The sequence below is a fragment of the Phocoena sinus genome, chromosome 10 (genome assembly GCF_008692025.1).
Source record: "Phocoena sinus isolate mPhoSin1 chromosome 10, mPhoSin1.pri, whole genome shotgun sequence".
In the NCBI taxonomy this organism is placed as follows: Eukaryota; Metazoa; Chordata; class Mammalia; order Artiodactyla; family Phocoenidae; genus Phocoena; species Phocoena sinus.
Genome location: NC_045772.1, coordinates 31,756,291 through 31,900,469, shown reverse-complemented (window position 1 = coordinate 31,900,469; position 144,179 = coordinate 31,756,291). Strand labels below are relative to the sequence as shown.

Below are 144,179 nucleotides of genomic sequence, written 5' to 3'. Positions count from 1 at the left end.
TATTAAAAAGAAGCCTGGAGATGGGGACTTGGAAAGTTACAGGAACCAAGGAAACCACAGAGGGAATTATAAAACAGTCTCTCTGACAGCAAAAACAGCTTGGTATTCCAGCCTGACCTCTGGGATGAATACAGTTGTTTCTAGTCTCTTTTCACTCTGCCCATTACTAAGCCTTCAGGAAGAGAGCATGCAAGTGACTTAGGCTTGGTTTACAGATGTTACTTCTTGGCTAAGTGGAAGCCCTCCACTTACACCATCAGACTGTAATCAACAGAGAAGCAGTACTTCCCCCAAAGGGAATTAGGGTGCTATGAACAAGGGGAAATGAATGCTAGTGAAGCAATCAAAACACAACAAAAATCCACTATACTTTCTGTCACTCAGAAATAATTGGTTCTACTGTTCCCAGTTCTCCCACAGTATTCTTGATTCAATCTTGTGTAGAATTTCTTCATAACTTTCCTCTCCAATATACTCCTTCTAATCGTGGGTCCTCTTTTTTTTTTTTTTCTGTTGAGAGCCATTATACATACCAGTCCTCCAGATTATAGACCTCAGAGTCAGCTCTCTCTCCTCTTATTTATCATCTATATTTGTATTGTTATTTTGCGAAAAATATCTCTCCAATTAAGTTTCTCTCCCTTTGTCTCACTTCAACCTGTGGTGGACTATTACAATAGCACCTTAGATGACTTTTCTTTCTGTAAAGTTTTCCAATCTAGTTTTTAATATTGCTTGCAGAATTATTTTTCTAAAGAAGTTAAAATATCAAGGAAATAAACAGCACTCTTCATGACACTGTCTTGCTTTAAAAAACTTCAGTGGCTTTTTAGCAGCTCCATGATAAAGTCTCATCTTTATATCCAGTTCTACAGGGCCCTGACTCATCTCACCTCAACTTAACCTTTCTAGAATCAACTCCGTCCATTCTTTTTTTTTTCTTAGATTTATTTATTATTTACTTTATTAATTGTATTTATTTTTGGCTGTGTCAGGTCTTAGCTGTGGCACGCAGGATCTTCGCTGAGGCATGCGGGATCTTTCATTGCAGTGCACGGGCTCTTCGTTGCAGCGTGTGGCCTTCTCTCTAGTTGTGGCGTGTGGGTTTTCTCTTCTCTAGTTGTGGTGCGCAGGCTCCAGGGTGCGTGGGCTCTGTAGATGTGTTGTGGGTTCCAGAGCGTGTGGACTCTGCGGTTCGTGGCATGCAGACTCTCTAGTTGAGGTGTGTGGGCTCAGTAGTTGTGGTGTGCAGGCTTAGTTGCTCTGTGGCATGTTGGATCTTAGTTCCCTGACCAGGGATCGAACCCACATCCCCTGCACTGTAAGGCAGATTCTTTACCACTGGACCACCAGGAAAGTCCCTCAAATCCCTCTATTCTTTAAGCGTTCTTCTAAGAACACACAGTGTTATCCCAATATATTATGTTCGTACCTATTTATTATGGATATTATGATGGTTTTCCCAACAACCCTCTCAGCCATTGGATAGTAATCATGGACTTGGAGGGAAAATGACTCCACCTCCAGATCCAAGGGTGGCTGTGATTAATTTAATCCAAACATGGGAATCCATTTCCACTTACCTTTGTGATTGATTCATATAAACCAGGTGTAAATCACTTGGTCTATGGCGTATCCGTAGCCAAAGTAGTTGATTGAAGAATAGGCTTGGCAGAAAAAGAAATGAAATTGAATTATTTGTAGTGAGGTGGATGGACCTAGAGTCTGTCATACAGAGTGAAGTAAGTCAGAAAGAGAAAATCAAATGCCGTATGCGAATACATATATATGGAATCTAAAAAAAAAAAGACGTCATGAGGAACCTAGGGGCAGGACAGGAATAAAGATGCAGACGTAGAGAATGGGCTTGAGGACACGGGGAGGGGGAAGGGTAAGCTGGAACAAAGTGAGAGAGTGGCATGGACATATATACACTACCAAATGTAAAAGAGCTAGTGGGAAGCAGCTGCATAGCACAGGGAGATCAGCTCGGTACTTTGTGACCACCTAGAGGGGTGGGAGGGAGGGAGACGCAAGAGGGAAGAGATTGGGAACATATGTATATGTATAACTGATTCACTTTGTTATAAAGCAGAAACTAACACACCATCGTAAAGCAATTGTACTCCAATAAAGATGTTAAAAAAAAAATAAGCTTGGGATCTGAGAAAGAAGGGTACCTACTGTTCTGAGAGTTTTCTCCTTTCCTTTAGGTATTGTAATGTGAGGGTTTGAATCTTGGAACCATTATAGCTGCTTTGCTCTGATAAGGGAAGCCAGCCTAAGACAAAGCCACTCCTGAGATGAGGTATCATAGAGAAAGAGAGCCAGAGCCCCTGGGTGAAGCCAGTCATGATGCCTTCCTGACTTTAGGACCTCCAGTTACATGAGTCAATGCATTTTGTCATTGACTAGTCCATTCTGAGTCAGGTTTTCTATTATTAGCTATTCAAAGCATCCTGATACACTGTTCTCCATGATTATGATGTCCCCCCCACCCCATTTCTATAATTGGAAAATATTAATATCTACTCTTCTTTTAAAGCCAACCTAAATTGTTACAACCTCTGGGAAGCTTTCTTTATCTCATGAGCAACAATCATTTAGGTTTTTATTCTCTGTTCCATTGTACCTTGTTCTTACTTCAAATAGACATTCATTTATTCAACATATGTATTTATTGAGCATTTTGTATGTACCAGGTTCTTTTATAGGCACTGGAAACATAGAAATTAGCAAGTTGACAAAAATCTCAGCCCTCATAGAGCCTATATTCTAGAGGTCAAGACAGAAACTAACCACCAACAAAATGGTAAGATGTAAAGGGATATAAAGTATTATGGAGATAAAAGTATTTTGGGGGCTTCCCTGGTGGTGCAGTGGTTAAGAATCTGCCTGCCAATGCAAGGGACACAGGTTCAAGCCCTGGCCCGGGAAGATCCCACATGCCACGGAGTAACTAAGCCCGTGCACCACAACTACGGAGCCTGTGCTCAAGAACCCACAAGCCACAACTACTGAGCCCACGTGCTACAACTACTGAAGCCCACGTGCCTAGAGCCTGTGCTCCGCAACAAGAGATGCCACAACAATGAGAAACCGGCACACCGCAACGAAGAGTAGCTCCCACTCACCTCAACTAGAGAAAGCCCTCGCACAGCAACGAAGACCCAACACAGCCAAAAATAAAAAACAAGCAATAAATAAATAAATTTATTTAAAAAAATTTTAAAAGTATTTTGGAGATCAATTATGGATAAATAAATCTTGGAAAAGGAGGTAGAGGGTGCTGGGGAGAGACTGCAATAGGGTGGTCAGGGAAGATCTCACTAAAGAGGTGAAATTTGGGCTTCCCTGGTGGCACAGTGGTCAAGAATCCTCCTGCCAATGCAGGGGACACGGGTTCGAGTCCTGGTCTGGGAAGATCCCACATGCTGCGGAGCAACTAAGCCCGTGCACCACAACTACTGAGCCTGAGCTCTCGAGCCACAAGTACTGAGCCCGTGTGCCACAACTACTGAAGCCCGCACACCTAGAGCCCGTGCTCTGCAACAAGAGAAGCCACTAGGATGAGAAGCCCACGCACCACAACAAAGAGTAGCCCCTGCTCACCACAACTAGAGAAAGCCTCGCACAGCAACAAAGAACTAAAGCAGCCAAAAATAAATAAATAAATAAACAAATTTATTAGGAAAACAGTGGTGGAATTTGAACAAAGATAAGAAAGTAAGTGGATGTCTGGGGGAAAAGTAAGGCAAGAGTGTATGTAACATGTTCGATGTCAGTGTGCCACTGAAAAGCAGGCATATCAGTGTAGTAGAACAGGAGTGAGAGAGGTAGGAGAGTGGGCCAAACTGAAAATGGGGGCCAGATCATATAGGATTTGTAAACTCTTGGCTCTGAATAGAGAGCTTGAGCAGAGAACGGGCAGGATCTGACTTCTCTTTTTAAGGGCTCATTCTGGTTGCTGGATTGAGAATAGACTTTGGGAAACATTTATCACACTATATGATTATTAGCTGTTTACTAATCTCCCGCATCTCTTCCCCCTTTGATTGAAAAAACTGCAGCTTGTTTATCTAAATATCCTTGTGACTTACAAGTGTTTGAGAGACAATGGGAAATCGTATATTTGTTGAATTAGTTTTATTCTCTTCATCAGGCATAAGAAAAATATATTACCAAGTGCAATCTGAAAAGATTACAGTAAGCTTAATTTCAAAGAAAAGCAACGCTAAATTGATGAAAGGCAGTAGAGTGTAGAAAAAAAAAAGTTAAACTTGCACATAGGTAAATAAATATAGGTTACAGTTTTAAAATAAAGAATAGGTTGTCCCTGGATTAAATGAATTAAGATCTAAGGGGGGACAGAATTCTAGCTTAATCAAGTGTGTCACTTTCACATCTAAAATGACACTAACTATACTATAACGCTGTATGCCTCCATTACAATGAAAGTATTGGTGAAACATTGGAAAGTTAGTCATTTTCCGAATGGCTGAGTAACAGCAGCATAGACAAATCATCAGATAAGTATCCCATAGTTAAATAAACTTGTCTCCTGAATCTAAATCAAATTATATATTTGAGGCGTGTGTGTGACTTCCAAATACAAATTTGCAGCTTCACTGAATTTTCAGATAATTCATAATTTTCGCCAAACATTCCTTTGCACCGTCATTTGTCTGGTATTTGAAAGCTGTATTCACAAGTTCAGCTAGAAGATATTTATAAGCCCTATGGTGCCGGGCATTGGCAAAGGTCCTCCCTGGACATGTGCTGAAGGGAACAAGCCACACAAGCGCTTCCCTCCCACATAATCCCTCTGGCTCATTGAAATTGGATGACCTTCCTGGGAACTCTTTACTGTGGCCTCTGTGCGTGCCAAAAGCCCAAGAAAGCTTGCTGGGTTGTTCTCATTCAGATACTGAGCTTGCTGGGTTCTCATTCAGGAATCTTTAGACACACTTCCTTCTTGCTCAGTGAAACTGCTAATTGGCACAGGAAACATCCCAGCTTTGTCCATTTTCTGTAGAAGCTGGAAATGCTTCTACCTGACTGTACCAGCAGAATTATGTTTTCAGTGGTATGAATGCCCCAGACATTTCAATGATAACCTTAGGGATAAAATAATATACATAATGCAGTTGGTTAAACAGTCTCTTATGTCACGGAATAAGTGGTTACAAACAAAGATCTTCTGAAATTGGGGGCTAAAAAAAAATGGGTGCTTGGGATATAGTTATTTAAATTTGATTAAAACGGTACATAGTGCCTTTCTGTTCTTATGTTCTTTACCCTAACTGGTCCATTTGTACTATTATACATTGAATCTGTTTGTTACTAGTTACAAGGAAGAGGGACTGTTGTGGTCAGTTTCCAAGGAAAATTTTTCCTCCAGCTCAGAAAAGCATGTTACATTGCTAAGAATGAGGGATATTGTCTCTGTATTCGTCGTTGACCAGGAGCCCATGTCTCCCATATGTATGAAAGAAAAAAACCCTCTCTAATCTGTATTTTTAGGTCTTGTCTGCTTCTAATGGACTTATGTAGAGTGACAGGCAAAAAAGAAATAAAATTACTCATGAGAGCACTTGAGCTGGGTGGTTGAAATTGTTGAAATCTTTTTTAGCCAGTCTTGACGTTTTGAATGTTTATTTACGTCAAATTACCAAAAACTGCCTTACTTTTTTACATATGTATATGCAAATATGCATAAGTATCTCTTTTGAATTCAAGTAGATGCCTAAAGGTTTTGTTGAGTCTTTAGAGGGTAATTATGCTCTTTAGCTGTTAGTTTCATGTTTTAGCAGTGATGTTTCTTATCAAGTATATTGATATGAGCAAAGTCCATTCAAAAATATCATTAAAAATAAGAGATTATTAATATTTTGCTTTGTGTTTCTAACTGCATATTGTGAGGTTTTGGAGTATTCACTGAGAGCAAGATAGAATTCATGAGATCACTGTCCTTGTGTTAAAAATTTCATAACAGGATAACTACGTTGCTGGTTGTGTACAGAAAAATCCAGTCATTACTTATGTTTACTGTACTTCATGTATAAGAAGTTCATTCATGCTGCCCTGTTTCCAGTGTTAGAAGGTGTTTGATTCATTGAAATTCTATGTGCCCACAATATATCCGGAGCTGTGATAAATGGTTGAATGGATAAAAAAGAAGTCTCCTAGAGAACTTTTGTTTAGGTCCTCTTTGAATTGTGATTTCTAATACTTGCCAAGCTGTTTTGTTGGAATTAACTTTTAAAGGATAGTTTCAAAGGGTAATATTCTATGCCTCCCAAATTAAAACTCTATTAGTTTGTGACACAAAACTAAAAACAATTTTCAAAATCATAGTAAGTCAAAGAGGTTAGTGCTGAGAAGGAACAAACTGACAACTAAAACAGAATCGACGGTTCTAGAAATAGAGCCAAAATACACATGGGAGATTTAGTGTGTGGCAAAGCTGTTATTTCAAAGCAGTGGGGAAAGATCAATTATTTAATAGGCAGTGTTGAGACAGCTGGCTAGCCATTTGGATGAAGATCAAGCTGGATCTCTATCCTAGAGTTTAATAAATTCTTGTAAAATAGTGGTTGAAAATAATAATAATAATAGAAAAACAAACCCTAATAAATTAGAAAAAAATTGGACAATTTTTTTTCTTTATTTGGGATCATGTAATGGGCAAAATCTGTTTAAACATAAAATATTACCTATAGGCTATAAAGAAAAGGAAATGGCAGAATTGACTACATAAAAATTTAAGGTATCTATGAAGCAAGAAGTATCATAAAAATGTCAAAAGCAAAAAGACAAACTGGGAAAATATTTGCTGAACATATAATCAGAAGGCTAATTTCCTAGATATACAAAATATATTCACAGACCAATAAAAAGATACACCTGAAAGAAAATTTGGCAAAAATATAAACAGAGTTCATAGACAAACATAAATGACCAATAATTATTTATGCTACAAACGTGCACTGAAAACCTACATATGCCAGGACTATTCACAGTGCTTGAAATATATCAGAGAACAAAATGGACACAAATTCTAGTGCTTCAGCACATTCTGTCATGAGGAATGGTAGTGGAAAAGACTGTAAATAATACACCTAATAAATAATTATATAATAGGTCAGCACCAAGGTTCCCAAACTGTATGCCAAAGCATCTCTGTAATCCAGCAAAATGACAGGGACGATGGAGGTTATCTAAATTTTCAAGGGGAACACAGCACCATCTATCAGACAAGGTACACATTACTACAGCTTAAAATTCATGAGTTCATGCCAAATTTTTTTTAGTGGCATCACATCTTCTCAGAGCCAGCATTTCAGTGGTTGCTACAATAGCAAACTAACACTTAACAAAAATCAAGGTGCATCAGGAAATGAGGGTGGTGTTGTCCATTATGTTTCCAAGCGTTGACAAGCCATTCAAGGCCCAACAGGCACACACATCACATTAGTAAGTAAGAATAGTTAATTAAGAACAAAATATAAATATTCTTTTAACTTATGTCTATTACTTTTTCAAATGGCTATTAAGTTGTTTGGACTTAACTATTTAATAAATGGAATTGTTAGCTATTTCTTTTGGCTAGAGGGACTGTGAAAAAAAATTATTAAGAGACTAAGGGCACCATGAACTGATAAAGTTTGTGAATCTCTTTGTTGGAAGGTGATGAAAAAAATTCAGAACACAATAATTGGCCTGAGCACTGACGGTAGAAAGGGTGAAGATTGCTATTTGAAATGGGGCTGATAGTTTGGCCTTTGCTGAGACATTTGGGCAAAGCCTAGAAGAGGTGAGGGAGTGAGCCACTGGGATTCGATACCTGAAGGGAGACGGTTCCAAGCCGAGGGCTCAGCCAGTGCAAAAGCCCCAAGATGGGAATGTGCTAGGAACATCCGAGGAGTTCAATATAGCTAGAGCAGAGTGGGCCAAATGCAAAGTGGTAGGAGGTAAGGTCAAGTAAAGGTCAAGGAGGAAAGTTACAGGGGCCATTAAAGAACTTTGCTCTGAGAGAAATACAGCATCATTGCATTTTAAAATAAGTTTTAAATGTACTTATATTCCAAAAGGAATGAATAGTTTAGTGAAAAAACACATTTGACTCTTTTGATATTTTAATAAGCTCTACAGCTGTTAAAGTTGAGATATAGAAAGTTTGAACCATTATTGTATATATTTCAATATTCGTTTTTTTAAATTAATACATGTATCTACTTAGCTTTGTACCTTTGAAGGGAATCATTTAATGACATCATTGTTTAAAATGTAAAGCTGTCCTTGAGAGTATTACAGGCTACAAATCCTTCTTTCCCCGCCCCATTTTCTCCTACAAAAGAAATCCTTCCAGTAAGTAGTTAAGCACAGCAGTGCCCCATTTTCTATTTAAAAACAATTGTGCATAAAGAGTAGAAGAAGATAATTTGTTTTACAGTAGTTTTCACCATCAAATATCTAAAGAGAGTGAATTATTTTTAAACAGCAGTCTTTCAGGTTACATTATGTTCTGAAAGCTTTTAGAGGGAGTGTTATGCTGACACCCTTGAAAATATTTTAGATGACAAATATTTTACATTATATGAATATTACATGATTATGTTTAATTATACACATGATTTCCTTTTGCCTGAGATTAAAATCCTAGAGAGTCTTTATGACCCAATGTAAGTACAACACTTGAGAGGGTTCATCTCAGAATGAGAATTATTAGGGTTACTTACAAATAGATACTAAAATCACTGTTCATATACAAAAAAGAGTGATATACCTTTAGATGTACTTAAATCACAGCCAAATTGTTATTAGTATAAAATTTATCCTGTTGGATATGAAGGGCCCCAACTATATCCACACCCCTATTTCCCTATCAATACCCAAACCTTTCTGGACTTTCCAGCTGGTGAGTAAGATACTGAAATATCCCTTTGAGCAAAAACAGTTCCGAGAAAAAGGGGGCTCAAGAAATAATAGCTCCAAGAAATAGGCTTGAAATACAGGACATGCCCTAACCGCAAACTGATGAACAAACAAGTACAGCTGAGGCAAGAATGCATAAGCCAATAAGCTTAAAGGTCACCCCATTTACCCAATCATTATGAAATATACCCGCCCTATGAGTGAATAAACCTATAAAAAGTATGTGATTCCTCTTTTAGGGGTTCCCCCATTGGCCTCCTGCGTGAGGTTCAGGGAACCCCGGTGCATCGGCTCCTAATAAACCTCTTGCGTGTTGCAACGGCTCTCGACTCTTGGCGGTTCTTGGGCGAGTTGGAATCCCTCGGAGACCGTTTGGGTCTAACAGATAAATAATTTTTAACTGTAGCAAACAACACAAGTCATAAAATAATTTTCAATTAATAGAAGTATAAACCTAGGGTATAATTTTAATATTTCCAAGACTTTATTTGGATAATGGAAACAAAGAACTCCTTTTAAAAACATCGTTAAGCAGGGGTTTCTGTGTTTTTTCCTTTTTTTAAAAAAAATTAATTTATTTATTTATGGCTGTGTTGGGTCTTCGTTCTGTGCGAGGGCTTTCTCTAGTTGTGGCAAGCGGGGGCCACTCTTCATCGCGGTGCGCGGGCCTCTCACTATTGCGGCCTCTCTTGTTGCGGAGCACAGGCTCCAGACGCGCAGGCTCAGTAGTTGTGGCTCACGGGCCCAGTTGCTCTGCGGCATGTGGAATCTTCCCAGAGCAGGGCGCGAACCCGCGTCCCCTGCATTGGCAGGGAGACTCCGGACCACTGTGCCACCAGGGAAGCCCTCTGTGTTTTTTCTTTTGTTTTTGTTTTTGTGGTAAGATCAGAAGTTCAGTTTTGGACCTTAACTTTGAGATGACACTCAGATACCCAAGAGATGGATCTGGGCCGGATACATTTAATTGGGTGTATTTGCTATATCTGTGTTACTTAAAGAAAGTAGATTGAATGAGATCATCAAGAAATGAGTGTATTCTGACAGAAGAGGGCCAAGGACTGAGCCCTGGAGCACTCCAACACTGACAGGACAGGAAGAAGTGACTAAGGAAGAGAAGGAGTGAATAGGAAAGAAGACAAAATAAGACTGAACATATGTACCAGGGAATGTACAGCAAATGAGGATTCTGAACTGACCAATGGAATTCATTGAATAGAAATCTTGATAAGAACAGTTTCACTGGAGTAATGGAAATGAAAATCTGATTGGCTTTAACAAAGAAAGGAAGATTTCTACTCTAGTAATCCTATAGGTAAATTGGATCAACCCTCCAGATAAGGCAAACAAACTAGACAAAATAGTAAAACAAACAAACAAACAAAATAATTTTTCCAGGGGACTGGTGAACTAAAAAAACTCAGAGAGATATGCAAAGCATTCAGGGGTGCCTTTATCTCAGAGCTATCTACTGATAATGGAACTGCTAGCTAAACGCTTAAGAAGCAAAGTAGAACTTACAACAAATTCTCAGGGCTGGTGGACAAACATTGGACTCAGGGTTTGCCAGGGAGTATAAGCCCTGGTTTTAAAAAAAAAATCCCGGATATTGAGTTGGGATCCTGAAGATGATGGAGTGAATAGGAATAGACGGACCCTCCCAGGGATCCAAATTTAGTTTCAGAAGATCTCAGTTTCTCATTAAGTTAAGGCAATCAGTGGGGAGGGGGCTGACTTTGCCCCTCAGAGGGTATTTGGCCATACCTGAGACATTTAGTGAGTAGAGATCACAGATGCTGCTAAACATCCTAAAATACAACACAAAAGTATACAGTTAATGGCAACAGTGCTGAGTTGAGAAACTGGATTAAGGTGATCTGGAGTTGCTAGTGCCCCTAGCTGCCTCTGGACACTAATAAAATGTTCTTGGGATGAAAATAATGCTATTCTGGGACTCAGGCTATATGTACAATTGGTTGTATACAATGTCTAGTGAGAAGTCAGAAATGATCAGGTACATGAGGAGGTAAGGCAATGAGATCATAATTAAAAGGAACATGTATGAAGACACAAAATGAAATTATCTCATGAATTTTATATTTTTAACTTTTTCATTATGGAACATTTCAAACATACACAAAAATAGAAAAAGTAGACATGAAAGAAAAATGAACACATGTATTTATCATCCAGGAATAACAATAAACATTAATTAATAAATACTCATCTCATCCATCTCCAGCAACACTGAATTATTCTAAGAAATTTTCATAACATTTCAATTTTATGTATTTCAGAATGTATCTCTCAAAGATAAAGAGTATTTTTTTTAATATATGTTATGGACTAAATGTTTGTGTCCCTGCCCAAATTCATGTGTTGAAGCACCAACCTTCAACCTGATGGTATTTGAAGATCTGGCCTTTGGGAGGTGTTTAGGGTTGGATGAGGCCACGGGGGCGGGGATTCATGATGGGATTATTGCCCTGAGAAGAAGAGACATCAGAGAGCTTGTCCCCACTCTTTCTTTCCCCCCATGCGCTTGCACGCACACACACACACACACAAAGAGGTTATGTGAACATACAGCAAGATGGCAGCTGTCTTCAAGCCAGAAAAAGAGCCTTCTCCAGAATCCAACCATGCTGGCACCCTGATCTCAGACTTCCAGCCTCCAGAAATGTGAGAAAATAAACTTCTGTCACTTAAGCCACACAGTCTATGGAATTTTGTTATGGCAACCGAAGCTGAAGAATCCAATATATAACAATAGTACCATTATCACTCCTTAAGAAAAAAAAAAAAACCTTTTAATATAGTTCATTATCCAGCAAGAGTTTTAATGTCCTGAATTGCTTCATAAACTGTTTCTAGTTGGATTGTGAGAATTAGGACCCAAACGTTGTTCTCAAGACAAATGTACAAAACAAACATTCAGAGAAGTTTAGCTTCTTGCTTTTTCCTTCCAGAGGAGACAGTTATCTCCTTCTCCCGCAGGTAATTATTTAATTTGTTTTATGATTTAACATTCTATATTTTAAATATAAGCAAAGATACAATTATATTCATAATACCTTTCCATTTCTAAGATAAATAATAGTATATTTATATTTTCTTTAACTGCTTTTGATGTGATACATTTTTTTGCTACAGTTTGCTTCTTAACCTCATAGTAATTTAAATTTATTTCCTCAATCATCTTTATTCATTTCACATCTATTTAAGTAGTTTTTCAATTGTTTAATAAATAAATACAGAAATGACAGAAAGGGATCCTTTGTATCTATTTTACATGTTTGAATCAGGAGTTTATAATTTCTCAGTTGTTTTTATGAACCACTCCAAAATATCTTTCCAAGTTGGAGTTAAATGATGTGTCTGAATTTTATCAATTTTTTTCTTCTCATGTGTTTTGATCTTTTGTTTTGAATCTTTAAAAAATATATGTTAGAAGTCTTTAAAATGTCATTATGTCCCAACAGCCTTACACTGGGGAGGACATCTTGTTACACAAAAACACATTAGAAGGTCCAAGTTTTCATGTGTTTAAAATACTCTATCAACAATAGGACCCTGAAAAGAAAAAATATTAATAGTTGCAAAATACCAAAGTAATCAGCAATTTTAGGTACTCTGTAAACTGCTTTTACTCTGATGAGATTAAGGGAATGAATTGAATAGGATACATACTCTATGTTCTTACATGTGCTTTTAAAAAAAATCCTTGCAGCTGCTCTGTAAAAGACACTGTTAAGTGAATGATAAGACAAGCCACAGACTGGTAGAAAATATGTGCAGCAACACATATTTGACAGAGGTCTTGCATCTAAAATATGCAAAGAAGTCTTAAAATTCAACAATTAAAAAATAACCCAATTTTAAAATGGACAAAAGATTTGAACAGACATCTCACCAAAGAAGATATACAGATGGCAAATAAGCATATGAAAAGATGCTCATTTGTCGGAACCGCAAATTAAAACAACAATAATATACAATTACCTACCGATTAGGATAGCTAAAAAAAAAAAAAAAAAAAAAACAAACTGACAGTAACAATGGCTGGCAAGGACCTCTCACAGCTGCTGGGAATGCAAAATGGTACAGCCACTGTAGAAGACAGTTTGCATTTTCTCACAAACCTAAACAGTCTTACCATACAGTCCAGCAATTGCACTCCTTAATATTTACCCAACTGATTTGAAAAGTTATGTCCACAAAAAATTGAATGTTTATAGCTGCTTTATTCATAATCACCAAAAACTGGAAACAACTAAGATGTCCTTAATAGGTGAATGGATAAACAAACTATAATACATTCATACAATGGAATATTATTCAGTGACAAAAAGAAATGAGCTATCAAGCCATGAAAGACATAGATGAATCTTCAATGCATATTGCTAATTAAAAGAAGCCAGTCTGAAAAAGCTACATATTGTAGGATTTCAATTATATGACATTTTGGAAAAAGTAAAAACTATATAGACAATTAAAAATCGGTGGTTTCCAGAGGTACAGGGGGAGGGGAAGGAAGACTGAATATGTAAAGCACAAGGGATTTTTTTTTTTTTTTTGCGGTACGCAGGCCTCTCACTGTTGTGGCCTCTCCCGTTGCGGAACACAGGCTCCGGATGCGCAGGCTCAGCGGCCATGGCTCACGGGCCCAGCCTCTCCGCGGCATGTGGGATCTTCCCGGACCGGGGCACGAACCCGTGTCCCCTGCATCAGCAGGCGGACTCCCAACCACTGCGCCACCAGGGAAGCCCAGCACAAGGGATTTTTTAGGGCAATGAAACAATTCTGTATAATAATATAATGTTGGATATACAATGCTATGCATTTGTCAATGTCCTCACATACAGATTTTCTGGTCCTATAAACATGGCAATTTTGTTAAATTCTATTGTGTTTCCTCACCATTAAGAGAAAAAGAAAGTATGGTTTGTTTATAAATGTATACTCTGCCTTACTGAGTATTTTCTGGTAAGGAAAGCGACTGTTTTGGTGAGGCATTAATAAATCCTGATTCTTTCATTTACAATTTACAGGTGACTGTGATGATTGTGAGAATTTTCCAAAAACTGCCTGCTGGTTCCATTCATTTTAAACCTTGTTTCTCCTCCTTCACTCACATACTTCTGGGGCCAGGTCCATAGGACACATTCGCCAGGGCATCATGACACAGCCTCTGACGACACACCTTTGGGTCATGATACCCTAGTGAATTGGCACAGTGGTCAGTGGGACAGTTGCTGGAAGCCATTTGCCACACAGACATCTACTAATACCTAAAAGATAAATGGAATGACTGTAAATTTTACAAAAATATATTTCTATGTGAATATATTGCTAGGGCCCCTGCTATGACTTATAAAAGATCTATGTAAGTGAGGACCAAGCATTTAAGCTTCTCCAGATTCACAGAAAATCAGCCTCCAGGTGCTAGGAGTCTTTGGAAGTTCCTTTAATTTTTTTCACTTTTCAAGGTGAATAGCAATCGGGATTGCTAACAGTGAGAATGGGGAATGAGGTGGGTGGTTTGGGAGAGAAAATAATATGAAATAGCTATGAGAATGGAAATAGACTAGGGAAATATAATTATTGAGCAGCATTAGGACCCACCTGAAGTTCATGGGAAGGAATTTATAGAGAAACCAGTAGGCATGATGGTATACTGTACTGCAGCTATGTTTAGCCACACAATATAGACAAAGAGTGGGTGGAGAACTGGATTTGAGCAGGGGCATCATTTACCAAGCAAATATTGGGAAGTGAGGGGGGTCAAGGGAGAAGAAGCTGTAAGCAAGACAATGATTCTAATGCTGGATATGAATTTTCACCTGCATTACGAGAGGAGAGGGGATATCAAAGGTTGACAGTTAGTGGATAATGGTAGAATCAATAGATCGACAGGCCTTGTGGATCAAAGGATCGTTGGAATTGAATCCATGAGGGAGTAAACTAGAAAGATACAAAGTGGTGGCAAGAAATAGGATGCATGGAATTGAGATATGGATGAGTTGCTGTTACTGGAAGTGACAAAGCCTACAGGGTGCATCAGACTAAGTGGCTAGGGTGGTGTTGAGGACTGGCTCACTAAGAGAGACATTTCAAGGACCAGAAAGGACAGGGTGTTGAAAGGATCATTTTCTTTCTTTTTTTTATTATTTTTTTTAATCTTTATTAGAGTATAGTTGCTTTACAATGGTGTGTTAGTTTTTGCTTTATAACAAAGTGAATCACTTATACATATGTTCCCATATCTCTTCCCTCTTGTGTCTCCCTCCCTCCTACCCTCCCTATCCCACCCCTCTAGGTGGTCACAAAGCACCGAGCTGATCTCCCTGTGCTATGTGGCTGCTTCCCACTAGCTATCTACCTTACGTTTGGTAGTGTATATATTTCCATACCACTCTCTTGCTTTGTCACAGCTTACCCTTCCCCTTCCCCATTTCCTCAAGTCCATTCTCTAGTAGGTCTGTGTCTTTATTCCTGTCTTACCCCTAGGTTCTTCATGACATTTTTTTCCCTTAAATTCCATATATATGTGTTAGCATACGGTATTTGTCTTTCTCTTTCTCACTTACTTCACTCTGTATGACAGACTCTAGGTCCATCCACCTCATTACAAATAGCTCAATTTCATTTATTTTTGTGGCTGAGTAATATTCCATTGTATATCTGTGCCACATCTTCTTTATCCATTCATCCAATGATGGGCACTTAGGTTGTTTCCATCTCCAGGCTATTGTAAATAGAGCTGCAATGAACATTTTGGTACATGACTCTTTTTGAATTATGGTTTTCTCAGGGTATATGCCCAGTAGTGAGATTGTTGGGTCATATGGCAGTTCTATTTGTGGTTTTTTAAGGAACCTCCATACTGTTCTCCATAGTGGCTGAACCAATTCACATTCCCACCAGCAGTGCAAGAGTGTTCCCTTTTCTCCACACCCTCTCCAGCATTTATTGTTTTGAGATTTTTTGATGATGGCCATTCTGACTGGTGTGAGATGACATCTCATTGTAGTTTTGATTTGCATTTCTCTAATGATTAATGATGTTGAGCATTCTTTCATGTGTTTGTTGGCAGTCTGTACATCTTCTTTGGGAAAATGTCTATTTAGGTCTTCTGCCCATTTTTGGATTGGATTGTTTGTTTTTTTGTTATTGAGCTGCATGAGCTGCTTATAAATTTTGGAGATTAATCCTTTGTCAGTTGCTTCATTTGCAAGTATTTTCTCCCATTCTGAGGGTTGTCTTTTGGCCTTGTTTATGGTTTCCTTTGCTGTGCAAAAGCTTTGAAGTTTCATTAGGTCCCATTTGTTTATTTTTGTTTTTATTTCCATTTCTCTAGGAGGTGGGTCAAGAAGGATCTTGCTGTGATTTATGTCATAGTGTGTTCTGCCTATGTTTTCCTCTAAGAGTTTGATAGTTTCTGGCCTTACATTTAGATCTTTAATCCATTTTGAGCTTATTTTTGTGTATGGTATTAGGGAGTGATCTAATCTCATACTTATACATGTACCTGTCCAGTTTTCCCAGCATCACTTATTGAAGAGGCTGTCCTTTCTCCACTGTACATTCCTGCCTCATTTATCAAAGATAAGGTGACCATATGTGTGTGGGTTTATCTCTGGGCTTTCTATCCTGTTCCACTGATCTATCTTTCTGTTTTTGTGCCAGTACCATACTGTCTTGATTACTGTAGCTTTGTAGTATATGCAGAAGTCAGGGAGCCTGATTCCTCCAGCTCCGTTTTTCATTCTCAAGATTGCTTTGGCTATTCGGGGTCTTTTTTGTTTCCATACAAATTGTGAATTTTTTTGTTCTGGTTCTGTGAAAACTGCCAGTGGTAGTTTGATAGGGATTGCATTGAATTTGTAGATTGCTTTGGGTAGTAGAGTCATTTTCACAATGTTGATTCTTCCAATCCAAGAACATGGTATCTCTCTCCATCTATTTGTATCATCTTTAATTTCTTTCATCAGTGTCTTATAATTTTCTGCATACAGGTCTTTTGTCTCCTTAGGTAGGTTTATGCCTAGATATTTTATTCTTTTAGTTGCAGTGGTAAATGGGAGTGTTTCCTTGATTTCACTTTCAGATTTTTCATCATTAGTGTATAGGAATGCCAGAGATTTCTGTGCATTAATTTTGTATCCTGCTACTTTACCAAATTCATTGTTTAGCTGTAGTAGTTTTCTGGTAGCAACTTTAGGATTCTCTATGTAGAGTATCATGTCATCTGCAAACAGTGACAGCTTTACTTCTTCTTTTCCGATTTGGATTCCTTTTATTTCCTTTTCTTCTCTGATTGCTGTGGCTAAAACTTCCAAAACTATGTTGACTAAGAGTGGTGAGAGTGGGAAACCTTGTTTTGTTCCTGATCTTAGTGGAAATGCTTTCAGTTTTTCACCATTGAGAACGATGTTGGCTGTGGGTTTGTCATATATGGCCTTTATTATGTTGAGGAAAGTTCCCTGTATGCCTACTTTCTGCAGGGTTTTTATCATAGATGGGTGTTGAATTTTGTCAAAAGCTTTCTCTGCATCTATTGAGATGATCATATGGTTTTTCTCCTTCAATTTGTTAATATGGTGTATCACGTTGATTGATTTGCATATATTGAATGCAATATATTGCATTCCTGGAATAAACCCCACTTGATCATGGTGTGTGATCCTTTTAATGTGCTGTTGGATTCTGTTTGCTACTATTTTTTTGAGGATTTTTGCATCTATGTTCATCAGTGATACTGGCCTGTAGTTTTCTTTCTTTGTGACATCCTTATCTGGTTTTGATATCAAGGTGATGGTGGCCTCGTAGAATGAGTTTGGAGTGTTCCTCCCTCTGCTATATTTTAGAAGAGTTTGAGAAGGATAGGTGTTAGCTCCTTTCTAAATGTTTGATAGAATTCACCTGTGAAGCCATTTGGTCCTGGGCTTTTGTTTGTTGGAAGATTTTTAATCACAGTTTCCATTTTGGTGCTTGTGATTGGTCTGTTCATATTTCCTATTTCCTCCTGGTTCAGTCTTGGCAGGTTGTGCATTTCTAAGAATTTGCCCATTTCTTCCAGGTTGTCCATTTTATTGGCATAGAGTTGCTTGTAATAATCGCTCATGATACCAAAATTTTTCATTTCTAATTCTATTGATTTGAGTCTTCTCCCTTTTTTTCTTGATGAGTCTGGCTAATGGTTTATCTATTTTGTTTATCTTCTCAAAGAAGCAGCTTTTACTTTTATTGATCTTTGCTATCATTTCCTTCATTTCTTTTTCATTTATTTCTGATCTGATTTTCATGATTTCTTTCCTTCTGCTAACTTTGGGGTGTTTTTGTTCTTTCTCTAATTGCTTTAGGTGCAAGGTTAGGTTGTTTATTTGAGATGTTTCCTGTTTCTTAAGGTAGGATTGTATTGCTATAAACTTCCCTCTTAGAACTGCTTTTGCTGCATCCCATAGGTTTTGGGTCATCGTGTGTCCATTGTTATTTGTTTCTAGGTATTTTTTTATTTCCTCTTTGATTTCTTCAGTGATCACATCGTTATTAAGTAGTGTATTGTTTAGCCTCCATGTGTTTGTATTTTTTACAGATCTTTTCCTGTAACTGATATCTAGTGTCATAGTGTTGTGGTCGGAAAAGATACTTCATACAATTTCAATTTTCTTAAATTTACCAAGGCTTGATTTGTGACCCAAGATATGATCTATCCTGGAGAATGTTCCATGAGCACTTGAGAAAAATGTGTATTCTGTCGTTTTTGGATGGAATGTCCTATAAATAGCCATTAAGTCCATCTTGTTTAATGTATCACTTAAAGCTTGTGTTTCCTTATTTCTTTTCATTTTGGATGATCTGTCCATTGGTGAAAGTGGGGTGTTAAAGTCCTCTGCTATGAATGTGTTACTGTCGATTTCCCCTTTTATGGCTGTTAGTATTTGCCTTATGTATTGAGGTGCTCCTATGTTGGGTGCATAAATATTTACAATTGTTATATCCTCTTCTTGGATCGATCCCTTGATCATTATGTAGTGTCCTTCTTTGTCTCTTCTAATAGTCTTTATTTTAAAGTCTATTTTGTCTGATATGAGAATTGCTACTCCAGCTTTCTTTTGGTTTCCATTTGCATGGAATATCTTTTTCAATCCCCTCACTTTCTGTCTGTATGTGTCTCTAGGTCTGAAGTGGGTCTCTTGTAGACAGCATATATATGGGTCTTGTTTTTGTATTCATTCAGCCAATCTGTGTCTTTTGGTGGGAGCATTTAGTCCATTTACATTTAAGGTAATTATCGATATGTATGTTCTTATTCCCATTTTCTTAATTGTTTTGGGTTCGTTATTGTAGGTTTTTTCCTTCTCTTCTGTTTCTTGCCTAGAGAAGTTCCTTTAGCATTTGTTGTAAAGCTGGTTTGGTGGTGCTGAACCCTCTCAGCTTTTGCTTGTCTGTAAAGGTTTTAATTTCTCCATCAAATCTGAATGAGATCCTTGCTGGTAGAGTAATCTTCGTTGCAGGTTTTTCTCCTTCATCACTTTAAATATGTCCTGCCACTCCCTTCTGGCTTGCAGAGTTTCTGCTGAAAGATCAGCTGTTAACCTTATGGGGATTCCCTTGTGTGTTATTTGTTGTTTTTCCCTTGCTGCTTTTAATATGTTTTCTTTGTATTTAATTTTTGACCGTTTGATTAATATGTGTCTCGGCGTATTTCTCCTTTGATTTATCCTGTATGCGACTTTCTGTGCTTCCTGAACTTGATTATTTCCTTTCCCATATTAGGGAAGTTTTCAACTTTAATCTCTTCAAATATTTTCTCATTCCCTTTCTTTTTCTCTTCTTCTTCTGGAACCCCTATAATTCGAATGCTGGTGCATTTAATGTTGTCCCAGAGGTCTCTGAGACTGTCCTCAATTCTTTTCATTCTTTTTTCTTTATTCTGCTCTCCAGTAGTTATTTCCAGTATTTTATCTTCCAGGTCACTTATCCATTCTTCTGCCTCAGTTATTCTGCTATTGATCCCATCTAGAGTATTTTTAATTTGATTTATTGTGTTGTTCATCATTGCTTGTTTCATCTTCATTTCTTCTAGGTCCTTGTTAAATGTTTCTTGCATTTTGTCTATTCTATTTCCAAGATTTTGGATCATCTTTACTATCATTATTCGGAATTCTTTTTCAGGTAGACTGCCTATTTCTTCTTCATTTGTTAGGTCTGGTGGGTTTTTATCTTGCTCCTTCATCTGCTGTGTGTTTTTCTGTCTTCTCATTTTGCTTATCTTACTGTGTTTAGGGTCTCCTTTTTGCAGGCTGCAGGTTCATAGTTCCCGTGTTTTTGGTGTCTGTCCCCAGTGGCTAAAGTTGGTTCAGTGGGTTGTGTAGGCTTCCTGGTGCAGGGGACTAGTGCCCATGTTCTGGTGGCTGAGGCTGGATCTTGTCTTTCTGGTGGGCAGGTCCACGTCTGGTGGTGTGTTTGGGGGTATCTGTGGACTTATTATTATTTTAGGCAGCCTCTCTGCTAATGGGTGGGATTGTGTTCCTGTCTTGCTAGTTGTTTGGCATAGGGTGTCCAGCACTGTAGCTTGCTGGTCGTTGAGTGAAGCTGGGTGTTGGTGTTGAGATGGAGATCTCTGGGAGATTTTTGCCATTTGATATTACGTGGAGCTGGGAGGTCTCTTGTGGACCAGTGTCCTGAAGTTGGCTCTCCAAACTCAGAGGCACAGCACTGACTCCTGGGTGCAGCACCAAGAGCCTTTCATCCACATGGCTCAGAATAAAAGGGAGAAAAACTAGAAAGAAAGAAAAGATAGAAAGAGAGAGAGAAAGAAAGGAGGGAAGGAGGGAGGAAGAAAGGAGGGAAGGAAGGAAAGGAACAAGATAAAATAAAGTAAGATAAAATAAAATAAAGTTATTAAAATAAAAACATAATTAAGAAAAAAAAAATTTTTTTAAAAAAAACAAAACAAAAAAACGGATGGGGGCATCCCTGGTGGCACAGTGGTTGAGAGTCCGCCTGCCAATGCAGGGGACACGGGTTCGTGCCCCAGTGCGGGAAGATCCCACATGCCACGGAGCGGCTAGGTCCGTGAGCCATGGCCGCTGAGCCTGCGCGTCCAGAGCCTGTGCTCCGCAACGGGAGAGGCCACAACAGTGAGAGGCCCGCGTACTGGAAAAAAAAAAAAAAAAAACGGATAGAACCCTAGGACAAATGGTGAAAGCAAAGCTATACTGACAAAATCTCACACAGAAGCATACACATACACTCTCACAAAAAGAGGAAAAGGGGAAGAGATCATAAATCTTGTTCTCACAGCCCACCTCCTCAATTTGGGATGATTCGTTGTATATTCATATATTCCACAGGTGCAGCGTACATCAAGTTGATTGTGGAGCTTTAATCCGCTGCTTCTGAGGCAACTGGGAGGGATTTCCCTTTCTCTTCTTTGCTCTCACAGCTCCTGGGGCTCAGCTTTGGATTTGGCCCTGCCTCTGCGTGTAGGTCGCCTGAGGGCATCTGTTGTTTGCTCAGACAGGACGGGGTTAAAGGAGCAGCTGCTTCGGGGGCTCTGCCTCACTCAGGCCGGGGGGAGGGAGGGGTATGGAGTGCGGGGCGAGCCTGCGGCGTCAGACGCCGGCGTGACGTTGCATTAGCCTGAGGCACGCCGTGCGTTCTCCCGGGGACGTTGTCCGTGGATCCCGGGACCCTGGCAGTTGCGGCTGCACAGGAATGGGGGTGTGGATAGTGACCTGTGCTTGCACACAGGCTTCTTGGTGGCAGCAGCAGCAGCCTTAGCATCTCATACCCGTCTCTGGGGTCTCTGGGGTCCGCGCTTTTAGCCGCGGCTCACGCCCGTCTCTGAAGCTCCTTTAAGCAGTGCTCTTAATCCCCTCTCCTCGCGCACCAGGAAACAAAGAGGGAAGAAAAAGTCTCTTGCCTCTTCAGCAGGTCCAGACTTTTCCCCAGACTCCCTCCCGGCTAGCCGTGGTGCACTAACCCCCTGCAGGCTGTGTTCACGCTGCCAACCCCAGTCCTCTCCCTGCGCTCCGGAAGCCGGAGCCTCATCTCCCAGCCCCACCCGCCCCATAGGGTGAGCAGACAAGCCTCCCGGGCTGGTGAGTGCCGGTCGGCACCGATCCTCTGTGCGGGAATCTCTCCGCTTTGCCCTCCGCACCCCTGTTGCTGCGCTCTCCTCTGTGGCTCCGAAGCTTTCCCCCTCCGCCACCCCCGTCTCTGCCAGTGAAGGGCCTTCCTAGTGTGTGGAAACCTTTTCTCCTTCAGAGCTCCCTCCCACTGGTGCAGGTCCCGTCCCTATCCTTTTGTCTCTGTTTATTCTTTTTTCTTTTGCCCTACCCAGGTACGTGGGGGAGTTTCTTGCCTTTTGGGAGGTCTGAGGTCTTCTGCCAGTGTTCAGTAGGTGTTCTGTAGGAGTTGTTCCACGTGTAGATGTATTTCTGGTTTATCTGTGGGGAGGAAGGTGATCTCCACGTCTTACTCTTCCGCCATCTTCCTCTCTAGGATCTCTAATGATGTTCTTAAAATAAACCTTACTCATTAGAATATAGAAAAGCTGGATTCATAAAAGTCTCCAAAGGAGGAAAAGGAGGAGGAGGGGGATAAGGAAGAAGCAGCAGCCGCAGCCGAAAGGATCATTTATATGTGTATCAAAATCCCAAGAAATAAGACAGGAGTACAGATGAGTGACAGTGAAGTAGGTGCTCATACCATCAAGAAATGAAGGATAAGAACCTGAGAGTTAGTACATGAAAGCAACAGTGAATAGCAGTGGGTATGTAATCTGATAACATGAGATTCAAATCTGGGAGGGATTAAGGAGTCATGACCCAGAAGCAGCAATGAGGACCAGAGAACCCACTGCCAGACCCAGTGACAGTTATGGAGGAAACACAGCCACCAAATGAGAGGGCTGAAGAGGCAGATATATCCTCAAAAGAGAGTCTCATTTTCATTTTGAAGGAAAAGTTCTAAAAGTACATTGGATTTTGCTAAGTATGGACTGGAATTCCAAAAGGCACACATTATAGTGCAATTTCAATGTCCATCTATAATTTCCTGGCTATGGTAGTGGATAAAGGTTTATCTGGGCTGATGCAGAGCGTTACACATTCTTCTAATAAATGGGAAAAGTAAGGTTAGAGAATAGTATTACATAAATATGTATGTACACATAGTTTTTCTGAGGGTTAACAAGAAATACCTGTTTTCCTGTGGAGGAAAGAACTTTAATGTTGGAGGGAGAATTTTACCTTTATTTTATACTCTGCTGTAGTACAATATTGCAATGCATGATGATGTGAGATAAAATATGAACTTATTGGGTCTTTGATATTAAGGAATAATTTTTAATTTTTCTTAGGTGTGACAACGGTATTATGTTCTAAAATTTATAATTTAGAGATACACATATAAATATTTACAGATCAAATATTTGTAGGTATTAGCCTAAAAATAATATGAAAGGGGTGGTGGGTAAGGGGTGTAGTAGGTGACTTAGGTAAAATAAGATTATTCAGCACTTAAGTAAGATTGAAGCTAGGTTATGGTTACATGGAAGTTCATTACACTACCCTACTTTTGCATATATTTCAAATTGTCCATGATAAAAAGTTTTAGAAAATAACTTTTAACTTATTGAACATTGCAATAGGTAATATCTATTCAGATCCAATTTTGTTTCAATTCCATGCTTTATTATTGCATTAAATTTGGGGAATGCAATGATATAAGTCTTCACGGTCCTAGTCCTCATGTGTTTATAACTTAAAGGGGAAAACAAACAATTAGCAACCCCCTGCCCACCCCCCCCCAAAAAAATTATGAGATGTGTCGAGGAGGGCCTTATAAACCATGCTGAGTTTGGGTTTGGTCCTGAAAAATAATGAGAAGCCATTTCAGTGTTTTAATCAGAGAAAAGTATTATCAGTTGTCTCCATATTATTCACTCTAACATGAGGAACTGATTGAAAAAGGGCTAAATAGTGGAGGAGTGTGATCAGTTACAAGGCTATTATCGTCTAGGCTTATATTGATGGAAGTTTGTAATATAAACCGTGAGCAGAGGAGGAAAAATCAGCAAAGAAACTGAAAAGAAATGGTGGGTGAATAAGTGTGATGTCATAAATCTAGAGGATGTGGTCTCAGGAGTCCAATACCAACCAGGGGTTAGGCAGGATGATTACGTATTGCCTAAACCACATAAGCCATAATGGTGTATGATCTTGCCATTCCATCCCTCTTCTCAGAAACATGCAATGGCTTCGCATGGCCCCTAAGAAGAATCTGCCCTCCTGTGGCATTCAAGGCTCTGGTCCCATCTCACTGTGTATCCCTTTACGCACTGTATGCTCAGGATTGGACTTGATGGGATAAACTGAGAAATTTTAAAACTTCTTGCTTTGGAAAACACTGCTCAGGCTGGGCATAATTATCCTTCTTTATCAAAATTTCTCATCCTTGTAAATCTTAGCCCAAACACCAACTCCCCCATGATCATCCCTAGTCTATCCATTTCTTCTTCCTGTGTGCCCCAAGTACATTAACTAGACCGCAGTTTTGCACTTAGGTAATTACTTCACTGTGGCTTTATGCAGTTGACAGTGGTTTTCCTGTCTTCTCCCCAACTAAGTTAGAAACCCCTTGAGATCCAACAGTGTATTAATTCAATTTTACCTTCTTTGATTACTTTACCTATCTTCCTTGATTACTTAACCAATACATATTTATTGGAATAAAATGATTTATCTCCTTTTGTGCATATTACAATAAAATCTAGATTAATGATGTTTTCCATAGAAAACTTTGAGTTTACCTTAAATGCTCAACCATGTTATGAACATGTGTGATAACTTTAAGATAATGACAGGGCAAATTTGAGTGCATAAAATTCTTTATTTAGAACAATAAAGTATGTGTATATATAATGTAATTTCAAATTCAAACCTGTATAAAAAAGGGTCAGGACATAAACCTATTTTAAAAAGTACACATACAGTACATACACATCACATTTTACAACCTTTTTTATTTAACTTCAGTCATAATAAAACTATAGAATAATGCTGACATACATTTACATTACAATATGCAAACTCCAATCTATGACTGAACTAGCAATATATCTGTGCATCCATCTAAATGTCTGAATACTTTAAGTCCATTGATTTAAAAAATAGTGGCAAGTGGACACTATAATCACACATTAATCCTTAGAATATAGGAGAATAGGGTATTTTGATTGGAAATTTTTATCTAGTGAGTCATGGCTCACTGAAAATACTATGTTTTTTAGTTTAAACAATTTTATTTAAAAAACAACATAAGATGTAATTGGAGACGGCGGTTATAAATACATGTACGATGCTTAGGAAACATTTTAGGATCAAGAATATCCATTTTAATATGGATTATTTCTAAAACAGTATTTTGTTAGGAAATGAAAGTACCATTATTTTATCTTTACAAAGGCATTTCCAGCAACACCATAAACTGTGTGATCAAACACCACAAATGAACTGGTTGGAATTTCAATCTGAATGTTTATATTGTAATGCCAATTTCAGAATAATACTGTTTCAAAACAAGCTGGCTTTCTCTAAAATTCTTATCCCACTTTCCAATCCTGAAATATAATTTATGGTTTACCCATCTCCAAATGGATTCGAAAGTATCTTTTTGCACTTAAAAACTTTATGAGCATCTTACAGTTTCTGCTCTTAGCTTTTAAGAAAATGAGAGCATTTAAATGCTTGATTTGGTACACTTCCAAATGTTACACACATCTCATCTTTTCCTGGGTAAAATGTACTCTTGGTTTTCATTCTTCAGAGGTGATCCAAAAATGTTTATTTAAGCAACGGAAAAAGCCATCTCTTGTGTAAGTGGTTATCCGACTCACCCTACAGGAGACTGATTTTCACTTTTACGAATGGACCCTATTTACATTACAAACAAGAACAGCCATAGCTTTTTATGTTCAAATTGCTATTCACAGAGATCAGAGTTGGATATTTTATATGCGATAGTTTCAGCTCTATTTTATCATCTTTGTCAGTCACGTATCAATAGGTTTCTCTCATACCTATGGTATGACTTGACTTCACCATATAGATAAATAAAAATTGAGAGCCAAAGAAGGGCAGTGATTTACCAATACCCATTAATGGCAGAGTGGAAGCTCCTGACAGTTTTTCCTAACATCCATCCCACTATGTCCAACTGCCTTCTTGAAAAATATATTTCTTAGTTAAATTAGAATAGGTTGGGAATGGCTAAAAGCCCCATACTGGAATTACATTTTGAAACCAGAACCTAGCTTCAGAAAAACATTAAGAAATATCCATGAATTCTGCATGGAGTTTTCTATTAATTTAAAACTTCATTTGAATTAGAATACCAAAATATGCCACAAAGTTTCTCCAGAGTACTTTAATTCTTACTCAAAGCAGATATTTCATTGTGAACATACTTTATCATACATTGTCATTTTTCACATAGTTAATCCTTTTCAAAGAGAATAGGGTACTTGTTCTGTTAAAGTATTGAAAAAAATAACTTGTTTCTGACTCATCAGAAAGTGGCTGTGTGGTAAGCACATCAGATTATAATACAAAATCAAGCAACGCTTTGATATCACAGGGCAGGCACCGTTTATCAGTGCCAGTTTCTCTATAGATTTGGGTTCTACCACAGAGGTACAAAGCTTAATTATACTTTACACTAAAGTATAATTTAGAATCTGCAGACTTCTGAAACCATTTTAAAAGACAATTTTGAAACATTACAAAAGAGAACTATCAGATACATGGCACCAATTTAAAAGGTGATTTCACAGTTTAAGATGTCAGTTGTGAGTTTTCCATGATTTATAAAGGATGTTCAGAACACATATTGGATAAAATAAAGCAAAGACATATACGTATATATAGTTTTTAATCGCCAAGTAGATATGACAGTTCATTCCCAAGCAACTACCAACCAAAGTAATGTTCAACATTTTTCTATTGTTCGTGTATTTTACTGAATTTTAGTGTTTTAAAAATTGGTAATCCACACAACTCTCAATGAACCAACACATTTGATTAGGCAGAATACATCTCCCCTCGCCTACCATGCCAGATTTCATAACTTGCTGAATTTGTTTATTTAACCCCATCAATTAGGACCATGTCCTTGTGTGTTAAAACCCAGCTACCAGCTTTGAGAACAAAAGTACATCTATTGTACTCTAAAGCTCATTAAGCAGCATTTTTACATACTTACAAAAACTGAAACCATTGCTGAAACAAACTATTAGATTGAGAAGTATCAATCTTCTCAATCGACACATGACCTACACACATACTCATGTTAATCTATGTCTATTTTCTTCAAAACAATCAATATCACACACCGAGACAGGTCCTTTCAGCCATTAAATTGATCTCTGGTTTTATTATATATAATTGGTTGTACCATGGGATATTTGAGGGACTGAATAAATTAATGCAACTTCCCAAAGCATCTGGGTTGTATCTTAGAGACATGACTAGTGTTTGAGGAACCACAGCACTTTAGAGGAGGGATCGTAGAAATCATCTGAGCTCTTTGGTATAAAAAAGAGCAAGGGCCACTTACTAGAGTTGTATTTGAATTAGCTTTGAACATAAGGTAAAATCCAGCTCTACTAGAAATTCTTGGACTTTTGAAAACAAAGGAAAGATAGCAGTTTTTCATGCCTTTCTCTATCACTGCATTGAAAACAGTCATGTGATGGTGATAGACATGGCAATGATGTTATCACAAGGATCAAGTTAGAATGGAAAGCTTTGGATTCCTGTATGTGTACGTTTGTGATATATTAAAAGAATCTTCATCAAAATAAACCAAAAGAAATCATTCTTTGACCTTAGTCAGATGTTCCTTTGAAATAAAAAACATTGGCAAGGGAAATTCACTTAATGTCTTACAAGTTCTGGTTTAAAAATGCAATGTCCATCTTGGGAATTCCTGCCACGTTCACTCAATATGACAAAAATGCTGTCGCATATTTTAATAGCAAACTGACATGCGTAACTACATAAAGCTTTCTTTTTATTTTTAATTCATAAACCTTAATGAATACAGAGTGCCTGATTTTAAATAAATGGATCCTTTAAACAGATAATGGTGATTATACTATAAATAACTAAAGTTTCCTGATCCCCTGCATTCTTGTAAAAGCCAAGTAAGTCACCTAGTTTTCAACACCCATATTAGCATGTGTGTGGTTATCTAACCATAGATACTAAATATCATAAGTTATATTTACTCTCTCCCACAGCAGAAATTGAAAATGCGGCCTCCATACATTCAGTGATTTCTCCTAAGTCCCTTTACATAACTCTGTGATAGTTTTAGAATATAAACATTTTGTAATATAATTTGCAAGCACAATTTGTACACGCCATAGTGGTCAAGGGCAAAGGCTGACTTCACCAGGGGTGCCAGATGCCCTCCTCGGCAGACTGTTCTGCTGGGCAGTGTCCACAGCTTCTTCGTGTGATGACTCTTTCGGAGTCTCTCCTCTGCAAAGGCATCACTGTTGTGTAATTCAGTACTGGCTCCCCTGCATGACTAAAGTCAGACAACCATGTCCATTTGTCTAGTGGGATACGGTTGAGCACACTCTGTCAGAAAGAGACCAAGCTCAGACCCATATCATTCATTGATCAGCAGCTATAAGGCTGACCTGCCCCTACCCCCACCCTCTTTTCCCACTGCTTTCTAAATGAACAGTGGCTGATGCTATGGAGTTTTTGTTTTTTGAATTTTTTCTAGATCCCTTTGATAAAAATGATGACCCCCCACTATCCAGGCTGAAATCTACTTGCAGAGACCAAGATAACTATGAACTGCAGGTTGTAACTGTAAAATAAAGCTATGTGGTTTTTCAACAATTAGACGTTTCTGGAGGCATGCAAAACGGTACGTGCAGTCTGGGACACGTGCTTTCTCTCCCACCATCAGCTGCAAGTTCTAATTGAGACCACAAATCCCCCAGGTCCTTAAAATAGAGTCCTGCTCGGTGCAAGTTCTTCTTTACAGATGATTAATTCAGTGCCAGTTTCACAGTAAAACACTTTGTTCCAATTTCTGAATCATCCACGTAGTCATGGGTAGCAAGAACAGATAAAGATGCGGTCTGTCACTCCAGACAGAATAGGAATTTGTTTAAAGCTGCTTCATTTATGAAGCAAACATGAACTGTTACCCGCCTAGAGAAGAAAAAAGAGAGATTATAGCATATCTGCTTTCTACCTTCTTTTCATTTTTAGTAGCTGAATTCATATGACTACAGAATGAGTAATAGATTTACAATGCATGCTTCACTTACACAGCCTAAAATAACTTGACAGATGTTTCCTAGATGCAGTGATCAGTCACTTGCTGATCTCCCTAGTAACATTTTACATAATCTGAAATGATCTTACTGTTTACTGAGTGTCTCTTCCCATTAGAATGTAAGCCCCATGAGGAACATAGAGCTTTTGTTTATCTTTTTCACTGCTGTATTCCAACACCTAGAACAGTGCCTGGTACAAAAGAGATACGGGTGTCCCCTGCTTTTCAAAGTTCCCTTTATACCACTTTGCTTTTACAAAAGACCTACTTTAGTACCTGTTTTCGACAAACGAAAGAAATCCAAAGAGGATTTTTGCTTTTATGAAAAAAGGTAAAAAGAGACCGTCGCATTCAGGGTTTGTTCTGCAGTGAGCCTACAGAGGCAGTGTGCACCGCCAGCAGTGAGAGTGGCACCGCCAAGTTCCTTCCCCGGAACTACACTTAGCCTCTCAGCATAAAGCCACCATAACTTTGAATTGTGTCTATGAGCATCTGTGCTTTACATCGATTTATTTTATGCGTCCCATTAGCAAGATGTATCCTAAGGTGATTGCTTCTTTGCTTAAGCCATTTTGGTTTAAGACGTTTCATTGGAATGCTCTACGTTTGCATAGCGCTGGAGGGGGCCACTTGTACTCAATAAATATTTCTTGAACACAGAGTGGATGAATGAATATCCTGTGGCTTTCATACCCCCAAGCACAGCACAGATTATCTCCATTTCTGATAAGAGTGTTATCAATCTGTGTAGCCTTGAATTTCTCTAACAAGGCTTCCAAGAGGTTGTAAACAGGTGGTGAGGGGAGAGGGTCTGAAGAACAATGGCGGTGTTCAGAGTGGAGAAGTGGAGATTGATGGAGTGGCATGAAAGAGATATCTGGGACAGGTGGAGAGGCTGATCAGAGGCCATCCACAAATGACAGCCTCCTAGCCACAGATCAGTGCCAGTATCCTGACTGCCTAGCCAGGTTCTAGCAATCACTTCTCCCAACTGAGGAAATAGCAGCAGTAAGATCTCCTTCAGTACTGTCAGCCAAAAGAAGAAAGATAGAAATCCTGGCACCACATTCCTGACAAAGCCTCTGGGGAAGTTCATTTGGCCTCAGCACAGCTTACTGTACTTGCTGAAGCATGAAAGCCAGACTGTTTTAGCTTTTCAGTGCTGGTGTTAAACCACTGAGCTTTGGACTCAGCTTTCAGATTTTTCAACTTTCAAGTGAAGTATTTGTACTTCCTTATCTTTTTTTTAAAAAAATTATAGGCAGCATTTGCATGCTATTTTCAATCACAACCCCTAAATAAATGTGTATTTTGCATTTAGTTTCTTCCCTACTCTTTTCCTATTTTGTCCTTATTTATCAATCCCAGAACCAGAGATCACTGGTTTTAAAATGTTTGCGATCATTACATAGGCTATATATAAAACTTTATAGTATGAGTGATAAGAAGTACAGTGTTTTTTTCCAGTAATATGCTAAATGTATATTACTCTAATGTAATATATGAAATGTATGCAATCATTAAGTGTAATATATTGAAAATGTAAATATATAAAATGTAATAATATACTAAAAACCATATTACATGACAATTTACCAAACAGAGAACTCTAAAAAAATAGAAAACCTGTATTTAGGAAAGCAGAATTAAATACTGAAGGAAAAATTAACAGGCATTAAGAGCAAATTTCAGAAATGCAAATTACCTAGCAGATATTTTAAAAATAAAACTTGGTTAGAAAAGCAGAAGGAAACCACAAAAAAGCAAAACATATATATATTTTTTGAAAAAGCTACAAATAACCTGAAACTCTAAACGTAAGCGTAGAGAAGCAAGAGTGGAAATCTATTCTGATTATGTCTTTGGATCATTTAGCAAAGAAAACAAACGTAAAAACCAACAAATAGTTTCCCATAGAACGAAACTACCATTTTTATAATAATACCATGGATTCTGGCAACAACCTCATGAAATAAATAGGGTGAGTATTATTATCCCCCCATTACATTTGAAGAATCAGGGGTTAAAAGACAACTGACTCATCCAGGAACATACAGCTAGTTAAGGTGCAGATTAGACCCAAGTCTAATCCCTTCTAATCCTCTGCATCACAATGTATCTACACAGAGGGAGCTCCAAACCAAAACCTTCAAAATTCTTAGGAAATATGTGGTAAAGAGTCAAAGATCTGGCCATTGGTAACCAACCATTATTGAGTCCTGTGCAATAAATGTCCCAGCATAACTTGCCCTCATCCCTATTCCAATTCTAGGATCAACTTTCTTCTGTCTTAGATCTACTGGAAACTTCCAGGTTGTGTTTCTTTTATGAATCTCTCCACCAGCCTAATTATAGTAAGAATTACTTTCTAGGGATTTCCCTGGTGGCCCAGGGGTTAAGAATCTGCCTGCCAATGCAGGGAACATGAGTTCGAGCCCTAGTCCGGGAAGACCCCACAGGCCACGGAGCAACTAAGCCCGTGTGCCACAACTACTGAGCCTGTGCTCTAGAGCCCACAAGCCACAACTACTGAGCCTGCGTGCCACAACTACTGAAGCCCGCACGCCTAGAGCCTGTGCTCTGCAACAAGAGAAGCCACTGCAGTGAGAAGCCCGTGCACCACAACGAAGACCCAACACAGCCAAAAATAAATAAATAAAATAAATTAAAAAAAAATTACTTTCTACACTTACCATGCTGGGATAAGTCCCTAAACACCGCCATCTCAGTATCTACAAACTCATGCTATTTACCGTCAACCAAACTGGGCCTTCTCCGTGATTACACAGTCCTTCTCCCAAGGTCTCAATTAGAATTCTTTGTGGATGACTTCCCAATCCCCAATCTATTATTTGCAGCCCTTACTGTACTCTGAATTTCCAGTGAAGCATATTTGGCCACTGGTTAATAATTACTAACGGCTCCTTCTCCCATTTTTTTCTGTTGGCACTGCCATCTGGTTAGTCCCATAGGCTCCAAATCATCCCTGATTACTGCCTGTGATGTCAAGCCTCACATCCCATCAGGAACTAGGACTTGTTCTTTTACTGCAGTGACTCCAAAATGGCCTATGCTTTCCTATTTCCATGGCTGTGACCCTAGTTCAGGTTGTCATTCTCTCACATCTGTTTTGAAGATTGGCCTCCTAAGTGGACTCCTTGATTCCAGGTCACCACTCCCATCCATCTGGCCATGCCAACGTCTGATTACTTTCCTAAACCTCTGCTTTGATTGTATTACGTCTTTTCTAAACCCTCCAACAACTCCTTATATTACTCAATAAAGTGTAACCCCTGTACTTGGAATTCAGACCCTGTTTCAAACTGATGCCCATCCTTTCTCAGCATTTTAACCCTTTATGTGTACTTCTACTGGAGTCCAGCTGTACAAACTCTTGAACACAGTCTGTACTTTCAGCTCCCTGATTTAACTTACGCCATTTGCAGTATCTGGATTTACCCCTTCCCTACTGCCAGTAAAATTTTAGCAATCATCCAAGATCCAGTTTCATACAAATGCCACCTCCATCACCCTTACAATAAAGCCTTTCTCCGAATGATTTCTCTCTCCTGTTAAATAAGACAATTGTATATGGGTGGTACAATTCTATGGGATGCCATCTGTACCAGTCATTATCTACAGCTATGTTCAGGGCACATCCTCTACAACCATATGCAGTGGCTTTGCCTTTGACTCCTTATTTATTGCATTTCTTTGTCAGCTTCTTTTGCTGTTTTTTAACCAAAATCTCCTTTAGTCTGTTTTAAAATAATAGGTTATTATGCATATGTCTTATCTCCTTTTGTAGGCCATAAGCAATTTGAGGACAGAACTAGGTTATATTAAGCTTTGCATCCAACAATGCACGTACTATAGAGCTTGTTGGTGTCACATTTGTGGTTAGAATGAAGAGTAAAATTGTGCTATGATCTACTCTATTTCTTTCTCTTAAACTGTGCTACACGCAACCCAATAAATGAAAAATTCTTCTGGGATGCCACATACGTATACTTGTCGTTAGCTAGTTGACTAAATACATTTTTAACTTTTTGCAGAGATAATTTCACGTTTGATGTCAAATAAACACAGCTTTTGTATATTTTCTCTTAGAGGCAACTTCTTTTGTTTCTGGGTCATTATCTACATTCCTTCCTTGTATTTAAAATATCAAATCCTCCTCTTCATTTTCCAATTATAGGTTGGAGAACTATTCCATATGTTTTCTATTCTAGTGTTCCAATATTTGTCCTGGTTTAATTTGTTTTAGTTCATGAAACTTCTATTTCAGGGAGAAATCCTTGCCACAAACCTGAGTCATTCCTTATATTTTCCCCTTTTTTTGTGAAGCAAGAAAATGACTATAATCCAAATTATATCCAATTTTTAAAATATATAATTACAACTCCATATTTCATTTCTATCTTGGTACTTTTTACTACTGTTCTTCTTATTTCTTGGCATATTTCCTCTCCTACCATGTCATAGTCTGTTCTCCCAAGCCTTTCCCTCCACCACATCCCTTTCCCCATATTATACTCAAATTTCCTTGGCAGGTTTTACCAAACCTCTGTTGGTACAAGGAACAGGCTTTCTCTATACGATGGGTACTCAATAAATGGTTACAAATGATACATATATATTTTGACTTCGGGGTTTGCAGATTCATGATAATGAGCTGCTTCTCTTTTCTTCCTTTTATCTATCTTGCCCTCAGTATTTGAATTCTTATTTACTTCTACCTACACACGTCTATTTTTGTTTTTACTCCATAAATTTTATTCTCACGTTACTGCAGTTCTCTGAGGTATTCATCCATCTCTCCATTCACTTATTCAACAGATACATTCATCACTTGCATGTGCAAAGTGTAAACTATATAGTTTAATGGAATTCCAAAATGAAATTCAGAAACCAGTCCTGTCCTCTAAGAACTTATGGTTTAGAAGAGGACACAAAACATCTACGTAAGTGGCTGTGAGTAAGTAATGTCTATGTAAGTAATGGTAACTAATACCATATTAATATTGTATGAAATGTAATACAAAATATAATTAGACGGCCATAAAAGAGAGATTACTTTCATTTGGGAAGTTAGCTTTTTGGAGGTGGTGGTTCTGAGCTGAGCCTTGAGAGAGCTTTGCAGAGATGGTGAGAAGTAAGGTCATCTATTTTACACCAGCTCCTCAATGATATGTGATGAGTTTATTTCTAAACAATTTGGGGCTTCTTTAACCTGTCTAATTTCATTCGTTTAATTCTATGAGTAACATTTCAGATTTTAAGAAAAATAATTTAGCCATTTCCCATATGACTGTACTCCCCCTTGCTGTACATACTTTGCTGTCCTACTGACCAAAATCAGCAAATTAAACACACACATACACATACAAGATAAAAATAAACCTTACTGCACTTTTTAAAAGATTGTTTCAAAACATCTTATTTTATTGCAGTAAGAACACTTAACACAAGGTCTACCCTCTGAACACAGTTTTAAATACACAATGTAGTTTTTTTAACTCTAAGCATTATGTTGTATAGCAGGTCTCTAGAACATATTCGTCTCGCAAAACAAAAAGAACCTTAAAAAAAAGGCCACTTCAGCAGAGCTATCTTCCTTACCACTTGGTAAGATTTTCATTTAGGGTTTATTTATTCACTCAGTCACTTCAACAGACATTTATTGAGCACCTACATTGTTGCTTAGGCAACAAGTGAGGTACTTGTGAGGAGATATAGCAAGAACCAGACAGACTCACTTCCTGTCCTTGTATATTCCCTGACCAGCATGTGTAAGTTGCTTGACTACAGCTGCTTTAAAATGCCATCTTTCTTTCTCCTAGACAAGTGCCCTGGGCTTTTCCATCATAATCCATTTCCCAAATGTCACAGGACAAATGCCACAATTAAACACCACATCACCTACGTGCCAAAACAGGATCCCAGTGATGCCATCGAAAAGCAAACCACAGAGAACATTACTTGAGCCTTTAAGGTTCAATTAACCATTTAATGTATAGTTGGTGGATGTCTGGCTTAAGGGAAGTGAAACAGCAGATGGGGAAAAAACAGTAGGTTTGTACTGGGATTGGAGGTCAAAGAAATGTTTCTTGGAATAACAATGATTTCAGCTTGGGGAATACTGCACCCGAAAATAAAAAGGGTCAAGTGAAGGGTTTATTCCTTTACAGTGTTTGACAGGAAACATGAGGCTAGAGGAGAGCTAGGATGGGAGCAGAAGAGAGGGTGCTATTCGTGCTCCAGACGTGGTGATCAAGGGCATGATTCAAGGCAAAAATGAAGTCCGTGTAATAGCAGGGTTAAAGTGTTAGAGGCATATGCGACATAATTACTATTATTATATGATGTTATTTTGGGTTGTTGAAAAATGATGTTTGATAAAAGTGAGTTCCTGGAGGAGACAAAGGCTCTGTGACCCAGTTTCCCTGGGGAAGGTTCAATCTAGAGAGAAATCTCTGAATCTGGGACAGAAGGGAAAGCTGGAAGGACAGTGACCTGTAAGGAATATAATATAATATAATAATCGGGCGAGTAAATGATCCTCTAACCACGAGGGAGTGCAGGGGAAGAACTGAAGATTTAGGAAGATGAAAGAACACTTATACACCACTGTAATAAATGGGGGTTCATGAGCAGAACAGAATTAACAGTGAGTTGGCAGAAGTACAAATGGGAAGAGCATGCATGACGTTGGATCAGGTTAGTGCCATTCAGGGTGCTCCCTGCACCGCGTCTGCAGCTTGGGAGTTGAGAAAGTAGACAGGAGAGGGGAGAGGAGGTATAAACATCAGCGCCCTCTGGTCATGTTTTCCTAGTCTCCCTTCATCCCCAGGCCCTTCACAGACCCACACAATCACAACAGGTTATCAGTCCCCGGTTTATATTCAGTGTGTCCTGGGCTCTGGACTGTGATGAGGCACAAGTATTGTGTCATGTGGCAGGTGGCACTTTACCTTGACAATTTCCCTCTCCTACTGTATGGGATTTTTTTTTTTTTTTTACTGTATGGGATTTTGACCTTTTCTACTTTTCCTTAAAATAGCAGGGCAATGTTTTTGATTTTCGCTTGTTTCAGCATTTAAAAAATGAGATACTTTTCCTATCATGTTAATCACACCTAATTGAAGTTGATTTTATTTATTCTTCTTCTATTAATAATATTTTATTTTAGTCCTATTTAGTCCAAAATATTTTATTTTGCCCCTTGTCTAATTTATTTTCTGGCCTCAAAAATAGGAAACACTCAGAAATTCCCTGGTGGCCCAGTGGTTAGGACACCATGCTTTCACTGAAGGCACGGGTTCAACCCCTGTTTGGGGGACTAAGATCCCCCAAGTCCCAGTGGCGCAGCCAAAAAAGAAAAAAATTAGGAAACGCTCAACTGTTAATGCTTTGTATATCTCCCATACAAGATGAATCCACTAAACTGGAATAATACTGCTTGCCTTTCAAAACTTGAGAATGCACAATTCAATTAATTACATAACAGCTTCAGCTAACATTACTGACCCCAGCTTGATAGAAGACTTAATAAATTTTGGAGTCTAGGATGCTGTATAGTCCTTGTTATATCTTTTAGCTTGAATTCTTAATACTTACCAATGTACGAAGTAACAGTGTTGATACAAGCCACAATTACACTTCTTGAAACTCTCTCTCTTTTTCTTGCAACATACTGAAAAAGAATAAGAAACATGCTTATTTGCATTTAGACAGAGATTCTGAAGTAACCATGATCTGGGCATTGTAAAGGGCAGTTTTTATTTTTCTGTAAATACAGTAGCAAAAGATTGCAAAATTGAGTGGGAAGCTTACCTTCATGATATTACTGTAGGGAAGAGGGAAGACTTCATCTGCTTCCACATAGTCTCCCCAAGTAGTTAAAAAATTCTCTACGCATATGCAGATACACATACGGAAAATGCTTATATGCACTTAATTTGTGAATATGTACACATGCAGCATAAGAGAAAATAACATGCCAAATGAAAACTATAACTGAATGTAAAATCAAAGCATTGGTCCTGGAGCAGTATGGGATAGGGTAAAGAAGTGATCAGCGTCAGCCACCATAAGTGGCAAGGTCTCACAAAACAATTTTTGTATTTGGCTTTGAATAAAATACTGAGTAGGTTGAGAAAAATTAAGGGCTCTGAAAGCCAGAGTGAGGTCAAATATATGAAGTATGCAAGAGAAAAATAACTGAAAGTATCTTGACTAGGAAGTGATATTAAGAATGGGGTTTAGGGCTTCCCTGGTGGCGCAGTGGTTGAGAGTCCGCCTGCCGATGCAGGGAACACGGGTTCGTGCCCCGGTCCGGGAAGATCCCACATGCCGCGGGGTGGCTGGGCCTGTGAGCCATGGCCGCTGAGCCTGCGTGTCCGGAGCCTGTGCTCCGCAACGGGAGAGGCCACAGCAGTGAGAGGGCCACGTATCGGCAAAAAAAAAAAAAAAGAAATGGGGTTTACAGTAGAATGAGACAAAGGTGGAGTTTAGAAAGGCCGAGGAAAAGAAAGATTCTGTGGTAGCAACTCAGTCAAGACATAATAAAGATATGCATGAAGATAATGACTATTGCCAAAGAAAGAGCTAAGCATGTCTTGGCTATAGTGTGGAAAAGAGGAGAATAAGCAAACGTGCCTCCTGAGCTCCATGACCAGGAACGTGAGCAAGATTCTGCTGTTTATAGAAATAAAGAGAGCAGAGATGATACCATAAGAAGGGTTATGAAGACAACTATATGAAGGTATTTCCCAAGTAAACGGAGATGTAGGACTGAAGAGACAATGAGAGATCAGAAATGTGGATAAAACTTGGAAGACATCAGTTGGGAGCTGCCATCATGAGAGTGAAACACTTCTTAAAGAGGTTACGAGCATATGCACGGTATGTGAAGTGGCAAGGTCAAGCTTACTTATGCACACATTTAGTAAAACAAAATACCTTATCTCATTATCCTCTTCATTAATCTGTATATTTTCAACTGCCCTTGTAAGATTTGGTTGTTTCTTCTGGGAAAAGAACAGTGATATATACATATATTGTAAAAATATCAATATATCATGTACTCTTTAAGAGGCAAACAGTCTCCACTTCTGTGTTTTCATCAGCATGCAGCATCTAAAAATACTTTTGCAATAAGAAATTATGAAAAATGCATGGTTTTTATCAACTCAGCATTTTTAGGATGTTGGAGATGAAAGAATAATAAAGAAACTGAAAGATTTAAATAGTAATCAAATTAAAAATATTGTTTTCTTGGTAGGATCCTTTCTTAGAAAAGGGCAGTTTGTTAGCTAATCAGTGATGTAATATAGTATGAACAAATAAATATATAAAGTTCAGAAATTTTGTGATCAAGGGGAAAGAAAAAAAGAATAGCAACACTTACCTTCCAGTATAAGGCTCCAACAGCAAACCCAATTATAAGAGAAAAGAATGCTGGCAATGCTACGGCTGCCCATTGTAGGTTGGAGTCTTCAATGGGATTTGAGGCCTTCCCTGTAATTTAAACAGTACAGTGGTGAACACAGTATCTCCATGCCAGAGGTTTTGTTTTGCTCTTATCCTGTGGTTGTTCCCAACTGTTTCCGAAATGTACTCTTGACCTATCTGTTTAAAATGCTTAAAACGCTGATTTTCCTGCTTGCAATGCAAGTCCATGTAGTCTCCAAAAGATACAAGTTGAAAAAAGAAAGAAACCCCCCAGGCAGAGGGCTATTTGACTTGGTTAATGCAGACCCATATGGAACACAGATGACATATACCTGCAAATGATTTATATCATCAAGCAAATCCATCTTCCTTGCCTTTATCTTCTAATATCTGCTCACTTTCTCACACTTCACATCTTGCCGAGAAATTTTAAAGAAGACATTTTGCAATCCGGGTCAAGGTCTGGATGCATGCATCAAGCTATGTTCAGCCTGCCTCAAATATTAAGTTAATACCTGTACATTGTGGTTAGAGTACTTTTAGGGACCTCAAGTTTAGAATTATGGTGTCTCCTCATCACATCCTCAGCTGACATTTATTGGATGCCAGGTAGGGCCCCGAACTGTACCATGGCGTAAAGGTTTGAATTTTCAGACTTTCTGTGTTCAAAAGTCTTAGACTACTGAACATGAAAGAATGGCTGGAAGGACCAGGGTCTCCTTAAGCTGACTCTAAATATGTAATTTAGTGAGAGAGAAGACACACACATGAGTTTAACTTGGGACACCTCCCTTCACCCTGCTCTGCTCTTCCATGAGAAGCAGAATGATTCAGGAATTAAACAACACATCTCCCCCAGGCGTCTCTTGTTCCCAACACAAAACTTAACATTTTGACAGATTTTTCTGTCTATCTCCTTACAAGGAACAGCTTAGTTGTTTGAAAACATTGACACATATGTGTCAGCTTGTAAGAGTTAAACTTTCAGTTTTCTTTTGAAGATGTAATACAGTTAGAAATTGTACACTTTCAACAATCGTATGATCAAAATGTAAACCAATCCAAGGGAAAGTGACTGTTTTGGGCTATGATATTTTGCAATGATACTTGGGTACTGTGTCAGCCTATAGTCACCTATTTAACATATAAAATACCTAAAGTACATAATATAAAAGAACCAAACCACTGTATGTGTATCAGCATTTAAGATGGAAAAATAAACTCATAGATTTAACCGAAGAGGCAAGAAACAAATGTTATCTATTATAGTGAGAACAGAAATTGCCCATTTGCCTACCATTGGTAAACCTGGTACAGGAAATTCATTAATTCTATGATTCTTATGTTTCCAAAGAGGCTCTCAAAACAGTAAGTCTGTGTGTGTGTGCTGGGGTAGGAAATGGCGGGGGGGGATGTAGTGAGTCATGGGTGTCCCTTATACTAAGGGGCATTGGGTAAAGTGGAATCTTCCATTCACGTAACCATGAATCACTTCCTTAAGACTAGACTGACAGCTCTTTTGGCCCACCTCACATCCTATAACCCCATGGGAAATATGTTTTAGGCATCTTAAATTAAAGCTCAACATGAATTCTATCACCAAATTAAGCCTTAGTTATAAAATGGGATTTGGTATAACTGAAGTAATACTGTTATTCCAATAATATAGCTATTTTAAGGGTTATATAAGATTATGTGTACTTGTCAGGGATTTTACTACCATTTATAAAGGTGTTTTCTATGAGGAAATGGATTTGGAGTTAACACGCAATTCCGACCGTTTTAGAAATGCTTATATTGTTATCTGTAAATAATTTGGCTGTTTGTGTTTATATTCCAGTGACATGTTTGAATTCTCCTTGATGGCCAACCCACGATGGCCCACACTGTCTATTGGGATTGCTGGCATGTGATTATGATTTGGCCAGGTGACATACATAGACATATACAGAGAGAACAAAGAAAGCTATTCATATTTTGTCCCCAGCTCCAATGGAAAACTAATGAGCTAAGATGGTGCTATGGAGAACTCCATTACCTATGTTTGGGCAGCCAGATGCCCCAGAATCAAGGCAGCTAAAACCCTGCTCTTCTTATTCTATCCAAAAGCCAAATCTTGAACTGCATCGATCAGACCAGAGGAAAGACCACACCCACCAGCAATAAGCAAAAGGAGCTTACTACAGAGTGAGGTGTTCTGGGACTCCCCACTCAAAATCTTTCTCAGGTAGGAGGACAGCCCCTGAGGGAGGTGTTTCTTTAGAGGCTAAAGAAAGCTCACCTCCCTCTACCAGAGCACTGTGACTTTTTAACCACTTTAAACTTCCACCCCTAGGACTATGGCCCTGAACAAAGTTCTGGAATCTGACTAGCACGCAGCAGCAGTCCTCCGGCGGGAGAGAGAAGGGAGGGGGTCAGACCCACAGGAACTGAACCTCCCTCCCACAGAGGTGTCACCTCACTTTGCTTACTTCTCTTGTTAATGCAAATGGCTTCACAGCCAGGCCTTGGGCTCTCTTCAGTGATCCTGCCATTCCTCTTCCAGGGAGAGAAAAATTGATGTTATCAGAAAAGCCTTGCTTACGCCTCCAGGGCATGACTCCAAATACTTACTACTGCTGCTATCAGCCAGGGATCAATGAGATCTGAATTATGTGCCTCAAGGCCCATATGAAGGGTATTAGGGCCAAAGCTTTTCTTTTATGAAAAGATCACCCCAGAAAGTGTATGGGGTGGTGGAGCTCATCTGGACAGGATTTGAGTAACCCCAAATTCCTGGGTTGTTTTCATGTTAATTGTATCTCATTATTATGAAAGCTGTCCACAGTTCAAAATTTGTGGGAACTGATTTGTGTGGTTTGACTAATAACATCAGACATCTCTACAAACGCAGAACACAAAAAACTGTGCAACAACTTTGCTGAACTCCTTTGTAGAGTAAGCCTGCTTATGGGGACCATGCCTATGAACATGGCTCTCTCCTTGGTCCTTAAAAAGTATGCAACTCAGTATTCTCCCTTGATTCAGGTTCAAAGCTCACCGCAGGCTTGCCGGCACTTCAAAGCTCACCACTGACCCAGCCTCGGTGCTAGATCTCATTGTTCTAATAATTAATGATGAACGTGTACTATACATCAAGCACAGCTCCAAGTATACATGTGCTAACTCATTTAAAACTCACAGAAGGGCTTCCCTGGTGGCGCAGTGGTTGGGAGTCCGCCTGCCGATGCAGGGGACACGGGTTCGTACCCCGGTCCGGGAGGATCCCACGTGCCACGGAGCGGCTGGGCCCGTGAGCTGTGGCCGCTGAGCCTGCACGTCCAGAGGCTATGCTCCGCAATGGGAGAGGCCACAGCAGTGATAGGCCCCCGTGCCGCAAAAAAAACAAAAACAAAAACAAAAACAAAAACTCACAGAAAACCTGTGAAGGAGAGATTATCAACCTCCATTTGATTGAGGATTCCAGAGATTAAGACAGTTGCCCAAGGTCACATAGCTAGCCAAGGTCTAGAGCTGGGATATAAACCCAGGCAGTCTGACTCAAGACTCTCTGGAAGATGAGTAAGTTAATGCCAAAGTAAGGATTTTCTTCCCTATTATTTAAATATACTATCTGTAAGAATCTCAATCATTTTACAAACATCCTTTTAGCTTGGTACTAAGGATATTACTGTAACTTTGAAAACACAGTTCCCTTTGGATAACTTATACACTCTTACATTATCCCATGATTTTCCCTTATAAGCTACAGAGAGGGCATTACACCTCTGGATTCCTCCTTCATATGCACTGGTCCTCTGGCCAGCCTGGCCACATTTGGGGTCTGTCTTATCCCTGAAAACCAGCATGCTTTCTTCAAATTTCCTTGACCCTACTCCCGAAAAAGTCTTACCTCCTTTATGCTACAACTAAAAGCTTTTACATACTTCTATTATACATATTATATTATAATATAAATAATATATATTATAAAATACTATGACTATTTTTATTTGTGTCTGTTTCTCCTATGAGAATGTACACTACATAAGAGCTAGTCTTGTGCATGGGTATCTAAGTGCCATATTCATTCATGAGTGACAACACCTGGCCAAAAGCTGATTATGCAAGACCCATATTTTTTACAAAAAGGAAGAAAAAAAGGAAAACAAAAAAGAAGACTGGTCATTCATGTTGCAATTTAAAAAGTACCTATAAACTCAGAGGTACAGGACCAAATAGGTGTTTTATATTCAGTTTGTCTTTTCAAGTAAGTAGAAAAGACTTTTTCTTCCAACCATGATTATAGCAGATTAGCCTTCCCAACTTAAATAATTATTATACTAAACAAATTATACGAGGCAGCCCAAGAGTGTAATCCCCGAGAGAGGAAAAAACACATGTGGTAAGGCTCACGACTGTCCTGATTTTCTGGCTGGGAGGCACCTTCAGACTTAGTAGTCTCACTGAGGTAGGGAATCAGAGAATGAAGTTCAGGGTTGCTGCCCTAGCTGGAGTTTATGAGGCAGGGTTATTTGTGGGAAAGGAGCTGTGCAGAACAGGAGCGGTAGAAGTCTCTGGAGGAGTCTCCTTAAGTCATTGGTTGACTAATAAGCTGTACAGGCACAGGGAAAGACTTCACAAAACTTGGCAATAAACAATGCCCGGGAAGCTATGACTTTAACAGAGACCCTAGCAGTCAATTCAGAGACGAAGGAGTTCTGACAAGCAAGAATGGAGAGATTTTCCAGGTACTCAAGAAACATCTCAGAAACTCTATGCCTTAGAAATAAAGCTACTCTCTCGCCTCCCTCTAAGAAAGCTTAAAAAACATGACTGGGAAGGAAAATAAAGCTGATCTGCTAGGAATTGAACTGCCTACCAGTAAAAAACTCAAAAGTCTCTGAAGGAATGCTACAAAATCCAGATATTCAACAACATAATATCCATAATATCCAACATATGTTCAAAAATTACTAACCATCTAAAGAGAAATGTGACCCATAATCAGGGAGAAAAAAATCAGTTAATAGAAACCAAGCTGGGATGACCTACATGTTGAAATTAGGAGACAAGAACTTCAGAGCAGCTGTTACAACTGTATCCAAGGGCCAAAAAACAAAATATTGTTATAATGAATATGCAGATGAAAAATCTCAGCAGAAAAATGTAAAATATAAAAAGAATCGAATGGAAATTCTAGAATACAAAGTACAAACTTAGAAATGAAAAGATACACTGGAATCAAACCTGCAGACTGTATACCACCAAGAGTGAACCCTATGTAAACTATGGACTGTGGGTGATTATGATGTGTCCATGTAGATTCATCGACTGTAACAACTGGACCACTCTAGTGGAGGATGTTGATAATGGGGGAGGCTATGGGTATGTGGTGGTAGGGGGTATGTAAGAAAATCTCTGCACCTTCCCCTCAATTTTGCTGTGAACCTTAAACTGCTCTAAAACAATAAAGTCTTAATAAAAAAAAATTAATGGCAAAATGAAACTTTACTGGAAGAAAAATTTAGATTAGAGATGTCAGAAAAGCCGGGGAACTTGAAAACAGATAGGTTGAAATTATTCACTTTGAAGACTAGAGAGAAGAGAGGTTGGAAAAAAAAACAAACTGAACAAAACCTCCATGATCTGTGAGACTGATATTATCAAATTGCCTAACATATATGGGATTGGTACATGTGTGATTCTACATGTGTGTGATTCCTCTCAAAAGGAGCTGAGAATGAAGAAAAAAATGTTTGGAAAAATTATGGCCAAATTTCCCCCAAATTTGAGGAAAATAAGCTTACGTATCCAAGAAGCTTGACAAACAACAAGAAAACCACTCCAAGGTGCATCTTTTTTAAACTCCTAAACAGAAGAAAATTTTGAAAGGCAGAGGGGAAAAATGATCCAGTACATACAAGGGAAAACATCATACAAATGCTGCCTGCCTTTTTGTCAGAAACAACAGAAGCACAAAGACAATGGAGTGACATCTTTAAAGGACTCAGAAAAAAAATTCTTTTAACCCAGAATTCCATGTCTAGTAAAAAGTACCTGCAATACTGAAGACAAAGACATTTTTCAATTAAAAGAAAAAAAAATTGTTTTGGTGGCAACAGATCTGCACTACAAGAAATGCTAAAGGAAGCTCTTCAGCCAGAAAGGAATTAACACTAGACAGAAATTTGGATTTACAAGAGGGAATGAGGAGTAACAAGAAATAATAAATATGTGGGTAAATATAAAAGATTCTTTTTCCCTTCTCTTACTTTCTTTAAAAGACATATGATGGTTTAAAATAATAATTTTAAGACTGCATTGTGGGGCTTATAACCTATGTAGATATATGTCAACACAGCACAAAAGATGGTTGTGGGCAAGTGGAACTATCCTGCTTCAAGGTTCTTATGTTGTTTCTGGATGTGCTACAACATTAACTCTAAGTAGAATGTTACAGGTGAAGGTGTATGTGGTAATTCCTAAAGCAACCACAAAATGACGTCAAGAGGTGCTGTTGAAAAGCCAACAGAGTAATTAAAATAGAACACTAAAAAAAAAAAAAAAAAAACACAAAAGAGGTCTGTAAAGGAGGAACAGAGTATCAATAAACAAATGGGGCCAATAACAAAATGGTAGACCCACATCCAACCATACCAATAACTGTACTAAATACAAACAGATGAAACACTGTAATTAAAAGTAGAGTACTAGATAAAATAGCAAGGCCCAACTGTATCCTGTCTACACGAGACGTACTTTTAAAATAAAGACAATATGTTGAAAATGAAAGGAAGAAAAATGGTATACATGAAAACAGTAAGCAGAAGAAAGGCTGGCTCTACTAATGTCAGACAAAATCCACTTCAAGACAAGAGCTCTACCAGAGTTAATATGGGATATTGCAGTAAGATATGACGATCACTTAATCAGGGAAGACATAACAATAATAAATGTATAAGCACCTAATAGTAGACCTGCAAAACAGACGAAGCAAAAAACTCAGAACCAAAAGGAGAAATAACCAAATCCACAACCAAAAGGAAAGATTTTTAATGTCCCACTCTCAGTAGGTAATAAAAAATTAGACAAAAAACTTAATAAGGATATAGAAGATCTAAACAACACTATCAACTACTTGGATTAAATCTGAGAATGCTACACCCAAAACTTGAATAATACTCATAAAATGTCTCAATAAATTTCAAAAGATTACAGTGTATGTTCTCTGACAATAGTGGAGTTAATAATAAGATATCTAGAAAAAACACATATTTTTAGACGACAACCCACTTTTATATTACCCATGAATCAAAGAAGAAATCACAAGGAGAATTAAAAGAAGTATTTTAAAGGTATGATAATGGAAACACAACATATCAGAATGTGTAGAATATAGCTAAAGCTGCTTTTAATGAAATTTATATATGTGCTTATATTACAAAAGAAGAATGGTTTAGAGTCAATGATCTACTTTTTCTACCTTAAGAACTTAAGAAGTTAGAACAAATTGAGCAAATTAAACCCAAAGTAGAAGTAGGGAAATAATAAAGATAAGATTAGAAATCAATGAAATACAAACAGAATTTAAGAAGACAAAATTTCTTCTTTGGAAAGATTAATAAAATTCATAGTTAGTAGGAAAGACCTTAACTGACTAACATACAAAGTGTCTCTTCAAAACTTTTCAGATCCAATGTGTTATGTGATTCAGAATTTTAGATCTTAGAAGGTTTGGTCCTGTAAATATTGTATATTATATAATATTTTCAATGAGGTCTGGGTAGTACCCTATAATCAAACACATTCATATTTCCTAGTGAAATGCATAGATATTCACCTTTAGAAAGATAAATATTATAAATAGGCTCATCACAATTCAGGTCAGGTTTTGTTGGCAAAAAATCTAAAACAAATTGGATTTTAGAGCTTTTTCTTTTAATTTCTGAATTGTAGCATTGCTATTGTGGATTTGTATTAAATTGATTACTCCTTTTTACAGATAGGTCTTTGATGTCCTTGAACATATGAGAGTGCCCCATTACTAAGTCTTAAGGGATGACTTTCTTAGCTAAGATCAAAGGATGAATTTTTTCCCCCTACAGTTGCCATGAGGCTAGAGGATCAGGATACTTAGTACATCCAATGACCTTTATAGTGACCTTTGCCTCCATTTGAAAAAAAGACATTAGACTTCCAGGTAACTGGGCTCTTCTTCACCACCGAGGACAGAAATCTCAGAGAAAGAATATTCTCCCCTAACATGTAATTTTATAGTAAAATAACAAAAATCATCAAATTTCCAAACACACAATAGTAAATAGTGATATACACAACAAAACAGAAAATATCCTTGGAATTTTATAAAACCAGCACTTGTATTTTCCATTTTAAAAGTCCATTTTTGTCAGGCAAATTCCACGCGAAATATATTTTAAGTCAACAATGAAAGAAGTTCATAAATCATACATCTAAAAGTAATTTTATGCCTTATTTAAAATAATCTTAGCAGAAAATTTATTGCCCCGATTAAACATTATCTCTAGCTATAGGGAAATCCAATTGTACAAACCTAATATTTAATTCTCAGGAAGATCATAACAGGAAGAATAGCAACAGAACAGCGTTAATAGTAATGATTGTAAAAATTTCCTCTAAAGCCCATGCAATACTCCTACAGATGCTAATTGGAGCCATGCATGCATTAAATCAGATACATGTACTTACTATTACTGCTACTGCTGTCATTCCTAAGGGAACTGGCTGCAACAGGGGGTAACATAAATGGTTTTGTGACACTGACTCTGGAATCTAAATAGAAAGCAATAATGTGTCAGTGTTGCATGGTGATTTACATAAATTACAGAGTCCTCAAAAGGTGAAGTGCAATATCAGAGTACTTTCCAGGTCTGCTTCCCAAATCTAGATTATTCAGATTTGAGAAGGGGACATTAAGAAGACTGGAGGTGAAGAATAATATAATTGTACATTACTAGCAAATATCAGATAAAAATATGACTATCTCATATATTGTTTACTCATGCACAATAAGTGTTGTTTTGGCTTGAACACCAACAAATCTACAACTGTTTGTTTCTTTCATGCCACTGATATTTGCTTTTATATTCGACATACACACCTCTTTCCCTAGCTACACATATATTTGAGTCAAAGGTAGATTCTTACCTATACGTATAAGATTCAAACTTGCTTTTTATACTTGTATTAGAAATGCTTATATGTCTTACCTTTTTCAGGACTTGATGTTGAAGACATCACACATTCACTAGTTTTAGAAGCCACCATCTTCAAGTCCTTGAAGGCATCGATGGATTTATTAAAAATTCCAAAGAATTTTTCAGGAGTAAACAGCCTAGGTTCTGGGCTCTTAGATGATTTTTTTACATTCTAGAAGAAGAAAAAAAATAGGATTATATTTTTCAAATAGTCTATAGATTTAACTGATGTCAAGGTAATAGACTATAAATGTGTCCTTGAAAGATTCAAGTGAAACGGACACTTTTAGACAACTGTTTTAACACATATAATTCAAATTGGTACTGCAGGGTAAATGATCCCATCCAGTTCAGTCTGGGGCTGAACTCCGGATAAAAGGAAGAGGGTGGTGGTGAGGGTGAGAAAGGTGAATACAACATCATAACAATGAAATAATCCTAACAACAAATTACAGACACTGTTCTTTAGAGATGCTCATTAAAATTATTACTCCTCATTAAAAAAAAATACCCCTCCATTAATACATGCTCCAAATAGTCAATAATTTAAAAGTCTGACGATAATAAGTACTGGCAAGGACATGGAGCAGAGGGGTCTCTTATAAGTCACTGGAATGCCATAAGTTGGCACATTTGATATTATCCAGTAAAGTTGGACATGCGCCCATCCTGTGACCCAGAAATTCCACTTCTAGGTAAATACTCTGAGGAAGCTCTTGCACAACTGCACCAAGAGGCATATAAGAAAGTTATTCCCAGCAGTGTTTATAAACCCTTACACCAATAAACAGGAGAGTGGTTTAATAAACAGTGGTGTATTGAATCAATGGAATGCTCTATAAACAGTAAAAAACAAAAAAAAAAAAATCAAGAAAAAAACTACAGCTTTATGTGGATATATCTTATAAACATAACGCAGAGTGAAAGAAGAAAGTCTCAAAAGAATAAAAAGAGTATGATTTTCTATAAAATCCTCCAAACAAGTCAAAGCTCTATTTTAGGAATTCATAAAAACATGATTATAAATAAAAGCAGGTAATAATAAGAGTTAACACCTATGTAGCACTTACTATGTACTACTCTATGATTAGTAAATGGACATTCTCTGGTATTTGGAATGCTCTTCCAGACATTGCCATTTACTGACCACCTAACTCATCTTTCATGCCCCAATGCGTATGTTATTTCCTTCATGATACCTCGTCTAATATACCCTACTTTTTGTGACCTCTACTTCTTATCAATGCCATTAGCACACTATTTGTACTGATATGATTGACATAAAAAGAGATGTTAACTCTAAGAGATGTGCTCATCTTAAAAATTTTTTAATTAAAAATTTATAAATTAGAAATCTCACAAATATGCCCCCATCCCAGCCATGACCAATCAGCACAGGTTTTAGAGAAGAGTAATAAAAAGCAATCCCAATGAATACAAAGTTACCTCAAATGAGTGTTCTTCCATGCACTCCACAAGGTCATCGACTATTTTCACAAGTTTGTCTATGATAGAGTAATTACTCAAGCCTTCAGAAATATTTGAAAACTTGTCCAGAAGATCAGTCAAGCTGACTGACAATTGTTCCACCATCTCGCTTATCCAACAATGACTAGGCTGTAAGAAATTGAAAGAAAAGAAGATAAAGCACCTATTTTAAGTACAGGTGGATTACCTGTGGATTACCCTTCAAAGCCATCAATGTTTCAGTCATGGACTCCCGGACAAAGGATTTCCTTATATCAGAACAGGTTAGTTCTTATGTTTTGTTTAAGTCATACCTAACATCTCTTTCAAAATTTACAAATGCATAAAGATCAGAGGAAACTGTTGATGGTAAAGATTTTGCTCTTCCATGGAAGTAAAATTAAGACAAGAAGAGCCAAGACAGAGCCCTTGACAAGGTTCAGATACTAATGGAATTTAAAAGAACTTTAGGCCCAGAGGAAACTACAAAAAAATTATTGAGGGAGAGAGTCCTAGTCTTCAAGGAACTTCCAGTCTTTTGGTGAATTGGAAAATGAATCAGTGGATTAATATAGCTTATTTTTCTAAAGACCTTGATAGATTTCAAGGCTTCTTCATAGATGAATTCCCGTGCGTGTTTTTTTTTTTTGCGGTACGCGGGCCTCTCACTGTTGTGGTCTCTCCCGTTGCGGAGCACAGGCTCCGGACACACGGGCTCAGCGGTCATGGCTCACGTCCAGCCGCTTCGCGGCACGTGGGATCTTCCTGGACCAGGGCACGATCCTCTGTCCCGTGCATCGGCAGGCGGACTCTCAACCACTGAGCCACCAGGGAAGCCCCCCGTGCATGTTTAAAACATAAAAAGTAGCCCTGGCAGAACGTGGTCTGAGAGAGAAGCACGTTTGCCTTAGTGGCAGGACCAGCTACATAATTTGTGTGGCCAATGGCAAAATGGAAATGTATTTATTGTTCAAAAACATGTTCAAAAAAATGATTAAGAGTTTCAAGATGGCGACAGCAGAGCATGAAACCAAGCATGGAGCCCCCTGCCCATGAAGCCAGACCTGCCCACTGGTTAGAAGCTCAAGCCTTGGAGTCAGATATAACTGGGTTCAGTTCTGGCTGAGAGACTCCAGACAAGCTACATAAATTCTCTGAACCTCACTTTGCCTCTCTATACAATGGAAATAATGGAAACAAGGTAGTTTTGAGGAGATGAGGTACATAATTTGAATGTAAGTTTCATGAAGGCAGTATTTTTATAAAATCTTGTTCCCTACAGTGTTCTCCTGGGGCCTAGAACAGTGTCTGTCATATGGGAGTTGCTCAGAAACTACTTGCTGAACTGATGTAGGTATGATTAAAAAATGAATGAGAGGGGCTTACCTGGTGGCGCAGTGGTTAAGAATCCGCCTGCCAATGCAGGGGACACGGGTTCGAGCCTTGGTCCGGGAAGATCCCACTGGCTGCAGAACAACTAAGCCCGTGAGCCACAACTACTGAGCCTGTGCTCTAGAGCCCGCAAGCCACAACTACTGAGCTTGTGTGCCACAACTACTGAAGCCCATGTGCCTAGAGCCTGTGCTCTGCAAGAAGAGAAGCCACCGCAATGAGAAGCCCACACAATGAAGAGTAGCCACCGCTCACGGCAACTAGAGAAAGCCCGCGCACAGCAACGAAGACCCAAAGCAGCCAAAAATAAAAAATAAATTAAAAAATAAAAATGAATGAGAAAAAATACTCCATCATAGGGGTCCATGTTTTTCTGGAAAGGGCTAGATGGTAAATATTTTAGGCTTTCTATGCCAAGAGGCAAAAATCAAGGATATTGTGTAGGTCCATTTATACAAGAGAAAATAAATTTCCACAATTTTTTTTTATTACAAAGTTTAAAAGGTAATGATTATACTTGAATATAATTTCTTTTGCATAATAATTGAATTTAGGGCTTCCCTGGTGGCGCAGTGGTTAAGAATTCGCCTGGCAATGCAGGGGACATGGGTTCGAGCCCTGGTCCGGGAAGATCCCACATGCCGTGGAGTAACTAAGCCTGTGCACCACAACTACTCAGCCTGAGCTCTAGAGCCTGTGATCCATAACTACTGAAGCCTGCGTGCCTAGAGCCCGTGCTCCGCAACAAGAGAAGCCACCACAATGAGAAGCCTGCGCACTGCAACAAAGAGTAGCCCCCACTCTCAGCAACTAGAGAAAACCCTTTTTGCATGCAGCAGCGAAGACCCAGTGCAGCCAAAAATTAAATAAATGAATAAATAAACTTAAAAAAATGTTTAATTTCTTTTGTAATACAGGTCTACCAGTAAAAAGAATGGAATGCTTTATTTTGGGTCAACATTTTGCTTGGGGTTAAAAGCATTCTCTATCATCAAGTAGACTGTAAATGTTTATCTGTAAAAAACAAACTCAGCTGCCTGTCCATATAAAAGTAGGCAGCAGACTGGATCTGGCCTATAGGGTATAGTTTGCCAACCCCTGCTATAAATGGCTGTGGATCAATAAAAGTTTAGATTATTAGGAAAAACTTCTTAGTATGTTAGAATGGATTATAATTTTTTTAAATTAATGTGACATCACTTAAAATATAATCATTGGTCATAAATTCACATACTTGGTATACTGTAACGTTATCTTCTCTCTTATAAAGATCTTTAAAGTAAAGGTCCTGATTTGTTTTTAACTGTTAAAATGTTATACTGAGAAAAATAAGATAATTATTGGCAAAGATAAAATGGTCTTGGCTTATTAAGATCCTAAATAATTTAAAATGACTCCTATTGTAATAAAAATGTTGTAATCAGAGAGAGGAACTGATACCATGTAAAACGAATAAAACCACTAAACTTTATTTCTTTACCTACCAGCAGAATATCTCTGTGGGGGAAGGTCGAGTAATTCATGTATTCTAAATTATACAAGAGGGCCATTTGACATTTATTTAACGGAACAGTTTTAATTAATATGATTCAGCTGAAAGGGAAACTGGCTTATCTACAGATAGGTAAGCTGCAATTTCTGGAAGCATTAAACGCCATTCAAAACTTTTAGGGAGTGTTGGCTCTGGCTGCCGATAAGTAGAATAAACAAACCCCTAAATGGGAATTAGTTCAATTAGGCCATTTCATTTGACACATCAGCCAAGTTCTCAAAGACTGTGTTTCCAAAACATGTTGAGAATGAACTCTTTGTTTTGTAAAATTAACGCTTATCTCAAGCATATGCAAGTTCATATTTGCATCATTAACAAGTCTCTTTACAAGCTGTCAGTCTTTCTTTTGGGGCTGACTGCTCTCCAAGTTTCCGCCTGTTTAGATGGTGATAATTCCCTTTAGATAGTCAGCCCTATCAGCAAGGGGCAGATTTCCTAGGATACAGGAAAGAGCACATTCTGTAAATACTGCCTTAATAGTACTTATTCGGTAGAACAGCCTTCACCAATTCGTTCATTCTGTTGAAATTGTGCAAATTTTTCCATGGCAAGCAGATCTCATGTATTAATCTTTTCAAACTCTGTCCTTGCTCCACTTTGTGAATAAGCTTGCCTGTCCTCTCAGATCCTCTGATGTGTAGGAACCAAAATCAAATTCCCTTGTTCTGAACTAAGGTACTCCTTTTGTTTCTGTGGTCTTTGCCTTAAATGAACAGGTTGGTTTTTTTGTTGCTGTTGTTTCTTTTTGGTTTTGTTTTTTGTTGCTTTTTTGTGGTTAAAGCAGAAAAGAGTTTGTATGTTTCTTATTTTTAACTGGGAACTCGGGGGTGCTTACTGCCACTTCTGTTTGTCTCTATTTTCAAATGAACTCTATGTTTACATTCCATATTCAAGTTCTTATTTAACTATGACTACTTGCCCCATGGCCACCCACCCGTTTTCACATACCTAATCAACAGTCCAAGCAATCAACTTTTCCCAGTAACATTTTCAACCCTAAACCTCTAATTTCTTACTTAAATCCTGCCTAGCCCAATATCTGCCCTTTTAGAAGGACATTGAGTCAATGTCCAATTGACTCAAAAAAACTGAGTCAATTTTTATGAAAAATTCATTGATATTTGATATAAACTTCTGGACTACACTGCTGAAAAATATATTTCTAAACGTCTTTAACTGTATATCATTCATTATTCATTCTTGGAAAAGACTAATCCAAAGTTCTTTCTTGTCACTAAATTTGTTTAAACAGTTATATTTTAGCTTTTAAAGATTATTGGATTTATTAAAGATAAAATTGAGGTAAACAATATTAAATATTAGCCAGTTTTAACTCGTCTGCCTGCAAGAAAGGAAACCAGTTTTGACAAGAATATCAAGCAGATTCGCATTTTCTTTTTAATTAAATATAGTCAATGATTCGCAGAGAGAACAAAACTCAGTGAACTAAATATTTCATTTCTGAGATGATAGGAAGTCTCTCTGTTTTTCACCTCTTCCAAGATTATGATTAGGAAATAGATAATTAAAAGTTTGAGGGTCACAAATTTAATTTTTTTCCTTTACCTTAATAACAGGCATTATTGTCACTCTTTATCTTTCAGACACCATTTTAAACAAATAGTTTTATATAAATATTAACTCACAACATATATCAGAAGAATGTAAGATATACATAATGTTCTTTATTTCACTAGAAGAATGTGAAGAATTAATAAAGTTGATAAAGTCACCCAGGATGTCAAAGAGGTGATGTAAGGAGTACCTTTCAAATTCCTGAAGTACACATAATTTAATGTTTTATTCATCCATATACATACAAAAAGAAATATAGTTTTGCTTTGAAAAACTCCAAACTCCTTAACTCCATACTCTTAATTTCTTACCTTCTTTCTTGGTAGCCTCTGTCTTACATTTTCTGGGTCAATTATAGCAGCTCTATTTAGGACTACTGGAGCAACACATGCTTTCTATTCATCTTTGTATGTGTGTGTGTATATATATATATATATATATATATATAATATATATATATATATATATAATATATATATATATATACACACACACATATAACATGTATCATTCTAGAATGCTAACTGAATCAATGATATTGACTCATTGTCCTTGACCTGCTAGCATGCCACCACAGAAGATCTGGGTAAAAACTGTGAACTTCCTAAGGGATTTTAAAATACCATAAGCAGCAAATTAATGATTTAACAATTAAAGATATAAAAACTACTACAATTGAAAGCATTCTAAACATAACCAGGAATATGACCGCTTCCAAAAACCAACAATGAAAATTTAAAATAGATGATATATGAATTTCATAAGATGTATGTATGACATAATACCTCTGTGGACCCAGAACTGGTAAATTTGAGTCACTGGCTGAAATAAAAACATCCTGGGGACTTGCTAAATCTGGCCTGCTTTCTCATCTCCATCCCCTGCTTCATTTAAGAAACTGTTCCAGTTTAATAGTAGAAAACATTTGACACACTCTTCCACATCAGTCTTAGATGAAGAGAGAGTCTCTAAGAGCAGTCACCGTAAGCCTTTTGGAATTAAAATCTGAAAGTGGACAAAACATACTCTTAACACTTCTTCATGGATGCACTTGGCACTACTTTTCCATTTGGTAGCTGTCTTAGATACGTGTCTGCTTCCTTAGTGGGCCTCATGTAGTTGTCTGCACTGTGAGGGATTTCTCCACAACGGAGCTGGGGTAAAATATCCATTAGAGACTCAGAGGGAGGAAAGGCCTGGCTCATAAGCTACGAGGCTTCTGAGGAATAGTCACAGTCAGTCTTCACCCCATCTTCTAATCCAACCAATCTAATTACGAGGATTACCACCCAGTTTGATTGCTTTTGTTTTGTTTTCTTTAATGAGTGTCAACCCTCAATCTTGCCAGAATTAGAGAATTAGAGGTATGGATGCCCAGGGTACAAAACATTCCCTTCCTCCCTCTTGTGCTTCTAGCATTTACCTCCTGGCTGGGCAGACAAAAGAATCTAGAGCCATGCCACTGGAATCACAATGGTTTAGATCTGGAAGAAATGCTGAAGACCACCTGGTCCACTCCCACCAATTTCATAAATGAGAAAACCAAGGCCGAAAGCAGTGAAGTTGCTTGCCAAGATTACACAACAAACTTAAATATTAGAAACCAAGACTCCCAAGCACTCGTCTAGTTCTTTTTATCAGTGAATACAGTCAAAGCACATACAGCTGCAGTATTTTCTTCTGCTGGGTTCTCCATGACTCATGTGGTCTCACACCTGGACGAGGCACACGGGTCCTTAACCTCAATTAAGAGATTTCTTAAGAACTGGAAGTGGCTCTGTCTCATTTCAATGAACCCAGAGCTATACTACGGAAAGCAAATTTCTCCCAGCAATCGTTGCAACCAAAGAGCAAATGCTAATCGCCTTTAGCGAACTCTCTCTGGTTTTTACTCTTAGGCCTAGAAAGCTGACACTACCTGCCACTCTCAAACATTCCACGGGCAGGCAGATTTAAAACATTCCTACAATAACACTTTGTAAAATATTGTGCGCTCACATTACTACTGTAGAGTCTCCAAAATCTTAACTCCCTTTTAGATGAGCTGGGTTTTGTCATTTATTTTAGTCTTCTGTCTAAACAATTAATTTGGGTTTTCAGTGTTTACTGTAGACATCTAACTTTGCATTTTCTTGTTTGAATTAAAGTGATGTAGAAACCTCAATCTGATGAAGATGGTAATCAGTCCAAACACTATAAATATGTGATGTTTCCCGGGGCAGGCCTATAAATGGCCTCTGAACCAGACACAAAATAGCACCATGAGGAAGGATCAGCGTGGGGAGGTGAGGGCAGCAACGATGAACTAGAGGCTGTGTCTAATTCTAACTCGGTTAACACACTTCGTGATTTTAGGCAAGTCACTGATTCAGAACTTCAGTTTCTCTATAAAATACAGGGGTCTGTCTAATCTGTGCTAGCTGATAGGGGGTCCGTTAGCCACCTTAAGCTACTTATCACTCAAAATGTGGCCAGTGTGACTGAGGAACTAAAATATTACTTTTGCTTAACTAATTCAGTCTGTTGAAAGTTAAAAAATCAATACTTGATTTGGTGACTGGAAAACTTTTAAGTATGTTTGGAAAAGCTTAGGTATGGGAATATGCATTTTCAACTGTAAACTTTATAAAAAGCTAAATGAATAAATATTTCTGATGAAAATTAATGTCTAACTGGAGTGTACTGTAGGTATGAAATACACAGTGGATTCTGAATAAATATAAAAAAATGAAAACTATCCCACTGATAATTTTATATTGATTGTAAGGTACAATGATAACACTTTGAATATGTTGGACTAAATAAAATTTAATATACTTAATTTTTCCTGTTCCTTTTTATTTTTTTAAATGTAGCTACCGGACAATTTAACATTACATATGCGGCTTCTATCAGATAGTAATGGTCTAGATGTTCTGAAAGTATCTTAATATAATCACTTATTTATTAAGATGGGCCCTGTACTTTGAGAATACAAAAGAGCCACTTAATAATCGTATTTAATCTTATATTTTATTCATTTACCTAACATTTTACACTTACTCCTTTGAAATATGTACTCTATTATATGAGAGATAGAAGTAGTTAAGTACAGTGTCTACTTGACTGACGTCTATTTCTATAGGGAGCACATCAAATCATAGGGGTGGATTCTGAGGATCCACACTTACAAATAGTGAACAATAGTGCCCTCCTGAGCCAGATGGGTCAATCAGAAAGTCCCTCCCCAAAACTGGTAGTAATGATAGGGACTGACAACGAGTCTCTGAGCAGGGTCAAAACCAATATGTAAATGTGGGAGCTCTGGGGCAGCAATATGCCCCCCAGGTGACTGGAACAGAGAAAAATTCTGCACAGGCAAAACAGAACGAGGCAGAGCTGCAGAGAAGGGGAAAGGAAAACCTGGTAGCTTTCCAATCCTGGCTCCCATCCCTTCGTGAGGCCTGGCTGCATCCCTATCCTTGACTGGAATGCTATTCTTCAGTCTCCTTAAAATAATGGGACTTTTTTGTTTTGTTTTGTTTTGTTGGTAAAGCTTGAGTTCATTACTGTTAGTGAGAACCAAAGGAATATAAACAAATGAGATGGGTTCCTCAAGATTTGGAAATCACGCATTTTTTGCCAACAGTTAAATGTTTACTGGTAAGTAGTTTTTGAGTAGCTACTACCTGCTTAAATGGTAAGGAAATACAAAGGAGTAAAAGATTTGATCCCTAATCTTTAGATAAATACAGCAAAAAGAGAAAATATAACAACAAAATAATTGTGATGACATAGGACAATCATTGTACGTATACTATATCTTGGGTTTTTCATATCTTAATTATTTCTCACAACAGTACTTTGAGACAAGTCCATAACGCATACGATTTTAAACAGCTATGTAAGCAATATATGATCAAGTACCCCAAATGATTTGTTTCTGGACAAATTCTATAGAAATTCAGAGATAATAAACTAAAAGGTAAGGTCCACAGAGCAGATACCACATCAGTGTTGCTGACTACTTGTCCCCCACAAGCACCAAGGAGAAGCACAAAATAGGGGTGATGTCAATTTTTAGTGGCCAAATGATATGGGGAAGAGAGCATGGTCTGGAACACTAGGAAATGGTCTTATGAGAAAGAGGGATCTTAAGTTGACCTTGGAGGTGGATGACCACTAAGATGCTTTTAGCCCCAGGGTATTGTGTAATTCTGTGGGTAGAATTTGGATGAGAGGATGGGAGAAAAGAACATTCCTAGCAAAGGGAAGTAGTACTAGGCAGCCTTGGAATTGAGAATAAGCAAGGTGATTCTAGGAGGCAGGGATGCATCTGGCTGGAGGGGCGAGTCTGTGTTGGGGAAGAACGGGTATTAAGATGAAGTGGTTTTGGTGGGGCAAGATTAGGGAAGGTCAAGAACGTCAGATTCAGGAATTTGGCTTTCAGCCTTCAATTGCTGAGAACAATGAGAAGGTTCTTGATTAAGGAAATGACTCAATAAAAGTAGCGTAACAGAAGGCTCACGGAAACCATGATTCCTCAGAATTGCATGATACAGCTCTTAGACCTAAGAGTTTTTACAAAACGCACACATATCTAAAAGAAGATAACAGTACTACGTTGAGGTGCAGATAATGTGTGATGAGTTACAGTTATTCGCCTCATCATCAAAATCTTTTAGATTCTATTCAATTGGTGCCTCAGGGAAATTACAAGTGATTACATGTTAGGGCACTTTCCTCCTTCCTTCCTTCTTCATTTTCTTTCAGCAGATAATTTTTTAAGTGCCTATCCTATGTTGGACACTGAGGATAGAAGAGCAAAATTATACAATGCCTGCCCTCAGGAAGTTTACAGGTGAATAGAAGATTATCAACTAAATTCCACAAATAAACGGAAGCACTACTTCTCTGAGGAGTGCTATGAAAAGAGTTTCTAATAGGAGGATATGGCTTCCTCAAGGAGAGGGAAGGCTTCCTTAAAGAAGTGAAATTGAAAATGAAAGAGTCAGACAAATAAATGCTGGAGAGGGTGTGGAGAAAAGGGAACCCTCTTACACTCTTGGTGGGAGTGTAAGTTGGTGCAGCCTCTAGGGAGAACAGCATGGAGGTTCCTCAGAAAACTAAAAATAGAGCTACCATAAGATCCAGCAATCCCACTCCTAGGCATATACCCGGACAAAACTACAAGTCAAAAAGATACATGCACCCCTATGTTTAGAGCAGCACTATTTACAATAGCCAAGACATGGAAACAACCTAGATGTCCATCGACAGATGAATAGATGAAGAAGAAGTGGTACATATATACAATGGAATATTACTCAGCCAGAAAAAGGAATGAAATAATGCCATTTGCAGCAACATGGATACAGCTAGAGATTATCACACTAAGTGATTAAGTCAGAAAGAGAAAGACAAATACCATATGATATCCTTATATGTGGCATCTAAAATATGGCACAAATGAACCTATCTAGAAAACAGAAACAGACTCACAGACATAGAGATCAGACTTGTGGTTGCCAAGGGGGAGGGGGGGAAGGAATTTGGGGTTGGTAGATGCAAACTATTACATTTAGAACGGATAAACAATAATGTCCTACTGTATAGCACAGGGAACTATATCCAGTCTCCTGGGATAAACCATGGAATGGAAAAGAATATGAAAAAAAAGAATGTCTATATGTGTATAACTGAGTCACTTTGCTGTACAGCAGAGATTGGCACAACGTTGTAAATCAACTATACTTCAATTAAAAAAGAAAACCATAGAAGGAAAAAAAAAAAAGAAAATGAAAGATTCAGGAGTTACCTAAACGAAAGGATTGACCAGCACTCTAGGTACAGAGAAAGGCATGCAGGAAAGGAACAGTGGCAGCAAGGAACATGTGAGGTTGAGGGACTGAACAAGAATTTGGAAAGGTGCCAGATCACGAGAACCTTGGAGGCCTTGTTTAAGGAGCTCCTTTTCCTAAGAACAACCATTCAAAGCTTATGAAGAGGAGGGGTAAAATGATCAGGTGTATTTGTTTTGTTTAAAGGAGAACCACCTGTCTTCTAAAGAAGAGTTGAAACCTCACCTAATAAATCCTGGAATGGCGAGGGAGATGAGAAGATCCCAGAGGGAGCAAACCAGGCAAAAGAAGGTGGGGACAGTTGAGATAGTAAAATTGTGCAGGAAGGGTGCTACAGAGGGAAGATGGCTGGGAGGCATATTGTTAGAATAACATTATGTATGGCCAATGGCTTATTTGTTTAACCTTGTTTTTAAAAGAATAATGATTAAAAACTGACAAGACAGTAAAGACTGGTTCAGGTAAAAATCATCAATAGATGCTAAATCCACGAGAGAAATTTTGATGAAGAACTGTACATGGTCTTCAAGTGTCTCCCCAAAGATTGCTTCTTAGTTGTTAATGAGTAAATACACAGAAATGGTGGAACACCTGAACCAGGAGATCAAAACATGCAGCAAGAGAAGATGGACATTGTGTGCCTTTGGATGTGATAACCTGAGGACACGTCATCACTTAATGTAGCATCACGGCTTGGAATGCTTATTCTGAATATAATCATTAAAAAACATCAATTGTTTCAAAGAGAAATATTTTATCGAAAGGGGAAGGCTGTATAACTCAAAAATTTCATTGTCATAAAGACAAAGAAAGGCTGGGAAGTCTTAAAGTAAGATCAAAGAGACACGATGCATTAGTTTCCATGAACTTAGTGGGCTTAAAACAGCACAAATTTATTATTTTATAGCTCTTGAGGTCAAAGTCCAAAATGGGTCTTCCTAGGCTCAAATCAAGGTGATCACAGGGGCTGTGTTTCTTCTAGTGGCTCTACAGAAGAATCCCTTTCCTCGCCTTTTCTAGCTTTTAGAGATCTCCTGCATTCCTTGGCTTGTGGCCCCTTCATCTTCAAAGCCAGTAGTGTAACATCTTCTCTCTGGTCCCTAAACTCCTGCCTCCCTCTCATAAGGATTCATGTGATCAGACTGGGCCCACCTGGATACTCCAGAATACTCTCCCCATCCCCCAATCCTTAATTACATCTGCAAAGACCCTTTTGCCATGGAAGGTAATATAGTCACAGCATGAGACATCTTTGGGGAACCATTATTCTGCCGATCATGGATGATATTAAAATGCAAATCATGATCCTAGATTAGATCTCGTACTAGAGGGAAAAAAATGCAAAAAAAAAATTGACAAAATTGAAATACAGCCAATAGATTGAAGTATTTTAGTTACTGCTAAATTTATTGAAGCGGACAACCATACTGTGGTTATGTAAGAGAAGATCCTTAGGAAACACACACTGAAGTATTTTAGGGGTTAAACAGCCATTTTGTATACAACTTACTCAACGGGTTTAGAAAAATAACACATGTGCACACAGAAAGCAAGCATTTAGTAAAGCAAATGAGGCAAAATGTTAAAAATAGATGAATCTGTATTAAAAGGTATATGGGTGTTCTTTAAATATTCTTACAACTTTTCTGGAAATTTGAAAGTATTTTCAAATAAGTTAGAAGAAAACTGATAAATATGTAATTTAACTAAAAAGGGATGAATTTTTTTACTCAAATACCACAAGCAACTCATAGTTTATATCATTTTAGAGGGGTCAGAATGACAGCAGATGTGTGGCCCAAATTCAGCAACTCAGTTTTTGTTCTTTCTATAATAACATTACTAGTAAGTGGAAAGGGTCAGAAACGTTTAGGATTTTTTAGTTTAGGAACTTAAAGGAAATCCTAACAGTCTGACAGTATTATAGTTTCAAAGAGTTTACAATAAAATTGGTAATTATTGTTAGATTTAAATACCAACCAGTGGATCACACCCTGCTATTTGTGAGAGACAACCTGTTGGGTAATTTTCTTAAAAGACCCTTAGAAAAGTAACCTCCCCTTTTCAGGAGTATTTAGCTTATTTTTAAAACAAAAGCAAAAAATAAAGTGTATTCTACCCTATTGCTTTCTTCTGCCTAGTGCCTCTGGAAGAATTTTACTGATCTGGCCCCAGAGAATCTTTCTGGTACCCATACTGGCTTCCACTGACAAATAATCAGGGGCCTCTCCACTGGGAAACTCCTCTGGTCTTGGCAGAAACTAACATTTTAAAATGAAGGTAAAACAAAGCGTAAGACCCCCATTTCTACCCGAAGGCCTATGCACGGGCTTGTTTTTCTTGCCAACGGCGGTAGCCAAGAACAGAGTTTCTCCAGTTGTGCCAGGACAGTGTGCCAAGACCAAATAATAGCGGACTTTTCTCAATTACAGAAACAAGGAAAAAAAATAGGTGGCAATGAATCAGCTTTATTTTTACAAGTTTAGCTGTTGTTATCAATAACCAATACTGAAATCTATGATTTAGCACAATCTATGATTTATACCAGCACAAAATAATCTATTTCGCTATTTTCAGTTTAACATTGTTTTTCAAAGAGTTGCATGATTTCTTTGAGAGAGCTTGGCAATCCCAGGCCTAAGTGCTTCTATAGTCAGGAGCAGGGTGCATCTTTATTACTTAGATGCTTCACTTAGAACACTTTTCCTTGCTATTATAATTATTTAGATACCCACATTTAGGGTTAAGAGTCAGATGACCTAGGGTTTCTTTTTAAGGCTCTATCACTTTCTAGTTGTTTAACTTTGGGCAAAATGCTTCTGGGTTGTAAAGCTCAGGGCGTCATTTGTAAAATAGGAATCACAGTAGCTATCCTGCTTTCCTCGCAGGGTTTTTCTGATCATCCAAGGAGATTAAAAACATGAAATCATTTTGAGAATAGAAAAGCATTATGAAAAGGCCAGCTACTCCCCCCGCCCATTATTATTAAAGTTTTTGAACATAAGGCTAATTGATGTATATTTGTTTCTTAAAGTGTCTCATAAAGTGCTAGCTCCATAGTGTTTCCTAAACGGACACTTGCTGAGTGAGTAAGTAAATGATTAATTAAGTTTCAGGCGGCTATAATGTTACATTATTATTTCCAGAGAACTCTCCTAATTCAATAGGACAGACATTGACCTAGACTTGCTAGGTCAACAAAGAGGATAACTTGTTCAACAAGAAGGTACGTGTTCTAAGGAATTCTAAGGAACGTAGTAGATAGTAAATATTTTAGCATAAACTAATGAAAAGAAATATGCCTTTCAAGAGAATTCTCTTGAAATGACAACTTTATAGTCTTTGAAAGACGTTTTAAACACAGCACTGAGTGGCGTGCTTAACATACTTCAACTGGTAATAATTTTGATGGACTCGTCCACAGAAAGGACTCAAAGTTTAAGACAACTTGCACAAAGTCGATGTGTAATAAGTATTTTTGTTAAGTTATGGAAAGATGTCAAGTTGCAGAGCAGAGAGTAACCCAAATGATTTTAAATTAACTCAAAGGAACAATACAGTAGTTAAAATGAATCAACATGGAAACATGTTATACGTCAAAGGCATGTTGCAAAATATAAGCAAGTTGCAAAGTGATACATGCAGTATAATGGCATTAACATAAAATATGCAAAAAATTGGTATCTTATGAATGGATGTACAGTTTGCAATCAAAGTATTAGAGCAGGGCTACTGTGGGCTGTTGCACTCAACACAGCTCCAAGGGGGTGGTATCTTCAGGTCAAGCCTTGAAAACATGCATTGGAATGAAAAATTCCAGCTCAGAATACTTATTCCTAAGAGACAAAGTGAGCACTAATGGGTATAGGAAAGGGGCATATATGGGGCTTTAGTTATATTTATCATAATTCAATATTAAAAAATACATTTGAAGCAAATACTGCACAATGGTACCATTTGACAAGCTATGTGATGAGTACACAGGCATTACATTATTCCCTATGCTCGAAATATTTCTTTATGTATGAATACTGATACTATGTAATGAGAAAAACAAAATTGCTTACAGTAATAAAGGAGTACCTATAATCATAGCCACATATTTTTATTGTAAGGTTTTAAGAATCAATCACATTGCAAATAAATTCAGAGATAAAACATTTGTGTTCTCAAATTAAATAGGAGACTTATATAGGACCTTTTCAGGTATGAAAATAATTTACATAATTTTACACTCAAGCCTTTTTTGGGGGAAGACTGAAGGAAAGAGAGAAATCAGTGGCTAGCTCTAAGGAAGGTGATCTTATTTACTTTGAGAGTACGGGTGTAAGACACATGTGCTGAAATGCTCATCCAAAACTAAAGTTTAGCAGTTGCCTGAGGAAAAAAAATATGTAAGTCAAATCCCAAAGATACCTTCTTCAAATTCTGACAATTAGCAAACTCCTAAATGGCAGATAATTTCCTATCTCAATATGAATGATCCCATCTCTTTTGTCAGCTACCAAAATGAAACCCAGAAATGTACAGTTTACATACCAAAACGTCCATCCCGGGGACATATTTGAGGGTTATCTTATAGTCTTTTGGAAGATTTGCCACCTACAGAGACCAAAAAAAAAAAAAAAAAAAAAAAAGGAAAAAAATAGCTGTAAGAAAATCCATACATATCAGTCATATTGTTTTTAGTGGTTTGGAGAAAAACACCTACAAACCTATTATGCTTTTAGTTACTACTGAATTTCAGTATTTACATATATAGTGATTTTTCATTCTTGATTTCCCTTTGCAATCAAAGGCACTCTCCAGAAATAAAGTGATAATACAAATCTTTTTTCCTCCAAATTCAGCTATGGGTGGCTAAGTATAATCTACTGAGTTTTGGAAACATGATTTGAATTTCAATTTCCATCTGTGGTCTTGGAATTTCCCTCTAGGATTATATTCCTATTTGTTCCTCCAAAGGATCAGTAACACAGTACACTTTTCTTGTAAGTGGTTTACCAAGTGATATATCAACATCACCAGGGAATCTGTAGAAACGCAGTCGCGGGCCACACCAGACCTACTGAATCTCATGTAACAAGTCCTCCAGGTGACTCTGATGTACGCTTAAGTTGGAGAACTACTGTTCTATGTTGATCCTAGAAAAAAATGTCTGCGAAATTTCAAAAGATCAATGATACTTATGAGTGGCAAATGCCTTATCACTTAATTAATTTAGAAAGATTCAGTTCTGTGATATAACTTAATCCACTTAGCTGGTGCTGAACATTTGAGCTGCCTCAAGTGTTTACCTAGCTTCTTTTAAAGGCTTTCAAAGACTATCTAACCCATTTCCACCAGTCACTGTGGCATAAGTTGAACAAGCACCTGATTTAGAACCAGGGAATTTGGAACAAATCTAAACTGTACTTTGGTTTCTCTCATCTGTAAAGTGGAGATAAAAGTACCCATGTCTGAGAGTCAATTTATGAGCTGAGATGAGTGAATGTGCCAATCAATCCATATTCTTCACTGAGAGCTATACTGGCAACTGACTTCCAAGGCACACATCCTGGTAACTTACAGAGTTCTAGATTCACTTGTCTTCTTTTCTACATATAGTACCACCTCTTACATCTCACCCTTCTAGCACAGATAAAATTTCCATCTGTATCATATGGCCCGTTTATAATATGTATAAACTGACTTAGCCCATTGAGTCTTAAAATAATGTACAATGTAAAAAAAGTGGTTTTGCTTTATTATATCCTCAATGGGTCTACCTTGCCTTGGTGGACTCATTTTCCCCTTTACCCTGTCTCTAAAATCATTACTGTTCCCCATAGTAAGCTGGGATGTTGTGCATGTTTGCCAGACTAGGTCATCTCTGACAAGTCTCCCAGAACACAATCCGTATGGTTTCTTCTTGGCTTTGCCAATAGCTTCTGGAATCAGAACAATTTGGTGAGAAAAGAATCTAGTTAAAGGCATAAGCAGTCAGAGGGGAGCCAAGGAAGTAGATGATCCCACTGTGCATGCTACCATTCTACTTCCAATGGTACCATCTCCCACTCTTCTCAGCCTCCAGCCTAACACTTACCAAATATTTATGATGTGCTGGCACTGTGCTTATCAAGGGCTTATGTTGCATGATCACATCCAAGCCTCAGAATCCCTTTCACATACTATCTCTATTTAATGAATGAAGAACTTAAACCTCAAAGAGGTCAAGAAACTTGACTAAGGTCACACGATTACTACGTGTTAAGTCTGGACTAGAACTCAGGCCTCTGACAGCAGAGCCTCCCTTGCCTCTTAGCTCAACTACATATTTTCATCTATCTACTCTCTGCACACTTGTCCTAGATATTTTCCACTTGTGAGGCTCACCATCAACCCTCCTCATGCCACCCCCAATAAAACAGTAAAGTGCTGGGCTTCCCTGGTGGCGCAGTGGTTGAGAGTCCGCCTGCCGATGCAGGGGACACGGGTTCGTGCCCCGGTCCGGGAGGATCCCACATGCCGCCGAGCGGCTGGGCCCGGGGGCCGTGGCCGCTGGGCCTGCGCATCCGGAGCCTGTGCTCTTCAACGGGAGGGGCCACAACAGTGAGAGGCCCGCGTACCGGACTTTGTTATTTTATGTAAGCCCTAGTGGAAGACATAGCTGACCTAAAAGCTGGAATCAGAACGAGCAGCAACATTCTGTTTTGTTATGAACCAACCGTGTAAATGAAAGTCATTCCAGATGGAGAAACATGGCGAGAAGTGGCAGGTGTGCTGAACACAAGCTGCTTGACAATCTAGCCGTCCTTAAGCACAACTAACATTATCAGAAAATAAATATAGAATTGACCGAACTGGTATTCAGATAACTTAGGATCTGAGTATGTACCGAAAGGGCAGAAAAAATGTAAGCGATATGCTGGCCAATTTTATTAGTACTCTATACGTAAAAATTGGTGCAAAGAAACCTTACAAGAAGTTCTCTGACCAGCACACTGAAATCTCCACACCTTACCACTTGGGGGGTATATAATAATAATTTCTGCATTAAACTGATTTACTGATATTTAATTTCTGGTAGAACTGAAAAGTAATACTATTTTTGAAAAATGCTTTACAGTCTAAGTTTTCATACACAGTCTCTATCACGACCCCAGAGATATGTGTTATTAAGCCTATTTCACAGAAGAAAGCAGGTTAACTGGCATCCCAAGGTCACAGTCATCAGGAGTACCTACTGGAGGTCAGGATACAAATCTTGGTGCTGTGCGCTGGCCTCAGCACAGTTATCTACAGATCAGTCTCCGCATTATTACTTTCTTGGCTTGCATTGGTTTGTTTCCAATTACATTTGGAAGAGAAATTAGGAAGTCAAGTTGTATATTTTTACGGCTGCTTCATGAATTCTTATATTACTTTCCAAGCATTTATAGTATGTTAAATAGCATTCAGAAAGCACAGATAACCTTGTGATAAATTCGGTTTCTCTTATGCATATTGAGCACTGTGGAAATTTGATAAGAGTAGAGGGAGCCTTTGACCTAGAACTAGGAAGATAAGCTGTTCCTTCGAGGCAGTTAGTTTGACGTAGGCCTCACAGCACAGGTCCTGGGGACACACTGCTCAGGTTGGATCCATGTCCTGCCACATGCTAACTCAGAGATCTTAGGCAAACTACTTAATCTTCTTTAGCCTCAATTTCCACATGTGTAAAATGGGAATCATAGAATCGAGCTAGTGGATTTATTAAGACTAAACAAGGATTATATAACTTGTTTAAAATACTTAGTGCTTGAGCATGGTGTGTGAATGAGTATGAGTATTTATTATTAATTGCAAGGGAGTGGGACATTCTAGGTATAGGGTTATATGCAAAGACAAAGACATGGGAGACCAGGGACAGATCATTTAGGCTCTAGCAGGTAGGAGGTAAGAAATACCCTGGGAAAGCCATTATTAGTGAGGGACCTAAATGTCGGGCCAAGGAGGCCAAGAGGGAGGCAGTGAGGTTCAGCGCGACCAGTTCCAGTGGAACAAGTTCCAGCGGGACCAGTGAAACCTCTGCTCCTCGTCTGTAAGATGAAGAGGGTGAAGTAGATAACTATGAAAAATTCAGTCTGATTTACCTTTCTCATGGAATTAAGCAGTGGTGCTACACTGCAGGTGTTTAAGCCGGAAGGGAACATGACCGTCAATTTAGGAAGGTGAGTCTGGAGGGATGGATTGGAGCAAGGAGAGAATGGAGACTGGGGGCAGTTTAGAACACCATTAGAAAAGTACTGAATATGTATTAAATATTTATACAGAGACTGTATGCTGAAAAAGCAGAGACGTGGTTTAGATTCCAGGGAAGCATACTGTTGGTAGGGTGAAATGGATACATAACCAAGGCTACAGATTTTGAAAAAACCAATCTATTCTCGTAAAATATGTTCAGGGCAAAAAATAAAATAAACTAGAACCTAACTGGTGGAAAATTTACTAAAGGTCCAATTATTCCAAAGGTCCAATGTACTTTGTGGTGTGGAGTGTGAGGACGTAAGTACTGTGCCAGATCATTAAATGCATAAAACTGCAAAAACAAGTCACTTTGTGATGGGCTCACTCTACTACTAGATGGGCCCATTTGCTATCTTTCTTTGGATGTCTTAAGGACTGACCATACTCAGTGACATGAGGAGGTAAAATGCATACGAGAATGGCATGTAGAAATGCTGGAAACTCAGCCAAGAAAAAGTCTTTGCAAGCCAACCAGGCACGGGCTGCCTACCATACGCTGCAGGTATTTGGACTCAGGAGAAAAAGAACTCAAAGTCAGAACATTTAACTCCCTCTCTAGATCACTTATCTAAAATCTTTGGATTTCATGATTCAAATATCATTGAGGTCTCTAAGTCTCATGAAATCAGTGGCTTCTTGGACATCTTTAGTGAGATGCTTGTCTCAGTTGTTTCTCCCAAGTTCTAGATAAGAATCAAAATGCAGCAGTAATAACTCATGATTCCCTTGACACTACATAAAATGTTGCACATATGTGAACCTTTCGGAGGAAAGAGTCCAGTTTTCAGAGTGCTGGGAGACCCAGAGAAGTTTACGAATCACTGCTGTAGAGCAAAAAACCTAACCTTCTACGCTTATATTTTAAATATCCCAGTTCACTCCTGCAGCAGCTTACTGTAATGCTGGTTGTTCAGTCTTCAGAAATAACACAGGACAAAGATTTTTGCCTTTAAAAAAAAAATTTATTTATTTGGCTGCATTGGGTCTTCATTGCTCCACGCGTGCTTTCTCTAGTTGCGGCGAGCAGGGGCTATTCTTCATTGCGGTGTGGGGGCTTCTCATTGCGGTGGCTTCTCTTGCTGTGGAGCATGGGCTCGAGGCACGCGGGCTTCAGTAGTTGTGGCTCATGGGCTCTAGAGCACAGGCTCAGTAGTTGTGGCGCACGGGCTTAGTTGCTCCGCGGCGTGTGGGATCTTCCTGGACCAGGTCTCAAACCCGGGTCCCCTGCATTGGCAGGCGGGTTCTTAACCACTGCACCACCAGGGAACTCCCAGCTTTTTGTCTTTTTATTTCTCCTTATAAGCCATCCCTTGTTAATGTTGACTAAAAATCTAACTAACCAAGTTAATTACCCTTTTTTTTCCTTTAATAACAACTCAATTAGTGATTTAGAAAAAATTAACATGACAACTCAAAGACTTTTCTGGGTCATATTTTCTCAGTGAAGAATATCTAAATGAAGTTAGATGACCCTCATTCTCCTTTCAGATAGAAGAGATTAAAAACATTTTTGGTTTATTTCATAGACACACTTTATAATGTGGATTCCAATTAAGTAGTACTAATTGAACTTCTATAATACGACTGCTTCCTAATCATAAGATAAGATGACTACTACCTAGGAAATAAAATTCAAGAGGATGGAATGCTAATTCTTAAATTGCAGTTGATATTGACATCTTAGGTTAAAATATCATAAATTATGAACTGGGTTCTTATGCTCTAGAGATGGGCAGTTAGGGGTTCAAACCTCTATTCAGCTCCCTATTTCCAGGTGAGGATTGTCAGGTAACTAAACATCACCAGGCCTCAGCTTCCTAATCAATAAGCTGTTGGTAAAAATAATTACCTCCTAGGGTTGTGATGACTAAAAGAGAAAATCCATACAAAGTGCTTTGCATGGTACCTGGATACTCACACAATAATGATTAACTTAAAAAGTCAAGGAGCAGGAGATTTTGTACCTAAGTGGTTTATCTTATAATGGAAGAACAATTTTTTCTTTATGGTAAGATTGACATGCTTGGTAACATAGCCTGCTACTTGTCAGTTTTTACGACTATTATTTCTAATATGCTTCTGTCGTTTCTTTGCATACTGTAAGTCCTAAATTTAGCTTAAAACAGAGAAAAGAATTTTCTACTGACCACAGGAGCAGAAATTTAAATGCTAAATACTGCAAACTAATCAAAATAAACTTTAAAAACTCTCCAGCTATCAAACCATTGTTCTGCAAGGGTCAAACAAAATTATGTGAGACCTCTGCTTTTAAAGAGAAGATATGCTTAATAAAGTTCAGAGTTCACCTAGAAATGGGAAGTCTCAGACTCCAATCTTCCATTTTAAGGCAGTGGTAATCATATCCAAAGAACATCGTATTTGAAGAATAAAAATTCCGCATCATTCAAAACTGTCCATTCAAAGTGTGAAATTTGTTATCTAAGTATATTTTTATAATCTTCCATTATTTTAAACTCTAAGAGCCATGTATTAATATAATCTACTTAAAATAAGTGCCTACTTCAAGACCAGGAAAACCACGAATTCTTGACTTTTAATTCTACTCTACTGATTTGTAGACTGACCTTGAAAAGACAGAGTAATTTCACCTTTACAAGATGGGGCTGGGACAGCAACCTGCCTTAAACATTTTGAGGAAGACAAATAATTACTCAACAGATAGTTAAAGATAAAAAGGTTTTTAAAAAAGCAACAAAGTCATATTCAATTAAATTCCCCCAAATGAAGGAAAAAAATATCACAAATGAAAGGAACAGCAGGAAGAACAAAAGGAAAAATTAATTTGAACTATTTCAATATTTGGATTCCTCCTTATATTAACACTTAACAATCATTAAAAGCTACAGCTGAACCATCCCACAGATACAAGTTTTTAAAGTTTCATTCATCCCTTTCCCAGATACTTGACCCTTTCTTTAGGTAGGTCTGAGTTTGCCATTTAAAACAAGTCCTGCAACATTTTTTGGAAACAAAGCAAAATGTTCTGTAAATAGATGAACTATTATGCTGAGTAAACATGCCAGAAGGATTTCAAATGAAAACCATGGGGATTGCAGGGGCAGTAAAAAGTGTCCAATAAGAAATTTAAAAGAAAATGACAGTAAAGTCATAAATCGTGTGCTTCTGTGACATGAGAATCACCCCCAAGCAAACAAACTTAATGTTTGTGGGCACAGTGCAAGGTGCCACCTAAAGCAAAGGAGGAACTGGCAGAATGGGCAAAGGAATGATTTCAGCTGAAGAAATTACTATGAAAAGCAAGGCAAAAAGGTACTCTCAACCCACTTTCTTTTTCTCAAATAAAATGTACCAAAGTTATGTCTGCAAAGAAACCAGATCCTCTTGTTCGATATAACCTCCTTTTGTCAAGGCATAACTGAATCTTTCCAAAAGGTACAAGCTAAAAAAAGTATCTCCATGGAATAAAAGAATCTCAGAGCTAAAAAGCGTCTCCCAAGTTATCGGATTTAGTAGTTCTTATCTTTTTGGGTGTCACAGACGTCTCTGGGAAGCAGATGAAAGTTATACATGCTCTTCTTAGAAACACACATAAGGCACACGTAGGCATAATTTAGAGTTCCATTTGCAAGAATTTCAAAGTTTATGAATCCTAGATTAAGAACTAAGTATTGATCATGTCCTAGTTCCTCATTTTCAAAACCAGAAGTTGAATCCCAGAAAGGTCTAGGGACTTATTTTGTCCAAGGTCACACAGCTGGGTAATAGCAGAGCTGGTATTCAAACACCCCGGTAAGCCTGACCTACTTGAAGACGCTTTTTTGCCCCACTGTTCTCTAGAGAGAGGCTGTGATTATCTATATCCATAAAACTCAAAAGTCACTCATGTTGTTGCTTGAATTAGTGAAATTATGAGTTTTAGGCTAAGGATGGGAACACAGCTTCTTTTCAGACATGGAAACAACCCAATATTGTAAGTATTATGGCCTAAGCGGTCCTGCCACTTCTATGCAAATAACTATCACCTGGCATATTAGTCAGAAACATTAACGTTCCTACATCTCATCTCCACAAGCTGTGATTCCGTATTTCTGAGGCAGGGCCCTGATAGCTATACTTTTAACATGTACCCTAAGAGATTGTGACTGGATGGTTCTCAAATGATATCCCACAAATGCTGATTTAAAGCAGTGGCTTGCAAACATTTTTTCATAAGCTCAATTGTTTTTTCAAGCCAAGTCTTATTTAGAAACCCAGACACATAAATAATAAAAGCAGAGAGGCTAGGTGGACTCTTGAAGCCAGTTTGAAAACCACTGTCCTAGAAGATACAGCACAGGTAATGGGACCAGGAGCTGGGCTTCACCACTCTTGGGTCTCAGTTTTCCTATTTTGGAAGTACTTTGTCTAGATTGTTTCTAAATTCCCTTCCGACTCCAGTATCCTATGACCCCACAAATGCCACTACTACCATTACTGACAGACAGTATTTAGCAGGCACTTGCTATGTTCCTAGCACTGTTCTACTCACTTATGTAATCTTTAAAGTTACTCTGTGAGGTTAAGTACAGTTGACCCTTGAACAACATGGGTTTGAACTACATGGGTCTACTCATACCCATTTTTTTTTTTTTTTTTTTTTAACAGTTAAGTACGGCAGTACTATATGATCCATGGTCGGTTGAATCAGCAGATGCAGAACCACAGCTAGGGAGGAAGCTTGTATACAGAGGGCCAACTACAAGCTGTGAGAAGGATGTTCCACTGCTAACCCCTGTGTTGTTCAAAGGTCAATTGTACTGTTAATCTATTACACTGATGAGGAAACTGAGGCACAGAGAGGTTATGTGATAATAACTGTGGTAAAAAATTTATATATACATTCTCTTATTTAATCTATACTACAAAATGGTAAGTAAGAACTGAGATTTAGAAACGTAGTTACTTACTAAGGTCAAAGAGCAGGTGTGCCAGATTCTAAAATCCATTCTTTGAACCAATAAATTAGCATAGGTTGGTTCCCACGCTATACCAGAAAATCTTTCAAATGGTATCCATTTACGTGTGGTTATTGCAGACTGAGTGATATGCACTCATATATTCATAGAGATGGGTTAGCTCCCAAACTAGATTATAAACACTCTGAGACCAGGGATTATTTTATATCTTTCAATGTCCTACTCTATGAAATATTAGCTGGGCATTAAGTAGGTCTTTATTCAGTTAGAAGTGACCTTCTAAGTCCTTTTTCGTTACTAACTTGATTTTTCCCCCCGATAATCCAAAGTAAACACACTAATTTCATTTAGATCAACTCTTGAAATTAAAAAGTTCCCCTCTGAGTCAGGTGCTCAAGGGGTGACAGAAAGACTTTTTTCAGTTTAATGATTTTTTACATTTGCCCTTGGGGGAAGGAATTATATTTTAGTGTTAATAAGTATCTCTTTCCAGGCACTTCTTTCTCCATGCTTCCTGCCATTTTTCACTGTATCAACTGATAGGTAACAGACTGAAAATAAGCAGATGGTCAAAGACAAGCGTGGAAAATCTTGGAAGGTGCTTATAATACCTACTTATGCCACTTGAAAATATCGGTTTGACATTTCACAGGAAGTGGTGCTCATTAAGTAGTGTTCCTCACACAGCAAAAAATAATGACTATAAGTAATTTTTCTTAAATACCATTTTAATTCTGGACATGCTCAGCGTGTGGTCAGATACACCATCACCTTCCATCTATGACTCCTTGCCCACATATTTGAAACTGGACACCTAGGACCACTTCAGACCTCCCCTGCTCATCTTAGCTCCATGGTTCTACCAGCAGCCCCATGAGAGCTGTAATTTCCCAGTTGTGGCCTACTTTAAGCATATTTTGGAGACTCGTATTAATCTAACATTTATATAAATCCATACAACATAGATAAAACTACTCATAATAAGAAATGAGATTAAATCAAGGTCACAATACTTTGGTCTCTAAACTGAGCACTAGAGCACTGGTTCTTAAACCTCCTTTAAGGAATGTCTTTACATGTAGATGCCTTCAGACCTGCTGAATCAGTGGGGCCCAGACACCTAAGGTTTTCGTAAGTGCCACAGGTGATTATGATGCTGCAGTGGTACACATCCTTACTTCATTGAACAAATATTTCATGAGTGCCTTCTATTGATACCAAATTTTGAATATAAACCTTTTCTTTTTAATATAGTTTCTTGGTTCACAAACTAACGTGGAGCTTGAGGGAAAGGATCACGATACATGTTTTTAGAAAAGTTCTTCATCACCCCACCCCCATCCTTATACCTAGCTGGGCATATAGTAGGCAAATGTTGCATTGCTTTGGTCACCATCTTCTCAAATAAAACATGGTGATATACCTTCAGGCACTGCACCAGAGAATTTTTTTAAACGTGGACTTTGTAAGTATCTAAAGAAATCTGCATGGGGTGTGTGTGTGTGTGTGTGTGTGTATTCTTAATTCTGCATTGAGACTAAGCCAGCAAGACTCAGATCGTAACATTAAACTTCTGTTTTGGAGTTTGGCTATGAACCCAAAATAAAACATATAAACCAAGAAATGCATATCAAAATAGGGAAGATAAATATCTCAAAAAATATACTTTTCTTTCTTTCTACATACTACAATCCTCATTTCTTTCCTATTCTCACATCATGTCTGTTCCCTAGACAATATTCAAATAACTGAGTGCCATTTGGCTCTTTTGAACCAGGAACTTAGAAAACTGCTTCTCAAACTTTGTTCATCCTGAAAGCACACACTGTAGCTCAAGTGAGCATGTACAATCACCGCTAGATCGTGAGAGTTGGGAGGAAGGCATTTCAGATGCTGTGTCATGCTCTCCATCTCTGTGGTTTGCATCTTAAGAGAAGCATGGCACGAAGCCGGCAGTGACCAAGGGGCACCAGTGTAAAACGGCTTTTCCTGAGGGAAGAGTTCCAATGTGATGGATGTGGGAAATGAATCTGGTCAACATTTGGGCAACAAATGACTCCAACTGTGTTTACTGAGGGAGCAAACACCCACCCGCATGTGACAGGGTCTTCAAGCTGTTGGAAAGGGGAGAAAGACCATCTCAGATCTTTTGTTAGGCTCGTTAGAGAAGAGTAGGAAGGCATGTGGAAGGGAAATAAAACACTTTTAAGAGATAATGGGGAACAAGCTAGTGCTGGCACATCAGCACACAGAGAACTCGCCAGTATCCTTCACTGCCTGTGAAGGAGATGAAAAGACCAGCAAAGAAACAAAACCACTTCCGTGGGGTGCAACAGGCCAACTTTACCAACAAGATGCTCCATGACCTTAAATATCTCCCTAGCTGCTCTCTACAAACTCTTTAGAATAACTCAGTGACTTCTCTCCTGGTCTTCGAAAAATACTAATTTGGGGCAAGGAAAAAGGAAATATTTTTCCAAAAGTACCAGAAAAAGAGTCACAGCAATTGAAAGCATTCCTTACTTACCAATTTTGTAACGTCTTTCACATCATCAGTCACACGGTTCCTGCAGATCCCTTGAGTTTTGACGAGAGGATTAAATAGGAGCAGTTGAAGATAAATGCAAGTGATAATCCAAGTCTAAATGAAAACAGAAAAAATGCTGGTGATCATCCGTGAAAATCCGTAGTCACTAAAACTATTAACAATTAACATCTTCTGCCTTAATGTGGAAAAGGGAATCTACCTTTTTTTTTTTTTTTTAACGCTACTGGCTTAAATACAATTAGATGCAATTAGATGCTGAGCATTCAAACTTTGCTGACCAAATTTTTTAAAAGTTTCTGTTAAAATATGGTTTGGATTTTTCATTTCAATGACAGTATTGTTAACTTTTGTCAAAAGCTTTCTACAGACAATTCCCCAATGGCGATTAGGAATGAACTTGTAGCAACATGTGAAGGATTTATCACTTAAGGTGTTTTCTAAAAACTAGGGAATGCATAAAATTCATACCTGAAGGCACCAAAAGAAACTTTCTCTACTGTAAATGTAGACTGTTTGGCAAGTAGCAGCAAAACCCTGAGCAGTGCTTCAATCCGATAATCTAATAGTACAGCCAGTTAAAGTGAGGGGGAGAGACAGAGATTTAGATATAGGACAGAATTTAACCTAACTTGTGAGACATCAAAAGAATCATTGTTTTGAATCACAGCTTTTTAGCCATTTAATAAGGAAAAATATTTTCTAGTCAATGGGAAGACATTCTTGAATCCTAGCATGAACCCACACTCACACGCCCCCCCAAGACACCTCTGTTTGAAAATAACTCTTCCAAATATGCAAAATAGTTACCTTTGTGCATGGCTTATTTTTTCTTATTATACTATATTTTATGTTTTTAAAAATCTGGGCATCTATTTTTTTTCTTCAGTATCTTTACAACACATAGCAGAACCTTGAATATAAAAAATTCTTAATAAATATTTGCTGGATGAATCAGTGACCAAGGTAAAAAAAAAAAAGAGTGTAATGCTTCAAATTTGATACCGGTTTATTGAGCCTGTATTATGAGACAGGGACTGAGCCAGTCACTAGAGAAACAAAGGTGATAAGACACCCTTGAAATGCAGATGCAGGTAAGTGACACCCACACCCCAGTGATAAATGCTTTGGGAATTCAGAGGAGGAAAAACTTAATCAGTTGACCTTAAGGGAGAGAACTCGTGGCAGAAAGACAATGCCAAGAAAAGCCAGAGAGAAAATGTGACTCTGGCTGGATTTTAGAGGACAAAAGAAGAGTTTGCAAGAGTTGACAGGGAAGGGACAAGTATTCCAGGAAAAATAAACAGCATGAGCAAAACATGGAGATGTGAAGATATATTAAATTTTGAGAGTTCTTTTAAGAGTTAACATTCATCTATGGCATCTTAAAATTACACAAAGGCCCATCTGCACATGGCTAGAAATCTTTCCTACTTATTATGTAACCAGCCATGTATTATATGAAACTGGATTATTATTTTCAATTAATATCTGAAAGCTAAATAGATATTACACTGGACCAAATTATAATTATCATTTACTAAAATTTCTAAGGCTACAATGCTACCCACATAGATAATAGTGGCTTCGAAACAAAACTAAAACCCTTTTATTGTTTTACCACTGTAATCTATGTATTTTAGCAGTAATCCTGCTTAATTTTGAGCATGGTGGGGTCCCACTCTTCATAGCATCATCTCCCTTGGACCAAAATGAAGACTGAATTGTGTAAATGATTTGTTTGGGGGATTCTTCTTTTTGGACTATCCCAACACATAAAATATCCTCTAATATCCCTTCATGTATGTAAGTATAATTGCTTAAACTCAAGCTTTCTTTCATACTGTCATTGCTAAGACCTAACCCTCCCTTGAAATATATTTCTCCAAGATCCTCTTCCATGATATGATTTTGGAATCCTCCCTAAGGACCTCTGTAAATGGCCAATCTCACTAATAACCATATTCATATTCTAGGCTCTAAGAAATATAAAGGCATGGGGGGGGGAGGGGGAACTGGAGGAAGGTGGTCAAAAGGTACAAACTTCCAGTCATAAGATAAATAAGTATTAGGGACGTAATGTACAACATGATCAATATAATTCACACTGCTGTACGTTATGTAAGAAAGTTAAGAGAGTATATCCTAAGAGTTCTCATCACAAGGAAGAACATTTCTATTTCTTTTGGATTTATATAGATTTTGTATCTATGAGATGGCAGATGTTCTTAATATGGTAATCTTAATATGGTAGTCACTGAATGATGTATGCAAGTCAAATAATTATGCTGTACACCTTAAACTTATACAGTGTATATGTCAATTATATCTCAATAAGACTAGACGAAAGAAAAGAAATATAAGGGCAGAAATTCTGTTGACTTCTCTTTGCCATGTCTTATGCCTGACACTGAAGAAACTACACAAACATTTGTTCACTCATTCATTCATTCAGCAAATATTTATTAAGTACCTAGTGCTACTGTGTGCCAGGCACTGTTCTAGATGCTGGGGATATATTAGTTAATAAAAAAAAAAAAAAAAAAAAGCAAAAATTCCTGCCATCATAAACTTAGCTTCTAGTGAGGGAAAGCAGACCATAAACAATAAACATAATAAATAACCAGATTATATAGGTCAAAGGTGTGCTGTGAAAAAAGAAAAATTAGATCACACTAAAGGGGATCAGAACTATAATGCCTACTCTGCTCTACTAGCAGCATGGTCCTAGGTTCAAGGTGACAGTCACCTCATGAGGCATCAGAGGCTTCACGCAGCACCAAGTGTACCACTGAGCTGATATCTGATGGGGCCTCATTGGGAAGGCAATGCTTTATCAAAGATGAGATGGAGCTAAGGGAGTTATCCAAGCAGATGTCTATGGGAGAGTATTATAGACAGAGAAGCTAGTGCAAAGGCCCTAAGGTCTATCTTGTGTTGTTGTTGTTTTTAATTGAATCTTTCAAGATATTTTATTATAAAAGTAATATATTATCATTTTCAAACATTTGGAGAAGAAAAAGAACTTAGTTGGAATGTCACTACCCTGACAACTTAGAAAGTACATCTTTTTTCCCCATTATTATAAAATAAATGCATACTCATTGATTTAAGGAATCTGCTTTAAGGAACAGCAAGAATAAACCAGGGGGGCAGTGAAGTTGACGATGTCAGAGAGAATGGAGAGGCCAGATCATGTAGGGTCTTGTATACCCATCTGGACTTTTGACTTTTACTGTGAATGAAAAGGGATTCATTGCAGGATTTTGAGCATAGGAGAGATACGACATATTTAAAACTTTTTTTTAAAGACACTGTTTGGAAGTTTCTTACAAAACGGAACATATTCTTACCATATGATCCAGCAATCATGCTCCTTGGTTCTATCCCAAAGAGCCGGAAATGTGTGTCTATACAAAGACCTGCACACTGATTTTTATAGCAGCTTATTCAAAATTGCCAAAATTTGGAAGCAACCAGGATGTCCTTCAGCAGGTGAATAGTTAAATAAACTGTGGTATATCTGGGGAATGGACTTTTACTCAGCACTAAAAAGAAATGAGCTATGAAGCCATAAAAAGACATAGAGGGAAAAAATGCATATTACTAACTGAAGAAGCCAATCTGAAAAAGCTATACACTGTTTTTTTTTTGTTTTGTTTGTTTGTTTTTGCAGTACGCGGGCCTGTCACTGTTGTGGCCTCTCCCGTTGCGGGAGCACAGGCTCCGGACGCGCAGGCTCGGCGGCCATGGCTCATGGGCCCAGCCGCTTCGCGGCATGCGGGATCTTCCCAGACCAGGTCACGAACCTGTGTCCCCTGCATCGGCAGGCTTACTCTCAACCACTGCGCCACCAGGGAAGCCCCCATACACTGTTTTGATTCCAACTACTATGACATTCTATAATAGGCAAAACTATGGAAACAGTAAAAAGATCAGTGGTTGCCAGGGGTTGGAGGGGAAGGGATGAATAGAGCACAGAGGATTTTTAGGGCAGTGAAAGTACTCTATATGGTACTATAATTCTGAATACACGTAATTATACATTTGTCTAAACTCACAGAATGTTCAACACCAAGAGTAAACCCTAGTGTAGACTATGGGCTCTGGGTGATTAAGATGTGTCAGGGTAGGTTCCTCAGTTGCAACAAATGCACCACTCTGGTGGGGATGTTGATAACGGAGGAGGCCATGCATGTGGGGGGGGGGGCAGGGGACACTGGGGAAATCTCTGTACTTTCCTCTCAATTTTGCTATGAACTGCTCTAAAAATATAAATTATTTCCAAAAAAAAAGAGATCACTTTAATTGCTGTGACTTTAGGCTAACAATAGGTAGAAACAGAGTGACCAATTTGGGGCTATTGCTATAATCCAAGCAAGAAAGGGTCGTAGCAGCGCATGGCCCAGAGGTGGTTAGATTCTGGATGCCTCCTGAAGATTGAGCCGATAGGATTTCCTGACAGTTGGAGAGTGCTTTGAGAGAGAGTCAAAGACAACTCCAAGGATTCTGGTCTGAGCAACTGGAAGGATGGTGTTGCCATCAAATGATATGGGGAAGGCTGAGGGGTAGAGAAGGTTTGGGGGGCAGATCTGGAGTTAAGTTTTAAGTGTGCTCAGTTTGAGATGTGTTTTGAGACATCCTAGTGATGAAACTAGGTCAGGATATTTCAATCTGGATTGAGGAGGGAAGTTTGGGCTGGATATATAAATATGACAGCTTTTGATATATAAATGGAATTTTAAGCAAAAGAGTAGATGAGACCATCAAGGGAGTGAGTACAAACAGAAAAAAGAACAAAGAACTGGGTCCTATGGTGCTCTAACCTTAAGAGGTCTGGCAAAAGATTTAGAACACGCAAAGGAGCCCGAGAGAGGAGCCAGAGAGGAGGAAGAACACAAGTTAAAAAAAAAAGAAAAAAAGAAAAAGTAAAAGTACTTTAAGGAGAAGGTTAAACTATGAAACTACGTCAAATACTCGCAAGAGGTCAAGTAAGATGAGGACTGAGAACTGATCATTGGATTTAGCAGCATAGTCACTGGTGACATTAACAAGAGCCTTTTTATTGAAGCAGTTTGGGAAAGGCCAGGCAGGAGCGGATTTAATAGAGCATGAGAGGTGAGTGATTAAAACCAGTGCATAGAGACAGCTCTTTTAAAGAGGTGTGCTTCAAAGGAGAGCAAATAAATAAATGAACAAAGAAATAAGTAAAAACAAAGTGAGACGGGAGTTGGTGAGGAATTAGGTTGGGGGGAGGCGAGAGTCTTATTTTATAAGATGGTAAAAATACCAGGATGTCTGTACGCCTATGGGGATGATCCAGTAGGAGGTGCAATTGGCACTGTGGGTCAGAACAGAGAGACATCAGATGTCCTTGAGAAGACAGGAAGGGGTGAGATCCTGTCTCAAGCAGAGGGCCTGGCTTTAAATAGAGTACCTACTGTAGTTCATCAGTACCATCAGGCAGGGTGTCTGAATGTGTATGCAAATGCTGTGCTTTCTGAACAACAGAGTGAATAACAGCTTCCACTTACTGCACATTTACTATGTACCAAACATTTTGTCTAGCTTACCACAAACAAAATTTAAGTTTCATATATCCTAACTCTGAAGATGAAGAAACTGAGATAGAGAGAGATTCAGTGACTTCTAAGTGGTGAGATCAGGACGAAAACTCAGGTCTGTCCAATTCGAAATCCTGTCCTCTTCACCACCTCATACTGTCACAGCACTCCAAGAAAGCTGTTACATCACTGGTGAGGACTCTGACGCCATCTCTCCAAGACTTTAATAATTTTTCAAATATCACGCATATGGAGATAAGTTTGTTCCCTATTCCAAGCTAAAGCTGAATATTGTACATTTTTCAGAACTTTTAACTTTATAATTTTTATATATGTTCTTTGATAGTTTAAAAATATATATTAATACAGACTTCTATAATAATTGCAAAATAATTTCACCAGGGCAGCATTTTTTTTGGATCAGTTATACACAAACATCTGTACAGATGATTTTGCTCAATTTATTGGAGCCTATTTGGTTAGGACTAAACTTAAATGTGTTAATACATTCAAATATCCCTGAGAGACTGTAAATTGGTGCAGTCACTATGGAAAACAGTATGGAGGTTCCTCAAAAAACTAAAGATAGAGTTACCATATGATCCTGCAATCCCACCCTTGGACATATATCAGGAGAAAACTGTAATTCAAAAAGACACACGCACCCCAATGTTCACTGCAGCACTATTTACAATAGCCAAGACATGAAAACAACCTAAATGTCCATCAACAGATGAATGGATAAAGATGTGACACATATATACAATGGAATACTACTCAGCCATAAAATAGAATAATGCCATTTGCAGCAACACAGATAGACGTAGAGATTACCATATTAAGTGAAGTAAGTCAGACAGAGAAAGACAAACACAATATGATATCACTTATATCTGGTATCTAAAATATGACACATGAACTTATCAATGAAACAGAAACAGACTCACAGACATAGAGAACAGACTTGTGGTTGCCAAGGGGGAGGGAGGCGGGGGTGGGATGGAGTGGGAGTTTGGGATTAGCAGATGCAAACTGCTATATATAGAATGGTTAAACAACAAGGTCCTACTGTAGAGCACAGAGAATTATATTCAATATCCTGTGATAAACCATAATGGGAAAGAATATGAAAAATAATGTGTATGTGTGTATGTATATACATATATATATATATGTATGTATAACTGAATCACTTTGCTGTACACCTGAAATTAACACATTGTAAATCAACTATACTTCAATAAAATAAATTAAAAATAAATTAAAAATAAAAAACAAATATCCCTGAGAAACTTATATTTCATGAGTCATTTTATTTTAAAGCTATTAAGTAAACTGATATTTTAACTTAGTATATACAGTTGACCCTTGAGCAATGCAGGAGTCATCCGTGTGTAATTTATAGTCAGCCTTCCCTATCCCTGGTTCCTCAGCATCTGGGGATTCAACCAACCTGGGACCATGTAGTACTGCAAGTATTTACTATTGAAAAATATCCACATATAAGTGGACCCATGCAGTTTCAAATGCATGTTGTTCAAGGATCAAGTACTTTGCTACTGATGAGTATTCACCTTTCATAAAATTCAATCATCCACTCAGGCATAACTAAACGTTAGGATGGAGGAGCAGTCAAGGCAGAAATGTACTGAGAATTCTGCACAGCAGTAGTAATACCTCCCTATCAGTATTCTTGGGAGAGTGACGAAATGAGGAGCTTACTTCTTTAAATGGAAAAGTATTTTTTCCATATTATTCTATGCAGAAATTTTTCTAATATATAGTACACACATTTCCCTGATTTCCTAAACAGTGGCTAGAAATACTAAACTTTGCTTCTCTTTGATGATTCATTTTCATCAAATAAAGGGAAGACTAAATGAAATAAGCCAGACACAGAAAGACAAATATCATATGATCTCACTTATATGTGGAATCCAAAAAAAAGAAAAGTCGAACTCATAGTAACAAAGAGTAGAACAGAAAGGTGGGTGCCAGAGGCTAGGGAGTAGAGGAAAATGGGGAGATATTGATTAAAGGGTACAAACTTTCAGTTATAAGATGAGTAAGTTCTGAAGACCTAATGTACAGCATTTTGACTACAGCTTATAATACTATATTGTTTACTTGAAATTTCCTAAGAGAGTAGATCTCAAGTGTTTTCACCACACACAGAATAAAGGGTAACAGGATAGTTTGACTGTGGTCATCATTTCACAATGTATCCATATATCAAAACATCCCATTGTGCACCTTAAACATATACAATTTTGTCAGTCACACCTCAATAAAGCTGGGGGGAAAAAGCATTTTGGTTATGTAGTTGTGACTGCCCACCTCCAAATCACTGTACTTGTTTGAATGACTGTTTTTACAATTTTATTTTCATTTTTGTTGGTTTGTTTCTTAGTTTACCTATTTCTCCCATACTGTCAGGTCATTATTTGCAACATATTTTTACTGTTAACATGCCCATCTCTAGCCTCCTGTAGTCCCGGAGGCAAACACAACACATGGCCCATGGGTGGTGCTTATAGTAGGCAGAATAATAGCAAAAAGACGGCCACGTCTTAATTTTCTTGGAATTTGTGACTATATTGACTTATATGGCAAAATGGACTTTGCAGATGTGATTAAGCGAAGGACCTTGACGTAGAGAGATTATCCTGGATTCTCTGAGTCCCATCTAATCACACAGGTCCTTACAAACTGAGAGCGTTTCCAGCTCTGGTCAGAGAGATGCAGTGATGGGAGAAGGGTCAGAAAGATGTGACACGATAAGGACCTGACTTGCCATTGCTGGCACTGAAGATGGAGGAAAGGGCCCAGGAGCCAAGAAATGCAAGTGCCTTCTAGAAGCTGAAATAAGCAAGGAAACAGTCTCCCTTAGAGCCTTCAGGAAGGCACAGTGTCATCGACACCTTGCTTTTAGCCCAGTAAGCCCCATTTTGGACTTCTGAATCTCCAAAACTATAATATCATAAATCTGTATTGTTTTAGGTCACTAAATTGGTGATTTATTCCAACAGCAATAGAAAAATAGATCAGAGCTCAATAAACTTACTTTCTGGGTGAATTACTGAATGAATGGAGCAGTGTGCGATGTTCAAGCTGTTCCTGGTAAGGAAAACACACTGCCCCGCCAGTATTCTGGGCCCCCAACGCCTACTTTAAGCAAAGTAGCTCAGTTTTTTTCTGTTCTATTTTTTCATGCTTCTGGGTAAAATTTTGTTCAAACAAAGGTTTCCAAGGGCAAAAAAGAAAAGAAGTTCACGCTTATGAAAACCGGTAGTGTGATGGCAGGGTATAGAAGATGGATCCAGAAAACCTCTGAGCCCCACCATGTGACCTCAAACAAGCCAGTGAATCCTTCTGAGTATCTGTTTATCAGTCTCTAAAATGAGAATCGTTTTTGCCTTACCCGTTCATGGAGTGGTGGTGAGAATCTTTTCAAACCACAGGTGTTGTGCAATGATTTGCTGTGTGGATTATAGGTTTTGGATTGTCTAGGAAATCAGGAAAACAAGTGCTTAAAAGCCATACAAACAAGAGTCCGGGAAAGGACTTTATAGAATCAATCTTGCATGAACAAAGAGTCTGACCTTTAGTACACGGGTATGTTGATGTTGATTTGGGGGTCAGATGCATTTTTCAATTTATTTCTTAGTTCTCAACTGAGTTGAGAGTAGCTTCGGTTAATAGACAATTGACTTCCAATGGAGTTTTCTCTCTCTTCCTCTTTCTCTAACTTCTGGAGACTCCAAGAAGGGTATTCGGGTGCCTGAACGTGTGGGCAGGTGCACACACACACACCCTATTAGATAGAAAGCTGAAGCAAAATGTCCCTGCGTTTGTGACTTCTGCTCTAAAATGTATTGTTTCCATTTGGGTAATCATCTCTTGCTGTTTTTACTGTAACACTCTCTGCTTCTGCATATGACATTTTTCTTTGGCTACTTTGTTTTTAGCATCGTACAACTCTTCTCTCTAGGTCACGCTTGTTGTGTGATAACCTCTCATTTCACGATAACCTCTCACTGCACGGTCACATTAAACTAATCTTATTGTCGGCAGTTCTAGATTTTTTTAAATTTAGAGGCATGCGTCAGAAGTGTCCCCTATGTACTCTGCACAAGACATAAAATTCCAATAACACTTTCTTTGCTAAAAGTTGCCTTCAATTTATTTACATGATGAAAAAACTAATGAGAAATCCTTATGCACTGTTAGAACTAAAATATGCAGTAGAAACAGTCGTGGTGGAGGGAAGTAATAGTGACTAAAATACACAATTGTGAATGACAGATATAGCAGGTCTCTTTCTGGGAGCAGGTTTTAACAGTAGCAGATGGTACTGAAAAGGAACTTTAAAAGGGAAAATTTACAGGAAGACAAGGCTGGAGACTCTGAAGGCAAAGGTCTTACTTAAATGTCATTTTTGTTGAGAACCAATCTCAAAAGACCCCAGTGGAATATTCACCCATCCATCAAGTCTTCCTGAGCGTAACAGCCTTCCGTACAATAAAATGCCACATTCCAGAGAAAGGAACTGCAAAGCCCCCCTAAAGCAAACTATTTACTTGATCTGAACATGTATTATTACACAGAAGTCAGGTTGCAGACTCCTTTCCTTTAGTAGAAACTAACATGCATGCAGCCCAAGAACATCAGGGCAACATATGCTGTTCAGGAAACCAGAAGATTCCAATCTTCTAAACTTGGGGGAAAAAAAAACCAAACTTTTCTATGACCATGAGAAGTGGTTTTAAAATATTCATTGCCAGGATCCACGTTACAGACTTTTCAAAGTCGAAAAGGTAAGTGGGGCATCTGTGTAGCTCGCTTTCTTTATGCAAAGAACTACAAAATAGTATTAGGACTGCCCCGAACAGAACAGCAGCTGCTGCCAGAAACAACATTCATCTCTTCTTCAATCTTGCCTGCCGGCTAGCCAAGCAGGCAGTTCCCTTGCAGCCCAAATGTGCTTTGGAAGAGAGCCAACTGGCTCAGCCACCCAGAGCCAGGAAAGCAAGTTACCAAGGTAAAGGTATAGGAATTAGTCCTGAGTTCAGATTTTCTGCGGTCATAGGAACCATACCCTCCCCAAATAATCTTAACCTAAAGCAACAACAGACTGTCGGTCAGTGAATAACGGTTTAATTCTATATGACTTCTTCCTTAAGATTGTTTATTGCTCAACAAGATTTTACCATTTAACATTATGAAGGAAACACCTAAGCAACCTACACTGACTCAAATTCTTCTCTACTGATTGTCCAGTAATTTCGAAGGGTCAAAGGAAACCGCAGATTGGATGTTTTTAGCGCTATGAGGAAAGGAGACATTAACAGGCCAGTTAAGTGAAACTCAAACCAGCTGAAGTCCAAGTTGGTCCACTAAAATCCTGTAAAGTTACTCACTCTTCTGCCTCTCTCAATGCAGATCTTTTTGTGAAGTAGAATATTTGGTAATATGGGTAAGTATGCTCTTATAACAAAATCTGAACATCCTAGAAGTGAATTGCTTAATAGAAAAAGGCAGACAATGGCTTTAAGGTAAAAGGAGAACTTAAGGATTTCAAGGTATTCAATCTATAGGAAGAAATGGGGAGACGGAGGGAATCACCCTGTGACAGTTCATCCTTACTCTATATTTAAATGCTACTTAAAGGGAGAAATGACTCACATATATTGACTCCTACTAAGGGCCACACATAGCAGTTTGCAGACATTATTTCGTATGATCTTCCCATCAACAAGGTAGGTTATTTTTATCCCATTTTGTAGGTGAGTAACACATGATTCAATGAGATTAAGTAACTTGTTTATGGCCACTCTGCTAGTAAATCCCTGGACCAAGTTTATTCTTTTAATTTTATTGAAGTATAGTTGATCTACAGTGTTTTAGGTGTGCAGCAAAGTAATTCAGTTGAATATATATATTCTTGTCCATTCTTAAGTTATTACAAGATATTCAATATAGTTCCCTGTGCTATACAGTAGGTCCTTGTAGTTTATCTATTTTATATATAGTAATGTACATCTGTTAATCCCAAATTCCTAATTTATCCCTCCCTCCCTTTCCCCTTTGGTAACCATAAGTTTGTTTTCTATGTCTGTGAGTCTATTTCTGTTTTGTAAATAAGTTCCCTTGTTACTTTTTTTTTTTTAAGATTCCACGTATCAGTGATCTCATATGATATTTGTCTTTGTCTGACTTACTTCACTTAGTATGATAATCTTTAAGTCCATCCATGTTGCTGCAAATGGCATTATTTCATTTTTTTTATGGCTGAGTGACATTGCATTGTGTATATGTATCACATCTTCTTTATCCATTCATCTGTTGATGGACATTTAGGTTGTTTCCTTGTCTGGGCTCTTGTAAATAGTGCTATAATGAACATCTATAATGAACATTGGGGTGCATGTATCTTTTTGAATTACAGTTTTCTCTGGATATATGCCGAGGAGTGGGATTGCAGGATCACATGGCAACTCTATCTTTGGTTTTTTAAGGAACCTACATACTGTTCTCCATAGTGGCTGTACCAATTTACATTCCCACCAAGAGTGTAGGAGGGTTCCCTTTTCTCCACACCCTCTCCAGCATTTATTATTTGTTGACTTTTTGATGATGGCCATTCTGACTGGTGTGAGGTGATACCTCATTGTAGTTTTCATTTGCATTTCTCTAATGATTAGCGATGTGGAGCATCTTTTCATGTGCCCATTGGCCATCTGTATGCCTGGACCAAGTTTAAATCAAGACTAGAAAGAAAAACACTGGGCCAATCAGATAATAAAACTGACTTCATTTATATCTAATAAACAGTTAAGTTTCATTTACAATGCCTATGCTGTGGACAGCATATAGGTCTCTTTAACTGCATCAGTTTCTAATTGAAACAACCATGTCAAATTATGACTAGGCTGTATAAACAAGTAGTGCATGTAAATCAGGTTATACTTGCGGTAGCTTAAAAAAATTGCATAGCTAGAGGGAGAGGAGAGCTCAAAAAAAGTGATAAGTTGTTCTTTCTGGTAAAAACAAAATTGAGTGCTTTCAGACTTCTAAGAAGAGCTATTTATGCTATTTATTCATTCAACAGACACATATGGAGTACCTGATAATTACAGAAGGTAAAGATACAGAAGATATGGTCACGGCCTCAGGAAGCCCAAGCTCTTGGCGAACACAGCAGGTAGAGTATCTAAGAAGGGAAGGGCCCAGGGGGACAGCTAAACCTGACTTTGGGGTGGGGGAGGGAGACTGAGGGAGGGGCTCAGAGATAGCTTCTGGAAGGAGACATCTTTTCCAAAGGTGAGTGGAAGGTAGCCAGGTCAACGGGAGCTGGGGCAAAGACCCCTGACAGAGAAAGTAAAGAAGCTGGTGCTCACAGAAGTGAGGGAAGGAGACAAAAATGAAAAATTAGTTTCAAGGAATAAGCAACAATAGATGAGGCTAAAAAGATATGCAGAGGTCCTCCCAATTTTGCTAATTGATTTGGATTTTATCTTAAAGGCACTGGGGAGCTCCTAGCAGACTTTAAGTAGAGGAGTATCAAGATCTGATTTATTTTTGAAAAGTTTATCAGTCATCAGAATGAAGGATACATGGGGTGGAGGGGGGCAGCCAAAAAGCCTGGGGGCAGGAGGTCACTTAGGAGGTCAGTGAAGTTATCCAGAGGCCACATGAGGAGGGCCTTAACTAGCAAATGGCAGTGGGAATGGAGAGAGACAAGTTTAAGAGGATGTAGAAGTAAAAAGGAAGAACTTGGGTGACTGACAGAAAGCGTGTAGGGTATCGGCGGGGGGGGGGGGGAAATCACAAATGACTTCCATGCTCCAGTTTGGGTGACTGAGGCAGAAGTGGTGCTATTCCCTAAGCCAGGATATGCAGCAGAAGTGGCAGCTGGGGATTGGAAGTTATCACCCAAAACCCTGGAGAATACCATTATATAAGAAGAAGAAAGAATTATCTGCATAGGAGACAAGAGGATGAGAAGCCAAATATATGAGAGGCAAATCAGTTGATTTGGGGGTACTGTGGCCAATAGGAAAATAAAGTACCAAAGGGAGAGTATAATCAATAAAATAAGCACTAAAAAGATGTCAACCTGTTGGTTGTTGAAGAGGACGTAATGGAGCTGACCTTGGTGAGGACAGTTTCCATGGAGTGAGACCATGGAGGATGAACCGTAGGGGTCAGTGAGAGTGAGGGAATTTCAAGGGCATACTACAACAGAGTGGTAATGTCTGGAAGGGCTAGAAAGTTCAGTTCAGTCTTGGTAGATAAGAAGAGACATCTCTGAAAGAATGGGGCTAAAATGATAAACCAAGCCTTCTTCCTCCTTAAATAGCCTGTGCATGGGGGAACTCACCTGTGGTTAAGGAGAACCAGGTTAGCTCAGAGACTTTGGCCCTGTGTGAAAATACCTACAAAGGACTTCCACCTCAGGCTAGAATCTAGGGTCTAGGTATACAAGTTTTATTATTTTTAATAGAGACTTACGTGAGAGAATAAGTATTTGTGCCAGCAGTATAGATTTCATCAGAAACAATGGTAATACATAGGTCATTAGCTAGTCATAAATATAGGTCTTCAGCAGTTTTATAAATGCAGAGGGAAAGGACGTATTTTACAGAGATGATAGTTGATGACTAATTCTAATCAATATTATGAGGAAGACGACATGTAACAAACCAAACTGGTCTAGAAAACTGGTGGGTGCGAGTTCACCATTGAACCTAGATTTACATATCTGTTGCTAATTCTTTTTGCTATAAGTGTTTATTTTCAAAAACAATAAGAGCGACAGGCCCTCAACATTGGCAAGTACAGGAATATCACAAGAAGAAAAAAATGACAGTTCTGAAATCCACATACCCAAATTCAGCACTTCGTGGGCACTGATTCTTTGGGGATGGCATTGTTCACTATTATGTCAATTAGTTGCTCTTAAAATTGAACCGCGATGACATGCAATCCAAGGGTTGTAGCTTTCCAAAAACAGCTACAAAAACCTAAATCACAATTTGTATTCTTCCAACTATGTGACTCATTTCTGAAATTGTGATCCCCTGTAAATCAAAAGTTCTGCAAAATCTGTACAATCTTTTGAACTCCAAACAACTGAGAGATGGAAAATGAGTGTGGGCTCCACTTGCTATCTGATTCCATGCACTGAATTCGGACTGAATGCCTAAAATTCCTAGAACTTCTTGTGTTTTTTTCCCCTATGGCTGTAATTAAATGTGCTCAGATGTTTTGTCAGATCAGCTACTGGGAGTCTGACAAGTTTGGTCTCACAGGCCCTTTTAATTTTTAAGAAGACTCAATCTGAGGAAGCAGCTCAGGAAATCTCCCACAAAAGTTTTTGTTTGTTTCCCACCTGGGTTTTTGGACTACAAATAAACTAAATCTTTATACTCTGCTGGAACTGTTCCAAGTAGCATCAAAACGAGGGTGTCTAAGGCCTGAGCTCAAAGAACACTCACAATCTTGATCATTTTCTCCATCACATCAGATGACAAGCCAGATTTGCAAAGGTCACTGTATGAGTTTCCCTGGCTGTGCGATGTGTGCTGGACATACCAAGTACCTCTGGTTGAATTGAAAAAACTGCTGAAATGTACCCCTTCATGGAAGGTGCTCCAACTGAAACAAGGGGAGTTGCTGCCTTATGTTTAGATCAAAGTGTAATCATCTAGGGGTACTTATTTAGAATGCAGATCCCTGGGCATCATGTGGAATCCAAAATTCTGAAGGTCCATCTCAGGAATGTGTTTCTTTTGTTTTTTTTTGCGGTACGCAGGCCTCTCACTGTTGTGGCCTCTTCCATTGGGGAGCACAGGCTCCGGACGCGCAGGCTCAGCGGCCATGGCTCACGGGCCCAGCCGCTCTGCGGCCTGTGGGATCCTCCCGGACCGGGGCACGAACCCGTGTCCCCTGCATCGGCAGGCGGACTCTCAACCACTGCACCACCAGGGAAGCCCAGGAATGTGTACTTTTAACAAGATTCTTCGGTACTCTCTGAAGTCTTAGACATACTATTTTAGGCTGTACTAGCTCATGGGTGCTATATCATTAGAGAAAATAAAAATGTCTGAAAAGGTAAATGAGGTTGCATTTGGTTCAAGGGCTACATATTAGATACTCCTGATTTAGAGGAACTTGGAAAACGAAAAGTTAAGTAGTGAGTGTAGAGGATACTGTGAGTTGACTCAATTCCCATTCCCGCTCTCTGAGCATATTCTTCTATACTGCAGTGGCTGCAAAATTAAAATCTCCATATCTTGGACTCCATTGCAGTTAGCTAAAGTTGCAGGTACTTAGGTTTCAGCAGTTAGGCACAACTCTGCAAGATTCGATATGGAAAGAAAGTCCTGGAGAAGAGAAGCTGGATGGACGCCGGGCAGGCATTTTGCTGGGTGGTAGTGAGGCAGCAAGACCCTGCCGTCAGCAGCAGTCCTGGTTGTACAGCACTTGCTGTTATGTAGCTGCTTTACAGATGGCCTTGGACTTAACCGTGTTCTGGGTGATGGGAGTGTTCTGAAATCTCAACCTGTTCTTCTAGCCCTTCCAGTGGTTTTATAACCCATCAAATAAACTTCAATATATCCCTTTATGTTTAAACTAGCTAGAGTAGATTATATTATCTGCAACTAAACCCTAAGCACTAGGAGAGAAAAATCCAAGTTACTGAGCATTTATTTCTCATACAGGTCAGTCTAAACTTTCCTTAGGAATTTTCCATTAGTATTTCAAAATTCAAATTGTAAAATAACAATCATTTAAATTTTATCTTTAAAAGGCAGTTTAAAAAAATTATTTATTTATGGCTGCATTGGGTCTTTGTTGCCGCACGTGGGCTTTCTCTAGTTGAGGCGAGCAGGGGCTACTCTTCATTGTGGTGCGTGGGCTTCTCATTGGGGTGGCTTCTCTTGTTGCGGAGCGTGGGCTCTAGGTGCGTGGGCTTCAGTAGTTGTGGCTCGTGGGCTCTAGAGGGCAGGCTCAGTAGTTGTGGCGCACGGGCTTAGTTGCTCTGCGGCCTGTGGGATCTCCCTGGACCAGGGCTCAAACCCATGTCCCCCGCATTAGCTGGTGGATTCTTAACCACTGCGCCACTGGGGAAGTCCTAAAAAGGCAGTTTTTGATTGGCAATCCATGAGAATGTTAATGCAATTCTACCACCTGAAGCCCAGCAATAATGTACCTTTGACATGCCCAAAACATGTTCCTCTGGTAATTCTACCACCTGAAGCCCAGCAAAGCGTCTGCCTTTGATGTGCTCAGGACATGGTTCTCTGATAACAATACACTTCAACTGCAGGTTCATTGCTTATGAAAGAGACGGGATGATGTTTAGAAAAGAAGAACATCAGCAAAGTAAGATGTAGATTCAAATCCTGATTCTGTCACTTACATGCTGCAACCGTCAACAAATTATGCAACCTCTCTGAGCCTCGGTTTTCTCATGGTGATAACATTTCTTTGGATTTTTGAAAAGATTAATAAATAAGACAATGTTATAGTAGACCATGACATGACTGTTAATGCTATACTGGTATACCCTGGAGATATTGAGGGTTCAGTTCTAGACCACCGCAATAAAGAGAATATTGCAATAAAGCAAGCAAGTCACACTAATTTTTTGGTTTCCCATTGCGTATAAAAGTTGTATTTACACTATGCCATCATCTATTAAGTGTGCAAAAATGCTGACCATCATCTGAGCTTCAGCAAGTCATAGTAGTCACATCAAACATCACTGATCACAAATCACCATATTATAATAATGAAAATGTTTGAAATACTGTGAAAATTTGTGATACAGAGACACAAAGTGAGCAAATGCTGTTGGAAAAGTGGCGCTGATAGACTTGATCCAGGCAGGGTTGCCACAAACCTTCAATTTGTTAAAAAACAAACAAAAAAACCCCGTAATATCTGGGAAGCGCAATAAAGTGAAGCGCAATAAAACAAGGTAGGCCTGTAGTTATTATTTTATCACTACTACTAATTTTTTAAATGTTGACTTTTAAATTAAAAGCTATGCTAACAGTGGATGTCACAATCCCATTTATGTTCTGCTTCCCCCATAGATTAAAGATCAGCACAGCAAGGTGATAAAAAGAGGTTGTGAAACTGACCCTTGGGCTTGGATTTGGGATCAGCTCTCCCAAAGCGGGCAGGCTCATCTCTACCTGGAGCAAAAGTGAGACTGAATTGTTTGGGCAATGGGTGAATGTTAACCTGAATAGTAGAGTTTCAAAAGTCAACTTTAGCTTCAGTAATAATCCAAGATGGCTTAAGAAAACAAAGTGTGTTTACTCAAGCACAGAGAACGGTATAGAATGGGGGGCTGGGAGGCGGTGATTCTAGAATCAGGCTGCCCTAGCTTTAATCTCTACTCTGCCACTGACTAACCTTGTGGCCTTTGGAAAGTTATTCATCTTTCTGTGCTTCAGCTTCCTCACCTGTATTATGGGCCTAATAATAGAACTTACTTCACAAACTTTGCACAAAGTTATATAGACACTTGGTATATAGCATCTGACAGCCAGTTCACCCTCATAAATGTCCATGATGGTTATTATCACTGCTGTCTTTTCAACCACACCTAGAACAAGCATCCCCAGTAATGTCATTCCCAAAATTGAAGCCTGGTGGTTCAAGCCACAACTCTGAGCACCATCCTTGATCCTTCCCATTTCCCTAGTTCCATATCCACTCTGTCAAGTGCTATTAGTTCTACCAGCAAAATAAATCCTGAAACATTCACTTCCCTCCGTCTCATCTTGTACCACTACAGCTTGTGCCGAGCTTCCCTACTCCTGCCTGGAAGACTGCAAGGACCCTCTAAATAGCCTTCTTTGCTTCCATGCTTGCTACTCACAAGACTGTGGTCTTCAGGGAATGCAAAACATCACCACCTGCTTACAGCCTCTGAATGCTTTTCCATTACATTTACGATAACATACAAACCCCTGCTCAAGGTATACAAGGCCCTATTTAACGTAGACTTGCCCACCTCCACGCTCATTCGCACCATGCCCTCTTCCCACACCATACTCCAGCTACACTGGCCTCCTTTCTGTTCCTGAAACACCGGGAATGTATTCCTGCCTTAAGCCCTTTGCACTTAGTTACAAGCTTTCTCCCTCCTGGGCTCTGAAAGAGGCAAGTCGTTCTGATCCTTCAGGCTTCAGTTCAGATATCACCTTCTAGGAAAAGCCTTCTCAGGTGATCTGCCTTAAGCAGATCCAGCACTCTCAGATCAGTTTTATTTCCACCGAAGCACTTTTCATCAGAAATAAGAAACTGATGATAACCCAATTCGTTTACTCTCATCACCTGTTCCTTCTGACAAGTGTGCAAATGGGGTGAGGACGAGAATTACACTATTCTTGTTCATCATTCTTATCTTTAGCACCTTGAATTGCTCAAATACTCCTACCATCAAATTCTCTTTCATATAGTACGGACCATTGTGGTAGCACTCTCTAAACTGTCTGAATAGAGAATAAATTCAGGTATGTGAAATGGGGCACAAATGAAGTCAGGACAGTGTGTGATTCACTCCTTAGCAGATGGTGGCCCTATCACACCATGGAATTGCAACATTATCCACCAGTTGTGCTTGTTACCTGTCTCCTGCTCGAGTTTGAGTCCCATAAGGCAAGTACTTTCTGTCCCTCACTGTTTTCATCCAAAGTGGGTAGAGCAGTGCTGAGTACAGACAAGTCTTTCATAAATATTTGTTGAATGAATGAAGGAAGGATAAACAGAAGAGTTTTGCTCATTCATTAGGCATAAACGATTATCCTCCTTCCTACTCTTGGGTCCAACAACTGCTAAACCTTAATGATAACAAGGGTGAGTAATGTTGCAACATTCTCTTAATTATCCAAAATGTGACATTAGATAAATGCTTCTCAGTTTGAACTTTTAAACTTTTTCTTTGCACCTTTCAATACTTCTCTAGCCCCATGAAAATGGAAAATTAGGATATAAAACCAGGGATAGACTGTAAGCCCCATGAAGAGCAGGAATAATGTGTTTTGTTCACTGCTGTAGCTTTAGCCTCTAGCACAGTGCTCTGATTGTAGTAAATGCTAAAAAAAACTACATGTTTTTAAATAAATTATTTTTAATGAACAACCAGTGGAAAATGCCTTCACTGGCAGATGTGGCCAAAATGTGATAATGACCCAAAGTGCAGACCCGCCTGTAAAATCCCCAGATTCCCTTTCTAAAGGAACTAGATGAGTATCACGTGTAGTTACTTTCCTTTACTGACTCAACGGGGGCAAAACAAAACAAAACAAAACAAAAACCCCACAGACCTGGAATGCAGACACTTTCCCACAGTAAGTTCAGTGGAAGTCTCTGAGAGGTCTACAATTCTGCACTTTATTTAGAATTCAATATAAGATGCATCTATAAATTTCTTCCTCTCTCCCAATGAGCTGCAATCCATCAAAATTTCTAAAGCAGCCATGTATAAGAAATTATTCATGGTGATTCTGCACTGGGAAACACATGCAAGGAATATGATTTCACTTGGGAGCAGGCGTGTTCAGAAGTGATGACATAGGTTAAGCTTTTAAATGCTAATCTTACCTCTTCTCAAAGCACTGGATGACTTATCTGTCATCCCTACCAGAGAAGGCAAAAGAAAAAAAAAAAAGCTCACACTCACAGAACTAAATTATTTTTTTTTTACGTCATCCAGACCCATTCCTAGTTTGACTAAAGAATAAAACCAATTACCTTTTCTTCAGAGTAACACAGGCATAATATCACTGTTCCCCTCTGACAAGACTTGTTTGCAAGAAACAGAAAGTTGCATGCCAGACTACTCAGGAGTGGACTCAAATGACACTCCCCCTCACCACCCCCCTCCAAAATAGGCTTTATTATTGCATTTTCATGCTAATAAGCATGATTAAGTGGCAACTCTTTTATTCCGATTTTTCACCATGACATCATGGAGTTGTGCTGAGCAATCTCCATAATATCACTATGTAGGAAGAGACTCCAAATTCAGCAGAGAAAGGAAGATGTAGGACAGAAATAAAAAAGACGACTTTTTACAATGTATCAGGATGTGAGTAGTGGCATCACACAGTTTATTATTACTATTTTTTAAAAGGTTCTGAGTTAACAATCTTCAAAGTAAATGTCAACTATTTTGTGTTATGAAATTCTTCCTCAAAGACAACCTGGGAAGATTATCAATTAAGCTTTCTTGTTTAATAAAACAAAAGAAGAATATGGAAAATGTACTTTAAACCCTGCTCAAGTCCTAACTCTAAATAATGCTAGGGGAAAATAAAAAGGAACTTTCTCCTTGGGTCAGGAAAGAAGATGAGTGAGTATCCATTGCAAGATTATCCTTTGGGCTTTTTTCAAAGCAGCTGCTTTGCTGCGGAATCAAAAGTGGCTGGAGGAATATATGTAAACAGGAAGACTGCTTGGAAAGCAAAGAGATTCTCTCGCCATATAGGAGAGAATGGGAATCTCAGGAAATGAAGACAGGGCCGTGTATCCAGCTAAATGAAATTTAAAAGATATGCTTCAGCTGCTGTATGATTCAAGTGCCAAATCTGCACAAGCCATTTTGCACATCCACTTCATTGTTTAATTTTTGTGTGTCATCTCCTCTTCTCATTTATGGTCCTTTTTGGAAATTTTGTTTGTAAATTGAGACAGGAGGTAGATTTTGCTCCTTGTTATGTGATTATTATCCAAAACTAGAAAAAGTTTTACGGCTTTCAGAGATGATAACCTTTCAGTTTACACACAAAACCAAGCAGCTTACCTGATTTAAGAAACAGAAAAAGAGAAAAGGTAAAACAGGCCATGCTGTAAGGTTGCATAACTTTAACAACTTCAGAACTTTTGAAAACTTGGCATCAAAACATTGGGTTGGCCAAAAAGTTCATTGGGGTTTTTCCGTAAGATGTTATGAAAAAACCCAAACGAACTTTTTGGCCAACCCAATAGTTTTGTGAATTTTTTAAAGTACACAAATCTAAAAACGGTTAACTTTAGAGCACTGAATTGTAAAGCAGTTGTATCATTGCCTTGGGTCACTAAGATGGTGGCTTCTAATCACAGATGAAATTTGAAAACATCACTTATTAAATCCTTCTCAACTTTCTTCCTCCACACTTAAATATGTCTTTGATCTTGAGTAATGAAACATCGTTTTTGCTAAATTCCTTAACTACATGTCTTAAATCCACAAATATCATTTAAAACGAACCATCTAAAATTCTCATATTGTCTATTGTCTCATATTTATTTCATCAGTTTCTTGCTAGAGATTATACACATCAGAATCTAAAACTACACAACATCCTTTCCTTGTCTATTGCACTGGCTAACCATTAACCAACACAAACTGTGGAAAGAAAATATGAAAGGAAGCTTTTTGAATGTGGGTGAGCTGGGAAGAAGAATTCATTCACTGTATTTATAACAGTCTTATTCATTATTATGTATCAAGAAAAACATCTTACCTAGGCAAAAAGAGAAGATGTCAGCAATACTAATACTAAGCAAACAGACTGGGTTTAAGACTAACTAGTTGTAAGATGCTGAGCGACTTGCACAACCTTCCTAAGCCCACATTCCTCTTCTGGAAATGGAAGGCTATAACCACCCTCATAGGTGGAGAGAATCAGGGGAGATGAAAGTATGTAACACACTTAGCTCAGGACCTGGCACATGGGATAAGCGTCACAATCAGCATTTTCTTCATCAGCAGCTGATTATGGACTAAAATCCTTTCTGGCTCTCATACCCTCTGTAATCTTGAATTAGCAAGCACCATCTGGCACCTGCTATTCAACCTATTGTGTTATTTCCTTAAAAATGGCCAGCAACTTGCCCCCCACCTTCCTCTTTTATTAATCCATGGTCTCTACCCTCTTCTACAACCCCAAGTGGCCCACTTCTCTCTCCAAACAGAATTATGTTTGAACAACATATGTTTGTGCCAGGTGGTACTGAGTACAGTTATATGCGTTTCCTATGTATGACATCAATGCGTGATAGTAATGTTCCTCCTACCTTCCAAATCACCCTCCTTGGTGCCAACCCATGTGTCAGTTGAGGTCAGCAGGCATAAAACCGATAAGTACTCAGATCCATGCTTAGAATGCTATAGTCAAAGATTCAGTCAAAGATATATCTCATGTGATTCATTAACTCATGGTTTGGTTCCAAAAACCTTTACTAAGATTTTGGTATTGTACCACTAGCTGGGGATACCAGCATGCGGCAATTTAGCCAGGCAGACAGGTAAGTAAGAATATAATTTCATTATATTGTTTTCAATATATGATTTTTTTTTTTTTTTTTTTGTGGTACGCGGGCCTCTCACTGTTGTGGCCTCTCTTGTTGTGGAGCACAGGCTCCAGACGCGCAGGCTCAGCGGCCATGGCTCACGGGCCCAGTCACTCCGCGGCATGTGGGATCTTCCCAGACCGGGGCACGAACCCGTGTCCCCTGCATCGGCAGGCGGACTCTCAACCACTGCGCCACCAGGGAAGCCCTATATGATTTTTTTTTTTAATGCTATAGAAGCACGGGGTAAGATCACTAAACACAAGGAAAGTGAGGGCAGGGAGGAAGGGCAAACAGACTTCAGGGAGGACTTCCAAGAGGAGGAACCATCTCAGCTAGACCAGCTGGAGGATGAAAAGGGGCTACCAGGGCTTTCAAGACCAAATGCAGTTGTGGAATATGTCACTATTTCACTTACTTCGTTAAGTGACGCCAGCATGAAATTTACCACTCAGGGAGCAGTAGAGATAAGCAACAGCCAATCACAGAGAACCTTGTACAGTGTGTTGAGGGTTTGGACTTTATCCTGCAGGTAATGTAAAGTCAATGGAGGATTTTAACCAGGGTAGTCACATGGTCAGCATTCCATTAATAATCAAGATTGTGTGCATTAGAGAGAATCTTTAAAATTACAGAATTCACTCTTCATATTGTTGGATAACAAAATGGATGCCCTCGGAGGGATGAACCCCATATCAACACCACATAGTTGAATTTAGGATGTGGATCTCCTATACAGTCAGCAAGTGCTTGTTCTGACTTTCCTGCCTTGCCCCACCAAGTGCCAGGACACACATTTCAAGGAAATACGCAAAACTAAGTCCCTTTATAATCCAGCCCTCCTCTTAAGTGACTTATAAAAACCAATCATTCTGTCCCATTCTCCCTTGGGCCTTAAAAGAATGGATGTAGACTTTTTCCTTTTTCAACGTTTAAAAGATTTTTGCTTTTTGGTTTCACTTGAGTCTTGGCTCAAATTGTTGTGTTAGATCCTACTCTAAACTGAACCCAAAGTTACTTCACACTTGTCTGGGTTGATAACTTAATTTTTGAGGTAGTGATAGTCAAAGATTCAGTCAAGAAACCTCTAGAAAGAGCGTTCAGATTATACAATGTCAGAAAACAGGAGCTGTTTTCTGTCTTTCACAAGTACTTTGAACAAGTCCATCAAAAGGAACTTAACAGTTTAATGTTCTGTACAAAAATGGAACGCTTGTTTACCTGAAGTAATGGACAGATAAAAGTAACGTGCGTCTGTCTTGACTGATACAAAACTTACTTGAAGATTAACCTGGACAATCAAGCCCTTAAACTCTAAATACCATCACCCACAAGAAAAACCTGGATTCATAATGCAAACATTCCCAAACTGTTGATCCTACACCCTTAACTAAATTCAACACATGCAAAGAAAAAAAAAACAAAAACAAGAGCAAAAAAAAAAAAAAAACCACAACCTACTTTGAATGCAAAAATGAATTTTTCTTGAAAGCAGCTAGCATTTACCTAGGTTTTCTGGGTACCCGGCATGAAATAACCCTTCTCATGTACTGGCTCATTTAATCCTCAAAACCACGTGAGAAGTTAAACACTATTATAAATGTCATTTTAGAAATGAGAAAATCAGAATGTTAGAAGAATGATTCAAAGTCATCCAATTTGAAGAGGTGACGCCAGATCTATGCGTCTCCAAAGCTATTAATACATACTATATAAAGTAGTGTGCGGCTCATTTTGGAAGACATTAATAAACTCAAAGCTTTCATGTATTTAGAAAGTTTGAATTTTTCATTACTCAAGGCTTAGAATAATAAGTATGACCGTAGGCCTCTGAATGGAACAACACACACAATAACTGGTGACATAGCCAAGTCATGTATCAGCATTCTTGGTTACAAAGGGGGATGCTGACCCAGATCCAGACCCTTACTAATCTGAGTTCAGGTCACACAATCCAATTTCACATAATCACCCATAATCTCTCTCTGCTTTTCAATGACAACAGGTTTAAATAAATTATAGCCATCACAAAGTGGAGCAAACGGACAGAGTAGACTGATCCATACTGATCTGTTAGCTGGCATAATCCAGTCCCTAAAGATTAGAGATACTACTTACTGAACATCAGTTCTGGGTCAGCCAATTTCCATATATTATCTCATTTAATCTTTGTATTCTTCCAACCATGTAATATTATCCTTACCACCCCATTAAATAACATGCACGTGGGTCTTGGTGAATAACAGAGCTAAGGACTTAAGCCTCATTCTAACTCCAAAGTCCATGCTCCTTTGAGTGTCTACATGAGGCCAATGAGTCAAACATTTGTACAAACACAACTTAGTTCTTAATAGTATAGCAGGAAAACGTGTTAAGTCTGATAAGTACTTTCTTTATAATAGTACAATTCTGTGAGTGACAATCACAAAGCAGGTATGCAACATCCTATTTCCAGGTTAAAAAGCTACAAAGTATTATTATTCCATTTTACAGAAGAGGAAATTCAGTTTAAGAGAAGGTTAAGCAAAGTTAAATAATTTGCTTAAGATCCCTTGGCAAACTAGAGCCAGACGTAAAACCTTAGTGCTTTTGACACAAAAGCCATGCTCTTTCCTTTCTCCCTTGACAAGTGGCTATATTTCTGTTGATGCAGAAAATGACTTCTCCTCCCAGATAGGGAGAAGTAGATCACTCACCAATTCATGGGAAGGACTCATGTTCTGTCCCCCCAATTCCAAGCATAGCATAGCGTTTAGGAATGTAGGCTCTAGTTCCAGACCGCCTGGTTCATAAGTCAGCTCCACCACGTATTAGCTCTGTGACCTTGGGCACAGGATAGAAAGAAGTAACTTTGCTCTAGGTAAACTATCTTGCGATTATAATTATACACATTGAGCTCTTTTTCAGTTTTTGGTTAAAGTAGAGAATGAAAACAATTATTCAGGGCTAAAGTGAATTCCAAGCCTGAGGTATTTGGATAAATTGCTTGAACTTTCCCTTTCATTCTGACAATGGAGACTTTGTAATTAAAGTCACTTTCTTAAGAAAGGAGTCACCACTGTTGATAAGCTTACCATTTGTTTAATGCTGAAGATCAGAGTGAATATTTATTTAGGATTTCCTAGGTGCCTGGCACTGGACTAAGGGCTTTTTGTGGATTATTTCATTTAATCTTCACAACCACCTTTGAGAAATGTACTCCTGCCCTCTCTGGCAGATAGGGAAACCGAGGCTCAGAGGATTAGCCAATCAAAGTGGGTCATCTAACTGCAGTCTATTTGGTTCATCACACCTCTGTTCTGTTGTTTCCTTCACCTGAGTTCGAATGATTCCAGGACCTTTTAGCAACCTTTTAAACAACTTCATTTCCACTAAACTGATAAATTACATAGCGATGCTGCCCCTAAGGGTGCTCCAACAGTCAATTGTTTCAAAAAATCTAACATCAATGCAGAAAATGAATTTTTACTATTCATGCGGTTGGACTGACAAGGAATTACAAAGCAAAGGTCACAACTTTAATGGCTGGTAGCTTTAACAAACAGACATAAGCATAAAGACATTATTAAGTAGTTTTCTAAAAATGATCACCACCACTTAAAATTGTGTTTGGAAACAGCATGAAAATAGAGCAAACTGATTAAAGTAATCCCGGAGCATCTTTTATCCCCCAAGAAGTTATTTTGCAACACAATTTTCAAATATTTAAAAACCTCCCCTCTGCCAAGAAAAGTACCATTTTATTTGAAAGACACCAAGCTTTCGGCAGTAATTCTTAATTCCATAAATTAAAATGGCATTTTTCCAGTTTATAAGGACCTCGCACACAACAGGTCAGCTGACGCAGGCATTCGATGGCTAAGGAGACTGAGGTGGGAGAGGCTGGGGACCAAACCCTGGATCCCCGACTTGTCGGGGTGCTGCTGCTCTTCACAGCCATTTACCCTCCTGCGTGGTCCTGACAAGCTGCATCAGAAGCAACCCCTCCCTCTCCCGGGAACCCTGCTTCGCTTGCTCTCAAACTTCCCCTTATAAGATTAAAAAACCATCATCTTCACACGCAAATTTTTTTTTAAAAAGCCTGAGTCTTACAGATCGTATGTATATGTATATTTAAATATGGGTTCATTCCATTGACGTGGTTCAATGGAATCTAGTTTTTAGAATTAAAGAGGCTTGGGCTTCCCTGGTGGCGCAGTGGTTGAGAGTCCGCCTGCCGATGCAGGGGACACGGGTTCGTGCCCCGGTCGGGGAGGATCCCACGTGCCGTGGAGCGGCTGGGCACGTGAGCCATGGCCGCTGAGCCTGCGCGTCCGGAGCCTGTTTTCCGCAACAGAAGAGGCCACGACAGTGAGGGGCCCGGAAAAAAAAAAGAATTAAACAGACTTGGCTCCAAATCCAAGCTCTTCCACTTACTTGCAATTTTTTCCCCTTTTAATCTTGGGCAAGTGTTCTTAACCTTTCTGAACTTTAGTTTCCTTGTTTAAAAAAATGAGATCAATAATAATACCTGTTTCATAACTTTTTTTTTTTGCTAGAATCAAATGAGATATTCCTGTGCAGTTTGTGGCCTGGTGCCTCATCTATAGTGAGTAATCAACGGATATTAACTTATTAACTAGTCTTATTACTTCATTCTTTCTGTTGTTTTTTTTTGGCCGTGCCCCGTGGCATGTGGGATCTTAGTTCCCGGACCAGGGATCAAACCCATGCCCCAGGCATTGGAAGTGCAGAGTCTTAGCCACTGGACTGCCAGGGAAGTCCCCTATCCTTTCTCTTCTTAAGCAGCTTGTCTTTTGGCCTATTTTGTATAATTGTTGCCTTTCGTAGAAAGGGGAGAAAGATAAAGGGGGTAAAATTGGAGGAAAATTTTGTTTAATTTGCTAAGAGTGCTTGTGAGTGTTAAAGAAGGTAGATTGTGTATAAATAAAGCAGTTAAGGTATTAAGCTCTATTATTTTAATTCATTTATTCATGCAAGCCCTATAGCCAAAGGCAGGAACTGTGAACAATGAATTTGTCTTACAGCATGTGGATTTGCTGAAAGCTTCCATGATTCCCTCCTCTTGCAGAGAAGGAACTGATTATTTACTAAGAGCAAGGACCTGTGCCCTTACACAGCCTATCTCACTTAATCACAACATCAGTACTACGAATAGATAAGTTATTTCTGCACCCATTTTAAAGATTGGGAAGGAAAATTTCAGAGAGATACACTTACTGAAGGGCACACTGCTAGTAAGAGGCCGAACCACTACTACATTTGATTCAGTCCAGTGTTTTCTGTATTCTCACGTGCCCACCAGTTTCACTTAGTAAATAATAGTGCACATTCACTGAAAATTAATACTGTAAATGGGGAACAAAGTAGCCTTTCTAATCATCAACCAGACACATCTGTATATAACAGAGCCAGGACAGTAGTTAAGATTTGCCTTCTGTTAAAAAAAGAAAAAAGAAAAAGGCTTCTAAAAAAGGTTGTTGGCACTTAACAACCTGAAATCAGGCATTTATTTATTCAACAACATTCCATCTGTGTTCACTGAACCTCTAGTATGAGCCACTCTGCTAGGTAACTGGAATCACAAAATTTTTGTTGCCAATTACAGGCAACTGTTTTTAATACCTGAATTGTGTTTGTTTTTGATTTAATGTTCCTATAAGCAGAACGTGTATCTTTGAGGTTCTGAATAGGCTGCACTAATACACTGTGGCAGTGCCACCTAAATCTCTTTGGGTGTTAATCATGACCATAAAACACTTGGAGTTGGCAATTTAAAGACCTTTTCCTCATCTGTGAATTGGGGTTTAAAGAAACAGTACCTACCTCCCAGAAGAAAAGTTCTTTGAATTCATCTTGGAACTGTTTTCTACTAAATGCCATTTTGGCATGATCTTATTATCAGGGTGATTTGATTTTACAAAACAATCATGAAAGTATTTAAAATGGATACACATTTAAATGTTAAATGCTTGACACAGACTGTAGTAAATTTCATTCCTTCAAGCTGAATCATTTATGTGTGACATTTATACAGAAATGCAAACAATAAATGGTCAAATCGATAAAAGTCTATGGAATTGTTTAAGAATAAGAAAGATCCAAATTTCAAACGGGGAACTATTTTTTATAGTCCACTATTTTCTAGTACTGTTAAGATGTAGAGTACCATTATGGCCATAGTACATTATAAACAAACGTGTCCTAAACTTTTAAAGTATTTTCCTGGGCAGGGGTTAAGAATTAGAAAAAACAAAACTGTTACAATTTGTTGCATAACAATGGAAGGATTATATAAACCCTATTTTGTCGTTTGATGCTTTTCTACACAGAATTAATTTCATCCAGCACTAAAAACATTATACTAATATCGTCCTTTTGATTCTTCATGAACGTTTTCTAACTACTTTATTATCCCTGCATTTTAGCAACCCCTGTGCACCACCTGGAAGCAGAAAGCACCAGCCCAGCTCCTTTTACTGTGATAATTTATCTTTCTAACAAACAGTAGAATGACCTGTGTTAGTTCTCCACCTAACAGAACACATCAGAGATCTCTGGGTAGGGCCAGCTGAAGATAGCAGCTTTCTAAAATCGCCAGAGATCCAAACTAAAGTAATCACAGAGGTTTTATTCGGTCATCAAAAATGGAAATCCCTAATGTGTTGACTATTTCAGAAGTGTTAAACTGTAGGTTTAACACAGAACCATAAATAACGATGTGTGACTGCCGGCGTTTGTTTTGTAATCCTTGGGTTTTCTAGATCACATTAGAAACCATTTTATATGAAGCACCTCTACCCTGCCTCCCTCCTCCCACCTAAAGTTCGTCAGTGAATGTAAATTTTAACAGCCATCCATATGGACAACGCATACCAGGAAGGGTGCAAGGCCTTTATAAACACAACCTACTTTCTTTCCAACACTCTTCTTGGAAATCAAGGAATCTGTTTTTTCACAAGGTAGCTGTCTAGGAAGGCTTTGCGAAAGGGACCCCAAGTAAACAGTGGAAAACTCAGCACAACGGGGTTCCTCACAATAGACAACCACTATTAAGCTGTAATTTTTAGAGGCAACCTGGTTTACTACCACTCAAACACTGGTATTTAGAAGAAACAGGCCAATTACAAGATGTGATTCAGCCCTGGACTTTAGTAAAGGCACTTAAATGGAAAGGTCCTTGGCTTCAGAGATTTCAAGTCAAGAGGAAAAAGAGGCAAAAGTGCTAAGCACCCACAGGGCTTTTAAACAAAAGATGAACTTCTGCTCCCGAAAGGGCAACAGAGTATGTGTATGCAAGACAAACAACGGCCCCCTTTAGGCTGTGCTCTGTCCTCCCTGGTCTCCAGTGGGGGCACAGTATGCGGTCAGGGTACATTATACAGTGGGGATGCCCTTTCTGCAAAGGTGAAGGAGGCTGCGGCTTACTTTTTCCAGTGAGCACTGACGATGGCTTTGCTCTCGCTCTCTCGTCTTGTGCGCCCTTTTGCTTGGTCACCCTAGAGAGCAAAGGCATTCTTTGCAAGGCCACCGTCAGATTTTTGAGCTGCTGTCTGTGCACCAGGAACACAGAAAAGGCACCCTAACTGCCCCCTTAGAGACCACATTCTAATCAGCAGCCCTCCAAGCCCCAAGGCAACAGCTACACCTGCGAAGTCAAGTGCTGAATTCCTTCATCCAGATAAATGAAAGATAGCTACTGCTACTTTTTTTTTTTTAAGTGTCTGGATCATTGCCTCAATTCTGAACATGGTTTTAGCAGGAAGTTCACTAGATTTTGCTGGTGCTTAGAGCATTATCATCATTGTCACAGCTCTATTTTCTGCGGAATCCGTGGTCCCTTGCCTGGAGGAGGGGGTCCAGACCTGCAAAAAGTCAGGGCAAGGAGAGACTGAGACTCGGCAACGTGCCATCCACAGAAACTGTCTTTCCCGGAGGCAGAAGGGCTGCTCCCTCCTTTTTCAGCCTCTGTGTCTCCAGCTGCAGACCTCTCCCCTTCACTCTTCTTCTCAGGATTAACTCTAGGGCACAATATTACTGAGGCTCAGTGACTTGCCCAAGACTTTGAAGATCCAATGACTGGCCCTGGAGCCAGAACCAAGCGCAGGGTCCGTACCTCTGATTCCCTGCACGAAAGTTCTTTCCACTACAGGATCAAATTCTCTCCATTTCTTCTCCACGCACACAGATATTGGAGACCGCAGGGGTAGAAACAATGAGCAAATACGGGGAGGCAGACATTCATTAGTTATGTAAGATGACATCCTCTGGCTGTCCGACTTTGCCTTATGATTCTTCTTCACTTAGAGGATTTAAAGATCGGGAGAGAGAAAGTAAAGATCCCCTTCAACTATGGATATTGCCAAAATAGCAAGTGCAAATACCATTCTTGTTATAGAGGAATATCAAGTAGCAGGTGAAAAGGCTAAAAGTAGAAAAGTCTAAGTTGAAATCTCCTTCATTTCTCCCCATTGGCTGCTTGGTTAAAATTTCTATTCACACCAAAGCAATGACTACATGAATCTCGGAACCAAAGGAAGCTAAAATGCCATCTGGTTCAAACATCTATTTTACTACTACCTTAGACATAGAGAAGTCTAGAACTGGAAGGCACTTAGAAATCACCTAGTCCTACTCTCTCATTTTACAGTGGAGGAAACTGAGGTCCAGAGAGATTCAAATGTCTTCCCGAAGTCATACAACATAGTATCTGCGCAAATAAATGAACTCCATCCCCTAATAACCAAGTCAATGTGGCAGCCTAGAAAAAAAATAGTAAAATGTAGTCAAAAGACAAAGAGTTACGTAACAGTCTTCCTTTAGATGACACACACTGCAATTTTAGAAAAAGATCCATGAGGCCTAATTATAAGAAAATCACCCCCTATCACCTCCATTTTTCTGGACAGAAGGAAATAGGTAGAGATGGGATAATGACAATTCTCTCCAACTCCCAGCCCCTGTAAACAGTTTTTATCATGCCCATAATTAAGTGAAAAGGCAAAAACATCTCACTGCATCTATAAATCAATAAGGCTATAGTCAATGGTTTCTATGAGACAAAGTCTACATAAAATAACCCTGAAAACAGCATATATTATAAAAGCATCCTGGTGTCCCTTCAATGATTTATAAATTGTTCTGACTACACAGGTGATGAACACCAAAGAGAGTCTCCTGCAGGTGCTCGTGATTCATGTACTAGAAAACAAAGATGAAAGATCACTCCTGAGAGATTTATATCCAAATGCCTTACCCTAATTTACAAAAGGGAACATTAAGGAAACTGAGAAAAGAAAAAAAAATCTCCCAAACTTGCATAATGAAAAAAATTAAAATGTCACCACATGTTGCCTGGTAAAGACAATAAAGACACCCCGCAGACATGAACGCTTGTCCTCACTCTGAAGAGCAAGTTCACGAACACCAAGGACAGGAAACTGACCCAGTCTCTTTAGTCTAAAATGAAATAAAATAAACCCTCGGAATCAGACAAGAGGAACTTAGAAAGCAAAAGTATGGAAATATGAAAGTGAATCAGAGATGGTGATTATATTCCCATTTTCGATTCCTATTTTCAATTTTAACTCTTATTTTCACTTTTTAAGAAAAACTTTAGGGCTTCCCTGGTGGCACAGTGGTTGGGAGTCTGCCTGCTAATGCAGGGGACACGGGTTCGAGCCCTGGTCTGGGAGGATCCCACATGCCGCAGAGCAGCTAGGCCCATGAGCCACAGCTACTGAGCCTGCGCGTCTGGAGCCTGTGCTCCGCAGCAAGGGAGCCGCCATAGTGAGAGGCCCATGCACCGCAATGAGGAGTGGCCCCCGCTTGCCACAACTAGAGAAAGCCCTTGCACAGAGACGAGGACCCAACACAGCCAAAAATAAATTAATTAATAAAATCCTACCCCCAACATCTAAAAAAAAAAAAAGAAAAACTTTAAAGCATTTATCATCTCTCCTGCCACCGATAACCTTTCTTTTCATACATTCCTAATTTGATAGTACAAACAGCCATCAGTTTATAAGGCTGAAGGCAGAGATCCAGATTTATGAAAATTTGGTCTCTGTGCTTTGATGGTTAAGCAACATTTACCTGCAAAAGCTAGTTTTTTTCTGGCTTTTAAGTTAGTCGGCAGGCAATTCTCTTCTCGGGGATAATAAATTCAGACTGTAACTACAGTAAGCCACTGTGCTGGGATACAGACATATATAAAATCTCATTTAATCCTTACAGATCTTTATAATCCTTAATTAATTAACACAGATCACTTAATCATTACAGATCTTTATATTTTATAATCATTGTACAGATTGCAAAATGGAAATCCCAAGAAGTTAAACCATGTGCCTGAAGTCATTTGTCTTACCAGTGGTAAGACAGGAATTAGAATCAAAGTCTTGAAAAGCTAGAACCTAAGATCTCTCCACTATATCTCAGGTGTTCCCTAGACATGGTTGGGGAAGGGCACACTCAGTGGGGCTCGCTGGAACATGCAAGAAACCTCAGTTTCAGACTAGCTATTTGGGGAGAATTTTTTTTTTTAATGTTATTGATGGTGATGGAAAGATTTCAATAACCCTATCATTATAGCATAAATGTGATTCATAACTTGCGATCTCCAAATCAGCAGTTAGATATAAATAAAATTTGGCGATTTTAATTGGTTTGGCTCGGGCCGGGCCTTCAGACTTCCATATGGTTATTTTCCTTGTTTTATGTTGCATGTAATCGACTTAGCACTTGAGTTTTAAAGTCTTGGCAGAATCTATCAATTAAAAGCTACAAAAATTAGGATTGTTCAAAGCACACATTCCAAATGAAGTGATTTTAAGGACAAAATTTTAAAATGCTCTTTTCATAAATGTTAAATTTTTCTGTAAACTTGCATCATCACCCAGATGACAAACTTCATACAGACAAAAGAGGGATCTTTTCTCTGGAAAAACAAAAGCTAATAAACATTCTATTTGCTTCTTCTGAGAACTAATGTGTGCCTAAAATGGCCTTTTCTACACCGTTTGCCAGATGGATTTTTCCTATCTTCATATTTCTAAAACTGACAGCAGTCGTGAAAACTCTCACAGACCAGACCATCTCAAAACTAAAATGTAAGTACAACATCAATAAACATGGCGCCAGCCCTGTTAAACTGATAGCACTTTTCTTTTTTATGCGGGCTTCTCACTGTTGCGGCCTCTCCCGTTGCGGAGCACAGGCTCCAGACGCGCAGGCTCAGCGGCCATGGCTCACGGGCCCAGCGGCCCCGCGGCATGTGGGATCTCCACGGACCGGGCACGAATCCGTGTCCCCTGCATCGGCAGGCGGACTCTCAACCACTGCGCCACCAGGGAAGCCCAGCACTTTTCTAATTGGTCTTGCAAATTAATGTCCAATTGTTATTTAATATACCAGTTTATCAGAGTATTACATTGAAAAAAAAGATTATATATTGAAATAGATGTTCTTTCTAAGCCAGAGACACGATTCCCTTCAGAAAATGTAAAACCACACAATATGGATAAAATACATTCAGAAATCTGAAAAACACAAAATGCTTTCATTTCTGTAGACTTGTGACTAAACTTATTGTTAAAATTGCTCCTCAAGACCACTGCCCATGTAATTATTTCCCATATGCTAAAAGTTCATCACACGTGCTAAATAAATTAAAGAATCATTTATCAAACCTCAAGTGGTCGTTGGTGAATTTCCACATTTATTTAGCTTGACTGAAAGTCCAGAATGCCTGGTGTCCCTGTGATTCTTGGAGAGATGCACAATTCAAGTGTATTTTTTTTAATTATCATTAAATTCTCATTTTATATCCTGGGTAATGGAAGGGTACACAACTGTTTGTTTTATAACAGAACTCTGGAATTGATGCCATCTTTACAAATGATTAAACTATTGAATGTTAATAGATATTCCTCCCTGGCAAGTATAACATTAGATTCAGTAGAACCATCTTACGACTTAATGTCAGATTTCCTTATGCTACTCTCCATCCATAGAGGTGCACAGGAAATTTCTTTGTAACTTTTGGATTAGAAAATTTAACAATATGAATGAGGATCTAAGCACCCTCCCCCATTTCCACTGATTATTTCATTGATTTCATGCTATTTCCAGGGTCCCCTTTTCCTGTGGCAAGAATATGGAATTGCTAGACGTATCTTTAAAGGAAACCTTGAAGGTCATTAGATCCCAGGCGATGAATGCCTTCATTCACCAAGGGCACTGCCCTCCTTTGCCTTCAGTCCTTTAACAGCAGCAAGTTCCCCCAAAGGGCTTGCACTTTTACTCGGCCTGAGCAGGTCACATTTCTAAAATACTTAGCTGCCTGCAGTGTCTCTGGTCAGCAGTACTGAGTCACTAACACCAAGGAGTTTCAGGCTAGTTTGACCTCTTTCTAGTTTTCAATGGAATTATACCATGTAATCCAATTTACACAGCCATTTAATCAAAGTGAGAAAGGAGATTACAGAGCTCACTTTTGTTTTGCAAAGCAAGGGTGCAAGGATCATCAATCCTACTGACTCTCAAAGTGACTTGATAGTACATCGCCCCCCTTTGGATTGTTGGTCATTAACCTGATCTGTCTCCAGTGATCTTGTTTAAATAGGAAGGTTTAGGCTCTTTTCCTGAACTAGAAGGTAGCGGTTTCTCCACCCACATCTCACCACTACCATTCACGTGAGCAGATGCTACTATAACAAAGAATTGGTTCCCCGTCCGCCCATGCTTATTATTCCACAAAGCAGAAAGCATGTACGAATCAAGTAATTAGATTAAAACTTCTCTTCTGTTGCCAGTCTTTAACATTTGCATTTCAACAGCCCACTGTGGTGATCCCAGGTGCTTTGCCTATAAACTAACCTGCTTGCAGGAGAGGAACTTGCGCTCCGCTCCTCTCCTAGGTCTTGGGCAGCTGCCCTAGAGACTACACAAAAATTTCTTCCAGGCCACGTCCCTCCCTCCTGCCCTTTTCCACACGGGTGCAATGGGCTCGAGTCTTCCTACTCCCCTCTGAATATGTACCCTTCCCAGGTCTAGACACCTATTTAAAATATGACACTAAGTATGTCATTAAATAAAGCATTTTCAGCACATTCTAAACTGAAGATCTGTACCAACCTTTCCCCCACCAATTCCACCCCTTCGACACACTTCAGGAACTGCAATCTCCGACAGCACCTCTGGGGGGTGAAAGGGCGGCCTTACCCAACCCGCGGCAGATAACAGAAAAATTCCTAAGGGGAGAAGTAAGTAGAGGTAAGACCTGCAGCGGCAGAAAGAACTGTGCATGGGAGTACGGTGGCGGCCCTTTCTAAATCCAGATATCTGCTGCAAGAAAACAAACAAACTAAACTAATTGTACCCCTGGACGGTGCTTCACCACTGTTCTTCTATATAATGCACAATTTTGCAGCACTGGGAATTACCTCAATAGCTACCATCAGAGGTGCCCATTAACACACACACAAACAACTTTTTCTCTTCTGTAATGGAAGAAAGTGGGTGCAATGTGGAGGTATTACCCCCTTTAGAGCTCTCTTGCCTAGAGCCGCAAACCGGGCAGACGCCGCGGGAGTTAAGTTTCCCGGGGCTGGCCGGGCAGGTTCTCCGCCCAGCGGAACGCGGCCACTAAGGAACTCTGGGTTGGCTAAGTTCCAGCGGCTGCACCCGCGTCCGCACGAGCCAGGTACCCACCCAGGGGCTGCACAAAACTCTGGGTGCGAGAGCGAGCGTGGCGCGTGGGGAGCTGTTGTAATGTCCCAGAAATCCACGGGAAAATGTCTGCGGTGCAAAGACATGTCTTTCAGTAATCACTTAAACTCTCCGGCCAAAGAACAGATCCTTCCATCTTACAGGAACTGCGGCTCCCGACTGACAGCTCCCAACTTAAGGGCTACAGCTCCAAACTTGACACGGGCTCCCTCTCATCACTCCCACTCCTCCTTTCCCAGGCTCACCCGGGCCGGGCGGCTGGGGCTTGCACGCCACGCCCGCCTCCCCAGCGCCCTCCAGGCTCTTCCGGCAGGCACAGCCCCGAACGCCCCGGCACTTGGAGCCGGGACGCACCGGCCTCCAGGCGCGATTTTCTTGGAGAGCCAGCGAGCTCCCGGGCGCGCCCTACTCACTTGTGTCTTCTTCATAAGGAAAGGCAGCGCTGTGATCCAGCCCAGGCAGCGGTGTGGCAACTCCGTTTAGCTGTTCTGGAGCTCCAGCATATTGCATGAGCAGCGGCTGCAGATAGTCCACGCATTGGGTAGCCCGAGCGCAGCGCCCTCTCCACTGCCCGTGCTTCGCGGAGCGCTCCCGGTCCCGGCGAGAGGCGGCGAGTGAAGCCCCGGTAGGGGAGCCGCCAGCACTTTTATACAGATCCCTCCCGCCTACTCCGGACACGCCTCCTTCCCTTCCGGAGCTCCGGGGAAGCAAGGCTGGGCTGGGGCACGGGAGGGAGACCCGGGAGGGCGGCCGGAGCCCCGCGAATACACCAGAGTTGGACAAACCAAGCCAAGCGCGTCCCCACGCCGGGGGGCCCGTGTGCGCACGGCCGGGAGGCCACCAGGGCGCGGGGGCGCCGAGGGTGAAGCTGGACACCATGCAGCCGCCGCTTGCGCTGCACGCGGGTAGTCGAGAGTCCCTGCTCGGCCCGTTAAGATCCGCCGGGGCTCACCTGGCACCGCCGGGGGACGGAAGAAATACCTCGCGCGCTGGCGAGGGCCCGGAGCTCCCTCTTTTCAGTAGAGGCGGTGTGGGAGAGGTCACTGGGGGCCTAGCAAACAATTCGCCCCGTCCTGCTTTATGGAAATGTTTTTAAAGCTTAATTAGGATCTATATAGTTAGGCCATTGTCTTACCCTTGTTTTTTTTAAACAATTACTTTAGTGAATGAATATTTAATCATTGAAATAACAGTTGACTCAGGATTGAATACTGCTAAGGGAGATGCTGTTTCCAGAATGGTTTACTGCTGCTTCTTTAGAAATTAAGATTGAAAGAGAAGCGATAGGTTATTAAACGTGGAGATCACCAACCCAGCCAGAGTTTTGAAAACTGTACTTTTTTGCTGGAGAAGGTTTTGGAGTCGGAAAGATAATGCAACAATAATAGTAGATAAAACCATTATATGATGCACTTAATTACATACCAGGCGCCGTGCTAAGTACTTTACAGAGATTATCTCGTCAAATCTTTTCCATAAATCTATTGTATAGGCCCTGTCATTTTTATTCCCAGTTTATAGTTGATGAAACAGTCTTAGGTCAATTTTCCCAAACCACAGCTAGGAAATAACTGAACTTAATTTGAATCCAGAGCCCTGGCTATACAGCTTTTTGTTTGTTTCTTTGTTGAGTCTTTGCTGCTGCGTGTGGGCTTTCTCTAGTTGCCCGATCGGGGGGCTACTCTTGGTTGCGGTGCTCGGGCTTCACATTGAGGTGGCTTCTCTTGTTGCGCAGCATGGGCTCTAGGCCTGGCTTCAACAGTTGTGCCTTGGGGGCTCTAGAGCGCAGGCTCAGCGAGCCATGTGAGATCTTCCCGGACCAGAGATCAAACCCATGTCCCCCGCATTGGCAGGCGGATTCTTAGCCACTGTGCCACCAGGGAAGTCCCCTATAGAGCTTTTAAAAAATACTTAAAACAAATATTAACTCTCCAAACCCCGCCCCTGCCACCCCCCGCTTTTTTTTTAGTCTGTGCTGTGTCTTCATTGCCGCAGGCGGGCCCCAAAACCCTTTTATATTTGTTCTTATAACTGGAGAACACTAAAAAGCATTTTATTAATTTTTTAAAAGAAAATATTTACTAGACATTAACATCAATAGTCTATGAAATAAGAATAATGTGTAAATTTAGGAATTAGGTATTTTAATAAGAGAGTAGGATTCCAAATTTGCCTTAATTAGTTCAGTGTGCCTTTTTTTAAAATGAATATGCCAAACCTATAACCATGAGAAACAAGAAACTAGGTAAAATTTGAAACTCACTGTGTTAATTTTCTATCACTGCTGTAACAAATAACCAAAACTTAATTGCTTTAAACAACACAAATTCATTATCTTAACGGTTTGGAGGTGAGGAGTCCAAAATGGATCTCCCTGGGCTAAGTGTTGGCAGGGCTGTGTTCCCTATAGAAGCTCTAGAGAGTTCCTTTTCTTGCCTTTCCAGGCTTCTAGAAGCTATCCAGATTTTTTGGATCATTCCTCTTCAAAGTCAGTTATGGTGAATTGAGTCCTCACATCACCCACTCTGCCCTTCCCTTCTGCCTCCTTCCACTTCTAAGGGCCTTGTGATTACCTTGGGCCCACCTGGATAATCCAGGCTATACTCCCTAAATCAGCTGATTAGCATCATTAATGCCATCTGCAATCTTAATTCCCCTCTGCTATTAAGGATAGCCTATTGACAGGTTCTGGGGATTAGGACACTGACATCTTTGGGCGTGGCAGGGGTGCATTATTCTCTCCACCACACTCAATAGCGAACAAATTCAGGGAGAACATGGAGTGGAAATGTGGGCTTGTTATGTCACTATGCATCCTTCATCGAGTGCTTCACTCCAAGTGGCTACAGAGCTCTGACTAGGAGACTACCTCCCCCTCCATGGTTACGAAAATAAATGTTTGAAAAAACCAAAAGTTCAGAGTATTAAATAATTACTTTTACTTTCAATCAAAACAGTGCTACAAACCATTTTAAGCAGAAGTGAAAAGAAGTCTGTAAACAGAAGCAAATGCGACGGTATAGGAAAATCATTTAACTAATGACTCCTCTCTGCCAGAGGAGAGAGGAGACAGCCAGCCTTTAGGAGTAATTTTGGTCTGCCAGAATCTTCCAAAGAGTTGCATATATATTATGCACAAAGGAGTTACACTCCTGAAATGTATCATTATGGTCTAATGGAAAGGGAAACGAGTTTGAGAAAGGTTGATTCTATTTCAGACTCTGTTGCAGGCTCTATGACCTTGCCACCAATCAGGGGTTTAGCAGTGTGGCATGCATAACTGCAAAGGCTCCCCAGGTGACTGTAGGTGCTGCACTGATGAACATCTTTATCTTACCAAATGAGTATAAATTAAAATGTGTATTTTTAAAATGTATATAATATATACATGTATAACACACATATATCAAACAGATGATTCCAAGTTGATTATTGCTTAGAAAAAAAGAAATTTGAAGGGTCAATTTAAAAGCAGTTTAATGTATAACATTAAATAAATATAACTGGTAGTAAAGGAAGGTGTATAATGACAAAAATCATGACATTGGTAGAATTACTGAAGCTTGGCAAACATCAATCTAACTGTACTAATTTTATGAAACCAATAAGAAGGAATGGCCTAATAGGTTAGAACAGGTTTAAGGAAACCGGGGAGTAGACCTAGCAGAAAGTCAACCCAATTTCTTTTCAATCAACTGGATGATTCATCTCAGGACTCCATATACTAATCTCCTAGAGTGACTCGCTCTCTTCGCTTCCCTTCCTCCCTGCTTCCCTTCTTCTCCCTCTCAGTTCTTTCTCCTCCTCCCACCTCCACAGCTCAATGGCTTTCTAGCTACACTAATATCATCACTGACTTTCTCATCCATAACTCTGTATCTGTTGTTTCCTTCATACTGATGCACTACAGTTATGCTGTATAATCATGATACTTGAAATCAAAATGAAGAGAATATGAAAGCAGATACCAAAGAGGTTAGAAGAGGTAGCATGCAAATCACAGACTGTGGGCAAGCTCCTCAGGAGGTCAGAAGTGGGTCAGAAAGACAAAGATCTTCCTTCGGTGTAGGCCTTTGAGAGGAGACAAAGGCCAGCCTCTTAGTCCCTTAGCAGAAGAAAACCAGGAGCTACTTAAAAGTGAACAAGAGGTAGGGCTAGGCCCCAAATGGATAGGAAGCATCAGGAATTTTTTCTCGTAGAAAAGTAGGCTCCTGTTATAGGGTGCAGGGAGTTCAACATTTGATACATTGGGAAGAAAGTCTATCCATGATTATCTAGTCTTTACTTGCATACTTTCAGTGCTAGTTGGTCCACCATGCTGTTTTTGATTAATCTAATTATTGGAAAGATTTTTCTCTTTTGAGCTTTAACATTTGTTGTTGTTTATGTTAAGAGATAGGTTTAATTTAGTAAGGAAATCTAGTAAGTCTTGTGCGTATGAAACATCTCTTGTTTGTTCACCCATTCTGGCTGCCCTCTGTTAGACACATCACTCTTTGATCACAAAACTTCCTCTGCTGAGAACTCTGATGGCTTGCCATTGCTCTTGGAATAAAGAAAAGCAAAGAATTTAAGGCTTCCCAGGTCTGGTCCCCTCCTGCCTCTCCAAAGTCAATTTGTGCCGTGCTCCCTGCTCCAGAGGCAAGAAACATTTTCTGTTCCTCAGAGTTCCCTCCCATTTCAGAGCCTTTGGTTATACTCTTCCTTCTGCTTCTGCAGAGACCACTTTGCTCAAATCTCCTCTTTACCCAGTAGATATTTTCTTATTCTTTAGATCTCAGCTCAATATTCCCTATATTCTCTTCCTCAGGCAGGTTTTCCCTAACCTCTGATTTGATCAACTCCCCTCTTATTATAAACTCAAGTATGAATTCCCTCTTTCGTAGCATTTATGAAACATTTGTTTGTGTGATTATTTGATTAAAGTCACTGACTATGACTGTCCTCACTCATTAGTTTATCTTCAGTGTTTAGTACAGTAAGCAGAACACAGTGAATCTCTTAAATACTCTTCCAATTAGTTTACTGATGCCAGGCAGGAGGCAGGAATCGGATAAGGCCCAGAGCTTGTACGACATCAACAATTTCTCACAACAATCATGTAAGGGAGATAATTTTTCTGTTTGATAAATAAGAAAACTAAGGACCAATAAGGTTAAGTAATTTATTCAAGATCCCTCGGTTGGTAAGTGGAAAGGCATGATCTAATCCAGGCATGTGGACAACAGTTAGGATTTTTTATCTGCTCTACACCTCTCCTATTCTTCTTCCTCTGCTACTAGCATCCCACTTTCTTTTGTAGAAATCTCGCAAGATGATCCCATGTCTCTCAGAAGGGATTGTCATTCACAAGGCTTTGCCTCCCCTTCCCCCTTCACTGTAGGGGTTGGTTTAGGATCCAGGTCTGGCCAATCCCCTGATTGGTGAGGTATGGGTATATCACCTGAGGTGGGCTAATCAGAATCCACTGAGGTATTTTCCTGCTAAAGTCAATTGGAAAGATTACCTTCTTCCTATGGAGTTGCCACAAGCTACAAAAATGTGAAGTTTCCTTTGTCCTGTTGGTGTCTGGTTTGACCAGCCTTAAAAATGATGAAAGATATCCGTTCACAGACTATTCTTTGAAAAACCCCAAATTTCTTATATTCAGGGAATACCATCAAGCTCATTTGTTTAGTTTTTTCTTGATTATAGAATAAAGGTTAGAAAATATCGCCAAGGATAGTAAATACTTAAATTATTGATAGTTGGCCTTCTTTTCCCTTTACACTGTGCTTAAAAACTAATCACAGGTCCAATTTAAAAACAACAGTAAATAATTACATTCCTGAAAAAAAGTTGAGCCTGTATGATATCAAATCAGAGATATTTTTTAATTCTTTTATGAAATCTAGAGATGTTTACAATATTAACTCAGAATGTTCAATTTAGTGTTGTTAATAAATATTGATCACATATCAAAAGGAATTTGGTTGACAAAAAGAAAGGAGTGTTGGGCTTCCCTGGTGGCGCAGTGGTTGAGAGTCCGCCTGCCGATGCAGGTAACACGGGTTCGTGCCCCGGTCCAGGAAGATCCCACATGCTGCAGAGCTGCTAGGCCCATGAGCCATGGCCGCTGAGCCTGCGCATCCGGAGCCTGTGCTCCGCAACGGGAGAGGCCACAACAGTGAGAGACCCCCGTACCGCAAAAAAAAAAAAAAAAAAGAAAGGAGTGTTTCCTGAAGATAATTATAATATACAAAGATCATTATCCTCCATGGATATCAAATAATCTAGAAGTTATTAGACATCATGACCTACTGAAAAAGTGAGATTATCAAGAAATTCTAAAGGAATAGACTTATTTAAACATTCTAGAAGAAACCTGAGTAAAAAGGAATCCAATGGATCTTAGAGAAAGAATTTCCTGGTACACTTAAAACTATTAATTCAACTTTGCAGGAATAACTCATATTATTTATTCGTTAATTAATTCATTTGACAAATATTTTAATACTTCCAGTAATTATAACAAATAATTTTAAATTACTTCCAATAATCTCCTCTAAAATGTATCATTCATTTATATTATCACTGCCTCCCTTCAGAGCTGATGAATCTCATTTAAACTATTGCAGTATATTCACCAAATGTCATCCTGTCCCATCCACTTCACCAAATATCTTCTTCCCATCCACTTCATCATCACTGCCAACATTACTGTAGCATCTATAAAAATCTACGCCCAGCACCTCACTGTCTATAAATGTATTCTGATTCTCCATACCTAGAGAATAAAATCCGAAGCTCCCCACAGTTTGGCCACAACGTTTGTAGCTCCCTAGACTCATCAGCTGTACTAGCCACTTCCTTCCAACTAGCCATATTGGACTTCTCAACATTTTCTCTTTGACACCTTTGTTCCTGTGTTCACATTGTTCTTTTAGCACGGAGTAGTAGCTTGTTCTCTATTTTCTGCCTGAGATCTCCTTTTCATCATTCAAATCCTGGTTCAAATAACACTTCCTCTTTGAAGCAGAGTGGTCGCTCATTCCTTACAAACTTCATTAGGCTTACAATTAATGGGAAAATTATTTTGTAATCCATGAGCCCTCATCCAGTGAAGGAGAGAAGGATACTTCTCAAAATGTGCTGAGTGAAAGAATAAAATGAGCTGTGGAAATTTGATGGGAACATTCTAGGGAGAGGATATGCATATGGGGGCTTGGTAAACGTTAACTATGTCTTCATGTTATTTTTTTGCTACTAAAAGTTTAACAAGTATTTTTTGACTCCAAATTTATTTTTTAATAAGTATAATTATTTCTTTTAACTTATATAAATGTTTTTGTTTATGTCTTTTTCTAATCCTTAAAGATTTCAGAAACTGAGTTATTTCACAAACACGTAGCTTTTAAAACTAGAAGAGAATTTTGATAAAATGTGGTTTACACAGTTAATCTACATATGAAGAATTGATACTACAGACAGGCTTATTTGAATGTCTCCAGAATTGACTTATGAAACACTTTCTGGCTAGTCTAGAAACACTACTTCCAAGGAATCAAGATCAAAGAGTAAATATTCTACCCTTGTTTATAGTAAAGAGTGATTATTAATAAGACAGTGATTTTAAGATTATTTAGAGGAGAATTTCTAGAGAAGAGAAAAAGGTAGAATTGATTTTCTAAATAATATGTATATTCTGGGAATATGCTTTTCTATAGTCTATATTCCCAGAATATAGGAGAATGTTCACTATATATATATGTATATTAGACAATCAAATACCATGAACTGTTACAACTTTTATATGTTTTACTACAGGTCCCTCTTCTCCATGACATTTAAAAATATATTATTTAACTCTATGTTTTTGCATAATTTTCCTGAATATTAAGACTTTCATATATGTCTCATAACTTTTATGTGTATTAGATAAATTAATTTAGGTTGATGTTTTTGTCAGTGATGTTATCCTCTCCACTTATCTGATTTTAAAAGAGATTTGTGACTTCAACTGTGGCAGTGTTCTTTTGTACATTGTACTCTTGAAATGTGTTCTCTAATGAATCATTTAAATGAGAAGTTTCTAGAGTATGGCCTATTTCCTAATTGACAAGTTTGTTCTATACAACTCTTGAGTGGCACAGTTCATAAAGAGTATAGAGACATAGACAAATGCACTAGTACTTTGTAAAGCTCTAATGATATAATATGACTCCCCTAGTTATCTCTTCCTTTAAAAATTATAAATAGGCAATAACAGAGAAGCTGTCATGTATTTGGAAACTTCTTTCTTTCTTTCTTCTTCTGCAAGGTGGTGGGTGAAAAGAATTTGACATTAAGGCAGCTAGGGAACAGATAAACTTTACCATTGTGGGTTCCAAAGTCTGAAATAAGCATTGTGGTTACTTTTTTTTTTTTTAGTGGATGTTCAACTTGCTTGGACAAGTAGCAGATTTTTCGTGTCTCCCTCCAGCGTCATCAGACCACTTATCAAGTTTGGATAAAAGACATTTGTTAACAATGTACCTTATTGTCTATGTTTTCCCTCAGCTAGAAACTATTTGCAATGACCCTATCTTCAGAGGTTATGGGGATCTTGACCAGTTTTCAACCTAGTCTAAAGAGGCCTTGAAGGAAGAGATGGCTTTCAGAATTGAGATCCAAGCTTAGAATGGCTAGTAAGCCCTAGACATTGTCATCTTAGCCACATACAGTGGCCACCCTCACCCACCTTCCTTTAAAAAATTTTTTTTTCCATTCAAATCTGTCATTCCATACTATGGAGGCTCCCATGGCAAATCCCCGTTACCAGCTTTCTTATTCTGAAGACTATACCCAAGGTGAGACAGTAGATAAAAATAAGGTGAGCTGATTATTGTCATAATCATTGATTTTTAAATATATGTTTTGTTTTTCATTTATAAAGAACACATGCTTAAATTGGATTGATTATTGCTTAAAATATGCAGTGTGGTATTGTGTGTGTGTTATTTGACTGAGGGCACATCCCAGATGCTGGAAACATTCTATTCAAGAATTTCAGTCCAGGGCCGTCCAGCTAGCTTTCAAACTAGAAGTTCCATGCTCTAGAGGTCACTAATGCAAGCACTTCTATTATTCATATCTATGCTATCAAAATCTAGCTTATTTCAGCATAGATTTTGGAAATAATTAGAAATAAGAATGTTCCCTATTATTCATAAACAGCATACTATATGGCAAATAATTTTTCAGAGGTGAAAATGGTGGCTTATTGACCAGCATCATTAATGTAAGAAGACCATCTCATCGGCAAAAATTAAAGCTCTTCAGGATACCTGTACTGGCTAAAATTGTTCTAGAAGCAGTCATGAACAGGGTATAATAATTCAAGAAGGCCTGAAGCTTTTAGCAGTAGAAATAATGCTTTTAAGACCTGAGCCCTGAACAGACTGGTTCCGGCCATTGGCGTGAGAGGATTTCTAGTGATGTGTTTGTTTTGAGAAACTATTTCATGTAAGATGCTAATGGAACACTTAACTGTATCAAGAGCTGGGACTTTATCAAGCTATAAAGAATATTTCCTGTCACCTGATTCATGTCTATTTATCAATATATTGGTCTATATGTATTGCAGAACTGGGTCTGTGATTTGCTTTCAAAAATGACCTGGTGGCCACATAATCTACCCTAAAGAACCTAAGGCTTTTACATATTGAATTGGCTTGAGGTCTGTTCATAATTGTTTATGGAACACTTACCAAGTGATAAGTACTTTGCAAATATTATTTAACCTTTGTAGTAATCTATACAATAATCCTCACAATACTCCTAGCACAACTGTATTGTTTGGGTTTGGTAAACCATCTATGCATAGGGTGATGCTAATCATTGTCATTATCTAGAGAAAGAGAAGCAACATGACCAAATCCACCTATGAGGTGGGCATGGCACAGTTACCTGTTTTACAGATGAGAAAACTGTAGCCACAGGGTAGTTAAGTGACTACTCAAGGTCACACAGATGGAAAGTGCCCAATCTTGGATTTAACCTGTACCTGAATGACTCTAAAAGCCCATCCTTCTAACCATGGTATTTTACTGCATCCCTTAATGATTTTTTCTTATTAATAGAAGAATTTATGGGCTAGGAAGTGAGTTAAATATTTCTGATAGTACAGTATTTACATTGCAGAGTTTTCTCATGGGGTCTAATGATAGAAAATAATTTGTCAAGTCTAGGGCATGCTGGGTAGTTATCAGGACTATAAGATAATCAGACACTTTTCAAAGCAGGACTCTCAGCGTGGAAAATGTCCTTAAGGATTTTGATTCAAATGACTGATTTCATGACAATGAACAGCTCCAAAAGCAAAGAAATGTTCTTTTATGTAGAGCAAAGGAAATAGGCTAGCATTGAGTCTTTTCAGGGCAAACTTTGGAAGCTTAAGATTATCTGTGCTGATTTTTCCCCTAATCCACCTTATTGGGTTTCTGGTTACCCGACCTTAATATAGCTTGTACAATATCATCTCTGTAACCTTTGTGTTTGTCGGCTTATCTTGATCAACTATCAGTGCAAAGTGAGAAGCTGCCTTTCATCTGGTTTCCAATGGTGCTAACTAGGAAAAGAGAAACCAAAAAGTTTGCACTGAGCAGAAATAAAGTAGTAAAGGTATTAAAGCACTGAGAGCGAACCTAAAGAAGGTATTTGAAGAAGGAAGGCTTCCTAGGGAGAAGGTTCACTTCATATCAACACCATTGGATGTTGTGAACAAAGAGGGTTAGCTAAAATCTTGATTTTTTGCAGTGGTACAAAGTTTTCCTATTTGAACTTCAATAAAGAGTTTTTGTCAATTCATCCTTACACTGAAGCTGTTCTCCTAAATCTAATGCATCAAAGATCTGGCATTGTTAAGGAAGATAGTCCTTGAACTCTCAGCCATATAAGCAGAACTAGCAAGAGAAAAAGAAAGTATGATGCTATATAAACCTTTCTCTCTGAAAAGAAAATAGAACAGGTTTGACTTTTGGAGACCAGCTAAATCAGGCAGAAGAGCAGAGAGAGGCTTTGTAGTCAAGGCCGGGGGGAAAAGTGAACAAGGAAGTTGTAAAATGCAAAATGATTAATTTTACTACTGTGTATTAAATAAAAGGAGGAGGTATATTTTGTGTATCTAACATGCTTCCTTTTACACTGTGTGGTAGTGAAAAGAACATTGGCTTTTCAGTCAACAGACCTGGGATTAAATCCTGGCTTCAGCACTTTCTGCCTGGGAAATTTAGGGCAGATTCTTAAACCTCTCTGAGCCTCAGTTTCCCCATAGGTTAAATGGAGCTCCCAGTACCCATCTCCCAGAAGTGTTGGAGACTATATCTGTCACTAACCTTCTGTTTGACTTTGGGCAACTCAACCTCTCTGAGCCTCAGAAGCTCCATCTATAAAATGGGAATAGTCATGCTTTCTGGCTCCAATCTAGAACATTTTTCCTGCACATGTGGACAAAACAAACAGGACTGATGTTCTTGATGGTTTTTGCTCTGTCAAATCAGAATAAAAATGACTACCTAGTAGTTGCCTTCTAAAGATTAGACAGTAATACATTTCAAGTCCCTAGTTCATAGTAGCCAGGCAATAAGAGGTACACAATTGGCATGCAGTAAATGTTCAGAGTACATTGTTGAATTCTCATAAGATCTATTGGTGGCATTGGCTTACTCAATACTCATTTTCATAGAGAAAAATATAGGCCATAGCAGACAACATATGAGACAAAAATTTCCCGTATTTAAATCGTGTTCTCCATTTTTCAAAGCATAATCATATTCTCATGGAGAAGGATACACACATCATACTCCCTATTTTCCAGAAAAGAAGGCTGAGATCCAGAGAAATTTAGTGATATTCACCAGAAATGGTGTGATTTAGCAGGATCAAGGCTGGAATCTGGATTCCTGAATTCTGTCCACGTGATCCTTCCATCGCCGAACAGTCTCACTGTCCTATGGTTCTGGTATATCTTTCCAGAAATCCTCTGTTAGAGTAAATTGTAAGAGCAAGAAATCAGCAATCAAGATAGCATTTCCTCTTACGAGTTCATGATGTGTTGATATCCTTGGCTTATTGTTTCAGTTTTTTAAGTGCAAAAAAGGTAATGAATTCTCTGTAACATTTAGAGAGGAACAGAGAACTCACTTTTGCTAAATTGAGTGGACTTGTGCCACTATCAGCTTTGAGCCTTGAACTGACTGCAGACCCTTGAAAGTTGAAAATTAGCAAAATGTTTTGCCTTTTTTCAGAAAAAAAAAAGATTAAAGTTTTTAAGATCAGAAATCAAATTAATCAACTCTAAATAGCAAAGGAAAAATTAAATTTTTGATCAATAAAGCAAATTGGAATACCAACAACATTATTAAATTTTCTTTGAAACAGAAGTCTTCTTATCATACATGGTTAATGACTACATATTGTTCAAAAGCATTGGGTTTATAAGAATCAAGCCCAAACTAACTTAGATTTCTTAAAATAGTTTATTTTCCCCAGTTAACTGTCTTAACATTTGATAAAATTTTTTTCTTTGCAATATTAAAATACTTTTAGAAAGTAATAGAAGTATAAGACGTGTAAATGTAATATAATATATATTTTGGTTCAGCCCAACAGACAATAATTTAGTTCAATCTACAATACTCATAGGGAACCTATTCTCTAGGGCATGATGCTGGCCCTAAGATAACAGAGGTCTCTGTCTTTGAGAAATTCAGCATCTGAGCTTTATGGTAATAAAAACTTATAGTTGCCAACTTTTGATTGATCTCTTGTTATGTATTAGCCACTTTGCCAAGAGTTCTGCATATGTTTTCTTATTTAATCCTCCCACCTCAATCTTTTAGAGATAGAGTTTTATTTGCCCCATTTTATAGATGAGGGGACAGTGTTTTTTTTGTTTTTGTTTTGTTTTGTTTTAGATTTAGGAATTTATCCTAGGACACAGAGTTCATAAATGGTTTAATCTATTGAATTAATATGCTAACACAAATATACAGACACAAACCAACAAACTTACATAAGTAAACACAAGTACTTGCAACTTCTATTTTTTTAAAAAAACTATGAATATATTTTTCCCTTTTTAAATGAGACAAAGGTGTTTGTTGTTGTTGTTTCTCCTGTCAGCTTATGCTTAAATAATGATTGTACGGTCATAGCATCATCCTTGTGTAGAAAGGGCAATGCATTTATAATCACACCGAGGAGTGCATAAGTCTCTCATGGCTATTAAGTCTCAAATGCTCTGACCCTGACACTGCATTTTGTTCATGTTTTTAAAAACATCAATTAAAACCAAAAGGTTATTTAAACATAGGTTGATTTCATAATAGAACTTCTAATCTTAAACAATACTTGTGTTTTTCCTGGGGAATTGTGGTAATAACATGCTTTGGATATACTCAGAACTGTCTTTTATAAAAGGATCCCAAACACACAAGGCCAGAGGACCTTAAACGTGAATGCTCAGGGGCACAAGTGTAGGAGGGAAATTTAGGGAAACATGAGGCTTTACAAAGGATAGACTTCCCAAAATGTATTTAAAGTTTTTGGGTAGAAAATTCTTCATAGAATATTTAGAAAAATATTGAAAGATATCTAATTCTGTTTATACATTCAAATAGTAGATTGAGTGACTATGTTAGTTTACTAGGCTGCTATAATGAACTACCACAGACTGGGTAGCTTACACAACAGAAATGTATTTTGTCACAGTTCTAGGCTGAAAGTCCAAGATCACAGTGTCAGTGGTATTGGTTTCTTCTGAAGCCTTTCTCTTTAACTTGCAGATTGTTACCCTCTTGCTGTGTCCTCACATGGTTGTCCCTCTGTGCATTTGTGCCCTGGGTATCTCTGTGTGTTCAAATCTCTTTTTGTTATAAGGACAGCAGTCAGATTAGATTAGGGTCCACCCTATTGGCCTCATTTTAACTTAATCACCTCCTTACAGGCCCTCTTTCCAAATAAAGTCACATTCTAGGTATTGGGTGTTAGGGTTTCAACATATAAAATTTGAGGGGACACAATTCAGTTCATAACTGTGACCTTTAGCTGCAGAGAGCTGAGAATTCTTCCAGATCTAGAATGTCATGCATTTTCTTCAAATTTTTCACTGCATATAAACTGACCACAATTTAATTTGCTAATATAATGCTTTTATTTATTTATTTATTAAAAATGACATTCCTGCTTTTCTGCATTACCCAGAGAGTGGTTCATAAGGCATTGTTCTGGGTTCCCCTCAGAGGTTAAAGGGAAACGTTCACAAAGTCTGGAGCCCTTGATGGCCTGCAAATGAAGGAGGAGGATTTCCTCCAGTTCCTTGGATCAGGAACCCACTTAGGTGACACCAACCTTGACTACCAATTGGAACAGTACATCTACAAAAGGAAAAGTGATGACGTTACCTCATACGCCTAAAGAGAACATGGGAGAAGCCTCCCCTGGCGGCTCGCACCGTTGTTGCCATTGGAAACGGGGCTGATGTCAGTGTCATATCCTCTAGGAATATTGGCCAGCGAGCTGTGCTGAAGTTTGCTGCTGCCAGGAGCCACTCGTATTGCCAGACACTTCTCTTCTGGAAACTTCCCTAACCAGATCCAGGCCGCCTTCCCAGAGCCACGACTTTCAGTGATTACCGATCCAGGCTGATCTCGGAGGCGTGTTATGTTAACCCGCTTGCCATTACTGTGTTACAGTCTCTCCTCTGCGCTTTGTGGACATCGCCATGCCCAGCAACAACAAGGGAGCTCCCGAGGTGGGTCCGCGGTGGTGGATGCGGGGCGGGGCCTGCAGGAAGTTCTGCGCATGCGTGGCACCAGCTCCCGTGAGCACCCGGGGGAGGTCAGCCTGATCTCTACTCTGCGGAGATGCTAAGAAGGCCGCTGCTGGAAAGGCTGTGACCCAGGAGGAAGTTCAGGGCGAATGGACTGCTCCAGCTCCCGAATTTGCTGCTGCTCGACCTGAGGTTGCAGATGGGTCTGCGGGCGCCTTTTGCGCCTAATCAGCGGTTCCCTACTGAAGACTGCAGCGCTCCGCCCACCACTGGGGACTGGACTGCAGCTTCCACTGCTCAGGCCGCTGAACAGGTAGGAATGACCACTGAGTGGTCTCAGCTTGTTCTTCCACAGACTCTTAAACAGAAAATGGAAATAGATTAGTGGAAATAAAGTTTCTTTAAAAAAAAAATGACATTGCTGAATTAGCTTTAGTAGGATACTATATATGTGTGTGTGTGTGTTTTTATATATATATACATACACATACATATATATGATGTGTCCCCACATATATATGAATGTGTTTAGGTAGTAGAGAAATAGAGAGACAGCTGTGTTTACATCTACCTTTTTTTTTTTTTTTTTAGAAAGGGCAGCTGGGCAGCAACTGAACTGAGATGATGTTTTTGTTTTTGTTTTTATAAATTTATTTATTTATTTATGGCTGTGTTGGGTCTTCGTTTCTGTGCGAGGGCTTTCTCCAGTTGCAGTGAGTGGGGGCCACTCTTCATCACGGTGCGCGGGCCTCTCACGGTTGTGGTCTCTCCCGTTGCGGAGCACAGGCTCCAGACGCGCAAGCTCAGTAGTTGTGGCGCACGGGCCCAGTTGCTCCACGGCATGTGGGATCCTCCCAGACCAGGGCTCGAACTCCTGTCCCCTGCATCGGCAGGCAGACTCTCAACCACTGCGCCACCAGGGAAGCCCCATCTACCTTTTAACACATACATTTACAACCAAAAGTGTATACCTATTTATTGACCAATTACATATGACTAAATGAATAACCACAATCATATATTTTCACCATGCTAAAAGCATTCTGTTTAAAAATGCATTTGAAAAGTTTCTCTTTTAGATTAACCTATAGTTTCATTCTACATTCAACCTAGTTTTTGGATACATTTGTATAGACTAAAATAAATTATGTGGGGTTGTACTATGAGTTAAGTCATCCCAAGTATGTTCAATAAGAACCCCATGGTTGTGGATTGTATTTTCCAAAAATGGCTGCAAGAACATTTCCAATCCCATAGACCGTGGCAATTTCCCAGTCCAGAGGTGGAGTCTATGTCTCTCCCCACTGCAACCCTCCTCTTTAAAACTTGGTGGGTCTTTATGACTGTCTCAATAAATAGAATGCAGCAGAAAAGATACTATGGGACTTCTGAAAACAGGTCATAAAAAGTAACATGGCAGTTTTTTTTGTTAGCTTAGTTAACTATTTTTAGGCATGTTTTTAAAATATATGTTTGATTTTTTTATGATTCATATAGTTCAAAAAGTACTTAATTTCTTGAAAATGATTCATATAATCAATATTGATGCTGTCATGTAATACATTTGTTTGCCATTCCATAAAGGATAGTTCTCTGTTTTTATTGTGGAGATAATGTCTTATAAATCTTGAATTATTCTGTCTACTGCCTTAAACTATGACATAGTGAAAAGTTAATTAATAGTCTCAGGTTGGCTGTTATTAACCATTAGTATTTTACTTCTCCAGACCAGCTACCTCATTTATTTAAAAATAGGAGATTATACCACACCAGTGTTTTCCAGATTTTATGACCACGAAATTACCTAAGGCTTTTGTTATAATAATGTTCCAAGTCTCTCCTTGTGGAGATTCAGTAGGTCTGCTCAGGATCCTTTTTTTAACAAGACCCTGACATGACTCTTATGGTTAAGCAAGTTTTGGAGTAATTTCTAGTTGTCCAATTCTTTAATATAGGAAGATAAACTAAGTAGAATTACATTTAATTCGTAATCATCATAAATAATGGGAGCAGGATATTAATAATTCAGAGTGTATAATCCCCAGATTTTGTACTTTTGAATTCCAAATGAGTTTTGCATTATTTTGTCTATTGTTATATAGTCCTAATTATTCTTTCTCATTGAGATATAAAAATTAGTATTAATTGCAAGAGCTTATCAACCATATACACTTCCATCAAAAAATTTTACGTCACAATAAGATCTGTATTTTAGGAAAATAATACGGCAGCAGGATTTAGGAGAAATTGAAGGAAAAAGAAAAACTATATATGTTTTCTGCTCCAAGTAGTTTTTCCTTTCTGAAATGGTCACCTATGTTGCCAAAATATGCTTTGTTTTTTTTAATACTACTTGAAGATTTTATATTTAATTAGTATGCATCTTCACTTCTAAGACTTTCTTGGGGCCATATCTTAGCACTCTAAAATTGGGCTGCACCCATTGGGATGCCACAGGAGGGCAGTTAGTTATTAGATATAAGATGGGTGGTTGAAGACCTAATGCCTGTACAATCCACCTGTAGACTCAGGTTAACTTATACTCCGAAGCCAGATCATACTCTGGACGAGAGGGATATCTATCTCCCCTGCTGAGGTAGCTTTTGGCAGAGTATATTCCCATTCTAAGACATGGGCAGCAGCAGGATAGGGTAAGTTAGAAGGGGTGGGACTAAGAACCCACAGACAGAAAGGATCAGGTGGGCATGATGATACGTCTGTGGAAATTAGATAAAGCAGGGATCTGCATGCAAGTTCTGCAAGTTAAACAGGCAGTGGGTTGGTAGCAGTCATGGGGGTTGCGGGAGTGGGGGAGGAGAAGAGAATCTGTAGCTTGTGCCAATTTCCCTGGTATGAATACTCCTACCATGATCACTTTCAATCTACCAAAGTGAGATAAATGGGCTTGCAAAAATTTTTGAAATGTTAACAGTTCATTCTTATGAGCTAGTTTGGGCCAGCTCCAGCACACTACCAGTACTGCCACAGAGGTTTATAACTCAGGCAGGTATAATGGACCGAGGGTCAGCGACTAGGCAAAGAGATTGGGTGAGAAGTTGCCTGAATCCAGGCAGATCATCTGAGTGATATGTACCAGAATCATCAGCAAGAAAAAGCTAGCTATGTCATTGAAAATCGTCTGAGCCATGGTCTGCTTAGATTCATTGTTTTAAAATTTTTCTGTGGGCGTAGGTTAGAGGCAGATGGAAGCAAGTTGGAGTATCTGCCAGAGTAGGGAGCAAAAGCCTACAAGGCACCATATGGCAGTCCCTGCCTTCTTTCTCCCCAGTAGATATGCTGGGTTTCTGGGTTATTAGTGTTACCGAGTCCAAAGTCCAAGCTTGTACTTCTCGCCTCACGATAGGCCAGTAAATCTAGAGACGAGTTGTTGGGGCAAAGAATAGCAACTTTATTTAGAAAGCCAGCAGATGGAGAAGATGGTGGACTAGTGTCCCAAAGAACCGTCTTGCCTGTGGTAGAATTTAGGCTTCTTTTATACTAAAAGGGGAGGGAGTAAAGTCACACGTTTTCTGGTTCTGGTCAGTCTCTGGAGGGGATGTGCTAATTTCTTCCTTCCTGTAGTCATTCACAGTTGGGCCTGGTCAGGATGTTTCCCGTGAGCTAAACAAAAGTATTTTAGCTTAATGCTCATTACCTGGGAGGCAGGTTTCCCAGAGATGCACCATTATGTATAATTTATGCTATAGGCAACATCCCTTTAGTGATTAACTTGTAAAATAATACAAAGGTTCTTGCGTATTACGTTAATAATGCCTTGGCTCCTGTCTTTGATTGGGTGCTTCATTCTCAAGCCTACAGCATGAGAGGTATGAAACAGGTAAGACAGTCATTGAAGGAAAAGATTTCTCTGTCTGGTAGTGAGTTGCTTGTTTCTAATCAGCTTCAGGGATGAAATAAATGGGATAATTTGTACAAAAATCTTCCAGCTTCTCTCTCTTTCCTTTATAAATGTTCTGCCTTGCTTGAAGCAATCTATCTTCCAAGTGATGCCATTCTCAAATTTGGTATTTCAAGAATATTCTTTAGGGGGGCTTCCCTGGTGGTGCAGTGGTTGGGGGTCTGCCTCCCAGTGCGGGGGACGCTGGTTCAGGCCCTGGTCTGGGAGGATCCCACGTGCCGCGGAGCGACTGGGCCCGTGTGCCGCAGCTGCTGGGCCTGAGTGCTGCACCTACTGGGCCCATGCACCTGGAGCCCATGCTCCAGAACGGGAGAGGCCACCGCAATGAGAGGCCTGTGCACTGCAGCGGGGAGTGGCCCCCACTCACCGCGACTGGAGGAAGCCCGTGTGCAGCAATGAAGACCCAGAGCAACCAAAAATGAATAAATGAATTTATATATATAAAAAAAGAATATTCTTTAGCTCACATGCTAGGATGAGAGTTTTCAGTGTTTAAATCTGTGAATTTATATCATTTTATTTCCAGAAAAAATTTTTATTTCCAGAAGAAGTTTACAACCTAAATAATGGTAAAAGAAATTCCAAGCGATATGACTGTAGTTTTCATAACTTACTAAATCCTTTAAAAATAGCCGTCCTTAACATGTCAGTTTTTTTTTTAATGAATCTGACTTTTGGGTGCAGTTTTAGTCACAGTACATTCATTGATAATTTCTGCCCTTTAGTTATAAGGTAAGAGAAGCCCAGAGAAGCCTTCTAAAATGTCAGTAAAACAATTAAATATGGCATTTAAAGGATCCATATTTGATTAGAGAATGAAACTCTAATAATTCTTCATTAGAATATTCCCTTTTTTTCCAAATGATGTTAGTTGTAACGAAATATTATGAAAATAATTCTGTAAATAGTGTTTTCTGAAGATACACATCAGCCTTATATCATAAAAATTGTTGACACCATTTAAAAATATGGTGTATATAAATTTAATTATGTAAAATCATTGGAAGTCATAGAATTGGAAATAGTTTGTGATTGGATTCTATATCTCCTGTGAAGGGGAAAAAAAGATAAATAAACATAAATTTAAAAGGCACCCTGATCAAGCCAACTGCCCATTTCATTTCTCATTCCATGACTCTTAACCCTGGACTACTTCTGCTTTTCCATGCTGCCAAGCCTGCTTCGACCTGACTGTAGAGTTCAGGTCCAAGCCTGTCTCTGATGAAGTACCTGAGCCTCTTCTCCAAAGCTCCCTGCAAGGCCCTAGTGCTTCAAGATGGTATATACAAATTTAATTATGTAAAATCATTGGAAGCCATGGAATTGGAAATAGTTTGTGATTGGGTTCTATGTCTCCTGTGAAGGGGAAAAAGAGATAAACATAAATTTAAAAGGCACCCTGCTCAAGCCTACTGCCCATTTCATTTCTCATTCCATGACTCTTAACCCTGGACTACTCTTGCTTTTCCATGCTACCAAGCCTGCCTCGACCTGACTGTAGAGTTCAGGTCCAAGCCTGTCTCTGATAAAGTACCTGAGCCTCTTCTCCAAAGCTCCCTGCAAGGCCCTAGTGCTTCAAGCTTTTTCTCTCTTACAAAGTCCAGAGGCTCTCCCAAGTATGAACTTACAACTCTAGGCCCAGGCTGATAACCCTTCTGTCCTGCTCCTTATAAATCCACATCACATGGTTGTGTGTTGGGGCCTCTTTGTCCCTCCCACCCCCCTTTTTTTTTCCTGAGAAGGAACTGGGAAAGTAGGTTTGGTATCCTATTTTCTTGGCTTTTGTGAGAAGCCATCCCTGGAGTACAAATTAGAATCATGCTTCCCTAAGCCATTTCTTGACCTCCCTATTTAGAATTAACCCCCTCAAAACTTTAATCATACTCGCAGCACTCTATCTCCTTTTCAGCTTTATTTTCCTCCCTAATATTCATCACTGACTAGAATGCAAAATATTCTACTTCTATATTTGTCTATAGTTTGTATTTTTTCCACTAGAATGTAAATTGCAGGAGATCAGGGCTTTTGTCTGTCTCGTTCATTGCTGTCTCCCTGACACCTTGAGACATGATACACCACAGGTACTAAACAGTTATTGAATACCTGAATACGTAAAAGATCGAATGAACAAATTCTGGAGGACAGGGTTCAGACCTGGTAATAGGGTTCAAATCTGTGGCTGTCTAGCAGCTGGCTTCATGAGAAATAAGATGAAGGTCATTTCCATGCATGGCTATTATTTATGTTCCATTCATTTATCCATTCATTTAACGACAAATGTTTGTTGAGAACTTTTTGTATATAAGGCACTTTTCTATATGTTGGAAGTTGGTGCAGAGTTCCAGGTTAGCAGGTTTATTAGGGTCAATAGGATTTAGAAATGATATTACTATACACTGTTATGAATGCTTACTTACATGCTGGCTGAAAGAATATGTGAATGAATGCTAGAGAAAGTGTCCTGTTAGAGGTAGGTGCAGAGTGGGAGCGCAGAGAAAGATGTGAGTGCCTTGAAGGAGGTTATGGACAGGTGTTGCTGGGTGTAGATTTACAGAGGAGAAAGCATTTATTTTACAGACTGAGGAGTTGTTGGTAGACTTCCCTCTGGGTTGAGAGAACTGAATGCCCAAAACATAGATGAGGAAGCTTATGTCATTTGGGGGGAATTGCTGAGTTATTTGTGACCAGGGATAAGACTGGGAATGTAGGTTGGGGCAGGATTAGAAAGTATGTTAAGAATTTTAAGTTTATATCCTGTAGGTTGTGGGACACCACTTAAGGTTATTAAGTGGGGAGTGACATACATGTTATATGTTGCAGAAACATGAACATTTTTTGGTGCAAAATATTTGGAATTGGAGAAGGAAAGAAATTTCATATAGGAATGCCTGCTAGGGAGCCATGACTCTGGTCCAAGTGGAGATGATGAGGAAGACTAAGGTCATAGCAATGGGAGCAGAGTGGTGATGACAGAGTACATAGATATTTTGGAGGTGGAATTCATAGGATTTGATGAGAAGAATAAAGTAAAGGGAGGAATGAGGAATGTTTATGGAGTTTCTGATTTGGGAATTGATATATTATTTTATCCTTAACTTATATGAGTAATACATGGGGTAGAGGTGGAAAGATGGGGAGGGAGACACCAATTTGCTGTTAGACATGCCACATTTGAGTTGCAGATGCTCTTAAGAAGGTGAGCCCTGAGCTCAGTGTAAAATGGGGCTGTAGATGACGATCTGGGTATCATTGCTGAGGCTATGAGCTGCATCAGAGAGAGGATACAGAGCCAGAATAAAAGCAATCCTAGGATGGGATGCTGAGGTATGTGAATATTTAAGAGAAACTGGTAAAGATGGACAGTGAATACTCAGTTTCACCAGAACCAAAGGAGATATAAGGGAGGAGGACTCTTTGCAGAAGGAAGAAATGGTTAAATAAAAAATGCCGCAGAAGGTAAGAATGAGGTTCAGTAGTTAGGGATCTTGGATGACCTTAACAAGAGCCATTTCAGTTGGGTGCTGAAGGTGACAGCTGGATTGTGGGGTTTAGAAGGTAGGAAAGCAGGACAAATGCTGTACATTTTGTATGAATGCATGGCAGCACCCCCTTTATGCCCTTGGCCCTACCCCACGCAACCCTTCTCACAGAAACAGATCCTCAGTCATGCAGGGCTTACAACGAGTTGAACTAATTGAGCACCTTGTGTTCCCATGAGAACTCTGTAATAGTGTTCACCCGTTTACATGATGTGACTGCCCGCCCTTTCCTCTTCCTTTAGCATCCTCGCAGATGTTTTTTTTATGTAACTGAGGAACACTACTTACTGACCAAAATGTATTTGAGGAGGTGAGTGAGGTCCAGAAAGTCTTCATTTTTAGAAAGGTCAAGGGCAGATGCTGTAATTACCAGTAGCAGTCACATATCCTGAGATGTCCTTGATTTAAGTTCTGTGCTGGTGACAGTATCCTCTGTCACCTATATAATAATAAAAAAAAAATTTGCTGAGATCATTCTCTAAGCAGAACTTTCCAAACAAGGGCAAAAATCACACACGTACTTATGTATCTATGTATCTAAATGTATAGGAAAATCTGAAGGGTACACACCCAGCAGCAGTAAGTAACTTTGGGGAGAGGAGTGAGATTAGGGGAGGGATAAAGGTAGAACCTCACTTTTTAGTTTATAGTCTTCTGCACTATTTAAATTTTTCAATGAGCATATACACATGCATTACTTGTGCAGTTTTTTAAAAGTGGTAGTATCTCCTTATGTGGGAGACTGTCCTTTCCACAACTACCCCAGCACAAAATACTACATGGAGTTTTAAAGCGCTGAGGGTTTTAATATGAGTTCTTCTTGTTGACAATGAGTCATGAGCCCATTGGCAAAGGAAGAAATGTGAGAGGGAGGCGAACCAAGAAAAGCAGAAAAATGTGTATAAATATCACAAGCAAACTTTGGTGCTCTTTTCAGCAGCCAGGTGGTGTTGTACACTGTTACAGAGTATGGTCCACTTGCATTTGAATCACAAAGGGCCGCTCAGTAGAAATACAGATTCCTAGGTCCCACGTGATCTACCAGCCTGGATGCTCTGAGGATGAGACCTAGGAGCTTGCATTTTTCAAGATCACTGCTGGTGATTCCAAGGTATATACAAACATTTGAGGATCACTGGTACATATAGAAGAGTAGTAACTGGGAATCTGAGGGCCTGAGTTTTAGTTCTAACACTTACCATTGGTGTGGGCTTCGCACACATGGCTCCCCTCTCTGAGTCTCACTTTCTCATCTGAACATTGAGCAACCCCTTCCAGTTCCAGGATTCGATGCTTTGTATGATTATAAGCATGACACAGCACTGTGAAGAAGAAACTTTCCTCCGAAGGAATCTTCTCGTTATCATGTTTGTGTTTGTGCCTGCTCCTACTAAAGTAGGAAGCAGGCTTTAATGAAATCATGTTTATTGTTTCAAACTTTTGAAACCTGAGGTTATCAAGCCCTCGGGTGCTTATCTCTGACAGTAATTCCTGCTGCTAATGGTCATGGGTGTCCGTTATGGGGCATGTCCGTGACAATGTGGTAATAGAGCGGTCGTTAAAATTTCTCCTATCTCTTCCATGTTTGTAAGTATTTAGGTGTGAAGTGTCTGGAACTGGCTGGGGCAGGAGATGAGGTTGGTGGAGGAGGCATGGGGAATAGAGAGAGTGTTGTAAACATAAAGAAGTTTAATTCCTTAACATGGAGGTCATTGAAATGCTAAGTAGCCTTTAGTGTGGGTGTGATGCTTTCTTCACTCTCACCTCCTTTCTATGTTTAGTGACTGGATAATTAGGTCTCCTGCAAGCTGCTTTGCTCCTGTTCTGGCACTTTGGACCAGATTCCCTGTTTGCTGGCCACAGAGTGATAGAGGGTTAACTTGGTGAAATGGCCTTGGAGTTATACCCTAATATAAGAAAGTGGAAGCAAGCGGTTGGAGAGTATTAGGATAGAGAGTATCTCTTCTGCTGACCTTTGCTTGGCTTCTAACCTAAAAAAGAAAAAAGGAAGAAGGAGGATTTCTTCCTTCTTTGGAATTTCACTGTACAGAATTCATGAGAATTTCTTACATTTGTTTAAACTTACAATTGTTAAGGACATAAAAATGTGGTTTCACTGTTATGTGTGGTACTCTACTGAATTCGGTATAGGCTGGTATATCATAACCACAAGGAAAATAACCACATTCACATGCACACACATACAAACAGTACCCTGAAATTTCCTGATGCTATGTGGGATATTGAAGTCCCAGTTGTATTTTACAAGAAATTGTGGCCCTTCTTTGCTGTTTCCTTTTCTTTTCCAGCCCTAGAACTATCACCCTTCCTTTCTCTCTCCCTCTCTCCTTCCTTCTCTGCCTCTTTTCCTTCTTCCTTTGAAAAGTGACATGTCTAACACATTTGAACCCTAGAACACTTTTTCATAGACTACTGTGATTTAATACATGCAATGGGCCAATATTTTAAAAGTGCAGCTATTTATGAATTCTATAATGGCGGGGGGAGCAGGATATAATGTTGAGAGGAGACTCTCCTTTTGTTGAAAAAAATCACCTTTACGGGACTATTGCTTATAAAAAAAGCAAAGTCCAGAGCATGGACTCTGATGGGAGAGGTTCGCACAAAGGAAAAAAAATTCTGTGCTAAGTAGTGAAAAGGACAGTGTTCATTGAGTAAGTAAGCAATTCTAAGAGGTTGTTAGGCTAACATTTTTTAAATGTTCTTAAGTTTAGCAATATCCCGTTAAAAGTGATTTCATAGACTATTAAAACCTATGTGATGGTATGGGGGTTAAATCTTATCCAGATATACAAGACCACTGCTTGATTGCAATGAAAAAGATGGATAATGTTGGAGAGTCTGAACTCTTAGAGGTCATCTAACTTTGAAAAGATGAATGGAGTTTACTTGACTGACAGATCTCATAGAAGAGAATTTTGATGGAAAAACAATCTGACTTTGTAATCAGTCACCGTGTTGTTTTTCACTGTCACCCTGGAATTCCTCCATTGATACAGTGCCTGCTTTGCAAGCTGTCTTCTCTTAGTCACTGCTTTATTCTCCAAAATTCTCTTCAGGTTAAGCAATACAAAGCCACACTCAGTAACTGATTCACAAATAAAAAGTTCATGATCTATAGTCCTTCTATAGCTCTCAATTTTTTTTTCTCCTCCTTGAGCTTTTCAGTTTGAAGATAAATAGAGACACTTCTGGGACGATGAAATTAATTTGTCTCAAATTGTTGTCATCAAGTTAAAAATCACCCAATTCATATTGGTTCATTCTAGCCCAAACAGTGAGGGTTTTATAGATAATATTCCTTAAGTATAGTTAGTTTTAATCTTTGGGGGAAAAGAATCTTTACTGCTAGTCAATAGTCCAATGCCTGGGATTAGAAGGTGAACGTGGGTATTAACTGAGGTTGACACTGCGTACCCTACATCAGTGATTATATCAGGAGTCAGGGGCCTTAAAGGGAGATATAAATTGGTGCCGCAGACCTGGCGCCAGGCACAGACAGGGCCTGGCTCTTAGTCATGACTGATGTTGGGCTGTCAAAGTGATTTCTGGATGTTGTGACCTATTACCAGGTCCCCTGCCCTGAGATGCTCAGCCGGTATTGAATAAACTTGCTATTAATTTGTCTTTTTGCTTTTGTGCTCCCTTAATTTTCTAGCCTCCCTTTCTTCATTTTACCCCATCCGTGGTTAAGAGACTATCATCTGGAAAGTGACTCTTGAGGAGTTGGCCTGAGGGACTATAATTGAGATCATGAAGGAGCCCAACCTCAAAAACTATCGACGTTAGAAAGGGAATCTTAGGAGGAGGAAGGTATCGAGGAAGAAAGCTTGGGAGATGAGGGATTTCCTCACAGGATGTCCTGACAAAAAGAGACAGCTTGGGTGTCACCTGGGAAAGAAAACATTCTAGCTAAAAAATCAAAGGGAGTCCGGCTGAGAAGGAAAAGATGTGGGGAAGAACTGGTTAGGAAGTGTTAACAGAGAAATCAAGAGGTTGGGAAAGAAAGCAGGAGTACACTTGAGAAAGAACCATGTGCTAGAGACCATTTCAGAGTCTCCCCTAACTGATGGTGTACATTCATGCTTTCCCCACACCTGAACTTTTCTGTAATCTAACAGCCTTCAAAGCAGTAGGTGTTCCCATTAAATAATTAAATATCTATAAAAATATATATTATGAAAGTTCATAAAAATAAATGTGATTATTAGATAGGAAAATCCAATTTCCTTTTTTTCCTTAACCAGTCTTCAGAGCCTAATGGAGAAGGGCCTCTGAGAATTTCCCTTAAATCAATATTAAAAAAATTCTGTCCTCTCCTCTTCTGCCATTAAAGCCTTGCATGGCAGTGAACCAAAGTGCATTAGAGTTATATTGGGGATGTGTTAGTGAGGAAACTTACAGTCAAGGGGATGAGAATGTTTCTGCGGCCCTCTGTTCCCATGGGTTTTAGTTTAGTAAAGTCACCATCAACATTCTTAAGCTGGATTTACTGTATTTATTTAGTTTAAAATCAACTGCACAAGATTTATGTACTGCATGGGTTATCTAAGACTTCTTTTTAATTTAATATAAAAATATTAAGTAGAGTTTTAGGGCCTGAATTTCCTCCCATTGTGCCGTTGATATGTAAACACGAAGAAGGCTATGGTGAAGTCAACAAAACATAGGGAATCTTTTTGTGAAAAAGACAAAATCTCACGGAACATCTAAAATCAAATACAGTGTGCTTTAGGTTGTTCATGATTTGAGATTATTTGTTGTTAAAATTACTCCTCTTAACTAGCATGGATGGCTACCAGTTGAACAAATTCTGGTGCCTGGAACTCACAGATAACCAAAGACTATCAAATACTATAAAATCACTGATAGGTGCATTCTTAAATGACCAAACATTCGATACTTCTTTAGAATCACCCTTGATCTCATTTTAAAGTCCAAGCAATAGTTTAAAAAAATTTGTTCTTTCAAAGCCTTCTAGTTTTCTGTACTTATGATGTGGTGGGTTAGAGTATTACATACAACATTTTTGAAAAATTTAGGCCACTTCTGCCAAGATAAATATTGTGTAACCCTCTAAACTATCATAATGGCCCCAGAAGTAAATTTACAACAAATAAAAAGAAAACAACCCTTTGTAAAAAGCATGATCAACAAGGCAGACATCACAATGTATTCTTGATAGACATTCAATGCATACATTATCTTAAAGGAAATATGAAAAGAAAATATTTTTGCTTATATTTTGGGATAAGATCTAAGAACTCATACTTTTGGGTTGTTATTTTGTTTATGGTAGAGAGGAATGGTATAATATCAATATGTCCTCTTGACTGCTCTGTTAATTGTGTTTATAATAGTCAGCAATAGTATTTGAAGTTCTTTTAATGTCCTCTGGACTATGGTTGGTTTCCCTTAAATGTTTCCTTGGTTGTTCTTCCACTAGATGTCATGGTGTTGGTTAATTTATATGTCAACTTGACTGGGCTATGGGGTACCCAGATATTTGGTTAAACATTATTCTAGGTGTGTCTGTGAGGGTCTTTCTACATGAGATTAACATTTAAATTGGCAGACTGAGTAAAACAGATTGCTCTCCTAAATGTGGGTGGGCCTCATCAAATCCGTTGAAGGCCTGAATAGAATAAAATGTCTGAGTAAGGAAGAATTTTCTCTCTCCCTGCCCGACTGTCTTTGAGCTGGGACATCAGTCTTTTCTTGCCCTTGGAGTCAAACTCAGATTGAAACTTACACCATCAGCTGTCCTGGTTCACAGGCCTTCAGAGTCAGACCCAAACTATCCCCCTGGCTCTCCTGAGTCTCCAGTTTACAGCAGGCTTCACAGCCTCCATAATTACAATAGCTATTTCTCCATAATAAATCTCTTTATATATATATATATCCTATGGTTTCTCTAGAATAGAAACACCAGTTTCAAAGATCTGTACTCCCTTCCTGCAAAGTCTCTTCAAAGAGAGAGCTCCAAGAGGGGAATCAGGGAGAGCCAATCCCATTCATGGGCCTAGAAACTGTCCAAGGCAACCTTGTTTAAACAGATGATCAGAGCAGGGAAGTGGTGTTCTGAACCTCCTACCTCGGGCTCATTTCATGTAGCTCTATCTACCTCTGGCTTGGAGTCCCAAATGCTTTTAGCATCTGGCAGCCACTGGCTCAGCTCCCAACTGCTCTGCTCGGCTGCTAGAGGACTCCCTTGGCTTCTGGAAGATTACATCCAACCTCTGAAAGTCGTCTTTGGCTGTTGTTATTTGCAAAGCCCACCAGTCTGAACGCTTCTGCTGGAGCTGCTTCTGACTTCCTCAGGGGTCCTTATCCTCACATGGATGGATGGGCTTCTGGAATCTCAAGAAATAAAAAAATTGCATATGTGTCTTTTTCTGGGAAACAGATCATATATACGTTTTATATTTTTTTCCATCAGATTTTCAAAAGGTCCCAGTACCCAAAAAATGACCATTATCCTAGGGAGTTGGTAAGCTTGCTGGTTCTTTGAGGCATTCTGGTTCCGTTTTGCCTGGGAAGAGACATCAACTTAGTCAAATGCATTGTTTGCCTTGTTGAGCCCAAAGCAGTTCAGCAGTTTCTTAGCACTTTCTTAACCAACCTTGCTCCCCTTAACTGAAGAGGTTACATGTACTTTGTCCTCAGAATGACATGCTACACCTTGTCAGGCATTCTCACATTGAAAAACGTGCCCTCCCACTTCTTCTAACATGTCTCCGTCCCCTCTGGCCTATATTTGGGGTCACTAAAGTTTAGTGTTAGGGTTTCAGTGATTTCCAACACATACTTAACTTATTGCCTCTCTTCTTTTAATGGCTGAATTTTTACAGTTGTAAGCTACACGATAGAGTCACTGCTATAATGTTTCCCTGAGTAAAGGAATAGTACTGGAACCCATCTGTGTTCTGCCAATTTGCTGCTGTTTGACCATGATAACTTGGAAGGTTTATTCTTTGTTATGTTTCTGTTGCCTTACAGTAGGAGTGGTCCTTGTCTGCATGAGCTGCCAGTCTAGCAGGAGAAAGAGTTACACGTATAAATGGCGATAATTAAACGCAACAATGACTATAATAATGGTGTCTATAAAATACCATGGAACTGCAGCCTGGGGAGCAATGAACTCTGCTTCTACGTGTGCAGGTGGGGCCGGGCCAGGGGAAGCTACTAGGAGGAAAGAATTTTCTCCTACGCCCTGACATGGATGTAATCTGGCCAGGGGACCTGCAGGAAGGGAAAAGAAGGAGAGCTGATAACCAACACTTAAAAAAAAATCTAGAGAGGCATTCTTTCTTAAACTAATGTTTGGAAAACAATTACTGTTTGAATAAGAGTGTTTAAGTGTTCCTATTAAGCAGTGTCTTTGAAATGCTTATTTAAGACCAAGAAATTCTGTGCCAGTTTTTTTTTTTTTTTTTTTTAGAGAAAAAGCTGTATGCATTCATGCCTTATTACTTTTTTTTTTTTTTTTTTTTTTTTTATCTTTTTTTTGTTTGTTTGTTTGCGGTACCTGGACCTCTCACTGTTGTGGCCTCTTCCGTTGCGGAGCACAGGCTCCGGACGCGCAGGCTCAGCGACCATGGCTCACGGGCCCAGCCGCTCCGCGGCATGTGGGATCTTCCCAGACCGGGGCACGAACCCGTGTCCCCTGCATCGGCAGGCAGACTCCCAACCACTGCGCCACCAGGGAAGCCCCATGCCTTATTACTTTTAATTTTAAACAACTTACAAACATTTTAAGGAGTAATTTTTCCTTTACCTTTGAATTATATCCATTCTTTTTATACAAAGACATTCTAATTTCCTTATTTGTCTAACATTTGTGGAGTGTTTTATAGACTTTATCTAATATGTATTTACTCTCCTAGGAGGGAAGTTAATGCTCTCTATAAAACAGAATTGCTACTGTCAGCTACTATACGATTTGATGTATTACGAGATTTTATAAGTTAGATTCATTAACACACTCCATACAAGGGGTAATTCTAGAAAAAAAATTGATTTAAACTTTAAAGTTGTTAGTTGTTATAATTACTGGTCAGAACTTCCTGAAACACCTAGTGCCCTATCCAAATAAAGTATCAGAACTCTGTATTCTTTATGTCTTCATAGACTAAGGTTATTCTTGGACAGTTATTTGAGGAAATATATTTGAAAGCATTTATGCACAATCATTTAGCCCCTCTTATTTAAATAGCACGTTAATAACCATAAATTTTTGTTGTTTCCAGTTGTAAGTGTTCTCTTTATAGATCCTTTGCCAATTTGTCGCGCAGATGTTTTTGCTGTTTTAACAGCAACCAAAACTTTACTCTAAAGCTCTAATGAATTTGAGCACCTACAAGAGCACCTACAAAACACCAAACAATGTGCTCAGTATCTATAACATAGTCTTGAGGAAAAATAAGCTTGTAGACAAAGAATTATAGGGCGATTGGTTAAGTGCTATGAAAGAAGTACACAAAAACACTCACACGTTCAGAGACCTACGCGTTATGAAGCACTATGTTCTGTTTAGGGAGAGATGAACCGGCCAGGAAGGGCTACAGAGGGGAGAGGATGTTTGTGAAAGTTTCTAGAGGAATAAGGAGGAGAGTATTCTAGTAGGGGCAATATCATGAGCACCGTGAGTGTGAAGGGCGCTGAGAAGTCCTATGGAATAGGAGGTGAGGATGGGAATGAGGCTGGGGGCACCTTGGTACAGGCCTGGTGTATCACTTAACCTGAAGAGGAAATGGAGATCATGTACTAGAGATCACCTTGGTAACAGAAAGGAGAATAGACCCCTTCCAGAAAAACTCCATGACAGGAATACCAGTTAGTAGTTAATAGGCAATGTGAGAGTCTTAAATGCAGTGTTCACCATGGAAACAGACAAGATCCGTGGGGTCTGAGAACTCATTGGGGATGGCGGACTTGACGAGAACTGGTGACCAATGAATGAGAAAGAGAAGAAGGGGTAGATACAATGGAAGAGGAAGAGTGGTAAATGACAAATTTTTCAGCTTGTGAAATAGAAGAAATAGTGGTATTATTAAATAATCTAGGAAAGATAGGACAAAGAATTTTGAAGGAAGCAAAAGTTCTTAGTTTGGGGAAGAAATGCATTTTAGTGAAAGGAACATGGACACAGATTTTAATCTTGGTTCTCTGCTCTGTTATTCACTAGCTCTGTGAAACTTGGGGAAGCTCTTTAACCTCTCAGAGCCTCTTTTTTAAAAAAATTTATTTTATTTTATTTATTTTTATTTTTGGCTGCGTTGGGTCTTTGTTGCTGTGTGTGCAGGCTTTCTCTAGTTGAGCGGAGCGTCGGCTACTCTTCGTTGCAGTGCGCGGGCTGCTCACTGTGGTGGTTTCTCTTGCTGCAGAGCACGGTTTCTCTAGGTGTGCGGGCTTCAGTAGTTGTGGCTTGCAGGCTCTAGAGTGCAGGCTCAGTAGTTGTGGCAAACGGGCTTAGTTGCTCCGCGGCACGTGGGATCTTCCCGGACCAGGGCTTGAACCCATGTCCCCTGCATTGGCAGGTGGATTCTTAACCACTGCACCACCAGGGAAGCCCCAAGCCTGCTTTTTAAAGTAGGGAAAATTGTACTTACTTTCTAGAGTTGTTGAAAGGAATAAATGACAAAATGTATGTAAAGTGACCAGCACTTTCCTGAAATACAGGAGACACTCAAG

The 144,179-nt window shown here is 39.0% G+C and overlaps 1 protein-coding gene and 1 pseudogene across 3 annotated transcripts; one reads left to right on the top strand and one right to left on the bottom strand.

The window, feature by feature from the left end:
• Positions 1-24,956: 24,956 nt before the first annotated feature.
• Positions 24,957-112,839, bottom strand: KITLG (KIT ligand). Of its 3 annotated transcripts, XM_032646027.1 has the most exons (10): positions 112,630-112,839; positions 75,543-75,656; positions 64,350-64,412; positions 49,431-49,601; positions 47,997-48,156; positions 47,476-47,559; positions 38,723-38,832; positions 38,275-38,342; positions 36,931-37,006; positions 24,957-29,183 (listed from the first exon to the last, which is right to left on the bottom strand). In XM_032646027.1, exons 1-9 carry the CDS (start codon positions 112,642-112,644, stop codon positions 36,967-36,969), a joined length of 825 nt encoding a protein of 274 aa, XP_032501918.1. In that variant the 5' UTR covers positions 112,645-112,839; the 3' UTR covers positions 24,957-29,183; positions 36,931-36,966. The 3 variants fall into 3 exon arrangements, with proteins under 3 accessions (XP_032501918.1, XP_032501920.1, XP_032501919.1); XM_032646029.1 differs by lacking the exon at positions 47,476-47,559 and having other exon boundaries at positions 112,630-112,838; XM_032646028.1 differs by lacking the exon at positions 64,350-64,412 and having other exon boundaries at positions 112,630-112,823.
• Positions 112,840-126,526: 13,687 nt separating this feature from the next.
• Positions 126,527-127,392, top strand: LOC116761146 (annotated as a pseudogene).
• Positions 127,393-144,179: the final 16,787 nt, after the last annotated feature.

Bases quoted from the DNA above. Each gene is read 5' to 3' on its own strand.
- KITLG (XM_032646027.1), bottom strand. The intron at 64,413-75,542 runs GTAAGTAAGGAA...TGGTCTCTGTAG, and splicing joins TGAAAGACGTTACAAAATTG to GTGGCAAATCTTCCAAAAGA. The intron at 49,602-64,349 runs GTATGTAAACTG...AATTTCTTACAG, and splicing joins TCCCCGGGATGGACGTTTTG to CCTAGTCATTGTTGGATAAG.